At 39.8% G+C, this 143,842-nt stretch overlaps 8 protein-coding genes across 8 annotated transcripts in view; 2 read left to right on the top strand and 6 right to left on the bottom strand.

The window, feature by feature from the left end:
• The window catches only part of dym (dymeclin), a 57,198-nt gene extending 5,261 nt beyond the window's left edge, over positions 1–51,937 (bottom strand). Inside the window, exons 1-16 of the mRNA XM_063478364.1 lie at positions 51,739–51,937; positions 50,515–50,721; positions 45,956–46,008; positions 45,651–45,744; positions 43,914–44,050; positions 43,066–43,132; positions 40,395–40,520; positions 37,229–37,368; positions 29,028–29,213; positions 27,773–27,951; positions 26,689–26,814; positions 26,459–26,572; positions 25,165–25,259; positions 21,621–21,720; positions 7,251–7,433; positions 4,028–4,141 (exon numbers count right to left, since the gene is read on the bottom strand). Of these exons, the coding sequence (XP_063334434.1) occupies positions 4,028–4,141; positions 7,251–7,433; positions 21,621–21,720; positions 25,165–25,259; positions 26,459–26,572; positions 26,689–26,814; positions 27,773–27,951; positions 29,028–29,213; positions 37,229–37,368; positions 40,395–40,520; positions 43,066–43,132; positions 43,914–44,050; positions 45,651–45,744; positions 45,956–46,008; positions 50,515–50,654 (1,854 nt within the window). The 5' untranslated portion in view covers positions 50,655–50,721; positions 51,739–51,937. The remainder of the gene's footprint in view (positions 1–4,027; positions 4,142–7,250; positions 7,434–21,620; positions 21,721–25,164; positions 25,260–26,458; positions 26,573–26,688; positions 26,815–27,772; positions 27,952–29,027; positions 29,214–37,228; positions 37,369–40,394; positions 40,521–43,065; positions 43,133–43,913; positions 44,051–45,650; positions 45,745–45,955; positions 46,009–50,514; positions 50,722–51,738) is intronic.
• Positions 51,938–52,757: 820 nt separating this feature from the next.
• Positions 52,758–54,449, bottom strand: LOC134630756 (UPF0729 protein C18orf32 homolog). Its single transcript, XM_063478371.1, has 3 exons — positions 54,333–54,449; positions 53,312–53,512; positions 52,758–53,091 (listed from the first exon to the last, which is right to left on the bottom strand). The coding sequence occupies exons 2-3, from the start codon at positions 53,489–53,491 to the stop codon at positions 53,026–53,028; spliced, it is 246 nt and encodes an 81-aa protein (XP_063334441.1). The 5' UTR covers positions 53,492–53,512; positions 54,333–54,449; the 3' UTR covers positions 52,758–53,025.
• A 12-nt stretch (positions 54,450–54,461) lies between these two features.
• Positions 54,462–58,605, top strand: rad1 (RAD1 homolog (S. pombe)). The gene is made up of 7 exons (XM_063478370.1): positions 54,462–54,544; positions 54,895–55,132; positions 55,246–55,354; positions 55,443–55,600; positions 55,818–55,918; positions 56,868–56,966; positions 58,234–58,605. The coding sequence occupies exons 2-7, from the start codon at positions 54,938–54,940 to the stop codon at positions 58,409–58,411; spliced, it is 840 nt and encodes a 279-aa protein (XP_063334440.1). The 5' UTR covers positions 54,462–54,544; positions 54,895–54,937; the 3' UTR covers positions 58,412–58,605.
• Positions 58,606–58,766: 161 nt separating this feature from the next.
• Positions 58,767–63,272, bottom strand: bxdc2 (brix domain containing 2). The gene is made up of 10 exons (XM_063478369.1): positions 63,110–63,272; positions 61,792–61,903; positions 61,664–61,707; positions 61,510–61,580; positions 61,370–61,419; positions 61,206–61,279; positions 60,159–60,209; positions 59,861–59,962; positions 59,629–59,757; positions 58,767–59,535 (listed from the first exon to the last, which is right to left on the bottom strand). Exons 1-10 carry the CDS (start codon positions 63,257–63,259, stop codon positions 59,290–59,292), a joined length of 1,029 nt encoding a protein of 342 aa, XP_063334439.1. The 5' UTR covers positions 63,260–63,272; the 3' UTR covers positions 58,767–59,289.
• Positions 63,273–68,807: 5,535 nt separating this feature from the next.
• dnajc21 (DnaJ heat shock protein family (Hsp40) member C21) lies at positions 68,808–83,637 on the top strand. Its single transcript, XM_063478366.1, has 12 exons — positions 68,808–69,185; positions 69,708–69,801; positions 69,933–70,056; positions 71,642–71,773; positions 71,920–72,224; positions 72,311–72,462; positions 76,371–76,464; positions 76,638–76,793; positions 77,072–77,120; positions 77,232–77,365; positions 80,718–80,802; positions 81,659–83,637. Exons 1-12 carry the CDS (start codon positions 69,089–69,091, stop codon positions 81,818–81,820), a joined length of 1,584 nt encoding a protein of 527 aa, XP_063334436.1. The 5' UTR covers positions 68,808–69,088; the 3' UTR covers positions 81,821–83,637.
• Positions 83,638–83,962: 325 nt separating this feature from the next.
• On the bottom strand, positions 83,963–99,416 carry LOC134631699 (alanine--glyoxylate aminotransferase 2, mitochondrial-like). Its single transcript, XM_063480257.2, is given in 14 exon segments — positions 83,963–84,064; positions 86,797–86,895; positions 87,727–87,795; positions 87,798–87,878; positions 89,662–89,750; positions 90,292–90,424; positions 90,622–90,714; positions 90,912–91,012; positions 92,838–92,931; positions 95,768–95,861; positions 95,928–96,022; positions 96,100–96,223; positions 96,328–96,518; positions 99,354–99,416. Coding segments are annotated over 14 exon segments (1,401 nt in total). The 5' UTR covers positions 99,390–99,416.
• Positions 99,417–103,601: 4,185 nt separating this feature from the next.
• Positions 103,602–119,607, bottom strand: LOC134630753 (alanine--glyoxylate aminotransferase 2, mitochondrial-like). The gene is made up of 14 exons (XM_063478367.1): positions 119,408–119,607; positions 118,656–118,744; positions 118,288–118,478; positions 115,863–115,986; positions 115,682–115,776; positions 114,278–114,371; positions 113,517–113,610; positions 112,884–112,984; positions 112,530–112,622; positions 111,175–111,307; positions 110,265–110,353; positions 110,014–110,163; positions 105,119–105,217; positions 103,602–104,202 (listed from the first exon to the last, which is right to left on the bottom strand). The coding sequence occupies exons 1-14, from the start codon at positions 119,502–119,504 to the stop codon at positions 104,101–104,103; spliced, it is 1,551 nt and encodes a 516-aa protein (XP_063334437.1). The 5' UTR covers positions 119,505–119,607; the 3' UTR covers positions 103,602–104,100.
• A 1,287-nt stretch (positions 119,608–120,894) lies between these two features.
• On the bottom strand, positions 120,895–140,851 carry prlra (prolactin receptor a). Its single transcript, XM_063478365.1, has 9 exons — positions 140,252–140,851; positions 133,618–133,712; positions 133,163–133,295; positions 126,840–127,009; positions 125,643–125,812; positions 125,296–125,437; positions 124,463–124,559; positions 122,873–122,942; positions 120,895–122,762 (listed from the first exon to the last, which is right to left on the bottom strand). Exons 2-9 carry the CDS (start codon positions 133,688–133,690, stop codon positions 121,725–121,727), a joined length of 1,893 nt encoding a protein of 630 aa, XP_063334435.1. The 5' UTR covers positions 133,691–133,712; positions 140,252–140,851; the 3' UTR covers positions 120,895–121,724.
• Positions 140,852–143,842: the final 2,991 nt, after the last annotated feature.

The following is a 143,842-nucleotide window of genomic DNA, read 5'->3' as shown; positions in this document are numbered from 1 at the left end:
ATCAGAGCATCTCCAGACTGCCACATCCAGTAACTAATATTATCTCTGTCCCTTATTCTGTTCATACTGTCCCTGTACATATCTCCTCTGTCTCTCTGCTGACTTCCCCTTCCCTCCCCTTCTCTGTTTTGTTCTCAGTCTGACTGCTGTCTGGGGCCCACTTGGCCCGGGCTCATATCAGTTAGTTATGGGTCCTGGCGGGTCAGGCCCTCGCCCCTGAACACAGACTGGCTGGCTGGCCTCATATCTTTACTTAGGACGCTGTGTTCCCTTTCCTCCACTGTGCTTTCGCTGTCAGAGCTCGGCGGCCAGACACAGAAGAATGCGGCGAGGGAGCAAATAAGAACTTGATACACACAAACACACACATTTACATGCAGGTACACACACAAACACTGAAAAGTCAGATTTCGAAACGCTTTACAAATCCTTGACAAAAGTCGTGGGTTTTATATTCACATTCTGCTTTTTAGAGCCGTCCTTTGGGAAAGTTTAGTTCGTTTCATGGGTGTGTGATGTATCCGGAAGAACACCTTTAGTAATGTTAACTTTAGCTAGCACACTAGTTTGCTAACATAGCTCATGAGACTAGCTTGCACTTTGATTGTCTGAAAGCTTTAGCTAGTTATATTTATGGGCAATGTCCCATAGTGACAGCTGAAAATAAACTAAAAAGATATAATTCTTTTGTATGTTTCAGATAAAATGAAGGGTAAACTGATGTAGTAAATATTCTTCTACTGATTAAATTTTTCTTTTTGGCAACATCATAATTTTCTTGAGAGGGAAAGATATCAGAGGTGACATCAGATAGACTCCTAAGTCTCATTCTAAATGCTCAAACTGTATAAACAGTTATTACAGATGATCAAATATGGCAAAAAAAGAAAGAAAAAAGCCTGAATCAATAATCAATCAACAAATAAACAATAGCTCAACCTGCAGATCTTGATGATTTTTTTCCTACATTTGTTCAAATCATGTTCAAGTATTGAGATCTGACAGGATAGAACTGGTATATTTAAGAAAACGTCAGGGTGACCTTTCTTTCGACAGTGTTGAGCTGATTTCATACATGAATTTCATACATTTTCGGTGAAACTGGGTCAGGAGATTTTCCACAGCTATCCAACCCACTTCAGACATACGTGCATTACTGGAAATACTTTGCAGGCTTTAAGCGAAGGAGCCTCCTGGACAGGGTGAGAAGAAGCCGGGACACATGACGGCGACTCACTAGCAGTGAATGCACTGGAAAAATATCTGTACCAGAGAGCTCGCAGACTAAAAGAGCGGCCAATCTACGACCTAGAGAGCGGTGGACGTATATCACACAGCGCTTCATTCGGTAAGCACTACAAAAGTTCAGGGCTGCAATGCATTTGTGAAAACTGCTTAATACTATTAACGCTTTGCAAAGCCCCGATTGCCCTAAGTTTGAGCTCTGAAGGCGGACTGTATTACACAAGTTAGGCATGGGCTTTCTGAATTTACTGCACTCATCTGAAAGAGGATTTCTACATAGAAATGTATAGAAACTGTGCTGTCAGTGTGTGGGAAAGTAGTAATGGCCAGCCATCAGGCCTCTTAAGCCCCAGGTACTGACTGACTAACAGCTGGTAATCCCCCTCCCCCTCCGTCTCTTCCTGAGGAGCCAGAGAGTCTGTAGGCTATCGCTGCTCAAAGAGGCAGATTTCAGCAGGAGAGGCTAAACAACACATTCCGCAGGCACTGCCTATAAGCGCCACTCAGCCTCACACACCCTGAAACAACACACACACAAAGAATGAGAGGCAGGCAGCTGAGTGTTGAGGGTCATCCAAGGGGTACTTACCACCTTCAATCCTTTCTTTCAGTTAGCGCCTAATTTGCATGTCTACATTTTGCCCCGTTAAAAATCTGCATCCTCACTTATATGTTTCTATTTCAATAGATTAACTAGTGTCCATGCTATCTTTATGTCAGTGGTTTACCTGAAAAGTGTCTGCAGTTCCCAACCAACCAAAGTTATTATATTGGAGTCATGTACAGGCTGATACAGATTAACACTAAATGTGGATTTTTTATTTTATTTAAAAAAAAAAATCTAAATACGTAATTTTAAAGATCATTTTGCAACTAAAAATGTCCAAACATTTGCATGCAATAACAGTAAATTGTGTCTTAAGCATCAGTTATTCTCAGTGGAGGACAGCTGGAGACCCGATGGGGTAGTAGTCAGTCCTGTTATGCCACACACTTCTTGGAGGTCTGCTTGAAGACAGCTGTCTGGGTGCATGACTAGCTGATACATTCGTATGCACTCACCGCGTGCTAACCATCTGATGATAAAATTGATTTTGGTGGGATCCAAGCAGACACTAGCAGACCCACAGACATGGGAAGTATCATCTCCACCTAAGCCTCTGTTTTATGCTTGTTAACTCGCCTCATGTCAACATAAATGGCTGAATTCTCACTGCGACTGCATAACTGAGCTGAAAAATAAATAACCACAAAAAAGACGATATCTGAAAATAATGTCACCTTACTGATGACTTTATCAGTGTGCAAGAAGAACCATAGAATGCAGTTTGGAAATGAAGTTTCATAGAAATCCTTCCCCAGCCACACTACAACACCACAGTGATGCTTTCAGCTTTCAGCAAGTGTTAAGAAAATGTTCTGATTTTGGTTGTTAGTGTAGACATGGGTGCAACTTTAAGACTTAAAAATTGATGCACTCATTTACATGCAATGTTCACATGACCCGAGGGTAGAAAAACTCCACAAAGAAATTAAGAAAAAACAAAAAAATGTTTTTAGAGAGAGCGAGGAACAATCGCTTTTCCCGAACATTTCATTCATGTCAGCGCTCTCCGTGGAGCCACAACTGATTGAGACACCGATACTGCTTCATCGGAGTAATTGCCGACTTATCGATGATTCCACACAACATTAATCTAACCTATAGATTTTTACATTGGCGGGGAAGCTAAATGAGCTCATAGGATGACAGGAGGCGAGAGGTGGAGAGACAGCTGTTTGTTTGAGAGATGGTGCCATCAAATGGTAGGGACTTTTCCCAGAAGACACATTGCCCAGATATACTTTTCACTTCACGTCACCCTGTGGAGCTGGAAAGCACTCTGATGTGGAGTCAGATGAGACTCAAAAACACTTTTGCACAAAAACGTAGACTGCCATTTAGTCGGATGGTCATCAGCAGACATACACAAATGCAGGAGATAACACACACACACACACAATCATGACCCACATTCACTCGTGCCACAGGTACAGCACTCTTGCTGAAGGACATGAGGGTTATCCACATGGCTCTGTGGGTAATTCTGTGAATTCATGGTCGCTACATTAGTGCTCTGACATGCTCGCTGTGAGCACGACAGAGAGAGAACATGGACTCATGGCCGCGCACCATCTCTCTTCCACAGACAAATGGCTTGCAGCCAACCGCCAAGTATGGAACATGAAACACATGATAAAACATGCAATTAAGAGCTTCCGAGCTGCTGTGGAGACCGCTGGTTACATATTTCCTTACTGATTAATGGAGGAGCATTGGAAAGGGAAAGGGTTAGAGAACCCGCCAGGAGTGTTGGGTAACGAGGCATGGTGGCAGATTTATGTCTCCTTCGTCCCATCCCCCCAATCTGATGTACCCATGACAAAGTGCCATTAGCCGTCCCCCCATCCCATATCCTTGAAATGTCATTACATGTTCACATGTAGCAGGTAAGCAGAAATGGAACGAAGATGGGCATTAATGCTAATGAGAACTGGGCTTTGGCCTTTTGTGTCCACTCCCAAAGGCTTCCTTCCATCATTCCATTGCCCGAGTCCATATCCCAATCCCAAACATCTCAATTCTTCAAGTGGACTCTCTTCACATGCATACAAATTTACCACTTCTTCTTCTTCTTTTTTTTAACCTTTTAGCAAAGCCCACATTTTATGACTCCTGCTTTCCATGCTCTTCCACTTTGTCTGTCGCCCTGCTGTCTGTGTGTCTGTGTGAGTGAATTACCTTCAGTCTGTCTTTTGGCAGTGCCTGGGCTCCTTTCATGATGACCTCCTGAACTCTCTCAACAGACAGGTCACTTCCAGCCTGCTCCAGACGCTGACTGAAGAAGCCAATAACCTAAAGGTCAAACGGGAGGAAACAGCCAATCACAAACTTGCCATAGGGTCTTTTAGCTTGCCTTAAAGTGCTTTGAGGTGACTGTTGTTGTAATTTGGTGCTATAGAAATAAAATTTAATTGGACTGAATACAGTTGGAGTATTTAGGGGTAAACACAGAATTTAAATACAAATTACCACCAATACAGTGTCCTCAGTTTTTCATGTTTTGCCAGGAAAATGGGAAATAGGTGCAGTTAATTATTGAAATGTGCAAACATACATGGGAATATAGTATATAAGACAAAAGCACAGTTTGTATAATTCTTACAAGCTTGAAAATCAATATGTTGGTGCAAAAACTGTTATTTTACGCTTGTGAAACTATGCTACATCAGGCATTTTTTGTAGATTTAACTAAGGAAATGTGGGGGAATTGTGACAGGCTGCTAGTAACAGAGTGTGTAAAGATATAATTTAAAAAAAAAGGTTATTTGCCAAGTTGTCTTCAAGAGTAGACACAAAGTTAAGATGTCTCTTTTATCTCCTCAAAAATAAATGGTTATTTTAAAATATTTCTCGTCAGGTTTTGTGTTAATGCAGTTATTGATATCTTTGTTCCATTTTGTTCTACTTGTAAGTATACATCAGCTGGTAGCATTAGCAAAAAATAAATAAATAAAAAATCAATATTCACTCTTGTCTGTGTTTCCTAATACACACACGGGACCTTGTTCTCATTGAGCTTTAATGTCAACTCCCAGCTCCATCACGACCCTCTCCGACTCTTCTAATCCCTCTGTTTGGAGCTGTCACATTAATATTTCAGCAGCCACACCCGATATGATGACACCGGGTGCAATATGAAGATCTAGGAACAAAATGGCATCATGCTACACGCGTAGGCCTGAGAGACCTCAGCTGTGTAAACAATAACACTGGTCAGTGTTCCAAAGGTGGTTTGAACATCACGTTAGAGGAATCGGTGCTGAACCTACAGTACGTCGACAGCTCGTTTTCATTTAAGGCAAAATATTGCCGCTTCCATAAACGGCCATTTAAACACGTGCATGGGCTGCCATGTTTCCTAGCAACAGTAACTCGCTTCTGTAAATGCTTCTTTATAAGGATACAGCACAGCACACACTATTCAGATAAACCAGCCACATTAAGGACACCTACCAAATATTATGTAGGACCAGAAAAAACAACTCTGATCTGTGGTATCAGCTACCGTGACATGAGCAGCAGATCCTTTAAGTCTTGTAAGTTGCAAGGTGGGGCCTACGTGGATCAGACTTGTTTTTCTAGCACATCCCAGATATGCTCAGTCAGATCGAGAACTGGGGAATTTGGAGACCGAGTTAGTACCTTGAAGTCTGTTGTTGTATTCTTTAAATCTTAAACAAGCACTGCGGTGGGGCAGGGGTGCGTTAGCCTGCTGAAATGGGTTACTGCCACCAGGGGATACTTTTGCTTACTTTTCTGAAAAGGTGTATGTAGTGTGCAACGTGTTAAAGTATGTAGTAGGTGTACATTCTACATGCCAGGGCTCAACCTTTTCCAGCTCATCATGGTCCAGATCATCACACTACCTCTTTCGGCTTTCCATAATGCTCTTTGGTGCCATTTCACCCCAGGTAAAGGTTGCCAATACATGCATGGGTCTCTTTAAAGCTTTTTACTGTAAACATAGATCTGCACGTCTGTGGCTTTGCCTCAAACTGGAGCGGACATTGTGCGCAGATGCCCCGGACACCTTCTCAGTTCAGAGTGCCATGTTAGCGCGACACTTCGAATAAACTGCAATCGTCCTTTAGATGGATGAGTCAGTCAGCTGACCTAAACCTAAGTGAGTGTGCTTTTCATTGATCGAGGGCTAAAAGGCAGAGAGACTTACAAACAAGCAGCAACTAAAGATGGCTGCAGTAAAGATGCAGCCGTGGACCACCCAGCATTTGGCACATATCCATGTGTTCCAAACCTCAGGCTTCAAGCATTAAAATAATCATTGTATTTATGATTGTGTAAGTTTATCAAATTACACTTAAGCCTGCTAGAAGACAGAAAAAAAGTGGCTATAATTGGAAGAATGACTAGATTTAATTTTGGACTGGACTGGCTTGACTGGTGCCATTACAATGAGATGTTTAAAGAGTTGCAGCTGATCATAAATCAAGATGATTTGCAAAGCTGGGTGAATTCTGCTTATTGTCAGCGGAAAAAAAACTTAGAAAATGTCAAAAACTTTTCATTTTAAATAAGTAGTTCACTGGAATTAAAAATTATTCAATGCTTTCTGGGTTTAACCTCAAAGAAGAAATCTAAGAAAGTATTTTTTGTGTTTCCACTGCTCTTCTAAGTTTTTCCCTGAAGAAATGTTTGGTGTTCCTTAATTACAAAAAGAAAAAAGAAAAAAAAAAGAACTATTACAAATTCCTTTTAAAGCTCTTTTTTTGTCAGAGCAACATTAAAAAATGCTTCTACAGGCAATTTTGTTTCTCATTGTGGGCTGTTTTAAAGATTTCAAGCACACCAGAGTTCATGCACTATGTGTGTCTACATCTATCTAATACTAATCTCTTCATTAACTCAGAAGGCCTCCCATATGGGCTTATTTTAGAAGTGCAAAAAAGCCGCCTCGCATCCTGAATAGCCTCGGGGAAACTGACTTAACCGAGGGATTCTACCTAGGCATGCCTCCCTCATACTTATGGATAACTGTAAAAGCCTGTGGCAATGTATGCAGCAACCCCCATCCTCTGCACACACACACTCATACCCACCAAAGCTTCCTTTCCCTTCTCTACGTGACTGTGAATGACAGATTTCTCGCGTCCCTTCTTACTTATACACCACACATACTCATTGAATGTTTGAGATGTAATGTGGAGATACTTGACATCAGTGGACTGATTAATTCAATCATACTACTTAAGTCTTTCATTCTTTATTGCCTGACTGCAATCTTCTGGCCCGGCTTTTTCAACATTTCTGAGCAGACAAAGAGGACACTGCAGAAAAAACTGTCAAGCTTCTCTTAATTCACTTGTGATGCTTTGGGCGATTCCTAGTTTAAAAAAACCAAACAACAACAACAAAAAAAACAACAACCCTCAAACAGACTGACCGTGTCGAGGTTCTGCATGATGTCCTGGAAGGACGGGTGCGTCCTGAACTGCTCAAAGAGCTCCCTCTTGTAGAGCAGTGCGTACACCAGGTTAGGGTTGTGGTGTAGAGAGTTGCACAGGCAAGAGTTGATGATTTCCAGCATCATGCGGATGACTTCCTCAATCACACTCAGGTCCTGGGCCTGCAGGGAGAGGGAGGATGTAAAGGTTAATTGGTTTCCCACTAGACTGGTTCCACTTATTATATTGTTTTTAAATGATTGTTTTCTGATAGAACGATCAGCAGGGGGTAACAGACAGATGGCAGAAATTGCAGCAGGGATCAGAGGAAGGACAAAAAGTAAAGCATGAAAGTCAGCCAAGGTCTTAGCAAGTGGCAGAAGGGTGATCTTTTAAACCAGATATCAGGTCGTGTTGGCTTATGTTTCCTTGTGTTGCAAATACGGCAACTCAGTGACACGCGACAGTCAAAGACTATAAGAAGGACGGACAAAAAGAAGCAGAGTTTTAAAGCGCCTGACATGATGGCGTTGTTTTCAGCGTTATTTCAAACTAAGTAGACTTCTCAACACATAAACCCAAAAAGTTCACAAATAAGGATTTCCAGATGGGAACATCAACACAAGAGATTGTTGGAGAAATGAACTGAAATCCCAAAGCAGCATCAAAAACAAGTTTGACATTTTAGAAAAATATGCATAGGTGCCTTTTGGTGAAGACAAGATTGATAACATGTAATATCTATGAAGGTTCAGACAACCTCCTTCCAGCTAGGAAAAGGATCTTTCTTGTCTCACCGTCTGACTCCAACTAGCTGTGGCGGCCAAATGGTCACTCGGAGATCGAGCATGTTGCACCCTCGACCTCCAGTCTCCAAACAATGCCGGTCCGATTCTCAGACAGATTGACAAAGGTTTGCAAAATGCCTGTTGTCTAATTTATGAACGGAGCCAATTCGCTAACGTGTTGTAATCAGTCTGAGTCGATCTCCAACAATGAGTGTAACTAGTCTGGGACACGTCTTTTTATAATTGTGGACTTGATTTTACTGGTTGTCAGCGGGTTCCCGGTTATATTCCTAAGTAAAAGCAAAAGTGACTCTGTTATTTTGTTGTTAAATTACTATCGTGCAGCACATAGATCACCATTTGAGAAAGAATTCTTGTTTCAGATCTACCAGCTTCTGACTGGACTCTGAATGTAGGTTGTCAATTCTGTTTAATTTGAATTTCTGCGTATGTAGACAGCATTTGAAGTTAATCACAGTTAACCAGTGCATTATCATAAACTGACAGCATGTAATTGTCAACTTGTCCACATATCATCTCCATTTCTTGACTGCATTTTATTGCAGTTTTATGGCAGCTTGACTGCAAGTGGTTGCAGACCTGGTCCCCATCTTTGAAGCAACAGTTTCAAAGCCAATAAGATTCCAAGTTCTTTGACTTATAGTTGATTTAACTGTGGTTGTTCCAACTATTACTGTGACTGCAGCAATATGATGTTCCCTTTTAGTAGCTCCTTTTGTTCAAGAGCGGTGAAACGCTATTTTTGGCATAATTACGTCCAAGTCCTTCCAAAGAAACAGTTCAACAAATAACCCCCTTTACAAAGGCAATCTGTTATTTTTATATTTTTGTTTTTGTACAGATTAAACAAGATTCACAATCTGTGAGCTTGAGAGATGCGGGTGCAGCAGAAAATATTTTGTTGGCTTTGGACACAGTCCAACTACTGTCTCCGTGTTTTCAGCCTTTATGATAATCTAGATTAGTAGTGTGAAGCATTTGGCCACTCTTTTTGCTTTCAATAGCTTCAGTTATTAATTCGATGAACACCCAATCTTTTTAATAACTTGCAATTAAAACAGTCAGTAGGAGAATCCTTTCTATACAGTCAGAAAGGTTTTCAGTGCCATTGATAATTTTAAATGATGATAAAGATGTCTGCACCTGTCAACCTTTAAAGTTTGGTTTCATTTACCTTATCAGCGTGTTTATGCTACAGAAACCTTGGACCTTAATCTGCGTGGTGGTAACTCGTAAAACATGTGCCTACTTGTAGCCTTTAATGATATTGAAAATCGCTTTCATCATTAACGGAAGTCTATGCAGCTAGAGGAGTTTGGTTTCATCACACAACCTGCTTTTAATGGAAAAAGGCACGCTTTAAGAAATCTGGCTTAATGTCACGCATTGTTCTTTAGTTACTTCATTCACAACAATCCATCTACAAGAGAGACAGACAGACGCCACCGTGATGAGATAACGTCTTTTTGGCGTGTTCAATGGTGGCGCACAACAAGAAAACAGCCGAGAGCGTGGGAAAATGAATAATCTACAGAGAGATAAAAACTTTGGTCAACAGAGTTCATGACTGATTTCCCATAGTGTGACAGCTGTGGGCAGAGCGTTACAAAATCTACCGTCTACGTTTGATGATATTACAAGATAAGCTCCATAAATGAGAAACCAGAAAAATATAACTCAATAACACCGTGACTCATCTCAATTAAACCAAGTACTACTAACCACGAGTGTCAGTTTCTTTTCACTCCCAAAAAGACAAAAATATGATCTCTGTCTTATAAATACTTAAATTTACTGGTTAAAAAGAAATTCTAAAAATCTGCTCAGCGACTTATTTTTTTTAACACGAGCTATATATATATATATATATATATATATATATATATATATATATATATATATATATTTGATCTATATACAGTATACAGCATCTATGTTAGGCCAAACAGAGTCAAAGAGCTGCCTGTATAAGCAGCTCAGAAGAAGCAGCTAGGACAACAAAATGCAAACTAAGAGAATGCAGGAGTCAGGGACATCCAAAGCAGCTTAGCTTAATGCAATGGACTTCTAATGAAATCAGTCCAATGGTAGTCTGACCACAACTGTAACACACGACGTAGATTATCTGACAGGTTTTAGTTCGGATCCTGGATCTTTAAAGATCCTTGCATGCCTCCAAGCAGATATGAATAAATATGTGTGCTCCATTTTGCACATTCTTCATTTTGCAGTGCTGTCTGAATACATAAAAAGTATTACTATTACTATATGTAAGAATAACATGACATAAAATTTTAATGAAAAGATCTCCCAGTGCCTAGCAAAAACTACCCAAACCACTACCAAGAACTGTCTGACAAAACAGACAGATGGGTGAGAGGAGAAAGAGGTGTGCCTTATACCAAAGCATTTATGAATTCTGTGTGTAATAATGCTCAGTATAGTGTGCATTTATCACAAGATGTTCACTCAGCTAAAGTTTGCTCGTCTTGTTTTAGTTGTGCCACAGCAAAAATGTAATTAATGATATAATGCCGATAATATGACCTCAGTCCTTTATGTGGATGTATAAACTATGACAGTGTGACAGTGAAACGCAGGCAGTTATGCTGAATACAGTCCTTACTATTCACAACTGTCAAAATGTCTCGTGTGAAAAGCGTCATTTTAAGTGGTTTTCATACGTGAACTTTGGGCAATTTTGGGCGACCTGCATTAGGATATTTTCCACTGCTGTCCTTTCTCACATGTAGCACATACAGTAGCAGGAAATAGGCAGTTTCAGTCACGTTTGTACTATTAGGAAATGGTGCGTATTGTGGGTAAAGTATGCAGGAGGCACCACGCAAAACTCAGCATATCACCAAAACCCGACACCATCCAGCCTTTAAGTAGGAATCTGTGGGGTTAAAGCAGCACATGTTTGTGTTCTCACATGTACCTCTGTCGGCAATGGTGCATAAATATATGAATACTATGACAAAAACATATTTAATGTCACTTTTCCAAATGTTTAACTGACCAGTTCAGCCTGTCGGTCTAAAAACCTTTAATCATTGTCTTTGCTTTACAGGAAGCCTCGCCTTAGACAGTTACTCATCAGAAACTTCCTCTGGGTTTACACGCTGCCACATTTCAGGCTTGAAGTAAAATTCCTGTAACATTCATTAGAATAGGAAGCAGAGATAGCAAAGCTTTCTGATAAAGAAAAAGAAAAAAAAGATTTATTTATATTTCAGAAGGTCTCATTCTTGAGCCGGGCACAACATGAGCTTTTATATTCGCCATAGCACACTTATGCTTAGTGATTCATTTGCATCACTGTTCTGCTGATGACCTGTTTTGACCAAGAATTTGCAATATCTGATTCGAAACAGCAACATGGTGAGACTCCTGCTGCGAGCTGATTGGCCACCGAGTCTACCTCCAATCTGGGCAAATCATCTGTAACAGACCTGCATGTGGTAGCATTTTATATTCCATCTTCAGTGCCCTGCTTTGAGAGAAGTTCTTATCTTATAAATAACTTTGCTTGCTGTGATGCTTTTTTTTCAATACACATAATCAGTCCCTGAAAAAAGTCGGGGGATTAAGATAACAGTAAATAACTGTATTCTTTTGTGCACTGAAAAAGGTTACTTTAGAAATATAATGGGTTACAGATTATTGGTTGCTCTGCTGAAAATGTAATTACTAGGGCAACCCTTTAAAATTAATTCAGAATGATGCATCTTATTTTTTGTTTACGGTGTGATTACTTTTCTACCAAATGTATTTTTTTAAACAGGGCAAATCCAGCTGCTGCAGGTTACAGAGGTGTTACATTGAGCCGCACAAACAAGCTTCACAGTGAACAGCGATGCTGGAATCTGTGTCAGAAGTGTCCGAAAAGAAATGCTGAAGTCCAGCACTGAAAGGCATTCTTGTCCAGTGATGTGGCCAACTACCACAGGTGGGGTCGCAGGCATGGAAACGGGTTGCTCAAAGCAATGCACATCGATTTGATTGGAAGAGAAGCAAGGAAAAAGAAGGCTCGGACGCCACCATAACTCAGCTCGCTGAGCGTGTGACCCAAAGGCTGCAGCAGGGGTAGCCTAGATTTGAGTCCACTCCAGACCACTTCCTGCATGTCATCCCCCCACCACCCGCTCCTTCTCCCTGCTTTCCTGTCTGCGCTCTATACTTTGCTGTCAAATAAAGGCTGTAAACCTTGTAGGCCATCCTATTCTCCAACAGCTTTGCTGACCTGTGTAGCTCTCTGACAGAAGCCACTCAAGCCCAGCAAAATGATGAAGAAGGATTGAACAGTTCTAGATTTATGATCTTTACAGAAAACAATACATTCAGATTTTGTGAACACCATCAACGCGACTGGTAACGGAACTCTAGTTTAGTTATTTCGACACACATCCAATAACATTGCTGCACTGATTTCCACAAGCGTGGTGGTTAAAGGTGTTGGGTTTTAACCAGCAGACGTGGAGAGGCAATAGGAAGGGAGGAGAGCCAGCTCTAATGAGGATTGATTGTGCGTCTGGAAGCAGAGGTGGCTCTCTGAGCTCGACTCCACTGCCTAGCTATACTTGCTCCACTCTTTTCCGCAGTGGCAGGCCATAATTAGACAGAAAGCAGGGACAGATAAGAGAGACAACTGAGTAGGAGGATGTGGAGGCAGGAGGAGGAGGACAGCAACAAAAATGGTAGCATAGATGATAAGAGAGTATGGGGGGTAGGGGGGCTAGCTGATGGAGAAAGCGGACGTGACGAAGAGGAGACAAAAGCAGGAGAGGGAGGCAGAGTAGGAGTGAAGGATGCCTGGTGTGTTTGTTCTCCAGCTCTGCACCAAGCTTAATGAGATTAGTCTGGCAGGGAAAAAATGCCACACTGGGGAATTCAGGTCACATGAAAATAGGCTAGCTAGACGTCTGCCTGGCCTTGTGTGTATGTTTGTCAAGTGGATGAGATTAAGAGGTCCACGGTCTGGTTGAAACCCAGACAGGATTTAAATATCTTGGCGGCTCCTCCTCTTCCACTTCCCACTCTGTCCTTTTGCAATTTTTTTCTCTTCAAACTGCATCCTCAGCCAGAAAAAACAAACAACAAAAAAAACCACTTGACATGTGTTTGTTTGACAGCATATTCTTCCTACCTCTCCCTCCTCTTTTTGCCTTATTCTCTCTTAGTCATACATCGTTTTCCAACCTTGTGCCTTGTCGTTTGGTCACAGCCACTCATGCTGCTATTTCTCGTCTTCTCTCCACCCAGGAAAACATAGGGCTCGGGCATGAGTCATATCATTAGCCTCAATGATCCCGTCCTGTTTTACTTGCATCACCATTCACAGAAACCCTATCGGAAAGCAAAGCGTTTATGTGCCCTTATAGGTTTACACCCTTCCCCAACTCTGTGCAATTCTGCTGTTAATTCTTAAACATACCGAGTGCAAATGTGTCGCATCTGCAGGCGTGGTGACCTCTGCTGTGTCTGACAACTGACAGTTTGTAGATGCAAGCAGTGACTAGAAAGCCAGAGCCCGTCCTTTCTATCATACCCACACATGTTTTTAAGCGAGCGTTTGTGAGTGCGGACAGAGTGTTTAGAGACATAGACATGCAAATCCCTGTAAAGTAGGAGCTGGCATCATTAAACCAATAGCTTAGTGATTCCCTGGCCGGCCCTGCTGCTCACTGTAGGCTGTTGCAGGGCAGACAAACCAGACATATTAAGAAAGAGCACTGATGAAGACAAGGGCATGAGGATACAAACAGAAAGAGTGAAAAGCCACACCTACAGGTTGAATAAAGCACAGTGCAGGAAAAGGATGAAGAGGGGGAAAAAAGCCACATGGACAGACAGAGAGGGTCAGACTGGCTGAGCAGCAGCAGCAGCCTGCCCTCGTCTTTTGGGAGCTTTTTTTTTTTTTTTTTTTTTTTTTTTTTTTAAATAGGTCATTGTCTGACCCGCATTATGGTACCACAGCCATGTCATAATCACACCATTTTGAAGAGCATTGTGCTCAGGTCAGCTTCTCATTACCCCATAGCTTCACATACCAACAAAACATCCTTTGTTGGATGCACACAGAGAAAAAGAGAAAAAAGAGTGCGTGTGTGCGTGTTGGGGGGGGGGGAAGAGAGACAAAGTTGGACCCTAAAGAAAAACAGCAGCATCAACACAATGTGATTATGCTGGATGCTCTCTGCATCACTGTCTCGTGTGTGAAGGCAGGATCCCGTGTATTGGCGTCCATATACCTTATCCAGATTAAATAGGCACACTACTTTTCTGAGACTTGGCTAGCGCTAACAGCAGGGCGGCTTGGATGGGGAATGAAGGCAGCACTGTGGGTCATGACGTGAGTGATAATGATAAAAAAAAAAAGATGACGCCAACTGCTGCAACAGCACTCTGGGAGATAGGTAGGCAGTGCTAATTGATCTGCTACGAGCTGTGCTCTGTTTTGCTGTGCCTCGATCGCGAAAGGACTACGACGCAGCAGGGCTGCCCTAATTACCATTTGGAAGCAGCAGATCATTAGGACCCCAGAGCACCTGCTGCCTGCAGGGGTGGCAGTCCTACTGCCTGAGAATAGCAGCTGAAAGAGGCAGTGATAGATGACAAAAGAGAAGAGGATGGCACATATATAGAGAGACGGGCTAACAGAATAATAATAAACTAATAACTGGGCCTAACGTCGCTGTTACTGGGCAGGTGGGGGGTGAGGGAGGGGTAACCCCTGAAAGATCAGAGACCAAATTGTGGAGTCAGTGCGTAAGCTAACTCTCACCTCTCAGCAGGAAAGCGCCTTAATGAGAAGAATGCAAGGATACAGATTTATGAGACAGAGAAGAGAAGATAATGAGCTACTTATTGCGTGGCAGAGAGGTTAAGAGGTTACTTGTTATATGTGATTAGTTTATTCTATGTTCAATTTCACGAGAGGCTTAGCTACTCAGCCTGGAGCCTGAAGTTGAGTTCATTTGGAGCAGTTAAAGACCACCACTCTAAAAGATCTCATTTAACTTGGTCTCCTATAGGCAAACTCTTAATTGGAGTTCAGTTAAAAAAATATGCTGGTGTCCTACATTTATATTTCCTTAAACTATGACACAACCCAGCTCATGTATTACTAAGATGATTTTAAGAAGTCCATCTGAGTAACAGATTTTCCAGGAATGTACACTTGATTAATTGGCCCATAAAAGATCAGCAAATAGTACTGATAGTTTACTTAGGTGTTGTTAGATTGAAATAATCTGTTATAATCTGTTCTGGACTTATAGAAGAGTGTTCAGGTCTTTGTTTGTATGTGTGACTTACACATATGGTGCCAAACAACCTTGTGATGAATTGCTGAATTTTATTTTATTTTATTTTATATTTTTCATTTATTTTTGCATGTGTGTTGTTGCTGCCTGGTTTTAATTGAGTAATTTTTGTAACTGCGAGACACTTGCTGCTGCCCATCTTGGCCAGGTCTCTCTTGTAAAAGAGGTTTTTAATCTCAATGGGATCTTTCTGGTTAAATAAAAAAATTAAATTGCCTTTGCTTTGCTTGTTTTAATCGAACTATAATACCTGTCTGAACAAAGCCTTATAAACAGCAGAATGAATTTCATAACATGGGGAGGTGGGGAGGTCTTTATCAGCAGGAAAAGCTGTAAAACCTATAAAAATACAGTTAAAAAAATATCAAAAAAGTTTTCCCGTCACATTAGCCAAAGTGATTAAGTGGTCTGAGCTGGGATTCTGAATTGAAAGTGAGAAACACCATTTGTCAAACCGGTTCCGTGACAATAAGAAGTCTAAGCAATCATCTATGTTTAACCCGTCTCATCTGGTCAACTTTAAGCTCGAGTGTGCTGTGTGGTTTAAGGTTGCTAGGATGTGAAGAGGTCTCACTTTCTCAGTCTTCTCCCTGGTGCAACAATTTATAGCGTGAGAGTCCTCTGTGACCTCATCATCTTATTACCAGTTTATAAATAAACCTTTGGGGTCAACCTTTGCTGATAGCAGCATGCCTGAACTAGTGTAATAAATGGTTCATGAATTGTCTTTTTTGTGTGCAACAATACTGTGCAAAAGTCTTGAACCACCATTTCATTTCTTTATGTTTTGTTGGGAAAAAGAGAAATAAGTACAGTGATTTTTTCAAACATGTACACAAACATGGAAATACAGTTTAAAAGGCAAAAACTGAGTTTGTGCAATTTTAACAAGTTTACAAGTCAGTATAAATAAAAGCTCCTATGACCGTCTTTAATCTTCAACACAGCCTGAACTCTTTTAGACAAGCTTTCTTCTAATTTGTAGACACTTCCTGTTTTACCTCCTCCACACATATTAATGATGATTTGAAGCAAAAAGCTGAAATTTGGATGAATGATGCTGCTGATTTTCAATTTTCAGAGCTGAATTATTGCTCATTAACACTTTAAAAATGATAAGACAGTCTGGCTACCTTAAATATAAAGAAATGAGGGGTGACGTTTGCACAGTATTGTATATAAGCTTGTAACTTTTATAGTGTGTTAATTCAATTTTAATATTACTGTTTATGAATACTAATTGACTAAAGTAACACCCTAAAATATGAAACTACACATTTTCATCCCTTTGTTTACATTCGGACTACAAATCTTTTTCCATCTACATGTGAACTATGTTTGAATCATCAAACAACCTACAACACACTTAACGCAGTAGAACATCGTAAACAAGCGAATAAAAAAAGAAAATGTGCAGTGACGCCACTTCAAATAAACTAAACAATAACTGTCAGCACAAACATTAATGCTGCTTGACTGATTACAACTACTCACTCACATAAACATCGCAGACTGTATAATAGCTCGCTTCAGAAGCACAATTTCTAGTTAACAGCTTGCATCACTGAATGGTTCTTGACTTTGCACAAAAAAAAAATCATTTTGTAGCTTCCTAAGAAATCCGCACATTCCTGAAAGCCCTGATAATAAACAGAAGGCATAATGTTTATTATCTGTTGATATATCCCCGGGCTCTGCTTTCCTCTTAAACAAGAGGAATGGTGCTACAAAGCTAATGCATGTGTCTACTCCAGCTATTAAAAAGAGATCACAGAATGTGACTCAACCAGGACACATAAACACATAGACAGGGTGGTCCACCGTGCTCCTGGCAGTGTCTGTGCGCATGTAAATGTGTATGTGTGTGTGTGTGTGTGTGTGTGTGTGTGTGTGTGTGTGTGTGTGTCAGTGAGTGTGCACGCTTGTAGTCTTTTCCCAGAAATGTGCAACAGTAAACAGACTAAGAGGCAGAGAAGTAACATTACCATTACTGGCTGGGAGCATAAACAGTGGCAAACAATGCAACACATACTTCCATCTTTTTATGTTTGTTTGCATGTACAACCGCAAACTGCATGTCCTCGGCATATCTCAGTGGATGAGACAGAAAAATAAGAATAAAAATGCAGAATCAGAGGTAACCATAGGATCCCACGAGAGATGCCCTTCTTGGTCTGGGAGCCTCTGGATGTTCCCCCCGGGGGTGGGGGTGGGGGGCTCAAGGGCCCCAACCCCTCGCTCTGTCTTCCCTGATACTAACCAGACGCAGCCGCACAAACACATTCAGGGACAGGGGGCATGTTCTGTGTGTGTATATACCAGAGAGAGAGACAGCAACCAAGAGGCAGACATCTACAGGGAGAAGGGGGGTACAGAAGAGGAGACGGAGGGAAAGATGAGACATTAACACAGAAGCAGACTGCACCCAGCTTTAACTCTCAGCTTAGGGCAGTTTGACAACGTTTTCATATCCGCCTCTCGGTCTCTCCCTCGTAAAGAGAGCGATTATACGTCCAGGACGATCCCACATTAAACAAACATTAGTTCTCTCTCCACAGCCAGGCTCGGCCAAATTGCATTGTTTCCAGATGCCTGTCACAAAAACACGCTTACACCCACCCCAGGGCCCTCTCCTCCCCTCGTCCGCTCTCTCCTCTCTTCTCTTCTCCTCTCCTCTCCTCTATCTCTCCTTACAGTTACCTCAGCCTCCACACCTCCCCAAGTTAAGGCGAGGGTTTGTGAGTAACACCAGGGCAGGCTGCTTTCAATTACGCCGCCACATCCGCTACTACCGCAGGAGCAGATGAGAGCCGGCGATGGAGGAAACAAAGGAGCCGGCATAATGAGACAGCAGCCCTTCCTTCAGATGTCACATCTCTCAAAACCAATGACGGGCTTTAGCTGGCGTGTAAGGTCAGGTTAAGTGGCCAGACATGGAAAATTAGGAAGGAATTTCAACTTAACATTAAAACTATTAAAAAAAGAAATGGCTATACTATACTTTATACTTGTTCATATACAATTTAAGGCCTCAGAGCAGCTTTGTGTCAGTTTCATATATTATTTCTGCATAAAGCAATGTGAAGCCTAAACCTGGGCATAATGAGTATCTAGGGATGTCTAAGTGTAGCTCTGACAAAAATCAGCTACTTACAGCAACTACTTTCTGAGATTTTATTAACAAGTTGCTAACAAGACGCAAACTGCTGCTCATCGGGTCTACATTTTAAACTCTCCATTATGCCAACCTAAAATCAAAGAGAATTAACAATAAAAAAAAGGTCTAGCAGTGCAGAGCCTAAAGGTATATTTACATTTCAGTGACCCCTCATTATTCTGTTTCTGCTCTATATGGCTGTACAACAGTGCTTTAAGCTAAATGCCACCTTCAGCATGTAAACAAGCTAAGCCGGCATGATGCAGACCATGTTAAACATTTTAGTTTAGCATACTAGCATTTACCGACAGGCACGAGAATAGACTGATGGGAATGTCCTTTCTTTTGCTTGGTAATAAAAGACCCAATAGCACACTCAATCCAACACTTTAAATCTTACTCACAAATGCCAACATTTTGGAGGGAAACAACAAGCCAAGGAGTCTGAAGATAAGAACATGGTAAGCCATACACTATTAGTTGGCATATGTTTGTCAAAAGAGAGCCCATGGAGCTTCCTTCTGATAAGTAGACATATCCAAAGTTACATGGCAATAAATGAAGAAATAAATAAACAGATGCTACTATAATCGCTTTAATTTCAGAAAAGAAATTGTCAAACATCTGCTTTTCAATTTCACCTGTGCTACTTGAATGTGAAAGAGAGATGTAAGACAACAGCAGGCTGGAAAGCCCCCCTTTTCCAACAAATCTCCTCCACTGCTCAAAAACACCTATGACTAAGATATTCACCACTCAAAACAAGGGGAAGGCTAATTGTGTAGTTTTGTTCGAGCTTGCGCTCAAGACAAAATTTCACTCGACTTATGTCTCACGTCGAGTGTGTATATGTGTGTGTGTCCAAATATACAACATGTTCCCTTTCGTTACGGCACACTGTGTGGACACGGCGACGTGGATAGTAGACATGGGAACCAATGCCACAGCCAGTTAGTATAGTCTAAGCTCAAGGATAACAACAATATCAGAAAAGCTGACCAGTTCTGTCTTTAAAGTCTATGACCCAGACTATGTGTCAGACACTTCAAGGAAAACACTCATTCAAAATTCCCATGAAATAACCGTGCTGAAAATCTGCCATGTACCCTTGAGCAGTAAATTGAGTCTCTATCAAAAGAGTGCTGTTGTGTAGATGACCTTATGATTTGACCTCGTACTCCCATGTACGAGCACGTCTTTGACTTTTTTGAATTTTTCGCTTCTATTATATTCACTTTAAGGCCATTTTCTCATATAACCGGCTGTACTCACAATTTTGTTCTTTTTTTTAAGAAAATGCAATTGTGGCAAACCGATCTCTATATTTCTCCTTTTGATTTTCAGTCATATAAAATGTCCAATTATGCATATTTGTAAATAAAAAAAGAGCATTAAAATAGACCCCTGACGGAAGGAGGCATCCAAACAAGGGTGGATAATTATGCTTTATACATGTGTGTTGCGTACTGTAGATGTCTGCTTGTAAGGGGCCTCATCAGACAGTCACCACACGGTTGAAGAAGCACTCACATACACTCATGTTTCCCCAACACCTTAGGGTATTTATGGGAACCTTGTCCAAACTCGCACTAACAAACACACACACACACAAATGTGTTTGCATACGCACGCTTATCTAGGACCAAGCAAATCTAATGAGACAGCCAGACCGAAAGGCAGACAAACATACCCGAGGGCAGCGGCGTCTACGTGCAAATACAGACGACATATGTTTGTCAATAGCCAACAGAATGCTCTCGTCAGGTGTGACTGTCATATCAACATATTTAAAAAGACAAATTTGCTGTCAGTCAATATCGTATTTCATTTTTTTTTAACTGCCTGTTTTGTTGTTTTTCTGTCATATGAATGATGTGCAAAATAACTAGCTAGCTAGTTACTGCATTTCTTTTCGCTTTGATCCACAGAAACTGTAAAGTTGCTTTATGGTGCTGGATTATGCCAAATCATTCTTTATTCTTAACCAGTCACGACTACGTTGTTTTATAAATGTTCAACGCCTCAAAAATATCGGGTGGAATTAGACAAAAAAAAGAAAAAGAAAAAAAACCCTGGAACACAGAAATACATCAAATAAAACCAACTCAAGTGTCGAAGTACCCAATGTTCTTGTTTGTATTCATTTAAAACTTAATTAAGGCTATGACAATGCTCATTTTTCATCATTATTGAATGTTAGGATCAAATGGTCAGTGGAGTTATTTTGCTGATTAATCAGACTGATCAGAACATAACAGTCCAACATTTGTTAACACTTATTTGCTTTCTTGCCAAGATTTAAATGAGAAAATGAGGACCACTCATCTCTGCAGGCTAAAACAGCCAGCGTACCGTTAGCTTAGGCAATAACCAAGAAATAATTAACACATTATTATTGTGTTCTTTTAATGCGCGCAACAACCAAAGCGTAAAAGAAATGCCATCCTTGGTTTTATGGGCATCAGGAGTAATTGCTAAGCCCTCAGTCTAAGGAGAATTTTCACCACTAAGGTAAAAGCTCTCTGCCTGGTTCCTGGAACCAACACGTTTCAATAAATTCAAGTTTTACTTTGAAGACGAACGGTCTCCATTTTGTGTCACACTTTTCACAGTTTCACTACCACTTAGCAAGCAGTCGCCAAGCGTTTGCAGACACGTTGACATGTTCTTTACAAAGTACTGCTGCAGCACTGTATAACTCTTTGCAACCAGTTTCACTTAGCAACTTCCACCAGCATCCCCTCACCAACCAGTTAAGGACTACACACAGTTCCCTAGCAACCGGTGATTGCCTATTTTCTAAATTTCTTTAAAAAATAGATAACTTACGTCCTTTGGAAAGGCTTATTTATCATTGACTTGAAAAAAACAAAATAAAAATCAGCTGTTTTTTAAAACTAAAAGATGCAAATATGCTGCTTTAAATGCAAACCGATCAACTCAGCTAAACTGCCACGGATGCCCACATCTAATTACTATTCACAGTCCAAGCACAGACATAATTTGGCAAATATGATTAAACTTAGTGCAGAGTGGGACCGACTGTGTGTGTTTGTGTTTGTAAGTTTTACTCACATAGTCTGGCAACGCTGCGCTCTCTCCTTGTCTGCCTCTCAGAGACTGTGTTGCCTGCTCCAAAACCTTGTTGTGCTTTTTGGAAAGCAAAGCAAACAAACTGCAGGGGAGACACAGAGAGACAGAAAAGGAATGAGTGTGCCTGTGACAGATGAATAACAAAACAACTCAAGTGGCATTTTATACTTAACAATGACCCTTCATTACCTCTGCTAAGAACAGAAACTTCTATTCAGAACAGTTCATTAATTTAAAAGCAGACCTGCTTGATTTATAAATGAAGTCTTTTAAAATGAATGAATATTATTTCATTTTGGAATGACACTATAATCAGGGAACTACCAGGAGATTCATTTAATCACAACTCATGTTTTCTTTTCTAAATGCGACACTTTATTTGTGTACATCTCTACATGGAAATGCGTTCCCCTTTTAGCCTGACATGTCTGGCTCTTATTTTATGTGTTTGTCTAAACCGCTGCTGTTATGGGACCGCGTGATGGCACGACACAGACAAACATCAGTCTGCTTGACTGCACCTGGGGCGTAGTAACAGTTTGGGTCAATGCATGCACAGACCCACAGAGAGTAACCATTACTGCTCTGCTCATGCAACAGCAAACTCATTCATAGCTGAAAAGAGACAATATTCTAAAATGCATTTTTTAAGAGGCATCCTGCTGATTATCAGTGTTATTAAAAGTATTAGTGACCTTATCTTGTAATTACAACTTTGTAATCTCCTCTGTGGGTGCTCAGGGGTGCTAAATCTTTAATTTGTGTGTTAATCAAGAAGATTTAAAAAAATCTGAATAAATTAAAATCAATGACATCAACAAGCTAAAGAGGCACAAACAGAGCTCTGATAAGCCCTTGGAGCTACACCTACCCACCTGTCAGCACAGCACAGTGCACACATGCACACTCACACTCTAAATCCCTTAGCACTCATTATCCGGGATAATTGGTGAAATAGAGCTATGTGAGCATCTACGCGGAGGTCTACTTATCATCTTCAGACCTAAAGTCAAAGCCTCTATTAGCTGCAACTACTCAAGGACCTCTTGTACTATCTACGCTCGTTTCCCACCACATTTTAAACGAGAGACCACCGAGTGAGCTCCACCTGGGACGGTGCCCACAATAACACACTGTCACAAGCTGGCCTGTCTCATCAGTGACACAAAAGATTTCAACAGTACTGGCATGATCCCCAAATCAGTTATGAGGCCGAAGTAATGACAGACACACTAAAGACCTAAAGACGTCCTGTTCCCAGCACTGCAGAGGTTTCGTTATGGACACACACTGTGCTCGATTGTGACTGAACATTTGTACATATGACACAGCGTTCATTTTAAATACTCATCTGGAGGCTTGGATTATTTTCTAAATCTAAAATTGACATGTAGGAACGCTCATTTATAGTTTCACTATTTTATTTTAGGGCTTTATTAAAATCAGCTTATATGGTTTAAAAATAAATCTATTTATGACCCTACAGTAAACACAGTAAACATTTTCCCCATGCCTTTATGGTCTCAGTCACTTGTTTATTTCACACAACATGATGCTCATTTGGTATACAGTGGTCCCTCGTTTATCGCGGTAGTTACGTTCTAAAAATAACCCACGATAGGTGAAATCCACAAAGTAGCCAACTTTATTTTTTACAGCTATTATAGATGTTTTAAGGCTGTAAAACCCCTCACTACACACTTTTTACACTTTTCTCCGACAGGCTTGAACATTTCTACACTTTTCTCTCTTGTTTGAACACTCTCAAAGTTTAAACCTTCATAGAAAAATAAGTCCAGTATTATAGAATGAAACCAAAGACACCTGTGGTTGCCTTTGACCGTGCAAAACGTTTCGTTGACATTGTTGTGTTTGTTGGAGAAAACTTACAAACATACAGTACAGCACTTCAGAGGCACACTGCTAGCAATCGAAGATTTAGATAAATTTGACAAGCTGAACGTGCTCTGTACTGTACAGAAGACACGGCACGAGATTGACTGACAATGGTCTACAGCCAACCAGAAGGCAGAACACAATGCGCTGTAATAAAAAAAAAATAAATAAAAAAAAAGCCATGCAAAATTGCACAAAAAAAATCTGTGAAACAGCGAGGCCGCGAAAGGTGAACCGCGTTATAGCGAGGGACCACTGTATTGCAATAAACAGACATTACAGCAGGGTATGTTTTAAAACAGATATCCATCATGTTGGCAAAAATGGTCACAGGTGATTTCATGGCAAATGGTAATCCGAGAAACAGCAGGCGCCACCAGAGTGGTTAGGCCTGTTTCTTATATCTAGTTTGACCAAAACAGCCTCTCGTTTGTTTTTGTTTTTTAAATTCTGGCACACACCTTGTTGCATAACAATCCACAAACCTTTCACACCAGAGATAAAGGTAAAACCTTTCCCCCAATTTAAAATATGAATAAAATGAGCGTGGATCGCTGTTAAAATGACAACAAATTTAGCTGTACTGGTTTATTTAGACACAGTTCCAGCTTCTTATATGTGAATATTAAATTTCATGAATACACTTTTTTTAATAACCGAAACAATGAATTGATTAATATTATAAAACAACTGGCAGATTGAAGATGATCATTACCTGCAGCATTACAGTGACCTAAATTGCATTTGTTGAGTCTGCCGACACACGAGCAGGGATAGAGGAACAATTTGGCAGAAAGGAAATATTGATGGAGAGCAGGGAAAACGTTAAATTAGTAAGGAAAGATGTGTGGGGGTTGTGGTGAGGGCAAATCAACCCACTGCCGCCTTAAAATAAACAGCACCAGCCGCAATTCTCTCAGAGAGTCAATTATGGAGCAGAGTTCAGCGCTGCCAGTCTCACATTAGGAAATTCCTGGCAGGAAATTCCCTTTATCTAGCAGCCAGCCAGTTTAGCCCAGCCCGGGCCATTGCAGTCATCACCATTATCATTATCATCAGACATGGAGTCGGTTCTTCTACATCACTTCTGGACAGACACGTAGAAATACAGAGACGCTGTTCCTCTCTGACTCAAAACACCAAAGTCACAGATATGGATAGAGACACAGGCAGGGAGATAAGACGATCCTTGAGTGTGCGTGAGTCTGTGCACGTCTTAAGGGAAGGAAACATTCCCTTCCTGTTGTCTGGAGTTAACAGACAAGAACAACTTGATATCTGTATCTGTGTGTGTGGTTTGGACCCCGTCCTCTTCTTCTGTCTCCACATGGGAGAAACACTTTCCCCTTAATTTCCCCCTTCTTACATAACGATGTCACTTGCACAATCTCACCACTCACTAAATAATAATCTTTTTTAGCCTCTTTTGCTGCAACTGCTGTCAAGTTACTATAATGACAAATATTATGTGCTGTTTCAACATGAATCAGCAAAAAAACTACTGAGTGTTGTGTGAACGTGCTTTTTTTCCCCTGCTTTTTGACCATCTCATACAGGTATTCTACAGACATCTCATCATCTGTCATGCCCCATTTGCTTTATTATTTGTACACCTTTGTTAATTGCTTACCTTATGATCCGCTGGGCAGCGTACTGGTGGAGACATCGAAACTGTGCTGACATGTTGGCGAGTGCAGCGAGACAGTTGGTGTGCAGGTATTTATCCTGGAGAAGACGCACACACAAGCAAGCAGACAATACTGGCATAAAGATCAAACTGAAAATTGCTTTTAACTCAAACACTCCAATCATGCCAAATGCCGTGTGTGCTAAAATATATAATAAGTACTGTGAAAAAGTCTAAACCCACCCCCGACTGCTTCATGTTTTGCCAGGAGAATGGGAAATAAGTGCAGTGATTTACTGCAATATGTGCAAGAATATATGGAAAAACACTATGCAAAACATTTGTATTAACTTGTAAGTCAATATTTGTTATTCTTATTAACTTTATCCTGAACCCTCTCAGGCAAGTTTTCTTGTAATTTCTTTAACTAGTCTTCATTTATAGCTCTTCAGGCTTCTTGAAGATTTGTCCTTCAGCTTTGGCTTTTTCACAGCCAAAGCTGTTCTTTGGATGTTGGCTACCTTTTGGTATGTCAGGTATGATTTTACTGAATTGGCAGTGTGTTTCAGTAAAATGTATCTATAATATCTGTCTTATAAAGTCTTATTAGAGCAAAATATATTTCACAATATTAACAAATGATTAAACTTCTTATAGAAAACGACTGCCGGTTTTTTTAAATTTAATATGAAGCAGCATTTGGGATGATATACCAATACTAGAAAACTATTGCCCACTACATCGTCTGAGCTGGGAATGCACTGAACATCAGGTCTGTGTTAGGACTGAATTTGCAATGATAGACAGTAAGAAAGGATGATGCAATACATATTTCAGTAAACCAGGGCCTAATTTCGGGTAAAGACATTATGATCTCTGATTCCTCGAATCTCCCCCAGCACTGTGGAATTAGATGAAAAGTTAGTGTAAGGTCAGCTATTAAAACTGCACCAAATAATCATTTCAGGGACTGAGAATAATGTGCTAAGCTCTGAATGCACAACTATGTAAAATGTGACATCAAGAGAAAGGTAAAGTACATTTAGACTGAGAAACATTTTCCATGATAATTTTCACAAAGGGAAACAATTTGAAATACAAAGTACACGGTATAAACACCTCATGAATGTCACATCCCTGTGCTCTTTCTCTCATTTGCTTTGATGAACAGGGGTCTCATTTAAAAAAAAAACCATTGAAGATTTTTTTTCCCCAAAAAAAGTCTTTTGCACAGTACTGTAACATATGCTTCTTTCACAAATGTACAAACGTCTTCATCACTGTGTGTTAACTTTACCCTTGTCCGGGTCATGTTGAACTGGATGGTGCGAATCACCACCAGGATGAGCAAACTGCCGAGAGAAATCTCTGTTAGCGATCTCTCTGTGTACCATGCGACGTTCTTCAATATCTGTGAGATGGAGAGGGACGGAAGTTAGATGAACCAGGTGAAAAAGATCAGGAATCATTGACTATTACCACCGAGAGAGACGGTTAACAGCTGAGACGTGAAGTGCGTCTACCTACCACCTCATGGATGGAGCGGTTGAAAGCATCGTCCTCTGTGAGTATGAGGAGAATGATAAGGGCCATGTAGACGTGATGAGAATTTCTTTCCTCTACGTGGTAAAGGATCTCGAGTATGGGCAACACCTGAGACAAACAGTGGGAAAAGAACAGGAGTCAAACATGTATTCGGGGTTGACATCTGCAAGGCTTCTGACTTTGTGTGGATTCCTCATGCCATGGCTGTATAAGAAGGACATGTTCAAGACTACGGGGGCACTAAGTCATTTTACTTTTGAGCTGGCCAACAGATGAGGCATGAGCCACAGCTCTGAAAAACACCTGTAGTGACACTTCTTATTCTTCATGGATCATCTAACCAGCTAAATGAGACAAACCACACATACAAAACTGGGCAAAAATGCAAACAGTCTTGGAAAAGAAGTCATTAAACAGCTCAAAATTACCATAAAACATAATGTATACACATTCCAAAAAGGGGTTATTCACATTATTCTATTTAACCCAATTTACTAATAGTGCCAGAGGTGAACAAGTTAGCAGTTAGCAATAAACATACGCAGTAGCACTGTTAGCTCATTACACTGTCATGCAGCATTGCTTTATTGTTGAGCAAAGAGCCTAGCCTCAATAGTAGCCTCCCTACTTCTGAACGAGAGTTTCAAAATGTGACTGAAGATTAAATTTAGGGGGATTTCCAAACAAGTCTTGGAAACAACCTCATAGAGTTCTTCTGTTGTGGTTTGTTCCTCGTCTTAGCTAACAAGGCAAAAAAAAAGTTATACTACTCCATGTTAAATCATTTGTAAATTGATCTGAGATGCTAAAGACTGATTTACAGTCACTAAATATCTTTAAATTTATTATCTTATAAGGAACAGCTGGCACGGTCCCACGCAGAAAATCGACAGCAGTCCCCGCACACATCTCGCCTGTTCACCGAGCAATGGCATCGGTCCTGAATGACGAAACTTCACGGCCGTACTGAATGTGTGTGTGGAAGGACTGCATGATGTGTTTTATTAAGCAAGTGTGTTATTTGTTTCCAAAATGTCAGATTCAGATTCACTTCAATCCGACCCACCAGATTGTCCATGTCAGTTCTCGACAGCACGTAGGTCCTCATGTTGGTGTTCTGGTGAAGCAGGGTGTACAGCAGTAACGTGGCCTGGTCGGAGCGCTGCTGCTCACACAGAGCAGTGTACAGACTGTTGAAATTGATCTGGAAAGTGTGAGGTTGCTCTACAGGCAGCGATGATGTGTCTGCATGGACAATGGTAAATATTATCAGGATTAGTATTCACTGCCTTCTTTCACATATCTCAAACAAACAACTGTCCCAAATATGTTTTGGAACATCATAAACATTATGTGACACAGTGCAGAAAAAGATGCAGACCGAAAACAGTAAAAACCAAAATTCTGTTTGTAAGTATGTACAGTTATATATTTATATAAAAACTGTTAAGAGGAGGCAGTTAGTCTGTGATATTACTTTAACTCTGACCTAAATGTACGGCTCTTGTACTGAAGTTTGTGTCCCAGTGGCAGGTGGGTAACACATTGGACTTAACACTTTGCGAGCAAAGTTGTAAATTGTCAGCAATTTACAACAACTAACCTGCGTTAGTAATAAAATTTTTAATGAAATAAGGAAATACACCGCTTTAGAGTGAAGGTTTAAGATTTTTAAGGATTTGAAGTGGGCCGTAGCACTCTTGACTTTGGGAATGTAAGCAATACAGAGAAAAGCATTTAGGAAAAAAACAAAACAAAACAAAACAAAACAAAACAACCAAAATAATGCACTCCAATATCACTCTATTCTGATTCAGTTTACATATTGAAAAAGAGCAGTGGGAAGAAAAGCACACCTTTTTAATACCACCCCTTCACCGTAAGTTACCAGTTAATATTTATCCAGCTTTCGTACTGATATGAATCTCAATAACAACATGACAATAACACAGAACATATACAGCTACTACGTAAAATACACATTTTTATCATGTTATCTTGTTTTTTACAACTCCATAAATCCATCTTTAGCTCGGAGGGATAACTCCATGGAGACTGTGGCTGATGTTTCTTAGAAACCTAATGGAGTTCTTAAATCAGAAGTTTAATCATTTACGAACGCACTACAACTGACGGAGTATCTATGTGCGTCACTACTAAATCACAATAATTCAAAGAACAGACACAGTTTGACTTCTTCAAATCAGAGATTCATAGAAAATAAAAAGATAAATAATGAAATCTGTTTTTTTCTTGATATGTTCGTCTAATCTGATTTTCACATGCCGTGTTACACACCTTGTTTATCTAGTACATATTACCTTGTGTGTTTCTGAAACAAGTAATAGCCTGGCGGTAGGGGTTGGGCCATTCAGGCCCATCTGTCAGATTGGCTAATACCAGCAGTAACAGAAGACTCTGATTGGACAAAGGTAAAGGGTCATGTTCCTGGTCTATCCCAGCTCTGCTGCCAGCTCCACCCAATGTGAAGACACTCCACAGACCGCCTGCAAAGAGCAAGACACAATCTTTTTCACCAAGGGTTTTTTCTCTTTTATTAAGTGTTATTTAAAACTGTAAGAAAAAAATGTGGAATTTAGAGACACAATTAGAGGTACAAGAAAGCTTATGTACAGATAGACAGATAAATAAGGTTTTTTTTTTAAATGATGCTCATAATGCATAAAAACCTGAAAACCCATTTAAAAAACAAAAACAGACACACAAAAAAAACAACCAACCATACTGTCATATGAGAAAGCATGGATATACTCCCTATAAATGGCAACAAGGAGTATCTGGATTAGTTGTAACTCGCCGAGTGGTTATATATATTAAATATGAATTTCTATAAATTGAAGCTGGTTCATAAAAAAAGAAAAAGAAAGAAAAAAATGCAAAAAAAAAAGGCAAACACAAGTGAAGTGAGCTCAGAGTAAAGGTCAAGCATCTTTAGCTTGAACATAGAAGATGACTGCATTCATCAAATCAGCATAAAAAGGTATTTTCTTTCATACACAGTTGAGTTAATAAAGACCTGCAGCACATTAGACGACATAGGAAAACTGCAAAAAAAATGGTGTGAGACAGTGGAAAAGGTTGCTTCAGACAAGAGACAGGTCGATGAAAAGATACAACTCAATTCACGGAACATCTGAAGTAGGATCAAAGAGTACTCGCACAGAGGGGATGAGACACGGCAGAAGCACTCATAAGCTTACAGAAAACCAAGATTAAACGTACAAAAGAACATGCTCAGGGAGTTGCATTCACACCAGTCTATAGCATAAATTCTATGTGGAGAAAGCTAGGGGAAGATCTGCAACAGAGAGCTCTGAGAGGCAAAGAGATGGGAATAATCAAAGTTTAAACGGCCATCCAAGAGCACTGAACCAAATCCCACAGAGCGCCCTCGATTAGCCCCGAAAAAAGAAACATTAGCTGGTCGACGCTTTGTATAGATGAACAAACGCTTTGCTGAATGACAGAAACTAGTCAATCCAAACCCCAGATGCTTCGTTATCTTTTTAAGTTGATGTGGAAGTTTATTGGCAAACATTACTGGTGTTTTGGTAAGATTATCTGCTTTTGGTGTCTGTCACCTGAACATTGAGCTGCTTTGCATACTCTATTGCCATTCAGTATGTGTCTGCTGTTCAGTGATGATCAGATTAGAGTACAGCGGGTTTCTACAGCTTCCTGTGGAGTCTAAAAGAAAACGTGTGTGTACCATGACTTGTATTTGAAATGAAAGTCACTGTGAAACTACGTAAACATGAGAAATTAAAAGTAACTTCATTCAGACTTTCATTGTAAGAACATGAATCATAGGCAGGTATGCATATTTGAGGATCGACTGGACTGAAAACTGTAGTCCTCTGTTTCTACAGAAAATTGAAGTAAGATTCAGCTGGAAGAGCAGTTAGCTTGTACATGGAAAGCTTATCAAAGAAATCATTTGACAATTGAGTCCTTTTCAGCCTTAAAAACTGATTTACACTTCAGTGGGGAAAAAAGAAAAGTATTCACAGCCAGACTGATGTAATCAAGGCCAAATAGGCACAATGGAGTCACGCACAATGGTTTGCAGCACCTGAAATTTGAAACAACACAGACGGCGCCACGGCACAAACGGAAAGTGGAACTACTGGGTTAGTTTTTTTCGTCCCCCCCGCCCTCTTTCTTGTTGGGTGATGAGAGAGAGATGAGAGAATTTCTTGTAGAGCAAGCGAAGTGCTGGTGTTTTCAAGCATCAAGAGAAAGCTCGAGAAACATGAACAGCAAGGTACACAGATGACAGTCTCTGGCTCCTCCACGTCTAGCCAAACAGAATGCGTGAACCAAGTGCTAGAGTGTAGTTGTGAGCCCACAATGATCCAACTAGTGAGCTCAAGAAGAAGCCAAGCAGATCTGTTGCCATCTAGAGCCGAAGGCTGGAAGAGCGTAACAAACGTCTGGCTGAAGTTACACATGGAGCCATGTTAATTAGCTGCCCTGAGCCCTGATATGACGCCTGTTTACGTCGGCATCCCATCATATTATAAAAAAAAAACTGAAGAAAATTAAAGAGGCATTCTCATGTATCCTGTTTGCACTGATGGGAAACAAAAGCGTCCAAGACAAAAAGAATGGTTCTGACTGAAGAAGCCTGAAACTAATTTGTTTTAAATGACTTTGCATTCTTTAAAAGGAGCTTTTCAAACACGTTTCTGCCCCTTATTTTTCTCCTTATGTTTACATGTTGGTTCACTAATGACTAGCCAAGAGCTACTCCAACGTTTGTGTTTAGGAATGTGAACCCAATTCCATAGAGGAGGGGACGAAACTTGTTTATATGTGGGTGAAAGAACATCAGCAAAGTGCTTTGACAACAACAAGAAAAAAAAATAACCCCGAGAGATGAATTACATAATTTGCACTGGTCAGTCTGTCTCTCCCTTACACACATACACAAACACGCACACACACGCACATGATAAGCTTTCATTTCTGCTGGCCAGAAAGAGACGCGAGTGTGAGAGAAAACAAGATCAAGCGAGAGAGGGCCAAGCTGTGACGGAGCCCCGTACATCTCTTCACTGGCACCACAGTGACTAGCCCAGCAGTTTCAGAGAGACCGGTCTGGCGGCCACATTTCCTGCACTCTATCTGACACACACACACACACACACACACACACACACACACACACACACACACACACACACACACACACACACACACACACACACACACACACACACACACACACAGAGCTCTATTTTACCTTAGTGGGTGCTGTTTGTTAGCCATCTGGCCTGGTTCCCTCTGCCTGTCTGCCTGCCCACCACATAAACCCAATAATGCTACCCTGCTTAGGCTGCTCAGGACCTGGCCAGCTGCCCAGTGGAAAAAGAGGAGGAGGAGGACACCAGGAGGAGGAAGGGGAAAGTGAGGAAAAGAGAAGGTCACACACTCTCTCACAGAGGCTGCTACACTGAAATGAGAATCTGGGCTTTAGGACTTGGGGGGTGCTCAAAGGTGCTACATGCAATCCATGCCCCCAGAAAACCTTACTTTACTTGCAGGATGAGCATGTTACCAAAACAACCTCTTCATTATCTGCACTTCTCCTCACAATGTGCACCCACAGTCTATAGAAACTCAAAGCCAGACCACACTGCAAGTTTCTGCAACAGAACATGCGGTGCTGTTGCTTTACTTGGCCTTAGTCTTGCATAATGACTACTGCCATCAGACACGCGAATACTGGCGCACAGAGTATTTAAATCAAAACATTAGGTGGGCTGAAAACCCTCTAAGTCCAGATCACCTAGATGAATTGAATGAGATATTGACCTTGACTCTCTATTTCTTCTGATGCAGTTCATAATGCAGGTTGTAGTAATGGAGTGAACATAGTTATGTTTAAAAATTTCAGTCCTAATTAAGCTGGCTTGTACCCCTTAACATCTGACGACTGTCATTTTTCAGCTGCAGTAATTCCAGCAACGTGAACACGTGAACACCTCAGTGGAGACACTAGAGAAGGGAGCTGGAGTTGGAAAGGATTCCACATAGTTACGGCTAAAAACACAGCGCAGACAGACACTGGTCAACAGAGACAGACACAGTGTGCTACTTACTTATTTACTTGCATAACAGTGAATGAAATATGACTTCAGGGCTTTAGCCCAATGTTTTGGCCAAGCACGCAGATACACTGATAAAAACACACACACGCACACACACACGCGCATGTGGATATGTCAAACCTCTGATGATTATCTTAAAAAAAAAATGCATGTGGGGAAACATGTTGTGCAGACGATAAATAAACACACTTCTTCACAAAAAATATGCTCAAAGCGCATTTATCCAAATGCAATCCAAAACCATGGTAACATAAACATATTCGACATATGAGAACATTCCACAGATTTTGTAACCGTCATAATGATAATACAAAGTTCTGCCACAACAAATCCTCCACTCCTAATAGCAAAATGAGAGCAGTCTCCAGTGCAAGCTAGAAATTTATCATTAGCTGTTAAGTGCGCTATGCCAATAATGTCACATACACGTACACATAGCGTGTCTGTGTGGCTGCTGCTAACTCAATATTAATCATGTAGACTGCAGATAACAAACTGCAGAATCAGAAAGCTGTTTGTGTCATTACATATTTAACAAAAACAAAGCCAAAAATGCAGAAGAAGGAATGTGGAAATAGAAGTACACTCCATGATTCAGTAGCTTGTAGAGGCACCTTTAGTAACAATAACTTGTATGATAAAGTGTATGACTTTATCAGTCTCGCACATGAATGTGGGGGATTTCTAGCCACTCTTCTTTACAGTGCTACTTCAGTTCAGTTGAGGTCTGCGGGCATTCGTTTTTGCACAGCTATCTTAAGGTCTCACCACAGCACTTCAATCAGGTTGAAGTCTGGACTTTGACTGGGCCACTGAAACATGTTTACTGTTTTCTTTTTCAGCCATTCTGCTGTCGATTTGCTGCTGTGCTATATTGTTGCATGACCCAATTTGGGCCAAGCTTCAAAGATAGCTTCACATTTGAATCTAGAATAGTTTGGTACGCAGAGGAGTTTATGGTTGACTCAATGCCTGCAAGGTACAAAACAAGCCCAAATCATCACGCCCCCACCACCATGCCTTACAGTTGGTGTGAGGTGTTTGTGTTGATATGCTGGATGTTTGACCAAACATGGTGCTGTGCATTATAGCCAAACATCTCCACTTTTGATTTGTCTGTCCAGGGGAATTTGTTACAGAAGTCTTGTGGTTTGTTCAGATGCAACTTTGCAAACCTAAGCTCTGCTGCTATGACTGTTCTTCTGACAGACCTGAAGTCTTCTTCCAGTTGGACTGTTATGAACTTGCTAAGTCCTGAAGAGTCTGAGATGTAGTTGGGTTTTTTTTTTGGTTTTTTTTAATATTTCTCTGACCTTGCACAGTCTGACCTCAGGGTACATTTGCTGGGACATCCACTCTTAGGAAGTTTGGCAACTGTCTTAACAGTTTTCCACTTGTGAAAAATCCAGTTATTCGGAAATGGTTTTATAACCCTTCCCTGATTGAAGGGCAACAACAATTGCTTCTCTTAGATCATTGCTGAATTCGTTCCTCCGTGGTCCAGACCAGCAAGCGGATAGATCTCTTCCTTTTATAGAGGTGGTCACACTTGCAGATGATCAGTTAAACAAGTGCCTTTGATTATCAGCACCTGGTGGCTAATTACCAATTGAATTCCTATGGAAGCAGAGGGAGGGGAGTGAAGAGGAGGGGAGGAAAAGCTCCTGAGTTGCCAGTCTGGGTGATAATCCCCGCTGCAGACGCTTGCTCAGACTGAGACAGCAGAGTGTGTGACAGACACCCTACCCCTTAGACATTAAAATGGCAAAGAAACTCAAGAACTGCTTTGCTTTGCCAATGGTCAGTGTCTGGTTCTTGGAAAAAATCTGTCCGCGATTCAAGTGTTTAGGCATGGCAAGTATAAAAAAACAAAACAGGTAGTGTCATAACTAGTCCAGACCAAACTGTGTGTGTGTTTAGGGGTTACATCTCTAAATGAACTTCTCTCACATTCTTTCCTTTCTTTAAGAAATAAAACAACTGTGAATTTAACTAGCATACCCACTGTGTGGAAAAACTGCACAGAAACAGTTTGTGCATTTGCTGATATTTGTTGAGCTATTAGAAATATTGCCTTCCACTTCAAAAATGTTTCTCCACGTTTGTAGTGCTAGCTATTTGCTGAAATACCATTACCACAATTTACACACATCTGCGCCAAAAACGCCATTTTGGATCGTTCGAAGTCACTTTAACCCCCTGAGTAGGATAAATTATCTCTTCCTTTACAATAACCCTCAGTGATGGATACATCAATAAGATTGTGTTATTGTTTCCTTTATTATGTTCCAACTGGTTTATTGTTGGAAACGCACTCATTCACAGGAAACAATAACTCTCCTCAAATGTCTTCAAAAATGCAAGGAGTAGAAAGTACAGATGTAACAAATAAAAGTAAAAAGTGGTCAGAAAACTAAACGCTCCAGTAAAGCACAGATAGCCGAAGATTCTACTCAAGTACAGGAACAAAGCATGTGTATCCTTCTCACCTCTGCCCGTGAAATCTTTCTGTGACATCCTTTGGTACACGGCCACATTAATACAGATGAATAATACTGCTCTTTGCCTCAGCTGTATTTTGTCCTCTGTGCCACTTAGTTCAGTAGACTGAGATGATAAAATGAAATCGGCTCAACATAAATGCCATCATTCAACTCAAAGCACTATTTTGCATAAATATAGCTTTGCATGGCTCAACAGTTGTAGTCTAGTTTAATATCATCAGTTATTTTCGACTGATGACTTTATATAATCGTTTTCGCAAGCTGAGCAATCCCAACCACGAGGGGCAAACTGCCCTTCAGTTGTGAAACTGGTCTAATTCTCCTAACTAGCCAAACGTTTGCTAGTATAACGAAGTTCAAGAAAGTCATCTGATAGTTACTGTTTTCAGAATAACACCCACTTGTGTATTCTGTCAGTGCCAAATGCCTCCATGCATACGAGACACAGAGACAGAGAAAGAAAACAAGTGTTGTTTCTGAGCTCTGAGCATAAGAGAGCTTGTGTCTTTGTTGGTCTGCGTGTGTGTGTATAAGGGAGGCGGCTGCAGACAGACAGGCTCTAGAGGATTACAGAACAGGACAGGGCACCATAACTCATCGAGCTGATCACTGGCCACAGACAGACAGGCTGGCTTGAATGGTGATGGCTCACTGATAGGAATCTGCCACCAACAACCGACAAAGACCGTTTATCCGTGGGGGAAACCCGGCCCTGTTCTCACACTGAAACAGGCACACACAGTGCACATTACCAGCTAAAAATGCACACAACAAAAATCCGGTCATTTTTTGATTTTTCGTCATTCATTTCGCCAGCGTTGCGCTCACTTTTATTTCTCAGATGCGTCGGGTCAGTTTATATTTTATAAAATCCCCTACACCCCAACATAACTGTAATGTATAAATCTTACGGCGTGTGGATGTGTTAATCCAACAGTTTAATTTTGATGTGTTGCTAGTGGCAACATCACTAGAACAAAAGGCAAAAATGGGTGAGAAACACAAGGAGTCGTTATGGAGACAGAAAGGTAGACACCCAGTTAAATTCACACAGGAAAACCCCAACCAGCCAGTGAATTCAATTTGGCATGTTATTGAGAAATTATTATATTTGAATTTTTTTGAAGTGTGTATGTGTGAGAAACAATATGAGAAGTGGAAAAATATCTTTGGATGTGACTAGACACATCGCTGCTTCATTTTAGGCAACAATTTGGAAGGAAAAAAACAGATGACTGCATCTGAAAAGCTCACCACAGTCCCCTAACGCAATAATACAGTAATCCAAGGGTGTTTTCACACCTGCAGTGTGTCCGTTTAAATCAAAGTAATTCATTTTCCCCCCTTGGTGGGGTTCATTTGTGTAGGTGTGAATACATTAGAGCTAAAAAACCTCTCATAGCCTCGTATCCTTTGTATTTTGAGTGTGGGAAGGTACCATAGATGTGCAAAGGTCTGTGTGGGTTAGCAACTAGCTGTGAACTGAGCATAAATTCTCTGCGTCCTCCAGAACACAGCACCCCACCACAGACACATGCGGCCAATGAGCGGACTAAACATTATGACGTAGTTTGCAGTGACACATTTTGATTTGCTTAGCGTTCACTTGGATTTTTAACTGTGTAAAAACAAATTAAACCACAGAGAAAAGCTACAAGTAAACGAACTAAAGGTGTGAAAACGACCAAAGTTCCAAAATTTACAAAGTAAACTGTGTAAATATTCACCCTTTGACTTTGAATTCAAAATAAAGATATATCAATAAAAGAATAAACACACAAAAAGTGGGATCTGCCTTCTTATCTGGGTAGCAACCTGATTAGCAAATACAATAATAATTAAGCTTTCCCTTTTTTTATCGTGTGTTGATGAGTGTGCTCGTACTTGCCACCCCTGACGCCAGGCCATAAAGCAAGCCGCCTTCAGCTTTTGGTTCAAAAATGTGGGTTGAAGGAGGAGGACACTTCTCTTGCCTTATGAAGTTGTAGAGCAGGGTCTTCACCAGTCGACTGGTTAAACACATGCTGTGGAAAAGGGATGATAACAGTTTTAAAAAGACAAAACTGGACATTCGGACTCAGCTCAATGTGAGACATAAAAGCACATTTATACCTCAGTGAATATGAAAAGTCAAAGGAAATTGGGATTGTTATGTTATTTTACTTTATCCTCCCTTTTTTCTTGCATCACAAAGAGTATGGAGTAGTAGCTGCGGTCGTATTGGGTTCATCATTTGTCTCTATATTCACTGCTTAGATTAGGCCTTAAAAGTAAAGCACACATGAAGAATAAAGCCCTACAGTTGTAGTCTTAGCTTTATTTCAATTCTTTAAAATTAGATCATGTGTGAATAATTGAAGGGCTGAACAATAAAGGTTTTGAATAATATAAGGAGGCAAGGAGACAATCACTCTCATCTTTAGCACTTTAGTTTTCTTTATTAGATATGCAATAAGTGAAGCCTTCCGCAAAAGTTCTGAGAATAAAAGCACTGGGGTTATTTGGTCATGTTTAAAAGTGCTCCTTACCTGCTAAAGACAAGAAATGCTAATTTTAGAAACAGAATATGAACAGATTGTGAGGATTTTCTCCAGAGAGAGAAAAAAAATATATCAGCTCTTTTGCAAAGTCAGCCTTAGCACCTTCCTAGTTGCTGATCACGCCATATTCTTCACAGTGCAGCAGAAAGCAAAACGCACATATGTGCATGCAGGTGCGTGTCTACATCCGCGTCTAACATCCCGCTCTCCATTTACACGTGTCTATGTTGGGCATCAATCTTAGTCAGTTTTCCCTTCTTTACACGTAAGCTGTAATTTCTTGTGGATCTAATATCACTGTTTGTGCCTTACTTTCTGGAAACACTAAATCTTATTAGATGGCCTTCAAAGCTGTTTTGTCACTTGAAAACCTTTCATCACTTCAATCCACAGAGTCAAAGTGCTCGCTTTGGTTGTGTTAGTCTAAACTGCAACTATTAGACTCATACAAAACACACCAAAATACAGCAGTTATCTAAATTTAATAACATTCAAGAAAAACATTTCCATGTACAGGCTTGCATTAACATTTATTTTCATAAACAGGCGAACGTTTCACTCTCACACTGCTGTGGCTGTGATTGGCTAAATTAGTTTCGTTTTCTTCTTTTGGTATCAGTTAAATGGGACATGGACAACCAATAGGTTCACTTTATGTGAGTAGATTATTTGACTGAAAAACAAAAATATTATGGGGCTGTATTTATAAAAAATACAAAAACTCCTCTGATATTTATTTACAGGTTCAGACATTTTATCTCCTTTCCCAAAACAATGCAATCTGTTGGTCAGCTGTTTGGCATAAACATTAGCTACGGACTGCAACTTATAGTATGGCACAGCAGTCTGAGGGCTCTTGGCTAACACCTTGTGAATCCTGCAGAAGTCAAGCCATTAACCACCGCATAAATATTTCAATGCACCTATTTTTCAACTGTTAAAATTGCATGTATTATAACCATTTATTCCTCCGCCCAAACAGGGTCTTCAAGCTCCAATGATACAATACAATAAGTTCCCCATAGCTCTGGACAGTGACAAGCATCAATGCTAGTGGAACGGTTAGGCATATTAGCCATGCTGCATGCAAACACCCTGTTGTTCTGTGGAATTATCATCAAAAACAAAAATAAATCACTGAGTCTTGTTTTCTCAGATGTATGAAGTGCCTGAAGACTTCTGCAGGTCTGCAGCCAGCAACAGAACATTTGGTGTTTTTGTTCATTGCTTAGACGTTTTAGAGTCAGACAAGCCACTCTAGCAAGTGAACAAAAATGGCAGACTGTGAAGCAGCAGCTCATTGTTTATTTTAAGGTTTGCCAAACTGGCTGCTTTGTAGGCGTTCTGCACATGCACTGCGCAGTCATGTAGATACACTCAGTGGCTATTTTAATAGATATACCTATGCAGCTGCTTATTAATAAAAAATATTCAATTAAATTTCATTTGCATATAGCCACAAATCACAGACACCACAAGGGATGTTTTATAATGAGGTAACGACTCTACAATATTAGAGAGGAAAAAAAACCAAACAGATGCAAGCACTAGGTGACAGTGAGAAGCAAAAACTCTCTTTTCACAGGAAGAAACCTCTGGCAGAACCAAGCTCAGGGAGGGGCGGCCATCTGCTGCAACTGGTTGGAGGTGAGGGGAGGGAGTCAGACATATATACTATGTCCTGAAACCAGCCAATGATGTGACAGTAACTCATTTAGGCATGTTTAAATCAACCTGCTATCCAAGTGTTTACAGAGGATGGTATAAAAAGAGAGCAAATATGCAGTTGGCAGCAGTTCACTGGGTCAAAATGCCTTAAGGTAGGGTGTCCAACTCCAGGCCTCAAGGGCCGGTGCCTGCAGGTTTTAGATCTCACCCTGGAACAACACACCTGAATCAAATAATGAGTTCATTACCAGCCTCTGGAGAACTTCAAGACATGTTGAGGAGGTCATTTAGCCTTTTAAATCAGCTGTCTAAAACCTGCAGGAAACCGGCCCTTGAGGCTTGGAGTTGGGCACCCCTACCTTAAGGGGAATGGCCAAATTGCTTTAAGAAGGCAACAGTAACTCAAATTACAACTTTTTGCGGAAGAGCATCTCTGAACATGCAACCTGCTGAACCTTGAAGCAGGTGGGGCAGCAGAAGAGCACACCGGGGGTCACTCCTGTCAGGCTATGTTGCATGGACTTCGCAAAATTGTTGGACAACAGAAGACTGCGAGTCCCTTAGTAACAAGTACGCATTATATAAATGCCATAGACTACCTGAGGATTGTTGCTGACCATGTCCATCCTTTTATGACCACAGGGTACCCAGATTTAATTTGTGCCACTAAGAATTCAAGCAGGTCAAAAGCCAAAAGGGGGACCAGTTTGATATAACTAATAAAGTGGCTTGTGAGCACATAATCACATACAAAACACTTCCATTTCTACCTTTTCTGTTAATATGGGCACTTCAAGTTAAGTGTAGTCTTCAGTGGAGTGTGAGCGAGTGCATTTCCTCACCATCGTCCCTTCATGATGTGCTGGTATATAATTCCATCTCTGAGGATGTCTTTGTGGAAGAGCTGATAGGAGAAGAATACCAGCAGCACGGTCACTGCCTCAAACAGGATGCTATAGGTGATGTCACTAAAAAAAACAATGTAACACAAAGAGTTCATGTAAATAAACAAACTCAATTTTATAGCTAAACATCTGCACAAAATAATATTTATAAGCGTTTCATGCATGCTTTCAAACAGAATAGATTTATATGCTCTCAGCTGCAATGATGTCAACATCTCTTCATAAAAGGATGACAGAGCACTGCAGTTAGCTGAAGGTGGCAGCACTACATATCATGCCTTGATGGTTCTTTTCAGACCTGTTTTATGACTAAAAACATCTTTTTGGTAAACAGTTTATCCATTTATATCAAAAAATCCAGACTCTACAGTACATTTCCAACATCACAGAGTTATAAAACGATGCTCATATGTACGCGCCTATAGTTCAGTTTTCAGCCTTCTTCCTATTAATCAGTGACGAAAAATGATTTTTTTAGTTTGTCTGTTAGATTTCTGCCAATAAACTCCATTGTTTATTGGCTGAAAACCGACAAAACTTTTAACTTGGAAACTATGATTTTACTTGTGTGGCATATATTGTCAACATATAGAAATAGCTGTATCAAGATTATCATGTCACATTTGACCTCTGATCTCTCCTTCACTATCAATAGATTGATCTGAAGGAGATAATAATGCTATATAGAGCCATTTAAAACTATGTTTCTTATTGCCATTGTTTGTATCGATAACCTATAACTATCACATTACATTGTACCTCTGACCTTTTCATCAGGGTCGAATAAGGTCAACTTTTCATTTAAAGCTTTATCTTTAAAATTGTCTGTTTGTATTGGCAACATTTGGGAAATGATACTGGTATATGGGGATTGTAAATATCACATTACAGTTTGCATCCAAATATCACGTCACATTTGACCTCTGATCAAACGTTTACATTTCACATCTGCTTTTATTTTATGTTGACCCCAAGATTTGCTGTATCTTTAAAGAAAGTATTGGCAAAAGAAAGAAAATGAGCTGCTTAGTTAGTTAGAAATATACTATAGTGTATATACTGTAGTGTAATGTTATACAAGAAGCTCAGGTTGTTCATGTTCAGCCATTTAAAAATCAGAACCTACAATCCGTGACCTACTCTTACATAATATTTCTGTAATTAATTTAAGTAAACATCTGTCATACTACCAATATTCAATTCAGGGCCGAGGGGAGCTGGAGCCTATGTCACCCGGACAGATCAGCTCTCACAGTTTGCATAGAAACAGTGCACTGTGCATGATAAAGGCCCAGTTATGTCAAAACATTGTCTTTTGAATCCAGTACATACTTAGAAGATCTGTGTTTAAGTCTGCACATGCACACTGCACTCTAGCTGAAACCCTTTAAGCCAGTTTTATGGGCTACTTAAATTTCTGTTTTGATATTAATTCCATTACTGCGTGCTGTTTTTTAGCTTTGCAAAGCACTTTGTCACCAATCAGCTACTGTTTTAGTTGGATACCTGTGAATGGAAAAATAACCACTCTCGTACTCGTGAGACAAAGCCACAAAAAAGGCACAGGAGTCTGCTTGGGACTTGGGGGAAGCTAACTAAAAGAATGGTGGGTTTCCCATCCAAGCCAGGAGCACGTAGAGGGGAAATGGGCTAGCAGCCACAAAGTGGTGAAGGGAAGAAAAACAGAGAGCGATTTTAAGCTTGGAACAATGAATAATGTTGGAATGTTGAATGCATTTACACAGGAGCCACAGTTTGATGTTTGAAGACAAGAGAAGAAAAGGAGAGCGAAAGGTGAAGAGGTGCAGAGAAAATAGAGGCAGAAAGTGAGAGAAGGTATCCGGAACGACGCACAGAACAAGTGGAAGATGCCGTGACAAGAAGACGTCAATCATGATTCGACAAATTTGTTTTGAAAAGCTCGAGGAGATTGCTTTTCTAAACATATTGCGTGTACTTTTTAAAAAATCATTCACTTATTGATAAGTAAACACAGAGGATGTTTGTGTTCACACCGCCCAGCGGGACTAAAGCCTGATACAATTTTTCAAACATTATGTTCCCTCCACTCCCACTCCTTGGAAATGCTCCTAAACTTTCATTCCAAGCTTTTTCTCTTCCCCCAAACAACCAACACTTTCTCTCTTATTTTAGCTCTTTCGGATCGCCGTGTTGCCAACATCAGAGTTCCAGCATGTCAGTCTGGCGTGTTCCTTAATGGATTTCATCTTCTCTTGGTTAGTGACTCAAGACAAGAATAAGCAAGCGCAGCACGCAAACAGAACAACACATACAAACTGCTTTTCATTAGCTCCTCAGTCACTAACATGCTACTCATATTAACAGGGGGAAAAAAACACATCAGCAAGAACAAACTAAAAGACAGATAGAAAAGCAGAGCAACGTTGACATTTTTTTATAACAATTATTATGACACACGTCAAACAAGTGATCACGGACTATTACAAGTCCAATCACTCAGCCAATGTTTTCAAACATTTAGGCTGTAAGCATCTTTCTCACCGTTTCAGAATAGCTCTGACATGCCCGACCTTTTTAGAGTGTTTAATTCACCTTTTTCCTCACGCAAAAGACGGGAGAGACTTACAGCAGCGGCACTTCAACGATCAGGTGAACAAGGTTGGACAGCAGCTCCTCAAGAAGGTCTTCACTTCCTGTTTCTCCACAAGGGATTGATAAAGTAAATATATGAAAAACACTGAATATAAGACAGTATCAGGTTAGTTGTCACATCTCTGCTCGACTAATCTGCCACTAATCCAATCCTTAGTTCCCACAGGTCGCTCTGTGCTTTCATGTTCATTAAACAGAGTAAATAACACAGTATTATTTAATAAGGATATCACACAGAATGCATTTCATACTTTCCTCATGATTATAATTGCAAAAGGATGAACAAATGATGACAAACCGGTAGAACAACAAAGTCTAAAACTGTTTAATGTTAAATCATATTTTCCAGCAGTTTAGCACAATAATTCCTAATGACATAATTAATTATATTAGTGTGTCCTGAACTCACATAAGCAGCAAGAAACTGATGGAAGGATAAACCATTTTGCAAAGACCAATTAATTCAACTTCATTCAATTTAAGCCAATTCTGAAAGTCTCTTAAGTATGAAAGGAAGTCTTGTACATTTGACAGTTATTATATGAGACATCTAAAACTAGGCCATAACCTCTGTTACTCACTTCCAAGAACTCACTTGGAATCCAAAAACGTAAAGAGTGCTGAAGATTTCCTAACAGATAACATGACGTTTTGCGTAAGGTGCACTCAAGTGCAAAAAACACTCAAGAAGTTCTCAACGCAGCTGTTCTGTACATTGCTACTGATTCTAAGAGAGCACCTTTTTTTTTTAGCAAAATCTTTTCAAGCTGACTCTTTTGTGTACTCTGTGGCCCTGCCTGTGAAAAAGATACTGGAGCTCACCTCCGCAGGATCCTGGTGCCCTCTCCTGGTAGGAGAACTGCTGGTGCAGCTCAGCTTCACTCATCTCCCTGATGAAGACCTTGAGCAGGCAGCGAATCATGAACAGTGCATTGTGGGCCTGCCAGATAAAAAGCTGGCTGTGGAAGAGAAAAACAAAACCAAGACATCTCATGGGCATGCTTCTGGGTGGTTAGAAGATGGATTTGCATTTCATTTAACAAAAAATTACTAGTGGCAGCTTTTCAGCTAAAAATCAGGGCTCTCAGATGACTGAGAGTGAGCCAATAGCAAGTCTTTGCACAGCCTATGGGTGTAACAATAAAAGTATGTATGGCTGAATATTACACTCATCTGCTACTAGTAAAAGTGATAAATGAGCTCTAAATTGGCATAAAAACTTTGCGAACTTGCGATCTAAGAGTTTCTTGATTAACTCTAACTCCAGGAATGTCGATGAAACTCAGTCTTTGACACAGTTTTGTCTTTTATACAGCTTTAAACACACTGAACATTTTAAAAGTGTTTCATGTGTATGAGGGCTTTTATTTTTGAAAACTAATCTTTCTCTTCCTGCTTTCCTCAGGTGCCGTGTAGAGCTTGTAGTGACTTCTGTAAGAACAGACCTGGCACTACTTTAACATCTGTGGAGCGCAGTGACACTTCTGGGCTGATTCTGAAACATCTGGTAAAAATCCATTGGTTGTATCCAAACTTAAATGCAAAGCAGCTCTGTATTATCATTGTGACACAACCACAAAGAAGCTAGGGGTGAAGAATTTTTGCATTATGCTCAAAACTAGGCCATAACTTCTCTGATATGCCATTTACAGCTGACATTAAAATGACATGTTTACCTGGATAGTTATCTACACACAATGTGCAAAGGCATCTGAAGGCAGCCAGATCACACCGTTATCAAACCCTAGAAATATGTAAATGCAATCCTTACAGCATGAGCACATCCTTAAGTGGGAAAAAAACAGTCTGCCCAACATCTGGAAAGCTCTGCTAGTAGGGGAAAACCTCTGTTTTGACAAAGGAAAAATAACTAGAGGAACTTTAGCTGCTTTGTCTCCCTTTATCTGTGATGTGGCACATTTAAGAGGGATTCTATGCCCGACCTAAGGCTCTGGGTTTCAAGGAAGAAGTGTAACTTACCAGGAAGCAACATACTTAATCCCCTTTTTAAAACCTTTTTAAAAGGAATAAACTAAACATATTTTGCATTTAATTATTCTGTTACATGTACCTAGTAACTCCCCAAAACTGCATAAGTTTGAGAAACAAACACGAAAGAAACCACCCACTGCAAGCCAAGTTTCACAACCACTGAAGACCAATACTGAGGTGTATGTCAGTCTCTGCAATTAACTATTTGCACACACCAATTATGTCACACCAAGAAAATGTGGATTTGTGGCACAGACCTGCTATGAAATGTGAGAAAAAGAGAAGAGGAGCAATAACTCCAACCTCTAATGCTGCTCAGCACAGAAGGAAGAGTTCCCACCCAAAACATTTGGTGACTTGGGCAGAGTCGGTCTCTGTGGAAATGGAGCTTTGGCTGTGAGCGCTGATTATTGCCACATACGTATGTTGATAGTTATACCTCTGCAGTTTTTCTCATGGGAAAGTGCAACTACTTCAGCGTTCCTCTCTCTCTCTCAAACAATAAGTGGCCTGCACTGAATCCATCACTGACAGTCAGTACTTCCCCTCTGAGGTTCTCATACTCACTCTTGGCATTCTGTAGAGATTTTCAGCTCTTTGGTTCTTCCCAGGAAAATTCTCACCAGAGCACCAAAGTTCCCCGTTCTCGGATTGTTTTCAACTTGGGGGGGGAAAATGGACAGAACTTTATTATTAAAAGCTTTACATAAACTACAGAAACCTCAAAATATGATCATTTAGCATTCAGTAACTTAAACGTTATGATTAAAATTCAAACTCTCGAGAAGTCAGTTTTCTTTGGGACTACTCATTAGACATATTCTTCCATAAACACGTATTATGTGAAATTATTTATGTAGTAGCTAACATACTGAGGATCTTGGCCAGGGGTATGACAGCTTCTTCCAGTAACTTAGATTCTCCACTGTGAAACAAACAAAAAAAAAAAAAACAGAGAAGAGAACAAGTCAGGTTAAAACGGACAGAAGGAGCGGACTGCTTGAGTAATCTTCCCTCTGCTGGAAACTCAAGGTACTACACAACAATAAGATGCAAGTCAACAGGGACAAAAAGAACAAAGTTAAACAAATGCTCATAAAAAGTCTGAATAATACATACAACATGCAAAGATACAAAGCATGACTATAAATCGTTAAATCGTGGTTGAGTTAAAGGCACTGGTCGCTCATCTTCTTGTTCTTTTGGATGCTCCCATTGGGGGTCACCACAGTGGATCAGCCTGCTTCCATGTGACCTAACCCAAACACCCTCCTCTGCATGTCCTTCTCTACATCCATGAACCTCCTCTGTGATCTTCCTCTTTTCCTCCTGCCTGGCAGCTCTATATTCAGCATCCTTTGCCAAAGATGTCCACTCTCTGTCCTCTGCACATGTCCAAACCTACAAAACTTAACTTCCCTCTCTGATTTTGTTTCCAAAATGCTCAACCTGCGCTGTCTCTGTTATACTCATCTCCAATCCTGTCCATCCAGGTCACTACCAATGAAAACCTCCATGCGCTGCTACAGCTTTACATTCTTGCACTAGCTCTGTGCTTGGAGAGAAATCATCCTCGCGCGAATAAACTTACCTGTTTGGAGGCAGAACCTACAGAGAACGGGGCTCTAATGTGATTGGTCACTTTGATGGACACTTCAGGTTACTGCGTTAAACTGAGTTATGATGTAGAAGCGACAGAAACACTGTTTTAAACTGTATTTGTTTACAATATGAAAAATAAGAATGCTTTCCCGATTTGTTGTACAGTATTACATAGCTTCTATCATTTAAAAAAAAAAAAAATCATCATAACGAAAGGCACACATAATTTCTAAGAAAAAGATCAAATTGTTTCTTAGTTAATTAAGTAAACTTAATTTTATAAAATGTGAACAAATATAAAATAGGTTATTGTTCTACCAGCTGTACACATCTGGCTACAGAGCTGTTGTTGGTAGGTAGCTCATTTATCTGAACTAGTGTCTAACAAACAGTTCAGGTTGTTGCTATGATGCTGTGTAAATCTAAAGGCTCTTATAACTATATTACACAGCATGCTTGTAGCCGCTACGTGCAAGGTGTCTAATTTTTTTTATGCATTGTGGTTATCTCTGTGCTGCTAACCACAGGATTAACTTTAGTCATGTCTGTTGTATCCCAAAAGGTTGAATCTGTTCATCTGGATGTTGCGTTTTCAGTGGGAGAAACGTTTCGTCACTAATCCAAGTGACTTCTTCAGTCTCAGCTGACTGCAGGTTTCCCCAATCTTATGAAGAGTACATTTGCATAATGCCTGAACCTAGCACCACTGAATAAACAACGGGCTGGGAGGTGAGTTCCTTGATCATTAGTATGCAAATTCTCATGACCATTGATCAACAACTACTGATCAAAGCACTGATCAAATGTTTCTCCCACTAAAAACGCTACGTCCAGATGAACAGAATCAACTTTTTGGGATTTACTTACCTGGATGATTGAGCATGCATCAACATGTCTGTTGTAGATTCATCACTCTGGTCTCCAGCCAAAACACCACGCATCTGCTTTCTGTTGTCACAGTGTTTATATATTTGTTTGTTTAAAATCCTAAAGTTCATAAAGAGACTAGCAAAAACAATATTAAAGAGCCATTTCTCCTCTGTACTTAAACACTGTAGAATTCCAGGGCATGTTTGAAGCACTCCCATCTAGTCACGTATGTGCAGTTACATCTGTTTGCTGCAGACAGAACAACCTTTTGTTGACAGGTTTAAATGTTTGTACCTTGGCCAAACTTACAATTGCCAGATTCTGATGCAAAATTCCTTTCCTGATCATTGTATGAGATTTTTGTTTTTTATTTTTTAAATCATAGAAGCTATGTAATACTGTACAACAGATGAATGGGACAGCAGTGCAGAGGCTTCAGAACTTGCCTTAGAATTCTCTGGTTTAAAATATTTCTTTAACATTACCGGGACAGTTGTCTGTATTTTCACTGCTGCACAGCAAACAGTGACTGTTGATGATTAATTTGACAACTTTATTTTTCAAATTGTAAACAAATAAAGTTTAAAACATCGTTCCGTTGCTGCCACAGTGTAACTCAGTGTAACCCAGTAAACTGAAGTGTCCATCAAAGTGAGCAGTCACATTAGGACCCCCGTCCTCCTTTAGGCTCCGCCTTCAGACAGTGAAAGTATAGTAAGTAGCAGAGAGCTACCCACGAGAGTGTAAAACTGTAGCAGCACGTCCAAAGCAGACACTCTTGTGTGCACGATGGCTTTTTTGGTGTGCGCAGCTGCTGAGTTTAACGTGCAGGGGCTTCCCTTTCACTCAGATAAACGGTTGTCAATACAGGTGAAGAACAGAAGAAGAGGCAGAGTTTTCTCAGATTATTAGTAAGATAAACCATTAGTGGTTCATGTTACTAATACTTTGAGAAATCTCTGTCTGTTCTTCTGCTGTATAGACAACCATTCCTATGAACGGCTTTAGAGTTGGTGGGAACCTGATTAAGTGTGGTGCCAGACTTGACCATTTTTGACATTAATAAATACCCCATACTATTACCCTTAAATGTAACCATGACAACAGCAAACACTTATCCTGACCTACACCTAATTTTACTTTACACCATTTCCTGTTTCTGTGCTAATTTAGCTAGCTGCTGGCTTCAACTACTTATTTATCATGGCACAAAGACAGTGACACTGGCCATCATTCAACTTTCAGAACGAGAGGAAATTGTGCAAAAAGATGTGTATCCACAAACTATCAGTTTGAACGTCTCTTGTTTGATCACGTCTCACCATGTGACTGTTTGCGTCTCAAATAATTAAAGATTTATTTCTTTTTGTTTAAAGGCCAAGTGCCTTACACAACTACAGGGTTATAAGACTTTGAACAAATAACAGAAGTAAAGCCATTAGGGACAGCCAAACCCACTGTTGCAATTCTGGAGAAGAATGACACGCATAAAACGCTGCATGAAAGTGCTACATATGTAACCAAACCATTAGAAAAAGCAACAATGTTCCACTTTCTGAACCTGCAAGTGCTCAATGGGTTCAAGTCACATGACTTTCATCATTAAAGGGTGAACATGAGGTTTCTTAAAATGTCATACAACAAAATTTGTTGAGAAATCTGTGTGTCCTTCTGTAGCCGACACAGCACTCCAAGAGCACTAGTTATTATAAATTACCATTCAGTAGTTTGGTTCAATATAGCAGCAACCTGATATTTTAGCTATTTGTGTTTATCTTATTGAGCAGCAATTAGAGTGTAAGGGCAAATACACACAGGAAGAAACTAACACCAGAAATTTCAATGTTCAAACGGACGACTTGAAGTGATGATTACTCATGACCGACCCCCACTGACAGCAGCAAACTGCTGTATACTTGGACAGGGCTCAACTTTTTGCCTTAATACAGAGGACACTATTTCTCAGTCTTATTTTAGACAAACACTAAGTATGAATGCAAAATGTTACATGTGTCTTCTGTTTCTGTTACTTGGTAGATACTGTAGCTATATTTATTTTATGAATGGAAAACATCACAACATTAGTAGATTAATATGTAACATCAGTCAATCAGTCATGGTCCACCTGAAAGCGAGAACAAGGTGCCTTTCCTTCTCAGTGCTGTTTACAAAGGAACTAAACGTTAACGGTTAACTGGTCTGATCACAGCCAAGCAGATCAGCAGCCCTGTTAGATCGTTGCTCAGGTGATCTCTGCAAACCTCCGGTTTACAGTTTAATCTTAAATCCCGGGTGTAAATCTTAAAAGGACTTTCTAACTAGAAGGCTTTGTTCCCTTGTGGTGGAGGGAACAAACCATTATTAAAAACATCAGTGCATCTAAGGTCTGCAACCCAGGAAAATTCACTTATGTCAATATGATTTTTTCTTCCACTCTGTTTGCCTTCCTGACTTACTGCTTGTTTTGTCAGTTTTGATATGTGAAGGTTTCATCTGAGTGATTTAAAGCGTCACATTGTGTATAAAAGTTATTTATCTTAAAAGTACGGTAAAGTGGTATTTAGAAGTCATAGCCTCAATTATTTGACTTAGCTAATAAATTACTAATTAAGTAATTGAAATTAGCAGAGTGATGCCAAGTAAAAGTTATGTGGACACCTCCCCACACCCCATTGTGTTGCGAGGTGGGGCAATTGTTTATTGGGCTTGCTATGGAACATCCTAGATATGTCTGATGGGACTAATGTGCTTGTAGGGTAGGATGTCATTGGGGATTGTAGTTGCCATGGATGGGTGTGATTGGTTTGCAACAATGTTAATGTGAGTGGTCTTTTTAAAGTAACATAAATGCTTGGAGACAAAGTAGAACACTGCAATGACTGTTTGCAGTTTTAATGTGATGGCTGACAGGTGCATTGAATTTCAGGTGTGTGTGCCTTAACACAGTGTTCCTTTTTACCTGCTGGTGGGACTGATGAAGGTGAAGGAGATGAGCTGGTTCCAGAAAGGGTCATTCTCCGATATGGACTCTGTGCCCACCAGGGCCTTGAGGCTGGGATTATCGGACAGGTCACTGACCTGACTGGTGTTGGCTCCCATCTTTGCTGGCTGTGCTCAGCCAGACTCGCTGCTCTTCACTGCTTTTTCACCAGGCATATGCCAAAACCTGGGACAAAGAAAATGCTTTAATCTTTGGAGGCACAAACAATAAACAACTGGGCTTCAAATTAACTACAGAATTAGCAAGTTCATTAAGGTTAATGTGAGAATGAATGAGCTTCTGCTTACATTTATACATCTCCTACACTCAGATCTAAATAGGAATAGACAGAGGCCATCCTTGTCGCTTTGGGCTTTAAGAAACAAGTGCACCAGGGGTGCTAGGGATGACTGTTGTTCAATTGGATAGGTTCGATCCCTGGCTACTGCAGGCTGCATGGGGAAGACACTGAACCCAGAGTTGCATTCACTGGAGTGTAATATTTGAGTAAAAGCACTTAGACATATAAAATGTGCTTGTATGAATATGTGTGAGTGTGTCTGTGTATAAAGTTGTGATGACACGTGCTGTATAAAGTGCTCTCAGAGCTTAAGCACAAGAGTGCTATATACGAGTAAGAGCCAGTCTATATACACTCCTGGTTCTTCATGTTCGTGCATTACAAAAACTGTAAAACAGATCTCACCAACTCAAACACAAACTCATCCTTGAAAGCCAAAGTTCACAGCATCACAGCAGGACGACACACACTGAACCAGGACATGACTTTTGTTTTTTTCTAACGACACACCTTAGACACACAGGTGTAGTCAGCATAAGTGAAGTGGAGTACAGTATTTACAATATTTGCAGTGCTAAACCATAAAGGACAATTTATCTTTCTCCAGCAAGAGCTAAAATTCCGTTTTCATATTCATTATATTATTTCAACATTTACTTTAAATGACACTGTTTAAATTTTTTTTTTTTTAAATCTACTTGCACGACGTTAGCTTGACCATACTGATTTCAAGTGCAGGAAATAGCCTGCCGCTTAGCAGTTTTCACAGTAAACAATATAAACTCAAAGTCCCACATAAGAATGAAATAGGCCCTAATAAATTTCTCATTGAGGAGTGCTTTGGTTTAGCCAGTGGTTAATAACGCATATACAGAGAGCAGCCAGCTGACCGCTCAGCTTACCTGTCATAAACGCTTCTCTCAGCTCTCCGCGGCTCTGCTGACTCCCAGGACCGTTCAGGGGCGACTACTGTTTTTAAAGTGACCTGAAGTTTAGTCCAGTTGATTTATTAAGTGCGAATGACAAAGGAAAGGGTCTGAAATTGTTTTGTAATTCAGACAGTTAAGTTTACTCTACATACTCCTTTCCTCCATGTTTTCCACGTAGCCACCCTGTGCGTAATGACGACATATGGGCGTTTACTACGTCTTCTTCGTGTGTTCGTCCGGTTGGAAGCTAAATATCAGAACTGCTGCCCTCTATTTTTTTTAACTTCTCTATTTTTACATTTTTTTAATAACTAGTGCATGCCCATGCTATCGCATTGTTTCGGCTGTTCGCAAACGAACAGCAAAATATATATTAATAAAATAAGATTAAAAAAAAAAAATAGGGGCAGTACATGTTGTTTATATGTTTAAAAAAACTTTTATTTTAGGCTATTGCTAAGTGATTTTAAGCATATATATTTTGAATTATGGGGTGTCCTGAGGCATTTTGGAAAATTGACAGCCCGGTCAGCATCATGGTGAACGTGTTTGAATAAGGGGAAGCCAAGTTACACAACAGAACATATGCAGACACAGTAACAAGTCAATAATAGCATTCACTTCACTTGTCAATGGCTTAAATGTTGTGGCTGATCAGTGTAGGGTATATTCCAATACTATAAAGATATTAAATATTATTAACTATATTTTTCCTTTTTGAGCAATGTGTGACAAAGACAAACGTTTCCCAGCTGCTTCTATGTCTGGAGTAATTCTTGCACTGTACATGCAACACTGTTACTACCAGCAGTACACACAAATGTCAGGTCTAAATTATTAGTTTATACCTACTTTCGTGTCAAGTTGCTAACATTCTTTGAAATAATTAAAATAAATATGAAAGTTATATGAACAAAACAGCTTTCTTAACAACTCAAATATGAAGAGAACACATTATTCAAAATGAAGAAAAAGCAACAGAAACACTTAAGAGGTCTTGTTTATTTTATTCATTATTTATGCTTAAAGTTTAACTTACAAAATCTATATCATTCAATACAATAAACAGCTGTATCAATTAATAATTAACAGAAAATATACCAACAAGATGGATGACAAAAATAAAAACAAGCTCCAAATAACAATTGGAAGGTTATAAAATCCAATTAATTCTAAGGTGATTTATAAGTTAATTTATAGTTTCTCTAGAAGAATGAAATATTTACATTGTTTTTGAAGCATTGAATATATTTTGAGGTGTCAGTCTGTCTTCTTATCCGTTGCTATAGTAGATCCATTAGCAGTGGCCTCGCCGTTGCTTTCAGGCTGAAAAACATGAGTGAAAATTTTTTTAAAACTTGCAATCAAATAACTATGAAACTTTTGTGTTAAAAATGACACAACACAGAGACCCTTTGAGTGGCTCCTATTAGTTTTACTATCATTTTTAGATATATTCGCTCTATATACCAGAGCTGGGAAATATTTCCGTAATTATTTTTAAGTTTCTTAATGAAAACATCACAAAAATTATCCATTTACTTACCTTGCAAGTCCCATTAGTCTTTTCACTAACTTTTTGGTCATTAGCACTGGTCTCCTGCACTGCCTTTTTGCTCCAGAATATATTAATAATGGGTGAAATAAAAGGATAGAGATAAGGCTCCAGGAACCTCTTGTAGACCCACAAGAGGACAGGAATCACAATACAGGGAATGCACACCATAGCTGGTAAAAATGGAAAAACCTGCAGCAGAGAAAAAAAATTGTGAGTTGTAAAAACAAAATAAATAGTAAGTTTATGGTTGGTTGTTGAGATATTGCTACAAGGTTCCTGTAGAGTGATTTAATAACATTTCATTAATTTAATAACATTTATACAATAGTTAAAAAATCAAAACAAACAACCAAACAAACAAACAAACAAAAACGACTAAAAAAAAAACCCCAAATCAAACAACAATCCAACATGCACTTTAAAACACGAAAATAAAGCAAAAAATATATTGGTTGAAATGACAGAAATGTGAACATAATTTGAAAAGTAACGGAATCTCTCTTTATAAATAGGTTACGCAAATTTAAAAAAGAAATTTATGGCATATTTACAACAATTACTGCCTACGTTTATTTTAAACTCTTCTGGTGTATATACGTTAAAAATGACTGTACTGAGACGTTTATTATTTTGTTTGTTTTATTTATTCTGGCAGCTTGGGTCCTCCGCACCGAGCGACCTGTCAGCCATACTGACGTTTACAAAGCTAACCTGAGCTACCTTAATTAACGGTAGAAGGAAGCTTTCTTTCACACGACTACACAAATTACTCTGTTCATGATTTCTGTTGTTGTGTGCTGTAAATTGTTTTTCGATCATTTTTAACTTGACACAGTTGACACACTATTGGTTTCATGCTCTCTACGCTCAAATCAAACAGTGAGCTAAAGCTAGCGTCATATCACACCCCGGTAGCTATAACGATTATGAAAAACTGTCACCAAAGTTCAGACAGGAAAATAAAAAGATTTGAACTGTTACACGAGGAAGACAGAATAAAGACTCTCACCTCTCCCAATCACAAAATAATGTTGTCACGCACTACCGATGGGCAGAGTACGTTTTATGGCGAAATATCTGGAATGTTGCTGACGTAAGACGTACTTTAACTCCAACTTCCGTAGAAGAAGAGCGACAGGCGGAAGTTGTTCATCACCGGGCGCCTTTCTTCAAAAACAATCACAAGAACTGCTGCATAACAGCTTTATAAGAGACACAAAGGTAGTTACAGTTTTTTTTGGGGGGGATATTTTAAATACATTAATGTGTAGGAGAATCTAGATAGTACAAATGTAAATTATATTACCGTTAATTTGTGTTTTACGTCGTTTTAAACTCCAAGCGAGCCACAGTAAAAAAAAAAAAAAAAGCTTACAAGCTTAGTACTTAAGTAAAAGCAAAGTGACAGTTCGGTGTGTGTGTGTGTTTTGTAGAATCGACACAAATCACTTTGGCGTATTAACATTCTGTCCGATTTAGAATATAAATGATACGCCATTCAGCAAAGTTTTAACTTCATGCGCATGTGATGTATGATTGGAGCGGCTAATTTGATGTGTTTACCTTTACAGAGACCTCACAGCGGGTATCTGTGCGCCTTTTTTCAGCGCTACAATGCCTCTCTCCACTCAGTCGCAAGGTGATGACGAACAGTATGTTTTAGTGGCGAGTTTGGACAATGCTCGCAATCTCTCCAACATCCTGAAAGCAATCACCTTCAAAGATCACGCCATCTTCACAGCTACAACCAATGGCCTTAAGGTCACAGTGGAGGACTCGAAATGTCTGCAGGCCAATGCCTTCATCCAGGTGTGTTTCTCTTGTGTTTTGTCAGTGAGCATACTTAAATGAGCAGGTATGTTTACATTGTGTTTAATCCTATAATACTGATACCTTAGTGAAGTTGTACTCATGTCTCCCAGGCTGAGATCTTCCAAGAGTTCACCATAAGAGAAGATCTGGTGGCTTTTCAGATCAACCTCACTGTTCTCCTTGATTGCCTCAATATATTTGGTGGAACCACAACACCAGGTAAAATTCATAAAAATAAACTAATTAAAAAAAACCCACCTGAGATGGGACTCAACATGCTTTTTATCTGTTTTTTGTGATGTTGCAGGTGTATCAACAGCCTTGCGGATGTGCTACAGGGGGTATGGGTACCCTCTGACGTTGTTCCTGGAGGAAGGTGGTGTAGTGACCGTGTGCAAGATTAACACGCAAGAGCCAGAAGAACCGATTGACTTTGAGTTCTGCAGCACTAATGTCACGAACAAGGTTAATTTCACTTTTTCTGTTATTAAAACTGGAATATTAAATATACAAAAAAATCAGATGGGAAACAATAAACCAATGCAAATGAATCAGTTCAGAAATTACAGTTTCTTTGGTTTCCTTACTTTACAAATCCAATGGACATAACACTATTTGCAGGTGTTAGAAAAACAGGAAACACAACTCAGTAACAACTGATGTATCCCTGGCTCTTTTGTAGGTGATCTTGCAGTCAGAGAGTTTGAAGGAAGCCTTCTCTGAACTGGACATGACTAGTGAAGTGCTACAGATTACCATGTCCCCCAGCCAACCATACTTCAGGTGTGCTGTCCTTACTGTACTTTTTCTACAGTGTCGTGCTGGTTTATGATTACGTTGCTGAAGTTTAAAAAAAATCACTGTGTTTAAAATGACTGCAAAGGCCTTTACACACCAAGAGCATTGGGGGGAAAAAACAGATGAAATTCAGAATTTAATACACCACATATGTAAACACTGAAATGGTAGAAACAGAGACTCTAGGTTCAGAGCAACAGGGAGACTTTTGCGGTTTCATTCAGAAGTTGAAGCTGAATCACGACCGCTTATGTATGTACATCTTTCCAGATATCATTGGGGTAGTTTGAATTCTTGTGGGCAGAGTTAGGATCACATCTGAGGGGGCAGAGAAGTCATTTTGTAGAACTGATTGTGTTTCTGTATTGAAATTGTGTTATTTACTTTTGCTGCATCACCGGTTTTCAGTACCGGTGTGTGTTTTAAGCTACAAGCACACTTTTGTTACCAAATGCAGTGGTCTGATTGGCAGATCTCTTTATTCTCGTTCTGAAAATTGAAAAATCAGATCAGAGTCCAAAAAACATTTTCAACGCACAAAATCTTCAAATTAATTCTTTTAATTAATTCTTTTAAAGCTCTTAAAAGAAAAATCACTGAAGATATTCCACTGGGAAAAGTATTTGGGATTAGACATAATCCACTTCTGGGAAACTAAGTCTTCTTAACGGTAAAGTTGAGGCATGTTTTATGCTGGATTGTATTGATCTGATTGAAGCTAACACTAAATATAATGTATAGCTAAGCTAAAGGTAGGCACAGTGACTTTCTTCAAGGATTTGTTGTAACAAAATAGATCTTTTTCCTGTCATTCATTATCAGTGTGCTGAGGTAGTTTGCAGTCTAACTTTGTCCCCTCTGCATTATTTTTGAAAGTGCTGCTCTTTTTACCTTTCATTTATATTATTATTATTTGATTTGTTGATTTTCTAAGGTTGTCAACATTTGGGAATGCTGGAAATGCTCATTATGATTACTCCAAAGACTCGGACATGATGGAACTGTTTAAGTGCACCGAGACACAAACGAACAGGTCAGCACACGAACACATGCGCAGATTATTTAGACTGTAGAGAACACAAACTACCCATAGGTGGACTGGGAGGACAGAAAGCACCAACACAGCAACTAAAATCAAATGTCATACACAGTAGTGAATGACATAGCAGAAAATGTGTGATCTTTATCTCGCTGTAAAGTCAGTCACGACTGTCTGTGACTGACTTTACTCTCATTTTCAGTCTTGACCCTTTTACATGCCTGTTCACGCATGGCTGCCAGGCAGATAACTCTGATCATAATGTGAAAAAGTTGAAGATGTTGACATGAATATTTTTTTCTAAGTCCAAATATTAAAAAGTTATAACCAAATATACATATCTTTCCTTTGAGAGTCATAAAATTAGTATATCTGTTCAGTCACTGTGTCAAATATACCCTTGGACAACAAAGTTGATGTATATCAGATTCTCCAGCATCAGTCGGGTAATGCCAACAAACTAGACTGTAAATGATGACCTCCAGCAATGGTAGAAGTCATTTTTAATGAAACATAAGAAATGCTGGAATATATTTGTATTAAACTGTTTAGTATTTTATTTTCTTTAAATCTAGTTTGTTTTATTTGATTGTAATTCTGAGCATTTTGTGGCTTATGTTTTGGAAAACTAATAATAACCAAAGGGCAGTGATAATATTTTGTATTATTAACAAACTAAGCTTTGAAAATATTGACACTCACTTGTGTGCACACACTAATAATGAGTGCCAGTGTCCTTAACCCAAGTACGAACTCTGATAGGTATACACTCACCTTGTAGGCGCTCTAGAAATTCCTGGAATTGGAAATACTTCACTCAAGTAGACTCCCATGATTTGACCTTGTGTTGTATACTTGTGTGCAAACTGTAATTGCCAGCATGGCTTCTAACCAGAGGTCTAACTGGCCACAGGACGTTGCAGCACCTGTATGCAGGTGTTTAGGATTTTAATCATTTTCCCGGTGACTCTTCGTCCCCTTTACATCTCCTTAAAAGCAGAGTTGTTATGACTTATGTAATAGAGCTTGTTGACTGGATACATTTGACTTGTAACTGAATAAAAAGCACAGAAAAATAATGACATTTATAACTGCAACTGGATATGCTGACACTAATGAGTCAGCACTCCTGGATCCAGTGTTAAGTGTTTTCTTGGCCTTTCTATCGTATCATGTTAAAAATCTCTGCAAGAGAAATAGTTTAGGCATCGTTTCAGTGTATCCCTGTGTAATGTTTTGTTTGTATTCTGTCTGCAAACAGATACAAGATGTCCCTCCTGAAGCCGTCCACCAAAGCATTGGCTTTGTCCTGTAAAGTCTCCGTCAGGACAGACAACCGGGGCTTCCTCTCTCTGCAGTACCTGGTCAGGAACGACGACGGACAAATCTGCTTCGTAGAATATTACTGCTGTCCCGATGAGGAGGTAGAAGAGAATTGAGAACACAAATCTGACTTGTAATAAGCACCTTAACCACACACCGGAGTCCAGTTTGCCAGAGGAGGCAGGTATGGAGAAAATGCTGGACTTGCAATGGGCACAGTGGAGTAAACAGAAAATGAACTGATTCATCATTTGCCAGATTTGAGAGAAACAGATGTTGTGCTTGTGATTTGCTGCTGATGTACTTATGCTCTCTATGATTATGCCACACGTCATAATCGTAGCTCTATGTGCTGCAGGAGTATACAGAGACATGTTCGATGTGTGTTCAAGTACTCTATTGATTACTATGGTGACTCAGCTGTTTTCAGTCACAAGTCTCACAATTTATGAATGTTACTCCTGAATTTGAGTCTACTTGTTAAATGCAGCTCTCTTTATATTTGCATATCAGAGCTCGTCTTTTGACATATGCTTCCAGATGGCTGACAGCCTGTAAAACAGGACACATTAGACCCAGCTCACTGATCTAAAACAACTAGACAGTGATCTAAAACAACACCTATTCTACCTACTTTGAATAGGTGTGATTTCTCTTAAGCTGTGGACACACTTCCTCCAAGTCTATGCTGACACTATTCCAAAAGCCTTTTATGGAGTATACATCACAGGACGCAGAGATCAAGTTGGTATTTTATTTCTATGACACAGAAAAGAGTTTTTACTCCAACTCAATAAACATTACATCAAGAAAAACTTGTTTATCAGAAAAAGAAGAGGAAAGGAGTTCATAAACTGGGGCGACAAAACACGATGCATATTTCCCCAAGGACTGTTTATAATACTGTACTTGAGTCCTGCCTGTGTGGTGACATTCCCATATTTTTACTGAATAATGGCAGCAGTATTCACTCAGCTTATTGCAGTCCATCCAGTTACCTGCGTGCCATCTGCATCCTTTGTCTTTTGAAAGCTTTTTGTTTTTTCTTCACCACTTTCGGCTCAGGCGCTTCCGTCTGAATGTCAGCGGGCTTTTCCTCAGCCGGTGTCAGGAAGACATCCGCTGTAACGTCACTTTCCAGGTCCTCCTTCGCAGACGTCTTCTTTCCTTTCTGCATCTCCTTTACCATCTGCTTCTCTCGCACTTTGGCTGCCGCTGCCAGTCGCATCTCTCTCCGGTGCTGCAGGAGCATACAGAGAGATATTCAATGTAAGAACATTAATATATCAGGCACATTCATTGTAACTTCAGCTATCGTGCAATGGATTTTTACCATGTTAGGAGAACGGAAGTCTGGGTTTTCATAGAGCGTAGGCCCTCCAAAGCTCCCCTGAAAGATCTTCATGAGGTTAAGAACAAAGCGAGGCCCAATCTCCACTAGAGAGCCATCTTCCTCAATGATCTGAACACAGGCAGAAGAAAATAAGCAAATATTTCATTCGGAATCCGCTCAAGCCAGGGATAAAATATCAAATGAAATTTAGAAAAGTGTGGCGGAAGAGTACCTGGTAGTTTCGAAACCAAATCCTGTTGTCTGCAATGGTGAAGGTGAAGACATGGTCCACAAAAGGCTGACTCTTAGGATGGTAGTGTGGGGTGGAAAAGGTCTACAACAGAAAAAACGAATGAGTTCAGTCAGAAAATACAATTTGTTCAACTCTTCAAGAAAAAAAGGTTTAAAAAAAAAAAAAAAATCACATCTGCTCCGTTCTTTACAGTAAAAACATGATATGTAATCGGACATTAGACAGAAAGTGTCAAAAACTGCAGTCAGTTTACATCCACGCTGTCCTGGAAACGCACCTGGATGAAGAGCTCTTTCAGTAAAGCATAGTGAGGCTCCTTATCGAATTTCTGTGAAGAAAATAAAGAGTAAAAATAAAAACTTTAGCTCTTGCTCAGGCATTTTTTCTTAAATTCAACTTAAACACAAAACAACTTTCACTATTCAGATCACAGACCAAGAATTTTGTATCAGAGTGAAGACACTGTGCAGATTTTTGTGATGCTATTTGTAGGGATGGGAATCGAGAACCAGTTTATGTAGAAAACCGATTCCCAGAAGTCAAATTCCTTGGAATTGTTATTCTGCCTTTCTATCGATCGCTCTTATTGGTTCCTGCACGGTTTGGCTGTCCGAGGAGGAAAATGGCGACGCAGTCTGGAGCGTGGATATGGACACTTATTTTTATTGCACAAAAGAATGAGATAAATGGTAAAGTGCAAAACTGGACAGAAAAAACTGCATTATGCTGCTAACACAACTTCGGCACTTGTGTGGTCTGCTTTGTATTCTCCAAGAGAAAGATCTTAGAGATGTGTGTTCTCATTAGGGACTTGTGTTGGTGTGTGGGGTTGTAGCCTCAGGTTTATATTGTTAAATAGTGTGTTTCAGCTAAGTTATAGAGTAACATGAAGTAATATAACAAGTAGTGTAAGGAATTATTTTTTCCAGGGAGTAATTAAGTACTGCATTACGTACTGCATGACTTTGAAGAAAGGTGTTCTGTGTAATATGTCTAGTATGTTCTGTGTAACATGCACAAACATTTAACCCACAGCATGCAGTTAATTTGCATGAAGGTATTTTCTATATTGCTTCTGTGGTGACTTTCAAAACGGACCCAATGACAATTGATAAGTAATCGAATCGATAACTGATATCGATCTCGGAATCGCTAAATTCTTACCAATTCCCATCCCTATTTCCTTGACTACACTAAACCATAAATATCTGATGTGGTGTTGATTGACTCATAGTGCAACAAATTCGGAATAAAGACATACTGGTTATAAACTAACAGCAAGTCTCATTTATTACTCCTGGCTTTATGACCCAGTTCTACTCACAGGATCAAACGAGAGCAGCGGCCTGGATCCTTTGAGGCAGTTTCCTGTCAGTTTAAGTTCGGCCAGTGTGTGAACTGTCATGGAGGAGGGGCAATGCAATTATTTTTCCCAACATATAACAAGTGATTGCTGCATTTGAGGGCTTTAGTGGAGAAATAACTTACTGTTCTGGACTAGGAACTTTGCAGAAGGGCCATGGGGGCTGTTTGAAATCCTACAGGATAAGAACATGATTGAACTTAGTTCAGATTGGCTCTCCTACGAGTCTGATGTACACGAGATATAATACCAATGAAATTCTCACCACATGTAGAGGTCCTGCTTCTTCTTGGCCTCAAAATAGAGGCACTTGTTGCAGTTTTTGATCTCACAAACCTGCCAAACAAATGACTTTATTCTCCTGGATGCTTTATATATGTTATATAAGAGTAAACTAAGATATTAAACAGCAAACTTACCTCGTTTATGACAAACAGCTTATCCTTTCTGTCCATTTTTGTGTCTAGGCACAAGATTTGTGGGTTAGTAAGGCAAGACAGATGTTTGTGTGAAGCAATGCTGTAGGTCAATGCTACATGACACTAACCTGCCTTTGCATGAGGCATCATGGTCCTCAGATCCTGCATCAGGTGTCTGGTTCTGAAGTTGATCCCTCTGGAGGAGAAAATCAGAACTCTTTCCTTGTTGGTCCATTTGCCCTGTTAAAGAGAGTTTACCTCAGAACATCGAACTAAAACAAATACTAGTTTGCAATTTCAGTCTTAAAATGCAACAAAAGCAAAGAAACAGCGTTCTTCTACTACGATTCAGAACAGATATGGACCTGACCGGGGTTTTTTCCCTGTCTGCGGAAGGCTGTTGGTCCATTGTTTACCTCAGCTGTCAATGCTGGGTAAGAGGGATCCACATTTATTCAATCTGGAAGAGACCGTCAAACTTTGTGGAAGTACTGTAGTCCAATACAGGTCAGTGACCTTTGACCTCCACACTGAGGTGAGTTATTGAGGATATGCTGAACCTTTCTGTTGGTAAAAGCTGCTGTTTTGATGCTTTGTGAATAAACCCTCCGATGTAAGCAAACTGCTTATTACAGCAAAACCTTTTTGGGACACTTTATAATTAGATGCTGTTGTTGTTTAGCCAGTGACTATGAGTAACAGCAACAACATCAGGAATAAATGAGCATGTTGTTTCCATGTACAAAAGCACTGGCTTGAGTTCAGGACATGAGGCTTGAGGTGAGGATAACGAGGATGACATTTTCTTAAAATGCTGGTGGGCTTCTCTCTCTTCCTTTGCATTTTTGTTTCTTTGATGAAGGGGACCCCTTCTCCGCGACTATAAAACACAAGCATAATCCTTCAAGTCTTGAGTCTGAAGACGAAGGCACGAATTTAAATTAGCCTCAGAGTTCGACTTCTACGAGTTCTCTTCCTTTGGTGTTTTACACATGTAGCCGAGCTTTAGCCACATGTAAAATGTGACTGGGTGGAAGGGAAATGTCCTTCCCGGCCACTGTATTTAAATAAGCTGGGGGGACATGGCCGCCTCCACAAAACATCACGAGCCATTTATGTATTTTTAATGGATTAACGATGCGTTTATTAAAACGCATCAATTTGTTGGAAGGAACGTAATAACACACTATCATATTTATGAGCACAACATTCTTTCTTTTTACTATTAATTAGCCTTAAATACCGACTGTACGTTTAAGAAGGCAGTTTGGATTATTTCTTTGTCGATATCAGATTGTGAATGTTCCGATATAACGAATTCCTCTATCCGATGCAACACACTGAATAGGTTATAGATAAGTAAGTAAAGTAGCGCGTAGTTGGTAAACTGAAGTTAGCTCACCAGCTAAAATAGTTCAGTGGACAATAACACGCTATAACGCTGACCTGAGAGATCGGTGCTGGCACCGTGATCTCATGTTCCTTCTCTCTTCCCACTTCCTCTAGGCCTTTGCCTTCATCTGGTACCAGTTTTCCTTTTTTCGGCTTGAAATCAACGGAATCCTGGCCGGCACGTTTTCTCTTGAACGGCGACATGTTTGCACGCACACGCAAGTCTCCTAAAACTCCGAAGAAAAAAATATAACATAAAACAAAAGTGAGAGTGACCTCTAGTGTCCTGGAGATGGTACCCCCAACGCCTTTTTTGGATGGAGGCTCTAGAAGAAAGAAAGATCCCCCTTTTCAATTCTGGCATTGGAAAAAAAATTATTCATTTATTCGTACAGGATCACGCCTGCCATAGAGACAGGTGTGGCATGATGCCAATTGCTGCCTCCACCTGCCTATATGGCATTCTATTTATTAAGTAGCTCCAGGATAAACCCTGGGTTCCCTGTACTAAAAAGGTCGATCAGTTACCGGGTTATATCGCCATGGTAACTCATACTGCGAACCTTAAGTGATCGTCTGCCAAAAAGTGCTTTCTGGTATTCGCCAAAAAGTGATTACTCGTATTTAAATTGCTGTAATTGACTTGTTGGCCTATAACATGTGAAATGTGTGCCAAATGTTTCCCTTGTGATCGCTATTAAGTCATCTTGAGCCACAAGCAACATTCCTGCTACAAGGTAGAAAATGAAATTAGTTTTTGGTAAGGTTACTTTTATATGACCTTTATTTGTCCCATTAAAGAGTCTTGTTGACATTCAAAATGTCTTCTTTGAGGGGGCTCTGGCCAAGAGTGTATCAGAAATGGCAACAAATTAGCATTATAGTTCTATAAAGATATTTTAAGTGATCAAAAAGGACTTGATTGGTTATAATGTAGGTACAATAATGCAGAGTCATGCTTTTAAATAGAATAGAATAGAATAGAATAGAATAGAATAGAGAAATCCTTTAATTGTCCCACAAGGGGAAATTTGGATGTGACAGCAGCAAGAAAGACACATATACAAACAAACAAACAGTACACAAGACACGGAACAGAAACATACACAATTTTTACATATTTACATCAAGGGCAAAAACAGAGTACTGTACCGTTATTAAATTAAATAAAATGAAATACAGATAAGAGGCAAACCCAGGTTGTAGTGCGAATCTGTTGATAAAATAGTGCAAGTTACAGCGCTGATGTAAACATCTGTGTTTGTTGGGAGCAGTTTTGATTGTACAGTCTGACAGCTGCAGGGAGGAAGGACTGGCGGAAACGCTCCTTCATGCATCTAGGATGCAGCAGTCTGTCACTGAAGCAGCTCTGCAGTTCAGCAACATTTACATGCATGGGGTGGGAGACTCTGTCCATCAGAGATGTTATTTTGGCCAGAGTCCTTCTGTCTCCCACCACCTGCACTGGGTCCAGGGTGCATCCTAGAACAGAGCTGGCCTTCCTAATAAGTTTATCCAACCTCTTCCTCTCAGCTGCCGATAAACTGCTGCTCCAACATACAACACTGTAAAAAATGACAGATGCCACCACAGAGTCATAGAAGGTCTTTAAAAGCGCTCCCTGGACTCCAAATGACCTCAGCCGCCTCAGCAGGTAGAGTCTGCTCTGACTCTTCCTGTAAAGAGCATGAGTGTTGTGGCTCCAGTCCAGTTTATTATTCAGGTGAACACCCATGTATACCTATACGAGTCCACTATCTCAATGTCCACTCCCTGGATGTTCACCGGTGTCATTGTGGTGGGTCTGCGTCTCTGGAAGTCCACCACCAACTCCTTGGTTTTCCCGGTATTGATCAGCAGCTGGTTCTGCTGGCACCAGTCCACAAAGTCCAGAGTCCACTGTCTGTACTCTGAGTCGTCCTCACCTGTAATGAGGCCGACTATGGCAGAGTCGTCAGAGAACTTCTGTAGGTGGCAGCGTGGGGAGTTGATGGAGAAGTCTGCAGTGTAGAGGGTGAAGAGGAACGGTGCCAGCACAGTTCCCTGTGGGGCCCCCGTACTGCAGACCAGCATATCAGAGACACAGCCCTGTGATCTCACATACTGTGGGCATTCTGTGAGATAGTCCAGTATCCACTGGGACATGTGGTGGTCCACTCCCGATAGCTCCAGCTTGTCCCTCAGAAGTCGTGGCTGGATGGTGTTGAAAGCACTGGAGAAATGCTAAAACAGGTCATTTCTTTATTTAAAATATAATCCCTTTGTAAATCCTGTTGACTACAGTCTGTTTACCAATACAAGCAAACATCTTACATGTAAAAAACACTTTCTGGCACAACGCCAGATTAGAGATGAACAGGTATGAACTCTCCGCCGACTGAAGTCTTGATCAATGTCACAATTCCTGAATGTTAAAGTTGCGATACTGATAAGTTTGTTAACTCGCATAATTGGCATTTTCCCCAGCTTTTCTTCCTGCCTTGAAGACAGCTACACTTTACCAATATGTAGCTCTTTTCCATTCTTACTGTCCAAAACACTGAAAGCACTCACAAATTCATACAGCACTTTTAACACGAAACAGTACAGTTTTTTTTCTGTCATGTCGCTGATTTATCTGAAGTAGCTGTGTTATTTTGATTATGTTTTTAACCACTTCATATTTTTTTAACATCATAGTTTATTCTTCCTTTGTAAAATCAGCTGCTCAGCTGGTGACATAATAATCAGTGTGATTGCCAATAACACCCCTTTCATGTGAACGTGCTCACACCTACAGTGGGGGAAATGTGATCCCCTGCTGAAATTGTAAGTTTGCTCATTGCCAAAGAAATTAACATTCTCTCATTTTTTTTTGTTTTTTGTTTTGCTAGTTTCATTTTAATAGAAAGAGGGAGAATATCAACCTATAATCCAGAAAAAAGCATCTCTCCACCAGCATGGGCAAAACAAAAGAGCTGCCAAAGGATGTAAGGGACAGATTGGAGGCCTGCACAAGGCTTGACTGAGCTCTAAACCATCAGCAAGAAGCTTAGAGAGAAGGTGAAAATTGTTGCAAATATTTAGAAATGGAAGAAATATAAAATAATCATTGGTCACCCTCAGTTTAGTACTCCATGAAAGATCTTCCCTCATAGGATGAAGATAATCATGAGGAAAGTAGTAGATCAGTCTAAAACTATACAGGAGGCTCTGAAGGCAGTTGGGAAGACCTTTGATAACACACTATGCTGCAGTGCATTGACTTCTTGCAGCACCACCAAGGTCCCCATGTTCAATAAGGCAAATGTTAAAGCCCATCTAGTTGCCAGTGAACATCTAAATGAAGCAGAGAAGACTTGGGAGAAAAGAAACTAAAATCATGCTGTCTGGCATCAACCCAACCCTGCATGTTTGGAGCAAGAGAAATACTGAGTATCGTCCAAAGAACACTATTCCCACAGTCAAGCATGGAGGTGAAAACGTCATGCTTTCGGGCTCCTTTTCTGCTAAAAGTACAAGACAGCTTCACCACATCAAAGGTCCAATTTTCCTATTGAACATCTGTGGAAGGAGCTGAAGCTTCCAGTTGCCAAGTGGCAGCCAAGAAACCACAAGGATTTAGAGAGAAGGGCCAAAATCCCTCCTGATCTGGTTGCCAACCTGGTGACCAACTATAAGAAACATCTTACCGCTTTACTAGCCAAAAAGTGTTTCTTCCTCACCAAATACTATAAAAGTACAGGTACATACCTTTTATGTAATGTGTGTGTGTGTGTTTTTTTTTCTGGTTTATCTTTTGTGTCTCTCCATTAAAACTACCGTGAAGATTAGAGACTGTTTCTTGAGAGACATTTCTTTGTAAACGAGCAAACTAATTCTGCAAGGGATCGAATAATCATTTCCCCCACAACTTGCTCAGTTGACTAAGTGAGCTGGTAACCAGCTGTGTGTGACCGCTTATCCTGATCGCCAATGTTAGAGTACAGGATGCTGATAACGGCTGGTTATTTTTCAAATACAGTATGACAAGACGCTTATGTTGCTGCCACGGTTTGCAGGCTGGTTTTACCACACCAAGTCCTCATCTTCATCTCTGCTGTCAAACAACATATATCCTAACCTTTGCAGCCATGCACCCATAGGTCTTTTTTCCTTTTATTATTCCCTTATTAATGTCATGATGAGCCCTGATGTCTTTTCTTTTCTGGGCACTGATGATGACAATACCCAGTGGGATGTTTTCCTATATGAAGAAGAATAGCATTCAAGTCATTGTTACCACTTCCTAATCTGCTTATAATTACCTGCTCCTTCCTGTTGGTGGAAACAATACTGCAGACACACAAAGGGTTGCGTGTGGAGAAACATACACAAAAGGCGTAATCAGAACAAAGCAGATTAGGAAAAAAACTAAAAATCAAAAGACCTCTGCAATTATTACTGCATTGTCCCAAACAGAGATTTATGTAACCATGGACTAAATCTGAAACCCGCTGACACAAGCCGCTGTTTTACTTGTTTTTGAACATAGCACTGGCATATATATAGGTTTTATTTTTCATCTTTGACCTCCATAAACACGAGATGAAGGCAGATTTAAAATACGTAAGGTCCTCTTTAATTTTTTATTGTAACAGGACTCAAGTTTAGTTCTAAGTACAGATGTTTTCATGTGCTCACAATGACTAAGGTGGAGCACGGTGGGTGAGTGAATGATTAATTATAAAAGAATAAAACACAGAGGTGTGGCAGTTTGGGTGTCTTGTAAACTACCTTCTTTGTTTTCAGCGAGGGACGTACTAAATTTAGGTCTTTAGTAGTTGTTATTTCAACAAGCATCAAGCTTTCTTGTTAGCACTAGAGGGCGCCATGAGCTCGTGAAGACATCAATTTCAATTATTGCCTCTTTGTAAAATCCAGGAGATAATTTAAGAAGTACAAGTGTTAAAAGTACAAAGGTGGGTAGACATCGCCTCTCTTTTCTTTTACTTCCCAGGCATTTGTGTGTCACTGGTACACGTCATTAACACTGCTTTTTGTCTTCCAGATGGCTCCCTAGGTTTCTTTCTGCTGAAGGGAAGTTTAAATGTCTTGAACCTGCTATGCAAAGCACTCTGAGATAACCTTTGTTATGATTTGACACTAATAAAATTGAACTAGAATGTAAATGTAAAGTTAAAGAGTCACACTTTGAAAATGGAACTTGAAATTACCACAGATTTTAAGTTTGGGGTTTTGTTAAAAGACAGAAAATCAGGGCGCATGCACAGGATATTAAGGACATTGAAACCAAATGTAAGGATGCACACACAAAAAAGACAATTTGTTTCATATGAAGTTTTTGATACAGACTGATTAAAAGGAAATTAGTTAACTGATGGATAAATGCATGAGAGGAGGTGTAGTGATACCTTCTGATCTGTAACCACGGAAAGTTGAAGTGATGTGCTGCCAGTTTGTGAAGACAGAACAGCAAAACTGGCAACCCCCAAGGGAACATGAGGGGGGATTAAAACATATGCTGAAAGGCTAATCTAACCTGCAGCATTTGCTAATGTGATGAACTGAAAGGACTTGATTTGAGAATGCTTCACATATTTTTCACCAGAAGTCGGATTTTAATTTTATTTATTGTATTTATTTTTAATATTAATTAACAATTTCTGAGTCTCGAAAAAAATCACCGATCACGTTTGAACTATAGAGGGCAACAAAGATCAGCCACACCTTTGAATTTACTGGTATTTGAAAGAAGCAAAGAAGAAATCTCGCGAGATTTAGCGGTTTCAGCTCAGACAGTCCCGCACACAGTGGTGTGTATTACGGTGTCAAAACGCGTTTAAAAGTAACTTCAGATATAGAAGCTGTTTGTAAGTGACAGAAACAGTAAACATGTAAGGGCTAACATCACACTACTGTCGCTACCGCTAAATAAGTCTGACTTTTTCAGAGATACAGCGGGTATGCTAGCCGGTCGCTAGCCGAATGCTACCGTTAACCTCGCCTGGGACAACGTGATCATTGATTCTGTTTATTAGATTGCTGTTAAAAATGAAGTGTCACTATGAAGTGTTGGGTGTGAAACGTGACGCAGGAGACGATGATTTGAAGAAAGCTTATCGTAAATTGGCCTTGAAGTGGCATCCTGGTGAGTGGTAGCAACCTGTCAGTATAATAATGGTACTGAGACGTTAGCATCTTCTCAGATATACGTGTATAACATTTAGCATTGTGGGAGTAGATTTAATGTTGAGTTATCGTAGAATCTAATTTTTGATTACTTAAAAAATGTAGTCACAATTTAAGCCGTTTAGTCTTAGTTGGTTTTCGGGGAGGGTTTGGTCTTTTCAGTTTATTTGTAGTCCTGTTTAGTTAGGCTGTTTGGTCAGGGACAGCATTTAAATAGTTATCACAATATTTACAACAGCAAAAGATGTCAGTTCAGAACTGTGAGATCACTGTAAGTGTTTTTCTGATATCACTGCAGGAATTCAGTGCTATAGACTGTGTTGTGTTTGTCTGATTTCTCATCTCTTTATTTGTTTCTTGCACCAACATGTCACTATCATGATTTGCTGCTTCATGGGGTTATCAATAAGTCTTTTAGGCAAGGGAGTCCCGCTAATACAAAGTGTTGTTGTTTTTGTTTTTTTCCTTCTGAAACTTTCAGATAAAAACTTGGACAATGCAGAGGAAGCAGCAGAGCAGTTCAAGTTGATTCAGGCAGCTTATGACGTCCTGAGTGACCCACAGGAGAGAGCTTGGTTCGTACAAACACGGCAGTCCGAATAATGCGACCCTCAGATTCCAGAGCCTTGCTCATAGTCTGAGCTGTACTGGTTTGTACAGACTTGATAAAATCATATTGATGCTTCTGGCTGTTCCTGTGTTACAGGTATGACAATCACAGGGAGGCTTTGCTGAAAGGAGGGCTCAGTGGGGATTATGAAGATGACAGCATTGACCTGCTGCAGTACTTCACGGTCACATGTTACTCTGGCTACGGAGATGACGAGAAGGTTTGTGTGGGTTTGATCGTGTGCGCAAAGGGTGGTGTTGCCTCAAGCTGTCAGATTATTTAACACAATTTTGTTTTTTTGTCAAGAAAGATAAAAATGCGTATTGAAAAAAGTAGGAATTTCAATAAGGCAAGAAACATTACCAGCCAACATGATGTAATTTTTTTTCTCTGTGCTGCATCTGTTGGTGGGCGTGAAAAGAAATAGTTTTAAAGCTTTCATTATACTCTACTGCGGATATGGAGTCTACTGGAGTCCATGTGGACCCTAGTGTTTACCGCTCGACAAACATCACGTCACTCTGACACAAGCAGACCGTTGCAGACTCATGGATATCGAAAGTATAGTCAAGGCTTAAGTTTGTGAGGCTTATCAGGAGCATAAACCATGTGAGATAAAACCGATAGGATGTGCGATATCCATGGCTGTAATAAAAATGCCCTGGAACTCAAAACAAATCCCACATAACTTGTTTGGGGCCATTTGGAAGAGAAACTCAACTCGGGAGCTGTGGCACCACTCACACCTGAGATAACAGCTTTTCTTCAAATTCTTTAATTCTCTTCGCTTTTGCAACTTTGTACTTTTGTGTTACTCGCAGCAACAACTCCACCTCATTGTTAGTCCATTTAAAAAACTCGGGGCTTTTCCTCAACATTTTGCCGCAACGTTTCAAAGAGCCGGAAAGTAAATAAACGGCAGACAGAAATGAGGTAGGTTGAATCGTCTTGCGTTTCACATATGCGCAGTACTGGAACGTAAGTGTTTTCGGCCGTTTCAATGTGGACGCGCAACTCTGTGAAAACGACTGAAAACGATAGTGTGGACGTGCAGCGTTTTCAGACGAAAATGCCGTTTTCAAATTCATCCAGGCTAGTGTGGACATAGCCAAAGTGTGGAGAGAGTAGTAAAGTGAATTAATAAAAGAAACCAAGGTAAAGCAAGCATTAAAATTTTCTACCAAGGCTTTTTAAAATGTATTTATTTATTTTTTGTCTCAATTTCCAAAATATATATTTGACAAAGAACCACTGGAGCTGAATGCAGCTGTATGTGTAGGCTTGGAGGTTACGCTGTTGTCTAAAATGAAACTGATGTGTGCTTGGTCCAAATCAAGTTGGGGTTCACCATCAAAGTAGATACTACTTGAAGACTACAAATTCGTTTTTTGGTCATAAGCCGGCATCATGGTATCAGCTGGTTTCACCCATTGTAGTTTGTTAGAATCAAAGATCACAGCTGTAAATTTTAATGATGGAGATTTATCTTAGATTTATCTTAGATCGCTTATCTTCCCATCTTCAATGTGCTTCAGTGGACTGCTCATTAATGGCTGTTGAAGGTGCCTGATGAGCGAGACTGACCCCTAGTGGAATATTGTTGCTATGACAATGAACTAGAGGGTCAGGGTAGACTCTGAAGTATATTGCTGTACCATCTCAGCCTACACAGCATGCCCGTGCCTTGACCCTGAACTGCATCAGCATTCGCTGATCGTTCTGGCAGCGCTGCCCTGAGGGACTGTGGGAAAGAAAATTATTTGTGTCTCTCAGATTTTTTCTTTTACTGTTTCCTCTCTCCCTAGGGCTTTTACACCGTTTACAGGAATCTTTTTGAGTCCATTGTTAAGGAGGAGATGGAACACAGCAAGGTGGAAGATGAGGAAGAGGAAGAGGAGTTTCCTCCCTTCGGGGACTCGCAGAGTGATTACGATACCGTAAGGCTTTAAAACACACGTCAGCAGCTGTTTCAAACAGAAAGCAGTTTTTTTGTTTTCCTTTAGCTGCTACTTCCCGTGCGTAAAACAAACAAAGATCCGTGTTCTGCTCTTCAAGTCTTGCTTTCTGTGTTTTTGCATCACAGGTAGTGCATGTGTTTTATGGCTACTGGCAGAGCTTTTGCACTCGCAAAAACTTTGCTTGGAAGGAGGAGTACGATACAAGGCAGGCCTCCAACCGCTGGGAGAAGAGGGCCATGGAGAAGGAGAACAAAAAGACTCGAGAAAAAGCTCGAAAGGAGCGCAACGATCTGGTGCGACAGCTGGTGGCCTTTGTGCGTAAGCGCGACCGCCGCGTGCAGGCCCACAGGAAACTGGTGGAGGAGCAGAACGCTGAGAAGATTAAGAAAGTGGAGGAGCTGAGACGGCAGCAGAAACTCAAACAGGCCAAGTGAGTAAAAGATGAGTAGCTGGGGGCAGATTTGAGTTTTTGTTTTTAAAATTTCTTCCTGACACTGCTCTGTATGTCCATCCAAGACTGGCAGAGGAGTATAAGGAGCAGAGCTGGGCGGCCATGTCTGAACTCGAGAAGGAGCTGCAGCAGATAGAAGCTCAGTACGGAAAAGAGTTTGGAGATGCATCTGAAAGTGAGGAAGAGGAGCTGGAGAAGAACAGCGAAGAGGGCGGAGGTAAGGGTTACCTTCTCTCATGTCGCACTTGTGTCCCCATTATATGTCATACGCCGTCGGTAACGTCACCACACAGCAACAAGTATTAATGCTCATCGCTGCAGTATTCTGCTGAACGATAAGTGTGGTCACTCAGACAACACCTTCGTGTCAGCTCTGGTGTGGGAGCAGATAAGTCTGATCTTTTAAAACTATTGCAACTTCTGTATAATGTGTCAGTCTCTGACCTTCTGCACTGATAAATCATTACAAACCGACACAACCATGCACTCATGTCTGCAACTCAGCGGCAAGGGCGCAACACGCTAGGTTACAAAAATCGAGAGGTTCACGACCGGCAGAAACTGTGGCTTGCGACAGTAGACATGACGTCAATTTGACGTCAACTTTGTCGTGTCGTGCCGAACGGCAGCTATAAAGGGGCCCTCAGAAGGTCAGCTCCATAGCTACACAACATGCGGTCCCTCAAATATGTAAACAGTGATGACACATTTACTGGTAAACAGTAGACCAATTAAAACCTGGATTTATCCCATCTGTTTATAGGCTTTCTAACTTTCCAACCTTCAACAGCACATCAGAGATGGACACATCCATATACAGATGAACTGGACATGCTACTCCCATAACTGCACTTGACTAGGAGTTCTAAGTGATGTAACACAGCTACCTTAACTATGAAGGCTGAGGCAAAGTCTGCAGGGAAAAAGCTGTGTTGGTTGTGTGGGCGTAAAGTTTTCAGTAAATGCAGTGTTGGATGAACTGACGCTGTATGCAGATACTGAACAAAAAGAAGTTTTTTGTTGTTGTTGTTTTGTGTTTTTTTTTAACATCTGAAACACGAGCATATATCGAGTCCATGTCTGAGAAAACAGTCACGGATTTCGTAACATACTGGAAGCATTTCCTTGTTTGCTTTATGTTTTTTATATTTTAAATGATATATGACAGGTAGTACAATAATGAATGGTCTTCTCAAAGCTGCTTGTATCAAAAGTAAATAATTGTAGGAATGTAAACAGTTACTGTAGCCAATGTCATTAAAGTTAGTGCAGTTCAGTGACATGTAATACATCTTTTTTTTTTTTTTTTTTTATGAGTTAGAGAAATCCAAGGCTGGGCTGTAAATCAGCGCATGGCCTCGAAAGGTCATAGAGCGAATTTTTTATGAGGACCTTTGCATTATCTGACGATATTGTATTGCTTGGAATAATGTTTGTATTACGGCCGACCCTGAAGAAAGGCTAATCATGCATTGAAACAGCGGCGCAGCTGGTGGTGAATTCACGAGAGTCGGTGCACCTTCAGCAGCGGCTGCATAAAACTGAAGTAGCGGGTTCACCGAATGCCAGCAAGGCTGATCGTCTGTGATCATGAGTGCCGACTCGGGGTGACACAATCGCAGCGCCCGTAGCCTTAAACTGTGTCTTGTTTGTTTCCGATTTATGATTACTGGCTGTGACGAGTTTATTTTTATTGGTGTGACACTGTCTGCATGCAGCTGTTGCATGTTCAGTAGAGCCCAACCAATTTATCTGCAGGCCGATATTATCAGCTGATATTAGATATTAGCCATGTTATGATTGTGTTGATATTGCACAGTTTGTCCACTAGAGGCCACTCTGCAACTTCCCTGTTGGCAGCGCGAACAATTGGAATGCCACAAACACAAGAATCAGCTGACCTGAGCCCAGTAGAGCATAAAAGAGTAAATAAATAATTACTCATAACAGATATTTGGTGTGGCTGACAGGAAAAAAAATATCGACTGTTACATCAGAATTGCCAATTGTGAGTTGGTCGGTTGTGCTCATTGATGGCTTTGATCATTTACTGTCAAGTCCTGATCACATATTCTAATAGTTGAGCATATGACAAACATCTGAGACTGAGTATTAGCGGCCTTCTACTGAGCTGTCATGTTGGAATGAATTTTGGGAGCCTGTTTGAAGCCCCATCTAAATGCGAGAGGGGCTAGGGATCTAAAACTTGTATAATGGTCATGGGGAGGCAAACCACACATTTACAGCAGGTAAAATAAGTATTGAACACCAGTTTTCTAAGTAAATATATTTCTAAAGGTGCTACTGACATGAAATTCTCTCCGTGAGCCCCGTCTATAAATTCTAAACTTTAGCTCTTTCCATAGATTTTTAAATTGGATTCAGGTCGGGTGGTTGGCTGGGCCATTCTAGCCGCTTTATTTTCTTTCTCTGAAACCAGTTGAGTCTTGTTGGCTGTGTTTGGGATTATTGTCTTGCTGAAACGTCCACCCTCATTTCATCTTCATCATCCTACTAGATGGCAGCAGATTATTATCAAGAATGTCCCGGTACATTTTTCCACTCATTCGTCCTTCAATTACAAGAAGCATGCCAGTACCATATGCTGAAAAACAGCCCCACACTGTGATATTCCCACCTCCAAACTTCACTGTTGGTATGGTGTTTTGGGGTGATATGCAGTGCCTTTTGACTTCCAAAGATTATGTATTATGGCATCCAAAGAGTTCAGTGTTGGTCTCATCTGACCAGACTGTACTCTCCCAGTATTTGTGGCTCTTGGCTCTTAGACCAGACCCAGAAGAGTTGTCCATCTTGCGGGGAACATCTGTCCATGGTCAGTTCATGATGACATTATGTTCTTTCCACCTCTGGATTATAACCCCAACAGTGCTCACTGGAACCTTCAGTAGTTTCGAAATTCGTTTGTAACCACTGCTATCAGTACGTTTTGCAACAATAAAGTTTTGTGAGAGCTCACTGGTTTTACCCACCATGAGATGTTTTTTGTTTCTTTACCTTGGTAATGAGACATCTTTTTATAAGCCATCAGTTGGGACTGAACAGCTGATATTAATTTGCACTAAGTGGCAAGATTGCTTTATAATTGCTGATAGATTTCAGCTGCTGTTATGACTTTCCACACCTTTTTGCACCTCCCTTTCTTCCCTGTGCCTTTTCTCATTATTACACAAAACTTGGCTCTCTGTGAGCAAAGTGGGACAACCACCATCCCATATAGGATAATGTTCAGGAGCCTTTAGGTGCTAGATCTCCTCTTATAAAATCTCTGATAATAAGCATATCCAGTCACAACTTTCCCCAGCTTTCAGGCATGAACAGCAGGAACTGAACACTGTCTGAGTCCTGTCCTGTTCTTTGGAATAAGCTGCTTGCAAACCTGAGGTCAATCAAATCTGTGCATACACTCAGAAACAGACTGGACAACTTTTGTTATTACAGGCTTGCTGTTAATAACTCACACATTGTGTGGGCGTTTTAAATGGTATTTTACTTTTTGTGTTTTCATTGTAAACCCATGCAGTTTTGTATGTTTTTAGATTTTTGTGTTAAGCATATTGAGTTTAAATAAATGTGCTACATAAATACAATTGGTGCTGATATTATATCAACATTAATGCTGTGATCCATATTAAACGGGAAGTCCGAAATCCCAAGTTCCCACTCAAAAATCCCTGACTTTTATAATCCAAGATGGCAGCAGCAAGTGTAGAATTTTAATCTGTACTGTGCTGTTGTGATTTGTGACTCCCTAAATGAGCCATAAAGAGAACCAACTATGCTCTGTCCATGAACAAGCTGCAGTGCCATTTTTTTTAATGAACGAAAACAAGAAAACAGAAGAAAGCTGCTGTCAGTGATGACTGAGAGGATCTACTTTGATAGAATTTAAAAAAAATTAAACAGAAAAAACCCTGCCCGTTTTTCTGGCTATGATTAATGCTATAACTGGAACAGGGTCAGCTCTGGTTCCTCGACTTTCAGGGTAAAAGGAATGCAGCATTAATCCAACTTTAAGGCTTTAAAGCTTGTGTACAGCGAAAACCAGAGCCTCCTGTTTGCTGGCTGACTCTCTACACTAAATGCATAAATGTTCAATCACAGAGGCCGAGCAGCTGGATGGAGACGAGCTGACGATTGACGATTACGATGATCTGTACTGCCCAGCATGTGACAAATCCTTCAAGTCAGATAAAGCGTGAGTGTGAAATGTTACTTTTTCAGCACTACACTCAAAAAGGTTCCACCAAACTTTTTTTTAAAATAAATATATATCTCAGATGAGTTTGGAACAGCGTAATCACTGTTATTATCTGTGTGCATCATGCTTTTTATATTTTTTTTCCCCCTTTCTTCGCCTTCTCTTCACAGCATGAAAAACCACGAGAAGTCTAAAAAGCATCGGGAGATGGTGGCTTTACTAAGGCAACAGCTGGAGGAGGAAGACGATGCGCTTGGTTTGAACCTGGAGGGAAGTGAGAATGAAAATGAGGGGGAAGAGGAGGAAGAGGAAAAGCCAAGGCAAAAGTATATTTTTAATTTTGTATTTTTTTTGAATGTCTTTTTTCCTTCGTTCTGCTACCCTGATTAGCAAGCGTAATATAATAATAAATCGGAAATCATTAGGAAATTTAAAAAGTCAGGCAATGTGGAGAAAATGCAAAGAAGTAATACAGATAAGAATGCACAAATAAGTGAAAACAATCAGGTCCATTCAATAGCATACTAATTTTTTGAACTTCTTGGTGATGCATCATATTAAAAAGTTGAGTTGTTTTTGCTGAGCTCTCTTTCCACTCCTGTAGGCTGTCCAAAAAACAGAAGCGGAAAAGAAAACAGCAGAAAGCGGCCCCAGTGCGTATCATCATTACCATCATCGCTTGCATTGTGCGTGACTGGGTTTGTGAATTGAATTTTTCTGAAGACTTCTCTGCTCTCTCTTTCCAATGCTCTCCTCCTCCATAGCAAAGTGCTCCGGGGGAGGAAGACGAGGAAGAACCAACACTGACCACCTGTGAGGAAGATGCCTCCAAGAAGTCAGCAGAAGACCCCACGGAGCCTGAGAAGCAGGATGATCTACCTCCCACAGAGGTCAAGAGGTCAGTTCAGTTTCTTAACTGTCTCTAGGTCTGTCTTCTGGTCAAGTGTTGCTTTTGTTTTGTTGTGTTCTCTCGCTCTCTCTCTCTCCTTCTTTTGTGAAAGCAGACACACATACCGACTAGTCTCTCTGCATTGTTTTGTTTGAAAGCATTCAGCAGCTTAGATAATGCTGTAGATTTAGCTGGCTTGCTAGGTACTAGTTTTTTCTGTCTCGCAGATACTAAAGCAAGGTCATTAAGTTGCTGGGTAGCAACACTGAGTTGAGGCATGTTGAGAACCTAAGCTAAGATGGTATACATTGCATGGCTGTCCAGAGTTGTATGGTTTTTGTTGTTTTGTTTTTTTTTTTTCACCAAAAGCTTGTATTAATGGGAGATTCAGACTGCTGCGTTAGAGCAGGGTGATATGACCAAAAATATTTATCACGAGATACATTTGAAAATTTGCGATAACGATATAACTGACGATATAATTGACACGAGACAAAATACTTTACAACTCCACAACTTTATTAGTGCAAAAAAAAAAAAATCCCATCAATGTATTCTCACTTAAACAAGCAGCTGTTTTTTATGTGCATTAAAGTGATATAAAAATGTAACAGTGCAAATGCAAATTCCTTGCTGACAGTTTAACCAAAAGGCATTTCCAGTGGAAACTGGCTGACATATCCTCAGCATAACCATGTATAATATCCACAAAACTTAAAAAGAGGTTATACACACACAATACGGTAATATTATGTTGAAGCACAGTACGTATCACTCCGCGAGGCTCCTACCTACGATAGCCGTAATGCTCCGACAACCCATCAAGCGGTGCGGCTTCGTAGCTTAGCAAAGTCGTACGAAAACATTTGACAGATTTTCGAGCGCCGTGTACCACATAAAATCGTTTCGAGGTCATAAACACAACCAGAATTCATACATAAGGCACACGGGATTATAAGGGGCGCTGTCGATTTTCAGAAAAATCAAACACTGTTAAGTGTGCGGTATTTTCCAAAAAAACACGGTAATAACAACGGCCCGCTAGCGCGCTCTACCAAAAATAGTGCTTTGTTGTGTATCTGACGGACGAAAGCTAAACCAGTTCCACACCACTGAAGTTGCAGCATTTTTACAAACCACTTCTGGTTCATCCGTTTCATTCAACGATCCGCTTTCGCCCTTCTTATTCTCCGTCGCCGCCATGCTTTTTCCGCCATGTGTGTATGAAAACAAAGGCACTGCGCATGCGCGTTGTACCCATATTCTATCGCCATATTTCATTTTCTTATCGTTGCCTAACACTATACCGGTATTACCGTGAACGGTATGATATGGCCCAGCCCTATGCTGCGTAAAGTCGGTTCTAGCACATCACAAAAATTCTCAGTGAGATCTGAACTCTCATTTTTCACGTGCCAGATTAATCCTGGCGTTCTCATCTTGTAGTATAGCTGTGCCATCAGGGAAGGAAAAAATGTAATGGTGGGAAAAAATGTGGTCATTCAGTTTATTAAGGTAGTCAGCTGACCTCACTGCTGAAGCTAAACCTGACCAACTGAAGCAACGCCGGATCATAACACCACCCATAGACTTGTACTGTAGACGCTAGGCATGATGGGTGCATCACTTCATCCGCCTGTGGGGGTTTATGCTCCAGTGGGAAATCAGCACCCTAACGTGACGTAGTTAAATGATGTGACCTTGAAACTGCACGTTGAGTCAACACAGCCAACAACTACTCAGTACTGTCTATTACTCCTGTGGATTTCAGGCTACTTCTTTTGTTTTTGTCCATGAAAAACAACTGACCACAACAAAGAGCGGAAAAAAGTCCCAGAATTTTATTTGTTCGATTTGCTGGCCAAACCACACGCTAATTAACACATAATGCAAGAACAAATATAAGCGTGAATGTCGGCAACCGTGTCAGCCCCCTTATGTCAGTTACTTATGTAGCCCCCTTACCGTGATGCACCAGTCAGTCTGACAAAGGGTAAATCTAGACTCAGACCACATGACTTTTTTTTTTCCATTGCGAGAGAGTCCAGTGTTAATCCTCCCTAGTAAACTGAAGCCTTTTGTGTCCTTCCGCCTCACTGATAAATGGTTTTCTTAAGGTTACACAGCTGTTCAGTCCCTGTCCTTTGAGTAAACTTCATATTGTAGGTGTGGAAATGCTCTCACTTTCAGCACTACCCTTCCAGGTTTTGATATCGCACAGGCAGCTCTTAATTCAATTTTAGTTGTTTCAACAATCTTCTGAGTTGTTTTTACTTCTTGGCTGCTCCCTTATTTCCCCAAGCCATTGCCACAGCAACGGCCAGATCATAAAACATGGGGATCTTGAACAACTTGGTCCAGCAAGAATTAAGAAATTGCTAATGCTGTTAAATGACCTGCTGCCAGCCGAAACATTAATCACTGCAGTAATCACCCAGAGTAAGGCTCTCACTTTTTTGGCCAGGCAGGGTGTAAAATTAATACCTGTTTAACACATATATATCCACATAGTTAAATATATGAGCTCTCCGTCTTACATACAAAATCTCTTGTTTATGTCAAATTTTTGATTAGCTGCAGATTGTTTCTAAATGGCTCGTTAACTCTGCGGTGTTGTTCCTGTTCCCGAGGTTCTTGAGTCAGATTAGGTTTCTGTAGTGCTTTTATACTTACAAGACTGTCCTTAAACTTTATGCTGCGCCCAAGCACTTTATTTGATATGTGTGTGTTTGAGTGAGTGAGATAGAGAGAGTAATGTGGTGTAATAGTTACCTAAGCAAGGAACTCTGAGCAAGTTTGAAAGCTGCTAGGAATACCTTTTGAGTCTATTAAAAGTGAGGGGACAGCGTGTCACCGTGGCTCCAAAATCTTTCCAAATGATGGAAAAAATGAACAGAACAATGAATCGAGTTGTGTTCCTCCAAGAGTACTTTTCTTTACATTAATGTGCACGTTGTAACAATGTGACAGTTAATGTTGGTTCTTTCATTCCGGGATAAAGAAAAGGGTGAAAAGAAGTGGAGGGAAAATTTCAGGAGCAAAATGAAACTCGTTTGGGGGGGGGACAGTCTGAGCTACACTTTTTTTTTTTTTAATGTATTTATTTATTTAAATACAGCAGTATTCTGTGACATAATATTTTAACCAGAAATTGGAAAAATGCATATGACAAAAAAAGAAATTGCTAGATATTCTCTGTCATTTGTGTTGAGGGTGTGTGCGGCTCAACTCGGTGCGATAAAGGAGGGAACCAACCAATTCCTAGGTGAAATTGTGCAGTGTGATAACATGTTTGGGGTTTTTTTGGCGTGTTTTTTTTTTTTTAATATATATATCCTTGATGTGAATGTTGCCTCTGCAGCACTGGGAAGACGAAGGGAAAGAAGGGAGGAGGAAAAGACAAACCAAAGACTGTCAAGCAGCACACAGGAGAACAGTTTCCTGAGGTTTGTAAAATCCAGAGTTCAGATAATTTTAAAAAAAAAAAATATTTCTTGTACTGTGCAAAAGTCTTGAGCTGCCCCTCATTTCTTTATACTTTCAAGGAGACAGACTTTCTGAAGGTCTTTCAGAGTTTTTCTTTAGACATTTTTTCACTCATTTGCAGTCCAGTCCTTGAACCTGAACCTTCAGACATTTTTTTGTTTGTTAATGTTCTAGACAAATAGGTGAATCATTCCAACAAAAAACCGAAATCATGCACCTAACTCAAGCAATAAAGCAGTGTTGTATTGACACTGCAGAGATAACTTGGCAAATAATCCATTTTAAATGGTGTCCTTAGGCACTTTTGCAACAGTGTCTAAAGATGTTGCAATCTACAAAAAACAGATAACAGTTTGACAGGCAAAAAAAACCCTGGATTTTTGGAAACAAAGTGATTCCCCAGAGAGCTGAAAATATCTCATATCTCAGCATGGATTGCACTGTGTTCTTAAAAGTGTTTTAGGAAACAGGGACTAGTGGAGGATCAAAGAAGTAGCACCGTATCTCCTATCCTAAAAATTCACCAAAGAGAGATGATCTGAGAGATGCATCTGAACCTTGCGTTGATTCATCTACTCTTTACTGAAGACTTTTTTCCTTATATGCTTTATTTCCTTGTATGTTTGCATTATTCCCAATTTAAAGAAATAAAATGTGGCTCAAGACTTTTGTACAATATTGGTAATTAAATCCTAATTATTATGTGAGGAGAACTGTACCGAGACATGCTTCACCCCGTCTCATTAGTTCAAATGCAGCACTTGTTGTTAGAAAACAATTGTCACTTTCATCACTTATCTCCATTTCCACCTCCAGAAGGAAGTGAACCTCCGCTGTGTCACTTGCAATAATGAGTTCTCCACAAGAAACAAGCTGTTTGACCATCTGAAGTCCAGCGGCCACGCTACAGCCCTCTCCGGAAATACTCCTCAGAGCTCCATGGGCAAGAGCAAGAAAGACAAGAAGAAGAACAGATAACACATCCTAACCTGGACTTTTGAACTTGAAAGAGCTTCACTCAGCAGGGACACTTAAAGGCTTTAAAAAAAAAAAAAAAAAAACCTCGAAAGGGGTCTAAAGTGGACAGCACTGGCTGACTCGTAGCTTTGGTTTTTTTTTTTATTACACTATAATGTTCAGTAATACAGTTGTGTCAAAAAGTGAATCATCCAGAATGGAATCATTAAAACTTTCCGAGCAGCCTTTCATAACTTATGACAGTCTTCATACTGAAACCAGTGGAGAGAAAGAGTTTTTGATGTGTATGTGATACTTCTATCTCCAATATTAAATCTGTACATCTCCAGGAAACCTCTGTCCTTGTTTGTCTATAGTGGTATTACTAATAAAGATGATGCTTCAGGTTGCCATACCACCCTGAAATCATTACCTCGGCCAAGGTGGTTATGTTTTTGCCATTGTGTATGTTAAAATTTGGCTTACATCCACCAAGGTCTTCAAGGCCAACTTTTGACAAAAAGCCTTCTAACTCAGAAATAATGACTCTTATAAATGTTAAACACAGAAAATACCATATATACCATTTAAAATATTATGTTGCATTTGACCTCTAAATCCTTCAAGGGCAAAATGATGATGCTAATGCACATACCAGGTAATACATGTGATGCAGAAGATCATCAGCTCAGGCCACTACCTCCATCGCTCCATGGTCCAGTTCTTATGTTCCCGTGTCCATTGTTGGTGCTTGTTGGGCACATGACCAGTCTGCACATATGCAGTCCCATACACAGCAAACTATAATGCACTTGTATCTGTCAGAACCAACATGAACTTTTTTTGGCAGTTTGAGCTGCGTTAACCCATCTGTGCAATCGGCTCATACAGGCCAGCCTTTGTTCCCCGCATGCATCAGTGAGCTGGGCCACCTGTGACCCTGTCATTGGTTCATCACTGTTTCTACCTTGGACCACTTTTGATAGATACTGATCAGTGCAGAGATGGTCTGACCCAGTCGCCATCACAATTTGGCCCCTGTCAAACCCGCTCAAATACTGATACTTGCCCATTGTTCCTGCTTCTAATACATCACCTTTGAGGAGAAAATGTTCACTTACTCCCTAATATAGCTCACCTGCAAACAGGTGCCACAATGAGGAGATAATCAGTGTTATCGACTTCACGTGTCAGCGGTCAGAATGTTAGGCCTGATCAGTGTTTAGGCAATGATATATGGGGATTCTAAATATGTTACTTTGGACCTCTGACCTCTTCTTCAGGGTCAAACGTTTAAAAATGTTTTGTTTTAACCGTCAAAACTATGCTACAAATGAAACTGCCTGTGTTTCTATTGGCAGCATTTCGGAAAGGATTCTGGTACATGGGGATCATAAATATCACATTATAGGCTCCAACCAAACATCATGTCACATTTGACCTCTGACCTCACTTTTACATTTCACAATCCCACATCTGCCTTTCGTTCAAGTTGACCCCAAAAGGTGTTAAACCTTTAAAGAAAGCATCAGAAAGAGAAAAAGGAATGAGATAATACCTATTATCCATGACCTACTCCTACATAATGTCTCTGTAATCAATGTAAACATCTGTCATGTTGCCCGTATCTGATTTTTACTGCAATATAAAGTTCTTACACTATGTTTTAGATAATAAAATGAGTATATGCATGAAATACAACACTATTGTCTTTAAGTAAATACTGCCCATGGTGGAGGTTTGCACTCTCGGAGTGCTTCTGGCTTCCATTTATACCTCTGGGAATCATGTGTAACAGCGAACAGCTTGTTGGATGTGTCTAAAAAAATAAAAATAAAAATCATGCATTCATTTCATCATATGTTTGCAGTTTTATTGGGAAGACAAAAACAAAATGAAACTGTAATTCTGTGGTCGGTTCATCTCAAATATTTGTACAGGCTGATCACGAAAACGTTAATTCATTCAATCTGAAGTGAGCAAAATGACATCGAAGTTAGAGAAACAGTAAAAATCAGTGACTATAAAAGACTGATTTCAGTGGAGCCATTTTTATATCATTTGAAACATTCAGACAATACATTTTTAAATTGTGTTTTTTTAAAGGAGAAGTCCCTTGCTGAATGGTTTTCCATTCCAGTTCACTCCTCGGCATTGACCTGCTCATTTTCTGTCCGTGTAGCCCGAGATTGCTTTATTAAACACCGCCAGGAAGAAATCTACATCCTCCCTCGTGATGCACATGAGGGGTTGTATGCGGAAGGTCTAAAGTGGTGAGAGAAAGAAAAAAAAAAGGTGAGAGTGGAGCTCATGGAGCAAAATAATCTATTTTTCTTTTCTTATCCTGAAGGCAGACTAGGCGCATAAATTAATATCTAAGCCAGGAAAGGCATTCGCTTTTAAATCGAGACCCCCCCCCCCCCCCCTCTTTCTGGTGAACAATCGCTTGTAATAGGTGAAAAAGTTTAAAATGAGGTCCCTGTTATCTTCACTGTATCACACATGAATAGCTGTGCATTAATTGAGAAGAAAAAATTACTTTTACAGAAAAGGATGCCTTTTAGACTCAAGGACAAGGCAGTTGAAAAGCTTTAAGCATCGAAACAAATTGTAAAGAGGCTTTCACATTGATTCATTGTTGATCTGCGAATAAATCTAAAAAGTTACGCTCTCGCTTTTTTCCCTAGAACAATACAAGGTTAGTAATTGTGGCAGTGACATTTTGATTCCCGACTGAATGGAGTTTTCAAAAAAATGTGCACCATATAATGTCTTTCATCCAGTGTAATATTTAATAATAAGTAACATAAAACGCCTACAATATTTTCCGCAGCCAGTCAAAGCACTCTGCCGGGGACGCGCTGTATGAAATAAAACTTTCTCTTCAACAATGACATTTGATCAGAGATGGAGGTGAAATAAAGTTTTTGATGAACGGGGTACTCTTCCTCTGCTATTATTATTACTATTATCATTTTTATTATTATTTTTAAAAGCTTTAATTTATAAGAAAGTGAATAAGAGACTTGCTGTCAAGCACAGTAATTAGGTTAGACCACCAAAAAACTTCCAAAAAGGTTGGGATGCTGTCAAATAAATAAATAAATAACAGAATACAATGACTTACAATCTACATTCACTGATCTTTTGGCCTCTTTCTGGAAGACAGCTGTGATGTCTTTCTCTCTTAGGTTTCTCACACCTGATTGCCACAGATGAAGGCATTCAGATCATTTGAGGAACTTCAGATTTACCTCCAGGAACAAGAGCTAAATGCTGTTCAGCCACTGGATTCTGAGAAGGGTGTGGATGCTGAGTTAGTGCTGTTTTGCTGTTTTGTTTTTTTGTTTTTTTAAGTGCTCTTGGAGGTTAAAAGTGGCAAACTTGTGGGACTTGTTTTGTAAAGTGTTTTGTTCATTAGTGGAAGCTTATTGGGTTTCTCTGTTATTGCTGTTTTGAGGCCAGCCGTTAGCTTAGACGTTATATTTCTTGCTTCAACCTGGAGATTAGTGTAGTGCATTTGGAGTTTTTTTGTTTGATTTTTAGCCTTGGAGACCCTGATGCTATTTTTTCCCTCCTATTTAATTTAAAATGTGTAGGGTCATTGTAAATGGTTAATTACAAAAAGTTAAACAATTTCCTTTGATACACAGCAAAGTTTTTGGAAGCTCAGTCTGTGGTTTGCACTGCAGAGACTTTTTGTTGTAATGTATGTCTCACAATTTGCAGGCAAGGAGATTGTAACACCATGTTTTTTGATAGTCCTGTTCAAGACTGAGTGTGCCGTCGCATAGACTGTTCAAAGTTTTAGCCTTGAATCTTTCACTTGCCGAATTTTTTAAAGAAAACAAACCTAAGTTTGACCGAAAAATCGTTGCTAATAACTGCTTTAAAGCACATTCTGAAGGGCGGGGCACAGAAAAGCAGAAGCTGGTGCACCACCATTCTTTTGTGAAGTCTAGTAAGTTAAATCACTTCTTGAAGAACAAAGACTAGTGCTGGTTTGACGAGTTTAGATGAGTGAACTTCCTCAAGGGCAAAACAGAGATTCTCTATCATGATTTATTTATTTTTTGTCCCATATTTATAGTTTTAAAGCTGATTTTTAAACTCATATTTCCTAACTCTGTAGTGGGTTCTTAAACTAAGAACACCCCATGATTCTGTTTCTTGTAAAACAACCTTTTCAGCAATAACTCTCTGATGACTCTCACATAGTTGTGGAGGGATTTTGACCCACTCGTCTTTACCTTTTTCAGTTCGTTGTGGTTTGTACAGCTCAAGTTCTCATCAGTGTTTTAGTGAGGTTATGACCTGGACTTTGACTGTGTGTTTTCAGCACCTTGAGTATCATAACCCAATTTGGGCCAGGCTTTAGCTTTCAGACGGATGACCTCACATTTGACTCTGAAATGCTCTGGTATACAGATGAGTTCAAGGGCGACTTGGTGACTGCAAGACGGTCCTGTGGCTGGAAAACGAGCTCAAATCATCACCCCTCCACCACTGTGCTGGACAGCTGGTTAGATTGGTTTGTACTTGTATGCTGTGTATTGTGGCCAAACGTCTCCACTTTGGCGAAATCTCCCAAGGAGATGCCTTGTGATTTTTAGATGCATCGCTGCAAACCTAATCGGTGCTGTCATGTTCTTTCTCCTGGCAACCCTACAGGCTTTTTGTAATTGTACTGCCATGAACTTTAACATGCTGACTGAAGCCTGCACCGTCTGTAACTTTGGTTTCTTTGTAGTGTCGTCGAGTATTGCTCTTGGGAAGATTGTGGCATTGTGGCTGAATGTTCCACGCCAGCCTAACAAATCCTCTGCTTTTATAGACAAGTTTACACTTAACACTGATCAGTAAATAAAGTGAATCTGATTAGTAGCAGTAAGGGTGATTTTGTTTTTCGCATGGAGTCATGTAAACTTTTTTTCTTTTTCCACCACATGACTGTAAACTGACACGAGGGTAGGTCAGTTCATGGTGACTCCGCCTACCTGTCCGTACACTCCTCCTTTGCCTATCAGGACTCCCATGTCCTTGATGTCCTCAAGGATCTCACTCATTGCTTCAGGAGGCAGCGGCTCTCTGCTGCCCTTTGGTTCAAAAAGAAGAGATGAAAGGACACACGGTGTTTGATGTGTTATCCAGTATTACTAATATTAGTCATCTACTTCTATAGCACCTTAAAGCAAGCGTCATGTCTTCTATGGTCTAATATGTTAATGTTTCCTCAGTAAGAAAGCTAAGTTAGAATATTAAATGGCATTTTTGACTTGCACATTTCCTCCTGTTTAACAATACATCACGAAAGGTGGCGCATATGAATTGGATCAGCGTACACAAACCTCATTCAGAAAATGTAAAATGCAAGTAAAAAACAGAATAGTTATTATTTTATTCCCAGTAGTTCACAGAAACAGTTACTTTTCCAGTCTTTCGTTCCCACAACCACCACATCCCAACTTTCGGAGAAGCGCTGCTGCCATCAAAATCAAAATAAGATAAGATTTATTTCAGGTAGAAGTAAAATGTTTAATCATTTGATGCGTTTCATTTTGAATAAAATGTGGGTTTATGAGATTTGCATATCACAGCCTTTCTGTTTTTATGTAAATTTTTTACACAGTATCCCAACGTTTTTGGACTTTGGAGTTTTTACTTACAAGCAACATGACAGAAATGTTAAATCAGCCCTTGGACATAACCAAATATGTAAACTGAAGAGTCAGACTGATTTTTATACAGTGTGGGTTTTGGGAAGGAATAGTTTGGCTAATCTTCTCTGCTAACGGCTGCTGCTGGTCCACTGTAGTATTTTTAAAAACAAACTGAATTTGCTCTGCTCACATATTTAAGCGCAGATTGCAACTGCTGCTACTCCTAATGGTGCACCAGAGATGAGTCACTTGTTTAGAACGCACTACCTTGTCTTTAACCATTTCCACGCCGATCTGGAGGCCTTTTCCACGGACATCACCGATAATCTCATATTTTTGTCTCTGAGTTCAGCCATTTGCGTCATCAGATAGGTCCCCACATGAAGACTGTTGTGCTGAGTGCTATCCTCTCTGATAGTCTGAAAAGAAATTAGTTCCACATAAAATGTGCAGCATTTTGTTCTACTTCATTTTTTCCCCATTCGAGTTGCTAAAAAGGAAAATAATGCAGTACAATCATTTGAACTTAACAAGGTAACAACATTCAGTTCAGTTTTGCATGTTAGGAAAAAAATTTTTCAGTCAGTGCTTGTTGTTTATTTTCAAAAACAAATACGCTGAAAAAAACCCCAAATCTGTGGCCATGCCACGGTCTACATCATGCTACAGCTACGTGGTGGAAAATGTGAATGGATTCCTTCTCAAGGTTTGGAAAAACTGCCCCTTTTTTGCTTTTTAATCAGCTTACACCTGGAGAAATGTGATCTGGAGTCTTTGGCATCTTTAATCATATAGTCAAATACTTTTAATAAGGAGGGAAAATGACCAGCTATTAAACCACTTCAGAAAAGCAACAAACCCCACAATTTTTATTGACAGTAAGACCACAGCGTGCCCATCGTCTGTTGGATAGGACAACACTCTGTGTCATAAAGCTCAGATCCCCTAAAGCTGGTTTCTTTGACATGACAATGAGTTCACTGTACTCAAATGGCCTCCACAGTCCTCAGTTCATTCAAGAACCTTTGGGATGTGCTGAAACAGATTTGCATCATGAATGTGTAGCCGACAAATCTGCAGAAACTGTAGGGTTCTAAAGAGCTATTAGGTTAAACCTTGGCATATCTCAGTAAGGTGTGCAGTGTATTCACCAAAAATGAGGAACCTGAAGAAGTGAAGGACAAAAGAAAAAGTGGCAGGCCTAAAAAATATGATGAACAGTATCTGACAAAACCTGGGAGATGGATATGGCCTTTCAGTTCATCATCTGCTGTTCACCAAAGCCTCATCAGAAATGGTCTCAGTGGACGGGTAGCTGTCTGTGATGAATCCAAATGGGAATTTTTTGGGTCTAATTATTGTCACTATGTATGAAGGAGATACAACAGTGCGCAACAGTGAGTCTACAGTCATCTGTAAAGCACGGTGGAGGCTCTGTAATGGTTTGGGGCTGCATTTGAATCAGTGGTGTTGGAGATCTTTTCAAAACTGATGGAATTATGAACATGGAAAATTCAATTCAATTCAATTTCAATTCAATTTTATTTATATAGCGCCAAATCACAACAAAAGTCGCCTCAAGGCGTGAAAAGTGGATCAAATTTTGAATGTCCTTTAAGACTGTTTAAAGAAATTACAAGAAAGTTTGCTGTGTTGAAGAATAAAGGTGGTCATGCCAAATACTGACTTTCAAGCTTGTTAGATTTGTACAAAGAAAAATGTTAACCACTCAAATCAGTTTGCAAACATAAATGTTTTTAAGCTACTTCCAAGTTGCTCAAAAATATGTTTATACTACCAGTTTAATGTTTTCTTTAGTTGTTAGTCGCCTCGTCAACTCTCCACTGCCGAAGCAAACATTGTGTTTTTAAAAGTAAAAATGGCACCGCATATAAAATGGTACTCAGCAGTATATTTTATGATGTATAATGTGCTGCAGCTTTTATCTGGTTCACTGTGTTGTGTGATAAGCTTTATCTGCTTTGTTAGCAAAGGTAGAGACAAATAAAACAAAGATGTATAAATCACTATACTTCCCCACTCATGTGTGATTTACAGAGGTGTGCGTAGTAGCAGGGAAAAAAAACTAAACATGTAATCTATCTTCATTCACTGGGCGAAAAGACAAGTTATAAACTTGCCTGACTGTTTTATTATGAACTTCTCAAACTCGTCTATGGAAATAAGAAGATCGGTTCTTACATCGAGAACTGATGAAGCAACGGCACACGCCAAGGGATTTCCTCCGAATGTGTTGAAGTGGGAGGCTTTCACAAAGGAAGCAGCAATTTCTGGAAAATCACACACACACACGCACACACATGAATAAACAAGCTCACACCTCCGCTCACTGCTGCTTGTAATTAAAACTTCAGCCTCAGAATACAAATGTCTCAGAATACATGCATTGCAAATGATTTGTGTAAGTATCAAGGGGTTTCATGTTAATTTTTGGACAGTGGAGTCTTTAAGAGCATAAATTGTGCATCTAAAAGTTGACCAGTATGTGAAAGCTATTTCTACCATGAACGCACAGCAGCCTATTATTACACACCCACTCACAGAAATAAACATACATTTTCAAGGCTAGCGCTGTATTGGTAATTACCATGTGAGTAAGTGTTTGCCCTTATATCTTTTATGCTTTATGTCAATGGATTTTGCATGATGTTCTGAGGAAAAAAAGCCTGTGTTTGCATTTGAAATTGAAAATTGCTGGGATCACATGAACAAATTTAATTAGGGCAGCGAAAAAAATACATAAAAAAGAGGTTAAGAGCCAGTATACATGCTAATTGAATTTAGGACTTGCGTATCTTTATGTAATCTCACCTTGTGTGGTAACAACAGCTCTCACTGGGAATCCATTGCCAATACCCTTTGCCATTGTAACCATGTCAGGAATGACATCATGACCTTGGAAACCCCAAAAGTGGCTTCCCGTTCGGCCAAATCCAGTCTGGACCTGTCAAGTGCAGAATTGGATATATAATTACTTAATACATTAGTTATCCACAGTTCACTCAAAGAAACCAAGAGTTTCTAAAAGAAATTCCACTGAATTGAGTTTAGCTCGCTTTCATTGGCTTAGCCTTGCAATACTGTTTGGTTTTTGCTTTATTTCTTGTTTGAGAAAAACATAACACCTTCGTGGTGTCTGACCTCATCAGCAATGCAGATTCCTCCTCTCTGTCTTACAAGTTTGTAAGCTTCCTTGAGATAGTTTTTCGGGTACTGTACAGCTCCTCCCATGCCCTGTACACACCAAACACGCTTATATTCCTTTGCTAACATATTCAAAAAAATAACAAAAACAGAAGCAGTCATGCAGAAAAAACCCTGAGTGGTAGCATAACAAATATATTTAGTAAAATGAATGTTGTTTGTCTGCTACTATCACATTAAGTCAAAAATAAATCCAGCCATAGCCATGGATAAAAAGAATATAGTACCTGAATAGGCTCTCCAAAGAAAGCTGCAATTTGACTTGGAGCGCTGGTAGCAAATGTCTCTTCTAACTGTTCAATGTAATGTTTATTTGCTATGCAAGCACCTGTGGGACCAGAGACAACAGTTTTCTAAAAGTAACAGTATACAAATGTCTATATGTTTTCAAAAAGTGTTTATTGCACCACAAGAACTTGCCTTTTCTTCATGTTTCAGACAGAATAATTTCTCATGCAGGTGTGTTAGCATGCTGAATTTCCAGGTACACTCTAGGTGAAACTCAGGCTTACAAATTTCCTCAGAATGATTAACCATTACAACAAGTGAATGATTAGCAGTTTGAACTGCAGGGGCATAAACACTTCTTTCGCTGACCTTTCTTTCTCTGACCACTCTTATTAAAGGTCTAAATTTACCTGGCAAAACAAACAATTTAACCAAAATTCACACTTATCATGGCCATAAATGACATGGTGATTTTGGGTAATTTTTCTTTTCCAGGGTGGAATGATTGCACAGAATACATAATAAATAATGGGTTTAAAAAACGTCTTTCAACTTGACAAGGCCAAGGTCTGTTAAGGTCCCGTTAGGGATCATGATTGACTACAGCTGGTAGTAAAAAGGATTTGTTTGACAGCACTTACTGGATTGACCAGTACTCAGAACAATGGGAAAGTCCAAGGAACTCAGTCAAGATCTTAGAGCTTTACACAAGTTGGGGAGGTCTTGTGGAGCTATTTCTAAACATCTGCAGATTTTAAGCAAGTAGATGCAATTTGAAAGTGCGTCCCCTTTAACGAGGTCTGGAAAAAGACCCAAACTGTCATCCCCAGATTTGAGGAAATCGGTTAGGATGATCAATACCAACACAGGAACCAGAAAGCCTGCTATGAACTGGAAACAGCTGGAACACCAGCATCACTGTCCACAATGACGTGAGTTGTGCATCACTATGGATGGAGGAGAAAAGAATCCCCTGCTCCAAAATCAACACCTTCACCTGAATATATCAACATCTGAAATTTGCAGTTGAACTTGGCAAGTCAAACGCCTCCTAGAGAGTTTTTTTTTTTTAAGTATTGTTGCCAAAAACTATTTGGCAACAATAAGGTAGTATTTGAAGAGTAAAGGGGAGGCTCTCAAACCTAAGAACTGTATACCAACTGTCAAGCATGGTGGTGGTAGCATCATGCTCTGGGGTTGTTTTGCTGTCAGAGGTACAGGTAAATTACATAAAGTGGTTGGAATAATGATGAAGGAGGACTACCCCCAAATTCTTCAACTTCATGTCGAAGCTTCGACACTTCGACAATTTTCTGGAATGGCCTTTCCAAAGCCCTAACATCAACGTTGCCAACAAATTTAGATTAAATGCTCGATGATGGCTTCCAAAACTGTCTAACTGAGGTGCAACTTCAAGGGAACTTTAACTCTTCCCCATTTGAAATCCTACAAGGAGTAATGCTTGAAGCTCTTTTCTCAACTGAGTGGTTTCTGTCATATTTCAGGCCTGCTTATAGAACAAAATAACTGGGTTTGCATCAGAAGTTAAATAAATAAATACATTCAGACTTGTGCACCCAATTCTTGTGTTTTTGTGTTTTTTTTAAGTCATTATGTAGAATAATGTCAACCTGGAAAAGAACTGTTCAAAGAAATCACTAAAAGGGTCAAATTACCATAACATTCATACACAGGAAGAGCAGATGTTAACTTTTGACCACAACCATACATCCTTTACATCCTTTTAGTGTTATAAACATCATGATTCCTTGTAAGCACACAATTCACACACATGCAAGCTATTATTAGTGCAGGTGATATAGCAATGCTTAATCTCCCAGACCATGGAGATGAATGTTCCTGTTTATGAGAGCGACAATAAAGATAATTGATGTGTGATAAGCCAGGGGTGCATGTGTGTGTACCTTGAGCACAGCTACACTGTCTGATGGTCTGCACAGGAGAGTCCCTGCAGTAGCTTCCTCCCCAAGGACCTCTAAACACATCAGGGCACATGGTCTGTTTATTGGGCAGAAACCAAGTCAGCTGGGTCAGTCTGACAGTTAATGGTTAACACAGAACAAAGATAACATCATAAAACCTGGAATGCTGCCCATAAGATTATTTGCAATGCCTGCTCAAGTAGTACCCGCACCAACAACAAACCCTTACCGCTAGACGGCACATCCGCATCGGTTTTTGAGAATTCAGGAAACATACTGAGAAAGATTCTAATGAACCACTAAGGTGACATACATGTAAACACAGCTTTTCCTGAACAGAGTGTGCCATGGACCAGCATTTATTTGTTCTTCTTCAAAGTATACACTGTGGACATGAAATATAAGTCTAACATAAGCCACATGCAAAAATATTCCGAGGACACAGCAATTGTGGGATGTATTATGAACGTACAGGTGGAATAATACAGGAACCTGGTCAGTGCCTTGGATTAAGGAGAACTGCCGCATCATGAATACAATCAAAACTTGACGAGAGAATTGAGCGTAAAAGCGGAGCTGTCAGTTTACTGGTCAGTTTATATTCCTACCGTCACCTATGGTCACAAGCTCTGGGCAGTGAAGCAATGAGGTCATAGGTACGCAATGGCCATGGAAAATTTAAAGAAATTAATATTTCTTTAAACGGATGGAACCGGCTTCCTCGCCCTCTTGGTTATTGTTTGGTCATTGGAGTAGAGCTCCACAACATAAGAAGCCAGTTGAGGTGTTTCAGATATGTCCTACCGGGACAAGGCCCTGGGAGGAGACCTAGGACTCGCTGGAGAGATTACATCTCTTGGATGAGCTGTTAGAGAAGTCTGGGTGTATATGCTTAGACTGCTGCCATTGTGACACAAAATCGAATAAGCGGTAGGACATGGATGGCCGGACGGACGGACATCAAAGTGGCGTAGTCATACAAATATCTTGGTGTGCAACTTGATGACAAACTGGATTGATCTATCAACTCTGATGCCCTCAATAAAAAAGGGCAGCACGGACTCTTTCTCTGCAAACGCTAATTCTTTATTGAGTGTAATAAAATGCTGCACTTGTTTTATCATGCAGTTGTTGGCAGTGTTGTCAGCTTTGCCGGTTTTTGTTGGGGTAACAACATCACTTATAAAAACTGTAAGAAGCTATATAAGAGGGTTAAAAAAAAGCTAGCTCAGTGTTGGGTGGGGCTTTGGGAGCTGTGTTTGAGATGTCTATGAGTAGCGAGCACCCCCCACCCCCTCCCATTTAAACTGGATCCATCGATCCATCCTTCCTTCCATCCTCCTTTCCTTTCATTCTTCTTTTCGACTGTAAATGGGTTTTGTCAGGGATCAGTTGCCGCTCCTGATCCTTTGATTCTGACCTGGTGAAAATACGCAACTCAAGACAGACTTTTTTATTTCAACAGCTTCTTTATTATCCCATGTACAAGGGGGGAATAAGCACAGCGCAAAAGCCTCCTGCAGATTCGAAGGGCAGTCTCTCGATCTCTTACATATATACTTTTTCAAAGTTCCTCTTTCAGTGCCTACTTTTCCCGTTATTTATTACTCTGTGTTCCTGTACCCTTCATACACAGTTTTGATCAAAACATCTCTTCCTTCCTTTAAAATTCTTATCTCTCCTTTTATGGTGCTACACTATGATTCTGTCTCTTTCACTACACTTGTCTTCATCCTATAAAGTGTGAGTGGTTATATACAGAGGCTTGACGTACAACAAGTTCATCACCTAGTTCTACTTTTTGTCTATAATTACCAAGACTGTGGTTAATGCTGCCCTTTTGCACCCTTTCCTTTAATAATGCTGCTTCTTACTAACTATTTTTCTCCTCCAGTTACACAGGGGGCTGCTAGCAGTATAACACTATCCACAGTTCCACAGTTTATTAAATTTAAAAAGCTACACTTGAATAATCTGCTTTTATAATAAAATCACGACAAGATTAAAAATGTGAATTCTGCAGAGGTATCATGGCGCAACAGGTCTAGAAGCCTAAATTTTGTCCAGTAATGTATTCAAATAAAATTAAAAGGTGACGTAATGAATGAACATAATGAAAATTATTCAGTTATATTTCCTGTGGCAAAGGGGATGAATTTGAATGCACATCTACATCTTTGTGTAGCTTCATATTAGAGTATATCAATGCTAACCTTGAAAAAGAGTACCGTGATAAAAAGCAAAGCCAACACCGTGATGAAGGACAAAGAAGAGTATTGTCTTGTCTCATGAACATAATATAATGCAAATTCCAACAGTCAACCAATGTTCATCAACTGAGGCCCATCCACTCAACAATTAAACATTAGCATAATAGTGCTTCTCCTGCCTATATCCTCCTGAGAACCAAGGAAAAAAGAATCTTCCCATTGAACTTTTTTTGTGATTTCCTTTCTCTCTGGAGCTAAAAGAGGCCACCCAGACAAGGACTTAGGGGTAGGATAGCTCAAATAAGTCAAAAGATACAGACCATTACAGATGACATAAATGAATAGGCTGGTTCTCAGAATGATATGGATGAATGGCTAATGGCACAGCCTCTAGTATGTTTATGCTGTGCAGCTAAATGTAAAACTAGAAAGGCGGCACAGATTTTATTCCTGGTGGTGCTAGAGCACGCTGTAACTTGAAAGTAAGACACATTAAATATATATATATATATATATATATATATATATATATATATATATATATATATATATATATATATATATATATATATATTTTTTTTTAATCTATAATAATCCATTTACCATAATCTAATATATTATCCTATATTATACAATATGTGCTTTAGGCTGTCGCAGGGCTTTTTCTTTAGCAAGACACCTGCATTAAAACATTGTACTTACATGTATACATCCTGAACTTGTGGCAATGGGGAACTTGTAAGATGAGTTTGCAGTAAGACCCACGGTCTGTTGGCTTCCACCATGATATGATCCCCTGGAAGGTAAAAAAACAAAAGATCCATCATGATTATACACAAATTAAGCTTGGTTACAATAAGACCTGAAGGTGATTATATCAAAGTTGCCAGTGTGAAGGCGAGCCATCAGCATTGCAAGCTCATTGGCTTCCGAGCCGCTGTTGGTCAGATAAATCACCTGGATGAGAAACCAGAGAGGACACATATTAACAACAGCCCTCATACTAAGTAGATTCATGGACTCTAGCAGAGCACCTTAAGAGGATCTGGTAAGTAGGAGGCGAGTTTGTCACAATACTCATGCAGTTCAGGATGGATGTAGATGTTAGTAGTATGCCACAGTTTCTTCAGCTGCTTCTGTATCACAGCTGTGACTTTTCTATGCAAACAAAGGTCAAAGTGGAAAGAACTGAATGAGCCATTTTTGTACAAACAACTGAAATCAGAACAAAAACCATACACGGTGAAGAAGAACGGCCTTACGGGTGGCAGTGGCCCACACTGACGGTAGCCACACCGGCAAATAAATCCAAATATCGCTTCCCATCCACATCCCACAGCCACTGCATGTAGCCCTGGTGGATGAACACGGGCTTCTTATAGTAAGTTATCTTCATGGTCATGGGGTTGCAGTTCTGCTTGCGGATCTCCATCATCTGCTCTTTGGACATACCCTAAAAATATGCAGAAGAGATGTTACAGAGTGGGAAGCTCGTAACTTTTTTTATTAGTGTTAGCACAGTAGTACATTTAAAGGATAAAAGAAGGACTTCCTGATTTCTTTGCCTATAAAGCTGGTTTTACATACTTTGGCGGTTGTTATTGGAAGACATTGGACAGAGTTTATTAACGCAAAAGCGTCACGACCATGTGAGATAACAGTCGCAAAACTTTACATGTGTATAGTAAAAATGGAAAATTCAAAGATGGGTGTGGTCTGCCTTATGATTCTGAGTAAGGGTGCAATAAGGTCCAGGGTGCCTTGACACTTTACTGTCCTTGTATGTAACATGTAATATCCTAGACAATGGCAGCAGCTCGGGGGTGAACTTGATCCCAAAACTAGTGAAGCCAAAGAATCATTCAAAGATTTAAACATTGACTTTGGTGCACTAATAATCAGCCGGCTTGGGGCAGATACTTTAACTGTTTAGTGAGTACTCGCATGTAACATTACAATTAGACTTGGGTTACTGACAAAATCCTCTATAAGATCCAGAAAGGTACATTATAGATGGAGTCAGACAAAGTGGAAAACTATCGCATGGCCAGAATTTTTAATTCTGTTTGCAACTCAAGGACACAAAGTCCAAAACAGTGTAGGACCATCATTCATCGCACCATACAAGAACCAGTATCAGTGATTGGAACTGAGTCCCACTGGTGACTTGCACATTTGCGAAGGAATCATTATTGCTGAACTTTGAGGATTCAAAACCCTATGTCAGGTAAGAATCAGAAAATCACAATTAGTGTCGTTGATTCCAAAATGCACACAGATTTGTTGAAAACAGAAGCAATGCAACTTTTTAAAGTATTGTTGCTGGCATAAAATTATCTTTTGTCTTCAGAAAAGTCTTCATTCTTTGTGGCATGGATTCAACACCACCAGCCCCAGAGGAGTGCTATTGTTCCTATAGCTACTTCACTACTAAAGACATTTGCCGTTGTGTTGATGTGTCTCTCAGGTAAATCTCACAACTGATCAAAAGAGTTGATACTTATGTCAATCAGAAGTACAGATCTCTTGCTTATCTAAATAATGTCCAGCACAGCATTGGTATTTTCAATAAAACCACTTCAGACTTATTTCAGATATGTATAAAAGAACAAGGCCAGTCAGACACTGCCAGCAGTGAGATTCAGTTGAACCAAATAGAAAAGCATCCTCTGTGTCTTGTATCACATGAATACTATACATATAAAATGTAGAGTGGCTTAATGTAACTCTTCCCTTCAATGGCTCCCTGTTAAACCCAGAATTAAATTCAAAATCCTGCTCCTCACATTCAAGGTCTTAAATAATCAGGCCCCATCTTATCTTAATGACCTTATAGTACCATATCACCCTATTAGAGCACTTCGCTCTCACATTGTAGGCTTCCTTGTTGTTCCTAGAGTACTTAAAAGTAGAATGGGAGGGAGAGCCTTCAGTTTTCAGCCTCCTCTTCTGTGGAACCAGCTTCCAGTTTGGATTCGGGAGACAGACACTATCTCTACTTTTAAGATTAGGCTTAAAACTTTCCTTTTTGCTAAAGCATATAGTTAGGGCTGGACCAGGTGACCCTGAATCCTCTCTTTCATACGTTGCAAAAGGTGTATGCGACTATGCTACTATCCTGTCTTTCCTCTCTCACCCCAACTGGTCGCAGCAAGTGGCCGCCCCTCCCTGAGCCTGGTTCTGCCGGAGGTTTCTTCCTGTTAAAAGGGAGTTTTTCCTTCTCACTGTCACAAAGTGCTTGCTCATAGGGGGTCATATGTTTGTTGGGTTTGTCTCTGTATGTATTATTGTAGGGTCTACCTTACAATATAAAGCACCTTTAAAAATAAATAAATAAAATTGAATTGAATTGAATTGAACTGATGTAATATATATTTTTTCCTGTTCAAGACACCAGGCAGGAAGCGGTGCTGATTTCTCAAGGGACTGTATCGTCAGCTCCTAGGCGCTCTAGTAATAATAATTTAATATCAGTAAGATTCACCAGATGGTAGTAAGACCTGTTCTGATGTGTGGGTTAAAGACTGTGGCACCAGCAGAAACACAGCAATAACAGGTGGAGGTGACAGAGTTGAAGATGCTAATATTTTTATTGAGAGCGACCAGGATGGATGGGAAATGAGTACATCAGAGGGACGGCTCAGGTTGAGCAGTTTAAAGTTTAAAGTTAGAGAGGCAAGGCTGAGATGGTTTGGACATGTGCAGAAAAGGAATAGGGGAAATACTGGTCATGAAGATGAAGCTGCCAGGCAGGAGGGAAAGATGAAGACCATATATTTAGGTCTTACTAGGTCATGGACTTGGGCCAAACCTTAAATAGCTTCCAGTGAGACAAATCCTCCTACTTTCACCTTAAGAACAGATAAGGAATTTTAGGACTTGCCTTGGCATGATTTAGTACGGTATGTACAGACTTCTCTGAACACTTGTTTAGACAGCTGCTGCTGAATGAGAAAGCCATAAGTAGAATCTTCACTGAGACGAGGAAAGACCAAATCAGTGCAGTTCTTACATTATTACACCAACCTTCTTTGTTTGGCTAACAAAGCACTAAATTTGTTAGGCCCAAAATAAATTTCTAATCTGCTGCTCCACTGTGAACCATCTCAGAGATCATCTGGGAAAGATCAGCTTACCTCATAGAAAAATGTATCTGAACTTCAGGAAAACCTGAGATTGGCTCTGGCCCCGGTCTTTAGAGATTTGTATGTTTCTTTTTATATTTGAGGACTTTCTTTTATTTGTGAGAGGGCTTGCAGAAGAACATGAATGTGCCATCACTTCCTACCTTGTATTCCTCTGGTTTGAAACTGCATGGGGGCATCTCTGGGATGTCTACCGTACAATATTTGATGGCTGATTTCTGACGTGCTGCTCCTGTTAAAAAAGAAAAAAAGAAACATCAAAATGCATGAAGAAAAGTGAAGAGCATAAGCTTTCGGGTTTCTGAAGCACTCTGTGAAACAATCAAACTTTTACCGTGGCATTTCTGTGACATTTGAGGAAAGCTGTTTTGAGTGTCTTATAACAATTTTATTCTTGGCCCCTTCATTGTAGTCTGGCAATCATTTCAGATCTTCATTTTATAGTGAATTGTCATGCAATTTCTGAAAAAGCAATTCAGAAATCTGAAAACAGTGCCCTTAAGATCTTCAGAATAATACAGGTCTAAAATGTGCTCCGTGACCTTTGTTGTTTTCCTGATTTTCCGAATGATTTGGTTAATAGTTAATCAGGTTAAAACCTGGTTAGTGCTTTAACCACATTAACTTCATATTGTGTAACAGAGGAAGCATATCCTTTCTGTTTTTCAAAGACAAGAACATTTAATAACTGGACTGGCAAATGCACATGTTATACGACCTAACTAGAATTCCTGCTTTTACTCAGACTCATTTATGGGGTAAAGGCTGGAGGGAGTTAAACATATTGAAGCTGATGCTAGCAGAATATCTATATACAGATTGAAGATGGGGACCAATGATTAGTGCCATCATTTCAGTAACAGAGTAAATATCAAGAATAGGTCACACCCTCCTATTCTTTTCCTGGATTTGATCACTTTGGAAATAAAAATGTCATCAGTTTATACCTTCTTATCTTATAAACTGTTTTTGTCGCGGATCCGTAGCGAAGCGTTTCACATATTTCCACTAACAAGCAAAAGATCACAACTTTGATTGATTTGCAGACACAAATCCCTCTGGGAGTTGTAGTTCTAGTCTAAAACAAATCTGAGCAAAGCAAGTATGAATGACGGAGCAGCTGAAAGTAGCTTCTAATGAGATTAATGAGATTCTAATGAAATCATGATTTGTGAGATCACAGTGACCTCTGCCCTTGACCACCAATTACTTATCAGCTCACTCTTGAATCCAAATGAAATGAAATGTGAAATGTGCCTCACACATTTGGCAGATTTCACTGTAAAAAATCTTATTTGAGCAAAGACCAGCAGAGTTTATATACAGATAAAAAAAAAAAACACTTTAACACCTCGGATGATCTGTGCTATATATTTGGAACATTTTCCCACTTGCAGTGTTGGGGAGTATACATGTACCGCTGTTACGTATTTAAAATACAAAATATGAGTAACTGTATTCCGTTACAGTTACCGTTTAAAAAGGTGGTATTCAGAATACAGTTACTTTGCTTAAATAAATGGATTACACGGCGGTCTTTTCCTGTTTCATATGTTCGGCTATGCCCTCTCTATTTTTGGTTTCCATGCCCCAAACAAAACAGGCATTAAGAGGCTCTAATGCCTGTGTCTCGATCTCGCGGCCCATGTCACCCCTACTTGCGGCCCGCATAATGACGTGAAGAAATATTTAAAAAAATTATTCACAAAAATGATTTAATATGAAGGCAATAGGCAGAGTGTTACAGGCATCGCCCTAAAGAATGTATCTTCATGGGCAGTGTAGTCTGTGCTGCAGCGAGAATGGACTGCCGTACCCGTTATGTGTCTGTGAGCGAGGGAGGGAGAAAAAGGAAAAGTACGAGTTGTCACTGAGCAGAAGCGGGAGATGAAAGCATGTAAATATAATAATAACCACAGCAGCCAAAAAGAGTGCCTGATGAGCCCAGTTGTAAGTAAGCTATTAAGACTCAACTGTACACTGTGTTCCTGTTTTCCTCTGAAACAATAAGTACCGTTGGAGCAGCCTTTCAACGCCTCTCTCTGTCTCTCGCTAGCAAAGTTGACCCAGACAACAAAGTAAAGCTACGAACACGACACGGAACCCGACGTATTAGCCAGAGGTCCCTTTACTACGGTTCGGATCTGCGGACCTGTTTTATATACACGTGAAACTGTTTTCTATACGAGATCGCTGCAAATATATTCAGATTTAAAAATCTAGTTGGTATTGGTATGGCGAGTAACCTTCAGTAAAAGTAATAATTCACACAGCAATAGTACAGTCACGTAGTTGTAAAAAGCATGATAATATAATAGGTAATCCAAAGTATTCAGAATACGTTACTCTCATTGAGTAATACATTTTGGGGCATGTATTCTGTAATCTGTAGTGGAATACATTTTAAAAATAACCTTCCCAACACTGCCCACCTGTCATTTCATTTGAGGTAGTAGTCTTGATTTTATATGTTTTAGCAGTAATACACATATATTGTGTTTGTCCTGCAGCTTGCATTAACAGCAATTTTACACAGATCACGTAGCCCTGAAAGTACTTTTAATAAATCATGAACCAACAAGCTGAGAAGTTTAAGTAGGAAAAAGTCAAGTGGGCTCCTGGTTACATAAAGGCTATCTAATGGATCATCATGACAAACATTTCTTTTGTCCTTGGCTCATCTCCATGGTAACTCACCACTTCCCAGGTGAAATCTGGCCAAACTGGTTAAACAGCTGGACTGTCCTGTTAAAGCTGCACACTGGCCACTTATGCATGAGACCACTTTATACATGTTGAGCAAACACACACACAGCAGCTCTTCTCCCTTCACCGTTTTACGCCAACCTGCAGCTTTGAGCTTTTTCTAAGATGGATGAATGGGTGGGTAGGCAGCAGCCAATGGTGATGGTACCAACGTTTCTTTGTAGTGTCCCACAGCGTCTCAAATGGATAACCATTTGAGATAGTAGGTTGGTACTGGTTCTTGCCTGATTACGAGTACAGAAGATGCTCTTAGGCAACTGGGACTGTAAGGGTTTGTTTTGTTTTTGTTTTTTTAAAATCCTGCTGTTCAGGGTCACTTTTCCTCTACTTTAATATTCTCCTAATTAATAACTTTTTATTTTACATTTTGAAAGTCACAGCTCCTCCATATGTGAACCCTAATTCTCAGCTAAGAGGTTCTCACCACACATTGGATTCAAGGATAAATTATAGCCATGTGTAAAGGCTGATCACAGTATGTGGAGGTGAGATTTCAGAAGACTCAGTTGGACTTATTGCAGCATTAGTACCCTGTAGGTTGTCTATTCAAAGCATTTTGGCCAGGATGGACAGAAATGTTTTTTCAAAAATTCGGTTCTAGTTGCTTTTTTATCTCCTGCAGTACGGTGTACAATCCAGATAGATAGATAGATAGATAGATAGATAGATGGATGGATGGATGGATGGATGGATGGATGGATGGATGGATGGATGGATGGATGGATGGATGGATGGATGGATGGATGGATGGATGGATGGATGGATAGATAGATAGATAGATAGATAGATAGACATTTAACATGTTAAAAAGAAGAACAAAATTTGTTCCCCAGGCCAGTATTAAAACAATAGAATACAGAGAATTACACTTAACAATAACTTGCCACTCATGTAATAAAAACACACACATAAACTGCAGGCACTCAGTCCATGAACCTCACAGCCTCATGTTTCTTTTTGTTTCCCTGGATGTCATTGCTCGGTAATCACGGTAACATTTGCCTTGCTTTTTAATGTTCCTTTTCTTTTTCTGTATATTTCCAAGCATTAGATGCCATTAGATGCCTCAGTCATTTTCATATCAGCTTTGGTGCACACAGAAGCATGGCTTTAGGGACTGTGATCACTTTCTGTTACGGCATGAAGTTGCAGCATATTCTCTCCTCTGTAACACAACAGTTTTAAGCCACAACTGACTGGAGAGAGGACGCTATATATATTAATAAGCACTGTTGTCTTGCCGGTCCCTGGCCTCCTGTGTGAGGTTCCTTTGCATACTCTAGCTTCCTCTCACAGTCCAAGGACATGCATGTTGGTTTAATTGGTGACTCTAAATTGGCTCAGGATGTGAGGTAGATAAAGTGTTTTAAGTATGAAATGTATAAAGTCCTTGAAAGCACTATATGAATGTATGGTCTAAAGCACTTTGAGTGGTCAGTAAGACTGAAACAGTGTTATATAAACATGAGTGCGTCACAGTAGAATAAGATTTTGAAAGTACAGTGTATTCCAGTTTGCAGAGTGCAGCAGTTTTACATGGAATCGTAATGCTCCTCACAGTGATTCAGTGAACATTAACAGTTATTTCACTTGTATGCTTGCAATGAAAACAGCTGGACACTATGTTAGTGTTTCCAGAATATCACGTTTTATTGGTCTGTGGAAATAGGATTTTATCCATTTATTTACACTGATAACAAGATAATAAATCCACTGTCAGAAGAAAACATCTACATCCCTAGTAAGGTGATTAAGTATAACTTGCTGTATAACCAGATTTGGTTTTGGTTTCTAGCTTTCATTATTACTGTGGTATCATAAGTAATAAGCAAAGCATCGCTTTATAAATGATCATACACAGTTAGCAGATCTAAAAGAGCAAAATGAACTAAAAGTTAGTTATCAATTTTATCAGTGAGGCCGTTTAAGTCTTTGTTATAACAAAATCGTTAAACATAATTAGAAAATGTCATCTTCTTAATCACTATACAAAGGTAAAAACAGAGGTAATGAGGTTATTAAGATTAATACTGAGACTTTTACTCTTTATATTGAAAAAAGGTCATCTCTGGCTGACCAGGGTCTCTTTAACACGGAGCAATCCGTCTGACCTTTTCCGGGCTTTCATCTTTTTTCCATGTAGTTGCGGACAGACTTGTCAAAGACTGCCATGAAGAAATCAGCATCTTCCTTTGTGATGCACATGGGCGGTTTGATGCGGAAGGTCTTAAAGAGTGATAAAAGCAGAACAACAGAGATTATGTAGCATCAGTGATTTAGACTGTTAACAGGAAAACACAAGACTTTCTCACTCATCCACTCATAATAATGTTATAGGTTTGGAACAGTAGACACCGTTGTATTGAATTATCCATCATTCGGGGGGTGGGGGGCATACAGAAAAGAAAAAAATACTTTGGCCATTTTGAGGCTATCACTGATCTCACAGAGGCCCTGTAATAAACTCATGTTAGGTAACACAATGGGATTCTATATCCCTGTGCAAATGTCCCCCTACAATCATCATTCATTCTCTGATCATTGTAATGGTGTTTGTGATTAGAAGGAAGACAATGTGTTTACATTTCTCTGAAAAAAAAAAAACATTAGAAATTGTCCCAATACTTTAGATATAAAAATACATTTTAGGTGAACCAAACGGCTTATACACAGCAATTTCTCTTTTTCAGTTAACATCAAGTTAAGAAGTGAGTCCTGTAGGGTTCTGGACTATTAAAACATCATGATTTTTTCTCCTTTACGAAAATAATCAGTGTTCTGCTACCACAAAAAATACCTGCAGCATGTTGTTTTCTAAAGCCATAAATAGAAGAACTAAATAGCAGTGTTGACATCACAATGTCTCAGTAATGCATGATGAGCAGAGCTGGAGGCACAATTACAGACAGAGAAATGAAGAATTCCAAAACCAACATTTTCTGTAATTAAATGTATTATCAAAGTGAGCTACTGCTCAGACGTCTATTTTAGATCCAAGGTAAAAAAGAAAAAAGAAAGTAAGCAAAATGACAAGTGTGCTTGAATTGTAGAAAACGACTAGGTTTGTGCTGCAGACACAGCATGTATTGGTGCCACACTGCAGTCTAGCACATACATGAGTATACAGGGTGAGTGAAATTACCTGTCCATATATTGCTCCTTTCCCAATCAGGACTCCCATGTCCTTGACATCCTCAAAAATCTCAGCCATTGCCTCAGGGGGTAGCGGATCTCGGCTGGCCTACACATAATAGACAAAACGGATGTGGGTGGATGTTTTGGTAAGCACAGTAATTTATCCAGCTCAGTTACCAGGATAATTTTACCAAATGGCTAGTCCTGAGTCACTTTAAACATACAAGGAGAAATAAATATTTGCCTGAAAAAAATGGTGCATCACTGATAAATTGTATGAGATGTGGTGTGTGACAGTATACGTAATACGTAACATTATTTATTCTTTAAAATAAGGACAGAAAACATTGTTCTTTATTCTTTATATCCGTAATCAGTAATCTTAAACACTAAACATTACATGTAAAAAAATAGCATATGTATGTGTACCACCCAGTGTAAAGTTTATGTCACCTCTGTCCTACATTAACAGTATTAGTACTTACCAAAAATCTTTTTTTAAACGTTTCTGTAAAAGTTAATCCACCAGTATGTGCAAGCGCTTTAACCAAAATGACATTTTTAATGTTAACATATAATAATTGTTTTTATCCACCAATTTTCAATTTTACAGCTTTATTAAAAAAAGAGAAAAATAATCAAGAAAATTATTTTTTGATTAAGACGCCAAATTACAGTTATTTACTTGGATTCCTGAGCAAAAAAGTAGTTTTTAGTGGTTGGATGTTATGCTTGATTAATTTCTGACTGCCAGTGTGCCAGGTCAAATTTAGGTATGATGCTGCATGGTCTTTGAGACAAATAGGGCAAGACATAAAGTGTTCTCACAGAGCGGTCAAGTGTGCTTTGGAGGCGGAAAACAAAAATCAGAAAACAAAAGCTGACTGAAGCAGATGTCAGACACCTCAAGGTTTTAATTACTAGAGACAGAAAGAAGACCACTGCTGATCTTCAGACAGAGACAGAGATAAGCTTCTAAATCAGAGTCTGAGAGGCACTCCAGTATGACCACAAGCAATGGACTCAATGAATAAGGCTTAAAGGGAAGAATAGCTATTAAGAAGACCTTATTCAGACTTGCAAACATCTCAGAACACCTCAGAATTGCCAGGAAGCATGAACACTGTACTGCAAATGACTGGAAGAAGGAAGTCTAGACACAGAAATCCAAGTTTGAACTTTTTGGTCAACACCAAAAAGTCGCAGGTAGGTGAGGACTGGTGATTCATCGTAGACAACGGAGGAATGAACAGAACATGAGATGGCTGACTGACTAGACAACTGAAAGACTGGCTAAATGACTGAATGGCTGACTGAGCTGAAAGCACACACGGCAACCACAACATCAATGACAAGACACTGAACTTAAATACACAGGCTGAATGATTAGTGATTAGAGACCGGTGAGTGAACAGCTGAGCTTAATCTGACTAATGACACATGGAAGTAACTGGAACAGCAAAACAGGAAATGAGAACGAGTGACAAAATAAACTGAACATGAACAAACTGAAAACACTGGGTGAACCACCCAGGAACACTGACATTAGTGAATCATAAACAAGGTCTACCTCAACATCCCGGAATCCCTTCTGGACTGAAACCGATTGGTTGTGGGTTTATATACCAACAAAAAATGATCCCAAACATCCTTCAAAGCTGTGCAAAGACTCTTTGACCAAGAAACGGGAAAAAGGAAGTACTCAAACTGATGGAGTGGCCAAATCAAAGCCTACAATGGACTCAAAGATAGACTCCACAAAAGTTTAATTTACAGCAGGTCTCTGGGACTAGTTAGAAACTATCTGAAAGTCAATATCAAAAGAGCGTGTCAAAGTGTACCAAGTACTTAAAAACAAAGCCAGCAAGAATGCAAGCTGTTAAATGCCTGAGGGGGCATTAAGTCTTTTGGTTATTATACGTAAGTAAGGACTGTGTAGTTGTTGTTTGTTGAATAACTAATATAATTTTTAGTTTTAAGCAAGTTTTTTGTGTGACAGATTTGTAAAATATTTGTATTTCCTTGTTTCTAGGGAGGTCTAATAATCACATTATATGGTATAAGACAAGAATGTTGAAATAAATTTAACATGTGTCTGTCTGTCTCTGTGGTTGTATGGTCTACCTGTTGTGTCAAGTGAGTCTTGTATCCCCATTCAGTCATGTCTCTGCATTTCTTTACCGTTTCCCTGTGTCAAGTTTGTATGTCTTAAGTTTGGGTCTCTGTCTCATGTTGTTTCCTGTTTTGCTTTAATAGTCCTTCATCTTGTGTGTGTGATGTTTGCTTCCCTTGGTTTGTTAGTGGATTCTGTTCAGCTGTGTTCACCACATGTTTCCACTCTGCCCTTACCTCATGTGTCTAATTAAGTCTTCAGTTTTCTTTAGTTTCTGATGGCAATCTCCCCTCTAGCTGTGTTCTGCATGTCCAGTATTTCCTATTCAGGGTCCTAGTCTCTGATTAATTAAGTTTCCTGTATTATGTTTCTCGTAAGTCTAGCAATAAAGCTGCCTTTAAGTTTAGTCCAGTTTGTGAGTCCTACATTTGGGTCCTAACTCTGCCTGCTTCACACAACAGCTCATGACAACATGTACCAAAGTAAGGACACAAATGTCTATGACAAACCTTCTGAAAGAGCATACAGACAGGAATTCTTTTCAGCTTTCAAATTAGTGAATGGATTTGAATTCATTTGTTTAACCTTGAATTATGTATGTCGAGAAGACAGACACTCTGAGTGACTAAATATGGTTCACAACCTGCAGCCATGTTGCAAAAGAAAAAATATTTAACTAGATGATTGGTACACAGATAAAAAAATAAATAAATGAATAAAGATGGCAGCAAAAAATAATTAAATAAATAAAAATTTCACTGACTACGTTTTTATATTTGGGATCTTCTGATTCAGAATGAAAAGTTCACCCACTTCATTTCTCTTTACACTTTTTCTCCTAATGTTTATTCATGTGGTTCGTTCCAGAAACTGTGACTCAGTTTCTCAAAACTCCAAACACAAACAAAGAGTTTGCTGCTTTTGTCAAAACCCCACACATCTCTTGCGAAATAAAAACAGCGCTCAAAAAAACAAAACATGTACTCTCTTCTCAAAACGGGTTCCTTCCACAAAAACAATACACACAGATATTACCTGATGTCTTCTCGCAGACCATCATACAAACACTGATGTGATAAATATAAAACAGTACCATCAAAAGTGCTCATGTATGTTTTGGTTTGGTGAGGTCATGCTACGTATTCAAATGATTTTGTGCACCTATATGCAGAAAAAAAAAAAAAAAAGAATAATAAAAAAAGTACCTATTTAATGTATATATTGAGTAAATTTACTAATTTCACCATGTAATGTAAGTACAATGAGAAACCCTACACAGATCCCAAAGGGTAAGAAATATATGTGTATTACGGCAATACGTGTTTAGCTGAACTGACCAAAAAAAACTGCTGCTACCTCATAGACCCCCTTTCACTCTTCCTCTTTGTTCTTCCTGTTTCAGCTTCTTGCCTAACACTTGAAGAAATGACTCAAAGCCTCTTTTATACTCTGACACATGATTAAATTGTTCTTCCAGTTGAGTTTGCAAAGGTGCAAAAAGAGTTGGACCAATTTCTAAATCAGTGTGTTGCATTTTGAAGGCCAGTGTTCCTACAGGTGAAAGAAAGTGTGCTAAATGATGCACTTTGTGTTCAGAGATTTGCAAGAGTGTGATTTAGAATGACATCTGAGCAAAACAGGTGGGAACGTCAGTAGTAATACATATGTGCTTTTTAACATGGCCTTCATAAATGGTAAGTAAAACAATACTATTACTGTATTTTATAAATGTGTATCATAGGATATTATAGGATATTCAATCTATTTTCTTTTCTAAAACAAAAGCCTGATTTTTAGGAGCACGTGGGAACAGCGCAGGATACGTTTTTTCAGAAACACACGATTTTATAGGTCAAAGGAGTCCTCTAACAAGCACAAGGTGCGTACAGAATTATGGCTGTTTAAATACATGTTTTTTGTTTTGTTTTGTTTTGAAATTATGTATTAACAGGGCTTTTCTCCGATTCGCGTCCAGGATTAATAAAATGACCAAAAAAATGGTCAGTTTATTAATCCGGAGAAAAAGCCCAGTTAATACATAATTAACAACACAACAACAGCAAGATATTTTCCAAGCAGCAATCACAAATTCTCTCAGAAACGAAGTCACTGAAATAGAAAAGTCAGCTCCAGGGCAACAGTGAGCAGACTTTCTGCCACTGTATTGCAAGCTCCAGTAGCCTGAATGGCCTGTTGATTCCCCAGTGAGACAAAGCAAGGGGATTAATAATATTATTTTTTTAGCTAATACATGTACTCTTGCTGCTAGCAGTTTTACATGTTAAAAAAAAAAACTGTGAAAAAACCTATAGGATGATTGAAAAGAAGGCACTGAGACCCAGGTAAGCGTTACAACTGAAAACGATTTTACCCGAACAGCTGATACCCACCCACCTGTGTTCTTTGATGTGTGTGAACAACATTAACCTCTCTTGCTTGTATAAGCTGTAAAATGGGAAATAAGCTCCCTGCTTCCTCTCTTTTCTCACCCACTGCGTGTACAGAGCTGCAAACACAGCTCTGCTCTGGTCTGCCTGTGCATCATAATACATCTTTTAATAAGCAATTTTTTTTCTGGCTGGAGAGTCTGTATTATTTCTTTTCTTTGTTCAATTCTTTCAAATATTAAAGGAAAATAAAAAAAAGTGCATGCACTGCAGCCACAATACCATCAGACTGGCACACATGCTGCAGAAAACAGTTAACTGGGGCAATGCTGGCCAACGCCCCCAGGGAGGCACAATGCAAATATGTATTGTATAAACATATGAGCACAAGGGTCACAGCACCTTGTCTCGGACCATTTCCACACCGATCTGCAGGCCTTTTCCGCGGACATCACCGATGATCTCATACTTGTCTCTGAGTTTCGCGAGCTCTGTCATCAGATGGGTGCCCACACGAAGGCTGTTCTGCTGGGTGTCGTCCTCTCTGATTGTCTGTTAAGGAAAAATACAGGGGTTTTTTCTGTATTTCAGTGTCTCTGCTGTCACTGTTATCTTGAACAGGCTTCATTTAGAAAAGGTTAAAGAATTCCTACATCAAGCACCGACGAAGCAACAGCACAAGCCAAAGGATTTCCCCCAAAGGTGTTGAAGTGAAGCCCCTTGGCAAAGGAGGCTGCAATTTCTAAAAAAACCCAAAACAAAACAACAAAAAATGAAAAAACAAATTCAAACCTCCAGCGACTGCTCCGTTCAAATTACATCTCAAAATATAAGATATATAAAATACTTTTGTGAAAAATGAATTCATGTTGAACTCTTTATCAACATGATGCTAGGTCTTTTAGTATTGTTTAACACTAACAATCTAAAACGGATGAAAATGGAAGTCTGATGGTACTTTTCAAGGTAGCACATCAGTCAGACAGCTACTATATGATAAACAAAGCGAAGCTCATATTGAAGCTCAGAGCATTATTAATACAACGTTACAAGTCTCCCAGGGCTCCAGCAGTGTTGTGCTAATGGAACAAGTACTAGAAGCTTTTCTTCGAATCAATCTATGTCTTAGGTATTCAATGTGGAACTACTTTTTCCTCCTTGTCTCCTTTCCTCAATTTCTTGCTGAGAGCTTGGCTGAAGTGGTGAGTCACAACTGGAGAGTCGATTATTTCATTCGCTCGCAATTTCAGTAAAAAAATAAAATAAAATTCTGGTCTGCTTATTGCTTGAAAAGTATCAAATAATTAATAAATAAAAAATAAGCTTTCATGGTGTCCTTGTTTTTGTTTTTTTTGATAATCTATAAATACATGTTAAATTGTTGAGTCTTCACATTCAAAAAGCTCCATCACTACCTGGCAGAAAGAGACAGATGCTGTCTCACCACCGCCAGTTACATTTTGCCAGTTCAGTAGTGAAAATAATGTATAATGTAATTAAATGTATTTGTTTATGTTTCTTGAATATACAAGCAGATCTTCAAACACTAGAGTATATTCTCACCTGGTGTTGTAACAACAGCTCCAATTGGGAATCCATTGCCAATGCCCTTTGCCATTGTAACCATATCAGGAATAACATTGTGGCCTTGGAAACCCCAAAAGTGGTTTCCTGTTCGTCCAAATCCAGTCTGGACCTGCCAGGTGAAAAACTGATGGTTAAGTGATTTATTTCTTTATTTTTTCCCCTTTTAGGAGTACTACAGTAAAGAAAGCACAAAGAAAAAAAACCCTTAAGTGTCCATAAGAACTGAATACCTACTGGGGGTGTTGTAGGAATCTGTAATTTAATCAAGATAATAAAACATCTCCCTTCAAACGCTGAGTTTCATTCACTAATACTAGCCTGCAGCTCTTTTGTCTTCCTTCCATATTCAGTGGTGACTCGAACAAAATACTGTCACAGACATAAATTTTGGTGACTGTTAAATTATAGACGAGTGACATACTCTGAACATGACCTGTGAAACAAAGGCAAGCGGAGGACGTAACATTACAGTCACAGCGGGGTGAAGAATTGGGATTTATGATAAATCTTTTTTTAAAACATCTGGATGTTAATAATTGATGCACGTGTGGCAATGTTCTTACACAGTTTCATTCAGACTGGCTCACCTGTCAGGGAGGAGATAAGGTACATACTGACATATGTACATACACATGCTACATTATCGTAAAATGTGCATAGAAATGGTCTTAGAGTACGTACAAACTAAGCGCACACACAAAATAATTTGTTGTTTTTGGAGACAGAAATGCACCGCAATAGTGAAAAAGCAGGAGAATTTTACAACTGAAGAAACTGAAACAATAACGCCCACCTCTTCACTGAATTTCCTCAAGACTGAAGAAAAAAATCCAGGGCTCAATATCGTGTATCAAATTTGGGGATTTTTGGGGTTTTCTGTTTTGTGTGGTTGTTGTATTGAAACAAGAATACTCAAAAGTTTTCCTATGAGAACAGGTTTTTCTAAACAAAGTTTATTAGAATAAATCCACCTACTCCTGCATTTGTGTGTACTAGTATGTGTGGTTAAGGCACAGATGTGCATGTTTATGCCCACTGACTTGGTAGCTTATGAGTGATTGGCAGTTACTTTCTTATTTTTTAATGCAATTAGGAATATTTTATAACAATGCTTTACCATAAAGCACTTTATTTAAATTGAAGTAACACTGTAGATTCAACACGTGTAGCAGCACATGTACCGATGTGCTTAATCTCCACTTTGTAATATGCTGTGGCAGGCTAAAAGATTTTTTTTTAAGAATTTACAAAACAAACAAAAAACTAACCCAAACAAAACAATATAGCTAAAAAATTTTAATTAAAAAACCTATTTAACATTTGCACCTAACCTCGTCAGCGATGCAGATTCCTCCTCGCTCTCTTACAAGTTTGTAAGCGTCCTTAAGGTAGTTTTTAGGATACTGCACAGCTCCTCCCACTCCCTGTATAAACACACACGTGCACATCCCACTGTCATATCTTAATTAACACAAACACAGCGACCATTCTGAACAAGGTAAAACAACAAACATAGACAGTATAATAACAAAAGCCTGATCTAAATTAAATCACAATCCATTCAGTGTAACAACGTGTTTAACCCAAAAAGAAAAAAGGATATATTTAAAGAAATAGACATGGATAGGAGAATTGTGTAGTTATTATATATAATTTATAATGTACTCTACAATTGAATAAAGTACCTGAATCGGTTCTCCAAAGAAACCAGCTATTCTGTTTGGGACACTTGTAGCAAATGTCTCTTTGAGTTGTGCAATGTACTGTTCATTTGCCATGCAGTGACCTGTGGAGGGGGAACAACACAAAAAACTTTCTTGTCAGTTTAGATGGTTGGCTGATTCAGATATTATTTTGCTGCGACAGATGTTTGGTTTGTGCAAAAATCCATGAAATTGTGCTGACAATGGGACCATTTTCAAGTGGTCTAGTAGAGACAGGTTATAATTAACATTCCTGAAAGTGGTAAAACATTAAAAGAAGTAAATACTCAACAGCTGCCTCGTTTTCGGGGTTATAAGTAATCTGCCCTACTCTGTATTTTGAAAGAAGTGCATGTTTTTGAATCGCAACTCAAAGGGAAAACAGAAAATTACAAAAATGAAAGTATATAATTTTGTTTAAATGCATGTTGCAGTCAATAATGCAAAACAAAGAACACCCCCCCCCCCCCCCCCAAACAAACAGATCTCCTTTTCTGTCACCTGGATACAGACAGACTATTATAACAAAATTAAAAACATCTCCCTCTTTTATTCTGTTTATTAGAACAGAACGGGTGCATTGGCGCTGAGCCACAAGTGCACATGTTTGTGTACCTTGGGCACAAGTGCACTCTCTGATGGTCTGAACGGGGGAGTCTCTGCAGTGGCTTCCTCCCCAAGGCCCTCTGAACACATCGGGACACATGGTCTGTTCATTGGACAGAAATCAGGTCTGCTTATTTCAGTTTAACAGCACAAATAAAGCATCACCAAACTTTACTGGTGCGAAAGCATCGGTCACCTTCAGCCCATTTCAGAATTATATTTAATTAAGTAGATATAAAATGTGCAAATGAATTAGTTTAAATAATGCAAACACATTCAGTGACAGAATATTACCTTCAATACATTTCAACCTTAAATGTGTCACTTTAAGCCAATTATTAACCAGATGCCACCTACAAGTTTACTTTGTTAACGTTTCTAAATCATGTTTATCTCGATCAAATGTTTTCTGCTGAGACTGGATTCATCCAGATGGACAACACCCACTATCCATAGGGCACCAGGGATCACTGAAAAGTTTGCTTAGAGTTAAAAATTAAAAAATTTTGACTCACTGCCTTTGGAGTCATCAGTACTCAACCCAACTGAACAACAAGGAGATTTGCATATGAGGGAATATCTTTTTGTGAGTAATGTTAGATTAAAAGTTGAAAAGATTTTCAAGAATTAATGCCAGTGTTTTATTGCACTTTTTTTTCTCTTTGTCACTCTTGTTTATATGTGTGTCTATGCACTGAATGGGAAAGCTTCCAGTTTTCAGATACAACAAAGTTTTGGTTTTTTTTTTGCTGTCTTCTTGCAGTACCTACATTTGTGCAGCCAAAACCACTGGCAACAGGGTATTTATATGCTGCATTGGAAGTGAGGCCAATGGTCTGTGGACTGCCACCATGATATGACCCTCTAGAAGACAAAAATACACATTACTGGCAACAATACCGCAATCCTCAATGTTGTTTTTCATGATTTACTTTAACTCTGTGCTTCTCTTTTCAGTGCCTCCAAACAGATAAAATAACATGAATTAATAGCAGAAAAAAGGACAATAGTAAAAACTGTAAAACAATAAAAACAAACAAAAACCTGAGGCCGGTAGTACGAAACAAGATTATAGGATTAGCAAAGCCGCTTCAACATGAGTAATTTCAATGTTACAAAGGTGTGGCATCATGACAACTTATATTGCACGTCTGACTAGATCAACAAGTATAAAGTAACAAGTACTGCCTACTGACAGTTCTCTGGAAAATAGCGGCAGCATTGCTGAAGGTTGCCTTCGACCGCTCTGTGTGGCCACAAAAAGGTTTTTTATAATTGTCTTAAGCCTTTGTTGTTTCCTTGGGAGCACCTGTGAGAAATATGGCAGCTCCGATGCAGTCCTATTCCTGCATTTTTCTGTTGGCTGCAAACAATTTAAAATCATTTTTTAAGTCTTAAAGATCCTTGAAACAGGGCATCTCCCTGGTCAGTTTGTTAGGTATCCCCGTAACTCCATTGATAAGCGTAGAGACAGCATGACTTGCTTAAGTTAAATCTGAGCATCAGAATCATAAGGAAACGTGACTTTTAACATGGCGTGGTTGTTGGTGCCAGATGGGGTGGTTTAAATATTTCAGAAACCGCTGATCTACTCTGCAGAAGAAAAAAGAAAATAACCAGTGAGCGGCAGTTCTCTGGGTGAAAATGCATCGTTGATGCCAGAGGTCAGTAACTCAAATAAACACTTATTGCAATCAAGGTATGCAGAAGAGCATAAAACACATTCATACAGCATTTATAATACTACACTACTTTCTAGTATAGCCACTCACACTTCTGCTCACTTTCTGCAGCTGCTGTGTTGATTTTAGTTTGTATTACATGTTTAACCTCTTTAATATTTCCAATCATGTCAGTTTTATCTTCCTTTGTAAAATGAGCTGCTACACTGTCAGTAGACCCATCCCTGTTTGTGATTGGTCATTTGCTGCAACACCACCCCCTTCATGCGAAACCCTGGGTCAATAACCACCTTCATGAGACTGATTAGGCTGATTATTCTGGGTATGTTGACCCTGCTTCGTAGTAAACAATGCCTATGAATTTTTGTCTGTTAACAGGTTAGTTACCAAAGTTGCCAAAAATCAAACATTTCTACAGAATTTACATTTTTCTTTCATCAGGAGGTGAGTGGGATGCCTTTGTTATTCATAGAAAAAAGGAAAAATTTAGACCTTAAAGTAATTATATCGTAGTTGCCTGTGTGGAGACGAGCCATCAAAATTGCCAGGTCATTGGCTTCCGAGCCGCTGTTTGTCAGATATATCACCTGGACAAGGAACAGACCAGCACACTGTTTAATGACAGCCTCAGCCCATGATGACAGCTAATTCAATGAAAAACTCAATATCTTACCTTTAGCGGATCTGGGAAGTGGGAGGCTAGTTTTTCACAATACTCATGAAGCGTTGGATAAACATAGATGTTAGTTGTATGCCACAGTTTCTTCAGCTGCTGCTCTGCAGCTGCTGTTACTTTCCTGTGAACAAAGACGCCATTTCATTTTCTCTGTGATAATATAATATGATGATTTAGTAATTAGAAAAGTACTTCAGCAACTTCCAACAAGTACTTTGCTAAATATATTAGATTTATTCATTCAGAGTGTTTGCCACAGTTCTTGTACAGTACTAGGCACACCATTTCACAGTAACCTTTCTCAACGTAGAACAATGGTTTCATAGTTTCTTTAGAGAATTCACAACCTAACTGGGCTTATAAAACTATAGCGTCTAATCTATAACTTTCATAGCTCACTTGTCTGAAGTGCGGTACATGTTGGTTGTTAGATGCAGACTGACCATTTCTGCAGGGATAAATCAGTAATTATTGATATTACCAGCTGCTGCTGTCTAATGCAACAGGTGTGTAATAAGATTAAAAACGTCTAGAAACAGCTGGAACCAACAAACTACCTTTGGCTTATGTTAGCATTTAAAAAAATTCTAATTAAAGGTGTTACTCATTAACAGATGTACAACAGTGAGGGAAAAAATCAGATGGAAAGGAGGTTGGGGACTTTACACAGGTTCTTTAAAGGCATGAAGAATATGGGGAGTTTTTTAGCGCTTTGTGATGTTTTATGGAGTAGATTTGGTGCTGACATGTGGAAAATAAGTGATGTTCAGATTGTGTCCAGCAGAAAATAAATTAGCTTAGGCAAAAAGAAACCAGGAGACAACCTCAACCGCCGGGCCATGAACTGGGAGTCGTTTGATACTGGGCCGTGAGAGTTGAGGCTCGGCAATTTTTTTAATCGTTTTTATTGTTAACTCGGTTTCCCTGGGTCTTTTCCCGTGTGTTATGAATAAATCTTGTTTTTTTTCGTACCGGTACTGGTTTCATTTAGTTGTATTTATCCGCGACACCTTAAAGGGCGGTCCGTGAAAATATTGCCGGACATAAACCGGTCTGTGGTGCAAAAAGGTTGGGGACGACTGATGTAGGGCATTCTCAAAAACGACCAAGCTACTCGGGATGCTAGACAGACAGAGGTCTTATAGGAGAGGCTTACAGAATTATTAGCCCCATATTTTTTTTTAAGTATTTCCAGAGTATCTGTTAAATATAGCTAGAGATTTTTAAGACGAACATCTTTGTTTTATTGTCGATGTTTACATTATTTTACTTTACACATAGAAACAAAATTATTTAACAAAAACCTAAATTATCAGTTTCCAAACTATTAGTCCCCCGATGTTAATCGTCAAACATGTATCATATCTTCTTGGATAACAGCCTGCAGCAGCTTTTGTTGTAGTTTTCAACAAATCTCCTGAGAAATTCCAGCCCATTCTTCTTTGACTAATCTCTCAGCCTCCTCTAGATTTTATGGTCAATAGTCAATAACGTTTACTTTGTTCGTCTTATGGTAGTTCTTCACCAGGAGCAACATCTGATTTGGGTTGTTGTTGTCGTGTTGAAAGACAAACAGCATAATAATACTCCCACCACCGTGCTTCACTGTGGGGATGGTGTTTTCGGGTTGTAAAGAACACACGTCAGGCTGCGTGTCCAGTTTGAATAATCTTTCTCCAGGTTCTCCTAGCGTACTTCAGTCTGCCTTAAAGGCATCTCTACTTGTAGTGATTGTCTTCTTTAAGATTTTATTCTTTAGGTCATTCACTCATGTCTCAGCAGTTGTTCTGGGGTCTTTAGGCACATCTCTCACTAGTTTTACTTCCAGAGTCTTTAAAACCTTTCAATCCTGCCAGGTTTGTTCTGTACTGTGGGGCTTTTTCTATGAATTCCTTTATGATACTTCTCACTCCAGTTCTTGACACTTTGGGATAACACACTGGGATAACTTGTATTTCTATCTTCTGCTTTGTGAGCGTCAAAAATTCTTGAAGTTACAATTCAAGTTACAGCTTAAACCCTTGATTAAGTGTTTATACTGTGAATACACTTGAAGATAACCTTGGCGTAAACTGAATTGTTGTAACTCTGAGCATTACAAAGTTAAAGCACATCATTGCACATTGGTCAGTTTTTCAGGGGGCTAAGAATTATGACCCTGAAAATATTTTTTTCTGAAATAATTATTTTATTAATTATCATTATTAAATAATGTATGCTTTCTTAAGAAAACGGGCATGTTTAAAAATGCTTCATTTGAAAAAAATGTGCTCTGTTACAATAGCACTGTATGCTGGGTGGAAAGTGGTGCATAAATGTTACAATAACCGACCCATGTCAGTGTCTCTACTTCATCCATAGGATGCCTGTGTTTGTTAAATACTTTTCCATGTGTGACACAGCAAACTGTAAAGGATCTTACGGGTGGCAGTGGCCCACACTGACAGTCGCCACACCAGCAAACAGATCCAGATATCGTCTCCCGTCCACATCCCACAGCCACTGCATGTACCCTTGGTGGATGAACACTGGCTTCTTATAATAAGTAACCTTTGTGGTCATGGGGTTGCAGTTCTGTCTGCGGATCTCTATCATACGGTCTTTGGACATACCCTTGATAGAGACAAGTACACAAGATAAGGGTTGCAGAACAGGATGTTTATTTTTTTTGTAACTGAGGTTTTTTACTCACTGGGCTGACGTGCTCTATTAAGTAAGTTCTAAGTACTATTATTACTGAAGCGATTACATAATGCAAGGCCAAATGTATCAGCAGGAGTCTGCTCTTACCATGTATTTTTCTGGACTGAAATTGCACGGGGGCATCTCTGGCACGTCTGTAGAGGGGGGCTTGAAGGCTGATTTCTGACATAATGCTCCTGTAAATTAATTGCAGCGTAAAAACAAAAGAAGAAGAAGGAAAGAACAGCTGGTTGACAAGCATCGAGCTCTCTATTTTATCTGGTAGAGGATGATCAAAGCTTTGGCGTGACATTTCAGTGACATCATGTGAAACATCTTTCTGTTGACACAAATGCCAAATATTTAACACCCAATGAGTGTAATTATTAATCATCAACAAAAAACCCACACACGTCAGGTTTAAACTGTGTTTGCTTTTGATGCTACTGGTTTCATTTCATTCACACTTTTCAACAATATTGAAGCCAGGATGGGACCACATTAAGATAACCTTTGACCTCACAGCACACTGATGTAATGCTGCCTGTTTGCTTGTTGTGAAACCTCCAGCAGACATCTACAATGGCATGGCTGTGACGGATCTTCAAATTGAGATATTAATAAAAGAAAAAAAAATCATAATCGGTGAATCAATTAACTGAAATACTGACTTAAAGTGGGGAAATGTTAACATTACAGAATGTTATGCCAGCACAGCAGGCCCCCCCATCCAAAAACAAAAACAGGTCATGTTTTGTGAACAGTTACGCTCCTCCTGCACTGTAATAGCATCAAACCAAAAAGCGTAACACACTTATATAGTGAGGGTAAAAGTTGGAGCTGAAGCAGGGAGAACTCACCACTTGCCCGGTGGAAATAGGCCAAACTGGGCCTTGAGCAGGACCCTCGTGTTAAAGCAGCACAGCGTCCGCTTAGACTCGATATAGCTTTATACATGGTGAGCAGGCACTGAGGGGGTACACGACAAGTGCTCTTCTTCCACCGTGTTGACAGTCAAAAGCAGCAGGTAAGGCGGGTACCCGTTTTTCTTTCTCAAAAAAAGAGTGTTTGAAGTGGGCGGCGACGTCCCTCGCGCGCGCTCACAACGTCATGGTACGTGCGAGCACGTTCCTGAACTTGTCCCCCTTAAGATTAGCAATTTATTGGAAAAAAAAAGTAACCTCACAAAGTTATGCGCACAATGGAAGATACAGAATATATTAAATTAGTATCAACAAAAAAGGCTTTTAACTGGTGTAAACTGGTTTTTAAACGAGTCGACAAAAGCGCAAAAGAGAAGGGTATCCTTTGTTTTTTATTGGGTGAAAAGGATACACAGTATAAAAATTCCCTTATGTTCTTTGTGTTGTGTACTTTGTGTCCATTTTTATTCACGAGTGAGCCAAAAAAAAAAAAACCCCCAAAAAAACATGATTTTTAACCCGAAAAAATCAGAGGAACACCAATTAAAAATGTTCGGATTTCTTTTAAAGTACAAACAAATTGATCGTTCTAAAAATGTTAAGATTTAAATAAATAGATAAATAACACTTATCCACGATGTGTCTTTTGTCCTGTCTCTCTCTGCTCTCTTCTCCCTCCCTGCACCCAAAGCCTGGCAGAGGGCTGCGCCTGCCACTTCGGTCGCCACGTGCTTGCTCATGGGTGGTTGTCTGATTTTTTTTCTCTTTAATATTGTGGGCTCTGTACCCTTGAGGAGAATGTTCTTGTGATTTGGTGCTAGATGACCAATTAATCCTAGAATTGAACTGAATTGAAAAGTTGATCAGAAACTGAGTGGATTGCATAAGTACATAATTCATTATCCTTTTTCTTGTTTGCGTTTTAAATTCACTTGTGTTGCTTATTTTGTCATGTTATTAATTTTTTGCATGTTCTAAAAAAAAAAAAAAGAAAAAAAAAAAGAATCGTTGATTATCCCCCAACCAGTCTTACTGATCACCACTGCATGTACAACAGCACAGAAGATCCTTAGTATGTATTTTGTAACTAAACAAAAATTAGATTTTACTTTCCTATGATTGAAATGTATTAAATTCTTTGATCTTTTCATATTTTCCCAATTCAATGTAGTAATGCTTGGATCACCACACTGCAATAACATTTTGGTAAATATTTGCAATTATCAATGAGTACTCTGCAAAGCAATCCAGGGGCCTGCACACCACCTTATGCTGGGCTGCTTCTAAACAACATGCCACCCCCCACTTGCTGCTGGGTAAATGCATGCTTTTTTACATGTATTTTCATTACTAATGTCAGCCAAGTAATAATTACGCATATGTAATTATCAAATAAGGACACAAAAAATAAACAATATTCCATTACTGAGTTTTTTTTATTTTGTTATAAACATGACCTTCAACAAAGATTTTACATTTCATTTTTAAAGCTATACATATATTTATATAGGTACGTGTAGGCTATACAGAAATCTGTGCATACAGAAATAAAGAGCAGTGTTGTACATTACCATACCAAGTAATACAACACTACTTCGCCTTCCAAAAATCTAAATATCTTTGCAGATTAAAACTGCAGGAGGTGTATTTACAGAAAAACATTCTCATTCTCTCTGAATGAAAAAATAGAGCAGTACATTCTCACTTCTGCTGTGTTTTGTTGTGTTTGTTTTTAAATTTAATGCTATACATATTGTAGCTTTAGAGAAAGCAGCTTAAAAATGTAGTGTTGGTTTCTATAAGGAAAAGGGAAAATACACTCACATACAAAAAACTGAGACAAAGAAAAAGGTGGGGCTTTCTGCAGTTTTTAACAGATAATCACAATTACTATACGGTATATCAGTAGGATCGATGAAAACAATGTTTATGTGCCAGAGAGGATGGTTCATGGTAGACATCCAGTACAATCAGGATGATCATATAAAGTACCACGTGGATTTTTAGAATCAATTACAAAACTCAATTAAGCTCATTAGTCAACATATTCAATAACAATTATTTGATAATCAATAGTGTGTTACTGCTCCGCCCTCAGCAAAGACATGTCTCTTACAGGAGAAGAAGATAAAAAAATAAATATACATTGTCTTGGCAATTTTTTTTTTTTTAAGGAGTATTAGTGCTTTTTCGTATCTTTCAGCCCCCGCCTCTTGCAATGTTCTACAACTGTCAATTTGGGCTGGCACGTCTACTAAGTGTCCAGGGAGAACATAGTGGCAGTGTCGACATACCCACTTACTGCCAGAACCCTTTCATCCTGGACCGGCAGGGCAATGTGACTGCAGGTTGTTGGCTTAGGAGTGGTAATAGCGATGGAAGATGTGTAGCAGCTCTCGGCTGCTCCAGCCATCTCCATGCTCTCTTCTTCCACCACCTCTCTCTGGAGCAGCAGCACATTGTCACTGTCTACCCCTTTCACTTTGCTGTAGTTGTCTCCCTGTCCTACCCAGGAGCAGGCTTTTTCATGGCCTGAGGGAATGGGATGGAGAAGCACCTTATTCTCCTCATTGACCCTTTGCACTTCAACGTACTCAGTCATCCGGGTGGGCAACAGCAGATCACTGGGTGCATTTCTGTCATTGATGGCTGAGATGTTGCGATCGCTGTGGGCCTGGAGTTGCGGGTGGACATCTGTCTGGGGACAAGGTTGATTATTATTAAAGCAGACCTCCCAGTAGCTTGATTGGAGAGCCTTTTTGATGCAGTGGTCCGAGGATGGGGAGCCCGGAGGAAACTGGGTGTCAGAAAGGCAATTCTGTTTGTGCATCTCAAGTGAGTTGTGTGGATCCAGTGGGCTTGGGCTGTACGGAGTCACTGGGGAAAACACAGAAGGCCAGGTCTTAACCTTCTTACTTGATGCATCGGGGCTAACTACATCTTCATTAGCACATAGCATCGCTTCCTTCTCCCAGGCTTCTTTGGGACCTTGTGTCTCCGTCCCAATTTGATCTCCCTCCTGATTTTGTTGCTGCTGTTCCTCTTTTGCCGCGCCACTCTTATCCATCAGCAGATTGTCACTGTCACAGCTGCCCCGGCCAGAGTCACTGTCGGATGCCGAGCCTATGGATTTCAGGCAGCCGTCATGATCCTTGCCTTCGTCGACCATCAGTTCCTGCTGTTCTGGCACATACACTTCTAAGTATTCTACCAGCAAGTCCTCATAGTTAGACGTGGTTGGTGGGAAGTCAGACACCACCAGTGCGCTGAACACCTCGTCAGACTTGCCACTCTGCACACAAAGAGTAAAACTACTCAATGCAAATAGAAAGCACTATACAAATAGACATTTTTTCTGAATAAGTAGCCATTGAGACAGTGTTCATAATGTTACCCCTTTACCTTGAGAAGCTGTTTGTCAAAGCCTTTGATTTTAGGACCAGGGACTGGCGGCAGCATGCAGTGCTTCAGACTTTACACATAGACACACAAAAGGCTTTGTTAGCAGCAGTTGAATATCAAAGATGTGCTGACTATAGTCAGTATTTTACTTGCAGTATGCTACCAAAGCCCAGAATGGTCACATTATCGCTGAGCTAATACAGTTATTTATAGTTGATTACCTGTGACACATTTAATCAGATTTTTCTTTCCTACTAATGGAAATTTATACATGTGAATAAGATCATTCTGTGTTTTTTACAACAAAGGAAGGACTGAAGTCTCTGCACAGAAATTTTTTTTAGCCATGTCTGGTTTTACAGAACAGACAGTGTGAAAAATGGGCACCACTATGGAGTATTGATTTTTCTTGAGGTAAAGGGATAATTCAGCCACAACTCATAAAAAATGTAAAGAATTTCAAATAATTTGATAGCTTAGTAATTGCAGTATTTTAGTGATAATATTCTACCGTAGGATCTAAATGTAAGTGTGAAGAGTGCTTTGGGTTTATGTAGCATATGACAAAGTACAGTCATGGTAGAAAATAAGTACATCCTCAGTCAATTCTAAGGTTTTGCATATCACAATGTTAAAAATAACTATATAGTCCTTAGCAGGTCTTAAAGATCAGGTAAATGCAACCTTTGATGGACAAAAGCTCATGACTTATTACACTCTAAAATTATTTATATAACAAAAATTAATAAAACTAATGCAATAACTTAAAGCAATTGTTTTCTTTGGGACTTTGTCAATCTCTCATTTCACTGTGAAGGAATTTTGGCACCCTCTTCTCTGTAGTATTGCTTCACTTCACTGACGTTTGCAGGTATTCATTTATGCACAGCTCTTTTACGGTCCCATCACAGCATTTCAGTCAGGTTGAGGTCTGGCCATCACAGCACTTTAATTCTTAATTTCTCTTTTTCAGCCATTCCACTGTAGATTTGCTGCTGTGCTTGGGATCATTGTCCTGTTTCATGACCTAGATTCAGCCAAGCTGTCAGACAGATGGCCTCACGTGTGAATACTTTGGTATACAGAGGAATTCATGATCGACCTTGACTGAAAGATGCCCAGGCGCTATGGCTGCAAAGCAAGCGCAAATCATCAGCCCTTCACCACTGTGTTTGACAGGTGCTATGAGGTCCCTGTGCTGAAATTCTGTGTTTATTTTTCACTAAATTTGGTACTGTGGAGCAAATCTGGCAAAACTTCTGTTCGTCACACTTGCATTTGATTATCAGGAGCTGGCTGCTACTTACCGTCCTAATTTCTATAGAAGCAGTCATTTCTGCATTTTGGCTTAATATTTGTTAAATAAGGGACATGGTCTATGTCATTTGTCATTTGCTGTTGTTAATATGAGGTTGCGTTAACCTAATTTCAAGACATCATCACAGTTGTTTTATCCTGATACATAAAAGCTTGTATCTGATTGAGGGCGTACTTTCTTATTACATTTTGAAATTGTACAGAAACAATACATTTAAATAAATAATAACCAGCATTTTAACAAAGCAAAGTGGTTAAGAAGATTATTGTTACCTGTGGCTATTCATGTGTATCAGCCATATGAGGATCAGTAAAATGAAGGCAGAAAAGACTAAAATGAGGATCCAGACAGACTTTTCTCGATGGAGATCTGAAAGACGCAACATAACAATGTGTGGGTGCTTCAGCAGAACAACGCAGTATCCATCTTTTTTTCTTCCTGGGTTTATTATCATTACATCATGCTAAAGCGAGGCAAGCAAATACTTTTCCCAAGAGGCTGCATGACAAACTGGGATTGTTGTGGAGGGGCGTACCAACAAACTTATATATTTTATAATATTGAGCAGAATTCCACTTTTTTCACTTTTTTGGTGCAACCGTCCAGTTCCGGTTTGTCATGTGGCCCCTTGGAAAAATAAATATCCTGCCCCTGCTAAAGGGATTATCTAATTACACATAGATAAACTTTCTGGCAGTGAGTTATGATAACACTGCCATATGTGTGAGATATAATGATATTAACATTAAATAAAGAGGTCAAGGATAAAAATTCACCAGTTAGCACATGAAACAATGAAACAGCTAAGTGCAAAAAAAGGCAGTAAAGCCACAATGAAGACCTCGGGGATTGAAGGAATAAGATTTCTTGTGATAATTAAATTGGTTAAACTGGTTCCTTTGCAAAGAGCCAGATTAGCTTCCTTCTTTAACTTCTAATCTTCATGCTAAGGTAAACTAACTGAGTGCTATTTGGATTATAAAAGTAGCTCTCAACAAGAAAGTGTAATATAGATTCCAAAATGTTAAACTGTTCCTTTAATAAATAAATATATCCTATACAATATATAATATTTAGTTAATGCAAAAGACGGTGGATGTCTTACACTCGGGAACTTTGACGTAGGAAGTGGAACTCCATTCACTCCAAAAGCCGTGATCGGGCTTACAGCGCACCTGAATAAGGTATGTACCACCTGACCGCAGGCTGAAAATGTTAAACATCTTCTGCTGGCCTGCAACGTGATTCTGGAAATACACATAGTCAACAGAAACACACAAATCAGTTAGTCTGTCAGGCTGCCAATATACAGATTTTAAATGTTAAAAAACCTGTCCTTTCACTAACACATCATGTAGTTCCCTTACACCAGGCTAGAACAAAGTTTCAAATTTGAAAGGCAAATACTTCAAAGAGCATACCACACCCTGTCATGCGCTGAGACCTACGTACCTCCCATTCGCTTTCCTCCTCCTCCAACTTGACGCGGAGCTCATAGATTAGAGTGATCCAACCAGAGCGGGTGTCAGCCTTACGAGGTGGTTCCCAAGACACTCGAAGAAAGGGCCAGCCCTGATCCTTCATTACTGTCACTTCTAGCTTTTCTGGAGGATGAGGCTTGACTGGAGCAGAAGAGAGAAAATGTGAATGAAAGAAAGACAGAGCAATAGCAAATCCAACAATGAATAAAGATTGTATTACTGAAAAAACAAACAAAAAAACCAATAGGCATCAACAGGGCTTGTGAACGGCAGCAGGTGAAACCACTGCAGGGTGAATTATCAGCTGTTACACAGCAAACAAAAGGACACTCCCAGCGGATAAGCAGCAGCATTGCAGGAATGACCTTCAACATATTTGTCGACGTGTGTATTATGACATATAGTAGTGATAAATGCCACTGTTTGGGCTTTACGCTATCCTCGTGGAGACACATATCTGACAATTGTGAGGTAACACAAAGAAAAAGATAAGCAGATCAGAACAACTCGGCACACTTCCAGTTAAGGAGGCTCAAGGACGAGGTGAATACTTCTCTGTTAATTTACTCTCCCATTTTAAATATTTCATGAATATACTTTTTGTTTAGAAGGATGGAACTACTTCTTACTAAAGTATTGAATTACTTGCATTAAAGTACTTTATTTCTGTTAGTGAAGTAAATGATTGTCTAAAATAACTGGACAGTGTGCATTTTTGAAGCAGGAGAAAAGAGAGCAGATTTTCCATTGCAGTAAACAAGTGTGCACGCGCTCAAGTGCGACTGGCCTCCACCAAAAACACATTAGAAGCTCATAAATGATAAGGAGGTAAAAGAAATTCTTGTTACAATTTCAAAACACAAGAATGTTTTAATTTTGTTTAATTTAGCATTAGTTAATGGCGAATGAATGCTAAACTTAATTTCAGTTGATTTTGTAGATCGTGCATCAGCTAGTCCTTTAATCGCTGCAAAGGAAATTTCACTGTGGACATTAAAAGGTGACCTTTAGTGAGCAGTTACAGCATAACGGGAGGGGGTGACTAAACTCCAAGAGCATTTGCCACAGTGTAGCGCAGTGTGCTGCCGAGCAGCTGTGGAGCTGCTTTTTTTTAATCCCTGTGGTGAAATTATGAAAACCCCTCCACCCCTGCCCCCAGTCCCCTCACCAATGTAGACCACGTCTATATCCAGAGGGTCAGAGTAGGTCTTGCCCAGTGCGTTGGTGGCCACCACGGTGATGTTGTAGCTGACCCAGATAACGGTGTCGTTCTTGTTAAAGAAGCAGGAGTTCTTCCCGGCTGTGTGGTAGTCAGGACACTGGTGCACTACGTCAGAACTGCAAGAGAGGCAGAGGAGCGGCATGCAATCACAGGTGTGCGCTGGCATTGTGCTTGCACAGCCACATTAAAATAACAGTGTACATCCTCCCTATTCCTGACACTGCATATGTGTGTGAGAGTGACCAGAGGAGACAGATGGCGAGAAAGTGTGACTGCAAAATAAATGGAGGCCATCTTTTTTCTTTTTCTTTTTTTTTTTACTGTTAAGCTGCTAGGATGTTGTATTTAATTAAAGGAGACACAGAAAATAACTTTGGTGTTGTTTTCTGTTTGAACTGCAGGTTCATATCCCAGTAGACCTGGGTGTTATAATGAACACAACTGGGAGTGTTTGCATATAGAACATGGGAAACATATTGTTGCTGCTATCGCAGTAACTAGTGACGACTGGTCGGGGGACCTGTTCAGGTGCGGACAACATGAGGAAAAATAATGTGAGCCTCTGAATGCTGGTGAAGCTGCCTGCGACAAACGCATGCGAGCTGGAGACGGAAAAAATAAATTAAATCAATAAACTTTGATTGGTTTGATTTCAGAAAAAGTGGGGAAAGTGAGTCATGTCATCTCTATGGTGAGCAGAACTTGCACAAACCAATTAATCAAAGTGTATTTGTTCTGCTGCTACATACTATACCACAGTGAACTGAAAGTTGAATACAAGAAGACATCAAAAAATGAGAAACAATACAAAATACTAGACCAATAATATAGCATTATAATGGTATTACTTTGATTTATTTATAGAGTTACTGAAAGAAGCACATGTGATGTGTCAGGAAGCCATGGCAAAACTGACTAAGTGGAAAAACCTATCCTAATAAATCTGCGCCATAAAGCATTTTAGGCAGAACATTAAATGCAAGATCATCAAATTAAAATAATGATGATTAAATTTAAGTTTCTTAAAGAAAACTTTGGGTACATACATGTTTGCAAGCTGCACAATTAAGACATGATATGTGCGCAGTGAAACCCGCCCCTGCACATACCAAACCAAACAGACAGGCACACCTCTGCTGCACTTGCAATAGTACAACAAGTATGGCGGAACAAAACAGGAAAGTTGATGTTAAAGGGAGACAATCTCAAGAGCGGTGGGGGACTGAGAGCTTCTTCATGTAGTTTAAAGAGCCAGTCTGTGATTTCTTTTCTCAGTCCAACACCAGCAGAGATTGGAAGCCACTGACTCTAGGCAAAAAGCTCCCGTACTGAAAGCGGCAATATATGTTTTTTCTAGCAAAATCACAAAGTGATGGAGTTTCATCACAGCAGAGGAAATGGCTGAATCTTCGAGGTTTGTGGTTTGTGAAAGTGCAACGTTTATTTGCAGCCAATTTCACTGCAGATGTCTAAGCTCTCTTACAGGTGAAATATGTGATGAAAAATCTTTTACTTTTTATTTTCTTCATGAAATTTCCCACAAAACCGTTGTGTTGTGGTGCGAGACTTTTAAAAATATATGCAAGAACAAAATTACTGATTAACATATTTAGTACATATTCAGGCTGGTGAAACAGGTGGTTCACTATTTCAAAAATGTATGATATCCAAATCGTTTCGGATCTGAGGAGCTTCACAGTTAAACCTCCGACAATTTTTGCAGCATGGTGCATTATATTATTGTGAAAACGGTCAAAAGACATAAACCCCCACCACCACAACACAAGGACTACGAATTTGTTTAGGTAGTTCTTATCGCTCAAAGTAACATCTACATCAATGTCAGGATCTAGTGTTTCCCAGCAGGAAGTGGCCTTCAACCTCTGGGTGCCTTCATGCCATGGTTTATCGACTGCAATATCTTCTCTACTGTACTCTGAGTATTAGAAAATACTGTAAGTTAGCTTATGTGTTATATTATGGAAGATGAATAATCGGCCATTGAAGACTGGAATAGTTGGAAAAGAACCTCAAAAGTCATAGCCCTCTAAAAGGACTATATGTCATGGAGGGTTAAGGGATGGACTAGTTTTTGGCAGGGAGCAGTGACAAAATAGATGTGCATCACCTTCAGGCCTTTATGCTAAGCTAATCAGAGCCTTAGTAAAAGATATGAGGAACGTTAACTTTGCCCTCCTCTCTTTGTTAGATTTAGGGCAGGCTAGACTTGTTCTCCCTGTTTTCTTTTCCTCTTTGCTCTCAGGTTGAGTTGTGGGCGGATTGCTCCTGCCACTGCCCATGGGCGGAGCTATATTTTACCAGGCACCTGCATTGTATCATCAATGCTGTGTTCTTATGGAGGAACAAAATTGTTCCTCCATAAGAAAATTTACCACCATTTACCACCATTGTATGGTGGTAAATTAGAGCCTTATGTTTGACGTTTGTTTGCAGCTGTTTCGATTAGTGATTCCTGCTTCTTGTCTACTTCCGTGTTGTCCATCTGGAATTCTTGGCAAGCTCATCAAGACACTCACCTGTCAACCTTTTTGGAGTTCAAGAGCCACCACCGGACAATGACAGTACACCAAATCTAATTCTGAGGCTTCCTGTGGAAACAAGGACTTGCCTGAATATCACCTGCCTGCCCACTCTCCTTCAAGTCTCCTCAGTCGTCCTTTGATTCCAGTCTGCCTACCAACAACCTCTCTCTCGGCCTGCTATTCACCAGCCACTTACTGATTTTGTGGACTGTAAATAAACCTTTTAAACTTCATGTCAGCTGCCTGAGTTTGCTCTCTGGGCCCAGCCACAGTAAAACCTTGACAGAACGATGTAGACAACCCATGGATGCAGCAGACTGTATTAGGTGAACATGAGAAGGCTTTAACATCTATAGTTCAGCAGCTACGTGAAACACATCAGTGGGTAGAACAGATGGGTAATGCACTGTAAATAATTCACTCCAAACTGTCACCTTCTCCCATCCCGGAAGCTCCGGTTCAGGTCAGTGTGCCCTCTCCTGATGCAGTTGCCTTTTCACAGCCATCCCCATCTCACCTGAACTATCTGGTGGAGAGCCAGGTCACTGGGGTGGATTTTTGCTTTGGTACTCACTACTGTTTCAGTGCTCTCCATGGGCCTTCTCAAACAATTATTCACAAAATAATACTGTTAAGGGTCTGGGCACTCAAATACGCTAAAGCATATTTACTATGAAACCCTACAGAGTCTGTGTCCTACACACTGTTCATTAAGAAATTTCAAGTTAGTTTGTGAACACTCTCTAAATGAGGAAGAAGCAGCTTGACATGTATTCAGCCTACATCAAAGTCTGTAGCAGAGGTTCTGCTGAGTTCAGGGTAATGGCTGAGACAGGGTTGGAGAAAAAAGCCCTAAGATGGACATTGTATGATATCCTCAATGAGCAAATGAAGGATGAATTGGCCTCTTGCAATAAGTCTAAGTGTTTTGAGGAATTATAGCCCTTGCTGACCTTATCGATACCCACGTCAGAGAACGTGTACAAGAAAATAGACACGGCACACCCTCGTCATGGACCATTTCCAGTCTCTGCATCTTACCACCCTTACGACTGTGCCATTAACAACCTCCCAGGGGTGCCTCTTCCCTCAAGCCGTCTATACAATCTTTCCGGTCCTGAACACCTTGCCATGGATAAATACATCAAGGACTCCCTTGACAACAGCATCATTCAACCGTTCTCCACTCCAGTGGGTGCGGGTTTCTTCTTTGTAGAAAAAAAAAGAGATTCGGCGACCCTGCATTGACTATGAGGGTTAAATCAAATCACTGTAAAAAATAGGTATCCTTTTCCCTTAATCACCTCAGCCTGTGAGCCACAGCATTCACAAAATTAGATCAACGTAATGCTTATCATTTGTTCCACGTCCGGGAGGAGGATGAATGGAAGACGGCATTTAACATTCCATTAGGTCACTATATATGGTCATGACATTTAGTTGAACCAATGCCCCCACTGTCTTTAAGGCCTGGTCAATGATGTCTTAAGAGACGTTTGAAACATCTTTTTGTTTGTTTTTTGGATGATACCTTGAGACCCTCGAAGAACTTCATGTCTCTGCAAGCAGGTACTACAGAGACTACTTGAAAACAAACTCTTCGTTAAGGCCAAAAAATGTGGAATTCATGCTAGCCATGTGACTTTTCTTGGAGACGGAGGTGAAAGCTGTAACTGACAGGCCTGTCTCCACATCCTGGAAACAGCTACAACGGTTCCTTGGATTTGCAAACTTTAAATGCTGCTTCATCAGGAATTATAGTCAAGCTCCAGTACCATTAACCGACTCACTTCCTCTTCCAGGCCATTTAAATGAAATTTTAGTAGGAAGGAGATCAAATGTTTCAAATGATCAAAGACAGGTTTAACTCTGCACCTGTACTGAACCATCCCGATCTGTCAAAACAATTCATTATTGAAGCAGGTCTCTCAGGTGGGGACTGCGCTAATGTACAGAACCCGATGGTAAGCTGCATGCCTTCTTTTCTTGGCATTTGCCTCCAGCAAAGAACTATGACGTAGGCAACCGAGAGTTACTTGCTATCAAAGTAGCTTTAGAGGAGTGGCGACACTGGCCAGAGAGAGCTGAAATACTATTTATTGTATTGACTGATCATAAAAACCTAGTTTATCTCCAAATGACTCAGCTCAAGACAAGCAAAGTGGCAACTATTCTTTATATGTATGGCTTCATTTCAACTTTACCATAATTTATCTACCTGGCTCCTGAAATGTGAAACCTGATGCTTTGTCTCGTCAATTCTCCACAGAGTCAGACCCTGTTGAACCAGAACTCATCTTACCTCCATCCTGTGCCATTGTAGTTAGTCTTTACTATTAGAATTGCTTTGTTTCCCTCCCTCAGAGGGAAACAATGCAATTCCAGTTCATCTCTAAAGCTTGGAAAGCATTTTGTGAGGCCCTGGGTGCTAGCGCTAGGCTAACCTCACCCTGACAATCTTTTTTTTTTTTTTTAGTTTAAGAGCCACTGCTGGGTAATCACAGTTTTAATTACATGACTTCCTCTGAAAAAAATGAATTACCTGAAAATCACCCGGACCACTCTCCAACAACTCTCCTCAGCCTCCCTCAGACTCCTGCCAATAACCACTTTCTCAGTCCGACTTTCACTGCTGACAAGTAAACACTCAAAGACAACTCCCTCTGAGCTACTGCAGTCAGATTCTCTCTGCCCGACTTTGCTAATTCCCTTTGTTAATCTCCCCACACCTTTCCAGAATATAGAGTTCATCTTCCAAACAGGTCATCAGCCAGGTACTGATTTTGTATACTTTGTACATAAACCTTTTAAACTTCATGTCACTTGTCTGATTCCCTCTGAGTCCAGCCACAGTAAAACCATGACACTATGTGGCTATATGCTTTGCATATCAGGAGTTCAGTATCATTCTTGTCAGTGTGTGGCTCAGTTTTTATCAGCCTCTTCACATGCAGCACATGCGGCCTAACATACAATAAAGGTAGTGTTCATTTTTTCTCTGTTATTTTATGGGGGGGGGTGTTGTAGTTTTTTGCCTTCTTATATTCCTGTCAGTTTGACTTCCTTTGATTGTTTTCCTGCCTTTTTAAATGTTTGCTTTGCCCTCATTAGTATCACTTGTTTTAAGCTAAAGCACCTGTTTCCAATTAGTCTTCTCTGTGTACTCATAGTAGATTTGTTTTTTCTTTTCGCAGTTAGTGTCCCAGTGTTCTCCAGTCTTAATAGTATTCCCCATCACACCTTTATTAACCACTGCATGACCACGGCCTGCCTGGATTGTTTACAGTGTTCACAAACTGTGTTTTCACTTTGTAGTTAAATAAGCTAGTACTTTCACTCCTTCTCTGTACATCTGTATCAACCTTGAAGTATTTAAAAATCCATGTTCACGGGCACCTCTTAGCACTTTGCAATCTTTATCCTCTTACACCGTTTGGATTGTTGCCATTTAATAAACCACAAACAAGAACATCCCATTGTGCCAGCTGTACTGATGGAACTTTTCTTTTTATTAATATGAAAAATAGTTTTTTTTTTTTTAACAATTGCCAAGTGCTTACACTTCCCTTTATAATACATTATGTAAAGGGCCCTGATATACTAATATTATGATCCATGTTTATATGAATGAACTAAAAAAAACAACTATTACTCACTGTTTGTGGCTACCAGATAACATGAAGTAAAATTATAACAAACTTGGGTGCATCTGCGCGAGTTTCTCACCCTTCTTTTCGATAGTAGAGAGCGTATGTAGTAGGCAGGCCCCCATCAGATCCTGGCTTCCACCAGCATGTGAAGGTCTCTTTCTCTGGAGAACGGCATTTGATCTCTGTGGGCTTGCCAGGTAAGCTATAACCTAAGACAGATATTAGATGGAAACAAGGAAACATAGGAATTTACTAGACTACATCCTAAACAGTGTGTCAAGCCTAAGCAATGAAAAAAGGCGCAATTTTAAATTAGATGAGAAGATGAAAGAAATAAAACTTTAATGTGAGTTGAGAGTAATATGAAACACAAAAAATATCCACAGATGAAACTCAGCGTTGCTTAGTGCTTATTAATTATGCAGATCTGGCTCGTGTGTTAACCAGCTAGATCACACCTCTCGGATATCTTAGCTCATTGTCAGAAACCTAAGAAGGTGCTAAGACTGAGTTTCAAGCCAAAACACTTACGCGTTCCGTCTGTGTGCGGCACAAAGGCTGGCAGCAACAACAGCAGGAGAACTTCTCTGACTTTTGTCATCATTGCACCACAAAACCTTGTTGGGCTGAAAAAAATGAGAGAAGGAAAGGAAGAAAGAAAGGTGAAGATGGAGGACTTGTCTGATCTGCCCTCTGGACAAATCAGTTGACCCACAATGTTGATTGCACATCTTGTATTGAGTTACAACACACTTGAATGACAAACAAAAACTGGAACATGCAGCCCGTGTGGTTTCTTATTGTGACACTAACCTGTTTGACGGTGAAGTGTTACATGCAGCGCTAAAATTAGTTCAAAGCCCTCCGCATTTAGAAACAGACGATGTGAAAAGATTTTAACCACAGGTGAAATAACTTTATAGTCAGTAGCAAAGAAATATCCAATATTGGATACGTTGGATCAGTTTATGCTGAGAAACCATTTCGATCAGTTGCTATGAATATGAATCATAGGCAAAAATGGTAAACAAAGTATCTGAGTAAACGAAGAGTAAAAAGCTGATGAAAGACGAAACACCTTCTAGAGGATAATGTGCTGTTTCACTAAAGATTAAAAAAAAAGCATCCACTCTGTCTCTGACTACCTCTACCAGCTGGCACACACAGCGTAACTGATTGCATAACCTGTGGTCAGGCTTTTGCCCCGGCAACACACACAGCAGGAGGCTGATTTGCCTTGCTGGAGACTGGCTCGACTCATCTTCTCATGACTGGAAAATCTGCATTTGCTTCGGCATGTGCTGATGTAGTATCAGTTATTACTCTGCATGACCCTTTATCTCTAAAGCCATTGGATGGCGGGGGTAGGGTAGATGCAGGGGGTATTAGTTAGAGGTTAAATAGATGGGAGAGCTAATGTTGCATGAGCGATAAGGCTGACAGAAAAAAACAAACAAAACACTTCCCTCACATGTTATCTCATATGCTGCCTCCCTTTTCTTTCATTGCTAGGCCTGAACAGTTGTTAAGCCAGGATTTGACATGTCAAATAAGAGGATCCTTTGACCACCCCCCAACCCCCAGTACATCCAAGAAAAAGATCAAATATAAAGAGGGGCATGATCACACTTGAAGTGCTTTTTGTATGTTTTTTTTAAGGGAGCACCTGATGCAGTTTAGGCTGAGCATATGCAAATATATGAAAATGACACTTTTTCTTCAACACAAAGCTCTGAAAAACTACGAAAAAGGGAGATTCAAAAATGAGAAAATTTGTTTGAGGGAGGCGTGCAACTTGCTTCTTATTTGCATGTGAAAAAAAAAAAAAGACAGGACAAAGGCCCGTTGAGCCATTATCCTTGTTCTTGCAGCATTCAACAGAAACTATGAAGTGCTTTTATAAATACAATTTTTAAGCCAGACTGTTCTGTGATTAGATTTTTTTTTAAATCAAGAATATAAAATAACCATTTCATTAGAAAGTGTCAAAACTGAGCTGTTTGTTTTAAAAGGTGCCGCCTTGAGTCAAGAGATCTCCTAGATGTGCTTGGCATGTTTGCCGTCACCTTGACATGTCATGACATGATGCGAAGTACTTCGCTGTGCATGCTTTAATGCGCCGACAGTGAGCGTGGGTGGAAACATGAGAGCCCTGCAATAAAATTGCATACATGCTATTTCTAAGAATGACAACCTAACACACGCCGTGAAAAAACACAAAACTAGACAAGCACAGGCACAGACTGACTTTTTTTCATGAAATACGTCAAGTTTTTTAATGGCATGTGTTTCACAACAGGTAAATTCTACATTAACGATGTGCTAAGGTGTAAGGCACAGGTGTGCTTGGGCATGTGCTGTCATATTATGTGTAGTGTGGTATGCTAACTTAAATCTGACTTCTATTTAATTATTGCGGTCTCATCGTGATTAAAAAATCTAAGGGTGTCTGTTTTTTTTAGCAGCAACAACCTACAGTATTACTAACTTGTTACTAACTTTAAAAAAAATTATTATTATTATGGTGCCTTCATTTTACTAACGTCACCATGATCTGATAATTGGCATTAAGATCAAGGCACTGGATTAGCCTCCTGCTGCATATAGCCTTCTTACATAACCAGTAGTCCAAACTGAATAAGCTGCTAAGCTGGAAAAGTGCTGGCCAACAGAGTGAAGCTCTTCCCTCAATATTACTGAATAATCCTCACTGTATGGATTCTCAAGTGTGTTTTGAAATAAACAAACAAACAAACAAACAAACAAAAAATGTTACCACCACATTTATGAATTTTAAAGTTTGCTGTAGTACTTTTTTAACATCTTGCCTCTTATTAACATCATTCCTGACTATGATGAGACCTGCATCATGCATTATGGAAAAAACAGCATTCGAGTCACTAACATGCAATGTAACATTCAAAAAAAAAAAAAAATGCTGCACGTCTTGAGAATGAAACCCAGACATGTCTGTTCGTGATCTGTAAATAAGTAACTACATTTACTGTCGACCTCTAAGGTAAAAAGGCAAACGTGCAGAGAGGTGGTAGAGTTGCTGTTGTGCATAAAGTTTCATCTAAAAAATAGAAATAAAATGGAAAGCTGGGAAATCAATGCCCGATAAACCTTCTGTTGGTTTTAGCATGATCTCCACGTGCAATGTAAAGATGACACATGACAAAAATATCCAAAATCACTCAGTCGGGTTACTGTGAAACTAGATTCATGCTAGAGATTATAAATCATTCAGGATTTTTGTTTGTCAGCAGTCTTCCAGTGTCATGGTACACGTGCTGGATGATGAGGTGGTAAAATGCGAGCAGTGAAGCATCGTCTGATGTGGTTGTACAACAGCTCCACAGCACAACAGCTCACCTTTGCACAGCTGATGAATAAAGAACATTTCTTTCTTATGCAGGGTCACACTATTCTCAAGAGACCTGACCGACACAGCTGAGCTATGGGAGACGTGTTTCTGGGAACCTGTTTTTCTCTCCTGGAAGGTTATAGAGATTGAGCATGCAAAGTGCACAACATGTATTCAATCATTTACTACGCATCCACTTATGTCCTTATTTAGAAAATAACAATTTTCCCTCCTTGGGGCGTAAGCACGTCTGCGGAGGCACTAATACATTTGAGCGTTTCGGGGCAGTATCGTTGAGAAGATATCGATTTAACAAGCCCGCAGGTTTGCCATGATCTAGCTCGCAAAGTTAATTATCTTTGTAAAAGGATAATAAACTGTACAGTACAATTTGTATTTCTGACCATGACTTACTGCACAGTCTGGGTGAAGAATATATAAAAAAGATACCGTAAATCACTCAGATTGCATTCCTGCTCAGACTGGAACAGACCAAACACACTTCCTGGTACTGAAGTAAAAACCGGTTTGAACACTAGTTCCAGTGGCATTCGAGGAACAATCAAGGGTAGAAACCAGCAGAAAAACGACATGCAAAGTTATGTCAGAGCAGTTTTCACAGCAATTAAACAAATCTAAAAGAGACAACCTCTGAACTTAACAAAAACACGGCCTTTGATCGCTTCAATTGACCTTGTTAGGACAAACTTTAAGTCACACAGTTGGCAAATTACACTGACCCGTGCTTGTGTTTAAGAAGGTTCACTGTACTGTAGGTAGCTGTTTTCAGTCCATATTTTGCCATAAATAACCAGCAGAGCGAAAGGTCTGTTGGGGATCCAGGCTTTTATTGTCATTGTGGCACTTGTGGAAAAGGTTCAAGATAACACTGAATACACTGGCAGGGCTTAAATTACACAGTAACTAGGATATAGTGGCATCCCACTAAAATGACAGCTTGGCTTCTTCTTTTTCTTTTTAAAGAAAAACAGCACACCAATCTGGTTATTCATCACTTGAATAAAGTTAGTGCAACACCTTTCACATATATCAAAGTCCGTATTATGCTTTTTGTGTTTTTCCATGCGTTAGTGTGCCAAATGGAAGGTTTGGCAAAGTAAGAAAGGCCCAATCATGTGCGGAAGAACTTCTTCTTCTCTCCTAGTGAAAACACTGCTCTTTAGGGGGTCAACACATGTCCTATTTTCAGCAACTTAAAACCATCACATGCCGACTAACCATTGGTGATATGAAATGGGCAGGCACCATTTTCTGAAGCCAATCTTAACTTAGAGGTGACTAAATGACAACCAGGGGGCAAATCTTATGCACAGCGAGAATCTGGAATGCTCCTTAGCAATCAAAGCATAAAACTTTTGATACGTGGATGGGCCTGAAAAGCCCACCCAGCTTGTAGTCCTGTCTTTTCTTCCATTACTTATTTACATGACTGTGTGACACATTTCCATAACGCCTGCTTAGCTAATCAAAGAGTGACCAGCCATCTTAACCAAAACCAGATTCAGCAAGCTGCCTCCCTGTTGAAACTTCTTCTAAGCTCCACTAATTCTAAGGTATGGGCACCTTAAGTGCTCTGCTATGTACCTGCTCTTTTACCTACTTCAAGACAGGGTGCATAGTGCATAAAATGGTGTAAAACATTTAAAATATCTCATAAAGACTCTTAGTTGTTTTTTAAAAAATACAGTGTATGGGGCCTGATTGGGGCCTTTAACCTGCATTCTTTCTAATGGCTAACAGGGGGCAATGTTCTGGTTTCAAAAAGAAGTACGGACATTGAAAAACAAGGGAAAGTGGGAAAACAAGCCCTGCTCCGTAACCTCGGTCATCGCTTTCCTAATGAATTTGTTGTCTAAATAGCCCGCAGCCCATGGATAAAGCAGGACAATCTGTAATGTGTGCTCAACGCTGGTAGCTATGGGCAGTGCAGCGTCCCTCTGTTTGTTAGACAGATACACCTCTTGTTCCTAAAATTTCAAATCTGAAACACCACGACGGCAATGGCAAAAATGCTCAGCTTGAGGTGTCACAACAGCCTTTGCTAAAGGCTATTTCCATCCTCTTTTACATACAGACTGTGGATGCATTAATCCATCGCTCGGAACTCGGCTTGTTGAGTGCTGCTAGGATGACTGCTTAGACCAGTGGCAGTGTCCAGTGTTTATCTGTTATCATATCAATAAAGGCAAAGCAGCTAAAACAGAACCAAAACAGTAAAAACAGATCCTTCTCTCTCTCTCTTTACTCTTAAGTACAGATCACAGAGAAAATCCATCATGTGTTGCCTCTTTCTTTCAGGAACAGCTTTTTTTTCTTTAGCTTTACTTCATTGTTGCATTATAAGGTGCCACTTGTGAAATTGTACTTGCCTCATTTTCTTGGCCAACCTGTATCCTGTGACCTCTTGTGTTTTTGAGCCACTCAATTGCAGGAAAAGAGATTTAAGGACGTCAGACCACGCACTCCTCACTACCTGCAGCAATAATGATCCCACTGATCTTCGGCCTCACTATGATAAGAAATTGGTTTGTGCGATAAGGGGGATAACATGTATTTATTGACCACTAGGGCCGTCTTGCGTCTGTCTTTAAAGAGAAATATTCCTTCGAGTGTCTCCTGTGAGCTTCTATGACAAATCTAGTTGGTCTAAAGCGCCATGTTTTTAAAGTTGTAACAATTTTCTGATAGTGAAATGTCTCCTTATATACCTAAGGCATGTGTTAGACTTGATGTAGGTGGCTCTAACAGCGTTTAATTGTATCTGCTGCCTTGTGCATTTCTTATAGTGGGTGTATATTGACATCCCAGTGCACCTCTGTCTGGTTTCTTCTTGTGAAATATTAAAAAAACATAAACTAACTGGGCTGAATGCACTTGGAAAGTGGTGGGAGACCAAAATGAATGCCTAATTGGAAACTATAAGAAGTGTGTATCAGCATGTAATTCCCTTACAAAACAGCATTGGAAAAGAGGTTCTGAAGGCGCTTAATTTTTGTGAGTCACCACTAATTTCGACGCCAATTACAACCTTTTCCATAGCAACAGTTGCCGCAAAAGCACCAGCTACTATGGATGTTAATATAAAGCCAGTCAACCATGCACCTAACGCACACACACACACGCACATACACACACACGCACACACACACACACACACGCACACACACAAATGATATCTGTTAAACTGAACAGGCTGGATCTTGGAACACTCGCACTGCCCTTGCTCTTCAACTGTGATCCTTACTTCTTGGTTTGCAGCATGCGTGACAAAAAAAGCCAAAACGCCAGAAGTGATGAAACTTACATGGACTTTATATCACAGCAGCAATCTGCACGCAATAGCTGTGGTTTTATAAAGCCTCAGTGTGGGTTGCTAATAGCGGAAAGACTCGGTGAGCTGCAGACAACTAACACTGTAATCCAGTACTGAGTTGATCAGCTTGAGGCTATAAGGGCCAGTGGCCTTCCTCACCTTTTCCTAACTAGACTTAAAGCCAATAAAGCATGGAACAGACACAGGAAACCTCATTACTCCTCTGACCCCGCGCATCATCATCATCATCATCATCATCCTCCCACACCGGGAGGGAGGACGACAATCTCAACCCCTGCGTGTCAGCTGTCAGCAAGGGAATATGTCTTCATCCAGAACTAAATCCTATTACACTCACTTTTTATAACTCCGCAGGCAGCGCGCCGGGAAGTCACTTCCACGTCACGCACACTTGTTCCCGATAATAAAATATGGAGTGGGCAGAGAGAGCATTTATGACTTACCTGGATCGAAAGTTTTTCAGTCTCCGCCGCCGTAGCGACTTCGCCGCAGGCTCCCGGGAGAGCGGGCTTTTAGACACCGACCTGTGCCTGTGATTTAACGCGTTTCACCGACAGCTGAGGAGAGGAGCGCGCGCCGGTCAGCTCAGCCGTCCTGTCAGCGAGGTTATCGCCAACATCCACTGTGCGCTCTGTGCTGATCCCGGGTAGGGTGGGGTGTGGTATGGCAGCTCCGCCCATGTACGGTTAAGGTTGACACCGCGGACCTGAGGTTTCAAGGAAGTACTACCGACTGGCAGAACAAGTTTGACATGGAGCCATCAGAAGGCGTAACGACATGTGGGGGAAAGAATAGAAGAAAAGAAGAAAGAATGCGTTTAGTGTAAAGTCTTGTAGATAAAGTTGATTTATGAATGTTTAATCAGTGAGAAATAAGTGCTGACAGTATTGCCTCTCCATCTCTCTCTGTCTGTCTGCCTGTCTGCCCCCACCCCCGTATTTGTATGCGTGTTTGTGTCACCCTGAGGAATTTGGTTACATGTTATGGTTAAGGTAACGTTCCAGGAAATCAACGATCACGCAAAGCAAAATAAATGGCCAGGTGTGTGTGTGTGTGTGTGTGTGTGTGTGTGTGTGTGTGTGTGTGTGTGTGTGTGTGTGTGTGTGTGTGTGTGAAGGTATACGTTTGGTGGATGCCCTGCACACAAAAACGACATAAAAAACAACATGCATTTGTATTAAAAAAAAAAACAACCTACATGGTTCATGACAGAGATGACTGTTATTTACCTGCTGCTCATGGTGTTTGTGCTTTGAGTGTCATGCTTTTGTGTGTGCATACGTGTGGTTGTGGGGGCAAATTGCCCGCCCATGTGCTTTTTTTTCTTACAAGAATGTAATATGTCATATTCTATCTTTTCTAGTCACATTTTTTTCTTTTTTCTTTTTTTTTTTTGCACTTTAATGAAAATCATGTGAAAGTGCGTCAAAGACTCAGCACTGGCGGTTTGGTAAGGGTTACTACCAAACAAGTTTCAAGCTGAGGAGAGCCACGGCCTCTTTGCTGCTACCTTAGTAACTTTTACCCCCTCTGTGTATGAACAAACATTGTAAAACACACAATCAGACAATCAGAACAATGTGTCCTGCTAAAACAGCGCTAGTCCTGTCCTCTCACGGGGAGCTGTAAACATTGTAAGGTCTCCCGGTAGGCTTTATTTGAAGTCCTTCTTCCCCTCTTCATAGGCGACACCGTCCGCCCGTGATTCACTCTTTTAATTTATGCTCCAGCCATGTGTGAGTGGAAGATTTGACCCTACTGTTCCCTCTCTCTCTCTTTTTCCATTTTTATTAGCAGCATCAGCCTCAGGCCTTTATACGGGGTCATCCTCACATAGGTTATACACAGGACGAGTCAGCTACCACTAGCTGCAGAGACTGAATGGGAAAGAACTGAGTGCATTTTTTAATTGTATAAAAAAAGAGTAAAACAGAAAATTGCACAGAAGCGTGCAAATAACTCGAAAGAATGGCGCATTGTTGAAACTTTACAACAGGATGTAGCATAACCCTGAACATTATGTTCCCGCTTGAAAGACGGCAAGTATCTCTATGTGTATCTCTGCAAAAAAGATCCCAAACCTGCCGCTGCAGCGTTTGCAGAAATGAATACACTTCGAGCGACTTTGTTTCCAAATCGACTCTGGATGCAGCGAGGATACAGACGGAGACAGGAACAGATTCCTTTCGGGATCTTTAGGGATCGTACGTGTATCCGATCATTGTCTGTTGACGTAAATTTCGTTTCTTCTCATTGTGTTTACTTTCTTGGAAACCACACCTAGAGAGATCTAACAGGCTCAGATGCCAGCCCACATGTGAGTTTATGCCAGAGATGGGGGCCAAAAGAATAGAAGGTCCTGGAAAACGGTAATGAAATAGGCACTATTGTGTATATGTCACGATAATAATATTGATAATAAAATGAAAGACCAGCAGATATTCTATACGCTTTGCATCTATTTGGATATATAAGCGTTGTGAAACCTTGTTGTTGTTCATGCAGTATTTTTATTCCATTTGCAACATTTCAGTGATTTTTTTTTCTCTCTTTTGGGGGTTTCTTTTTGAGACCCTTAATATACACAAATATGTACCATATCTGCAATCAATCACTACAAAAATCCTCTCGTATTTTTCTTGTTCAACAAATGAAAACAGCATTATAATGCTTTTGGAGACATCGATGAGCTTCTGAGCGACTCATTCACATCAGAAAAAAACTATTTGTGAGTAATCACAGAGTAAAAGCACGCTTTGTGTTGGAGGCCTTCAAACCGAGGTAGCTTGGGAAATCTCTCTCCGTCCCCCTTTTCAGCTCTGCTTACATGCAACAATGTTATATAATATGGCCATCTGCTCTTCCACGTGGATTCAAAACTATCACTGCCACACAGCCATGTGTGAGCCAAGCCAGTCAACATCTGAACAAGGATGCTCCTTGATGGGATGCCCTCCGTTGAAATGCTCACAGGTGCGCGGATTTATAAACCCATTTATACACGTTTCCAATAAACTGCGTCTTTTTGGGGAAGTTGTTTTGGTATGCGAACCTTCGTGTCTGTGCACGTCCGTTTGTGCTGGCGTTGTTGCAGTGGAATAGGCCTGAGGCACGTCAAGCAACCATAGATGAAGGACTGAGGTCCCCCTCGAAAATAACAGCAGTGAGGGGGGTCTAATTTTCATAGATGTCTGCGCTCTCTAACTAAAAGCGCACCAGTTCGAGGACTGAACGGGTCAAACAACACAGCAATTACAGCTCTACAGTGGCATCTAGTGTTACTTCCTGGAACTGTTTCTTTTCTAAATATTGAAGTCTGTTAAATGGACCAAATCAAAGGCTCAAATAAAACAGATCTGCTTTGGCTGATAAAAGCCGGGTGTTTGTCGCAGGCCTGTCTGTATGCTCTGGTAGCTTTTAATTAGGGAAGAAAGCGTCTAGACCGTAGAAGAGGACCGGTGTTGCTCCTGAAAAGCGAAACAAACACACACACACACAAACACACAAAAAATAATTTGCAGTCTTCAAATGTTGGCGGGCTATGAATGGAAGATCAATGAATGACAAACATGCCTCATCAGATCATCAGATTCATTTCCTGTATTCATTGCACACATTAGTCAGTGCATAGTGTGCAAGTTGTGATAAGGCTTCTTTAATAACGGGTTTACATGGTGTAATCAATCTATTACTAATGGTCCAGGTATCTGTTACTATGCCAGCTGCAGGGTTTGGCATGTCTAACCCTCTAAAGTGCTAACTCTCCAACCCTAGACATATATATACATATATATATATATATATATATATACACACACCAACGTTCTTTTTTTTTAGGAACGTTCTTTTTAAAATCTTTTTGTTAAGTAACAAGTATTAAAAAAAGGCACTTAGCTCCAGGGATGAACCCGCATCATGTCTACACATAACAAAGAATTAATTTCAAATTGTACAAAAAGCTAAAGACTTGGCATATCTCATCATGGTGTCCACTATGTCTTTAATAAATTAGATGATGACAATTAGAGAGAAAA

Source organism: Pelmatolapia mariae, linkage group LG7 (genome assembly GCF_036321145.2).
Source record: "Pelmatolapia mariae isolate MD_Pm_ZW linkage group LG7, Pm_UMD_F_2, whole genome shotgun sequence".
NCBI classification, from domain to species: domain Eukaryota; kingdom Metazoa; phylum Chordata; class Actinopteri; order Cichliformes; family Cichlidae; genus Pelmatolapia; species Pelmatolapia mariae.
The sequence above is the reverse complement of the archived record's forward strand: the minus strand, read 5'-3'. Positions and strand labels throughout refer to the sequence as shown.

Coding starts and splice junctions, on each gene's coding strand:
- bxdc2 (XM_063478369.1), bottom strand. CDS start 63,259: ATGTCGCCGTTCAAGAGAAAACGTGCCGGCCAGGATTCCGTTGATTTC. Junction 61,708..61,791: donor GATGCCTCATGCAAAGGCAG/GTTAGTGTCATG, acceptor TCTTGTGCCTAG/ACACAAAAATGGACAGAAAG. Junction 59,758..59,860: donor TTTGGTTTCGAAACTACCAG/GTACTCTTCCGC, acceptor GCCTGTGTTCAG/ATCATTGAGGAAGATGGCTC.
- dnajc21 (XM_063478366.1), top strand. CDS start 69,089: ATGAAGTGTCACTATGAAGTGTTGGGTGTGAAACGTGACGCAGGAGAC. Junction 69,186..69,707: donor GGCCTTGAAGTGGCATCCTG/GTGAGTGGTAGC, acceptor TGAAACTTTCAG/ATAAAAACTTGGACAATGCA. Junction 80,803..81,658: donor CAGGAGAACAGTTTCCTGAG/GTTTGTAAAATC, acceptor TTCCACCTCCAG/AAGGAAGTGAACCTCCGCTG.
- prlra (XM_063478365.1), bottom strand. CDS start 133,690: ATGATGACAAAAGTCAGAGAAGTTCTCCTGCTGTTGTTGCTGCCAGCC. Junction 133,296..133,617: donor GCCGCACACAGACGGAACGC/GTAAGTGTTTTG, acceptor TATCTGTCTTAG/GTTATAGCTTACCTGGCAAG. Junction 124,560..125,295: donor CTACGTCAAAGTTCCCGAGT/GTAAGACATCCA, acceptor TGCGTCTTTCAG/ATCTCCATCGAGAAAAGTCT.
- LOC134630756 (XM_063478371.1), bottom strand. CDS start 53,491: ATGGTGTGCATTCCCTGTATTGTGATTCCTGTCCTCTTGTGGGTCTAC. Junction 53,092..53,311: donor AGACTAATGGGACTTGCAAG/GTAAGTAAATGG, acceptor CATGTTTTTCAG/CCTGAAAGCAACGGCGAGGC.
- rad1 (XM_063478370.1), top strand. CDS start 54,938: ATGCCTCTCTCCACTCAGTCGCAAGGTGATGACGAACAGTATGTTTTA. Junction 55,355..55,442: donor TGGTGGAACCACAACACCAG/GTAAAATTCATA, acceptor GTGATGTTGCAG/GTGTATCAACAGCCTTGCGG. Junction 55,919..56,867: donor CCCAGCCAACCATACTTCAG/GTGTGCTGTCCT, acceptor TGATTTTCTAAG/GTTGTCAACATTTGGGAATG.
- LOC134630753 (XM_063478367.1), bottom strand. CDS start 119,504: ATGTATAAAGCTATATCGAGTCTAAGCGGACGCTGTGCTGCTTTAACA. Junction 115,987..118,287: donor AGTGTGGGCCACTGCCACCC/GTAAGATCCTTT, acceptor CTTTGTTCACAG/GAAAGTAACAGCAGCTGCAG. Junction 111,308..112,529: donor GAATCTGCATCGCTGACGAG/GTTAGGTGCAAA, acceptor TTCACCTGGCAG/GTCCAGACTGGATTTGGACG.